General features: G+C 46.2%; 5 protein-coding genes across 6 annotated transcripts; 4 read left to right on the top strand and 1 right to left on the bottom strand.

The window, feature by feature from the left end:
• The first annotated feature begins 515 nt into the window (after window positions 1-515).
• NPFFR1 (neuropeptide FF receptor 1) lies at window positions 516-19556 on the top strand. Its single transcript, XM_035137459.2, has 4 exons — window positions 516-1225; window positions 4117-4428; window positions 14038-14137; window positions 16144-19556. Exons 1-4 carry the CDS (start codon window positions 1210-1212, stop codon window positions 17033-17035), a joined length of 1320 nt encoding a protein of 439 aa, XP_034993350.2. The 5' UTR covers window positions 516-1209; the 3' UTR covers window positions 17036-19556.
• A 1387-nt stretch (window positions 19557-20943) lies between these two features.
• Window positions 20944-38489, top strand: PPA1 (inorganic pyrophosphatase 1). The gene is made up of 11 exons (XM_035137460.2): window positions 20944-21069; window positions 25128-25192; window positions 29151-29204; window positions 29565-29684; window positions 31335-31421; window positions 32783-32909; window positions 34071-34198; window positions 35062-35144; window positions 35592-35661; window positions 36943-36982; window positions 38119-38489. The coding sequence occupies exons 1-11, from the start codon at window positions 21006-21008 to the stop codon at window positions 38145-38147; spliced, it is 867 nt and encodes a 288-aa protein (XP_034993351.2). The 5' UTR covers window positions 20944-21005; the 3' UTR covers window positions 38148-38489.
• Window positions 38490-41642: 3153 nt separating this feature from the next.
• Window positions 41643-54056, top strand: SAR1A (secretion associated Ras related GTPase 1A). 2 transcript variants are annotated; one of them, XM_035137461.2, is made up of 7 exons: window positions 41643-41787; window positions 44583-44657; window positions 45547-45666; window positions 46321-46386; window positions 47632-47735; window positions 48141-48272; window positions 51402-54056. In XM_035137461.2, exons 2-7 carry the CDS (start codon window positions 44600-44602, stop codon window positions 51516-51518), a joined length of 597 nt encoding a protein of 198 aa, XP_034993352.1. In that variant the 5' UTR covers window positions 41643-41787; window positions 44583-44599; the 3' UTR covers window positions 51519-54056. The 2 variants fall into 2 exon arrangements, with proteins under 2 accessions (XP_034993352.1, XP_034993353.1); XM_035137462.2 differs by lacking the exon at window positions 41643-41787 and adding an exon at window positions 42029-42351.
• Window positions 54057-57941: 3885 nt separating this feature from the next.
• Window positions 57942-66837, top strand: TYSND1 (trypsin like peroxisomal matrix peptidase 1). The gene is made up of 4 exons (XM_060274898.1): window positions 57942-59590; window positions 60437-60567; window positions 62143-62328; window positions 63509-66837. Exons 1-4 carry the CDS (start codon window positions 58434-58436, stop codon window positions 63724-63726), a joined length of 1692 nt encoding a protein of 563 aa, XP_060130881.1. The 5' UTR covers window positions 57942-58433; the 3' UTR covers window positions 63727-66837.
• Window positions 66838-85283: 18446 nt separating this feature from the next.
• Window positions 85284-111442, bottom strand: LOC118096222 (testican-2). The gene is made up of 10 exons (XM_035137740.2): window positions 111358-111442; window positions 107868-107913; window positions 104154-104268; window positions 102863-102977; window positions 96392-96506; window positions 94458-94577; window positions 90642-90860; window positions 89414-89476; window positions 88087-88224; window positions 85284-87101 (listed from the first exon to the last, which is right to left on the bottom strand). The coding sequence occupies exons 3-10, from the start codon at window positions 104183-104185 to the stop codon at window positions 86956-86958; spliced, it is 948 nt and encodes a 315-aa protein (XP_034993631.2). The 5' UTR covers window positions 104186-104268; window positions 107868-107913; window positions 111358-111442; the 3' UTR covers window positions 85284-86955.
• Window positions 111443-118875: the final 7433 nt, after the last annotated feature.

The following is a 118875-nucleotide window of genomic DNA, read 5'->3' as shown; positions in this document are numbered from 1 at the left end:
ACACCTCCAGGGGGATGTCTGCTGCAAAAAGAAGTCAATTCCAGCCAATTTCCAACATTCGGGAGCCCTGAGAGGATGTGGCCCTTAAGCTGGGAACGGTTCTTCTGGATCCCAGGAGAGAAAGCTGCAAATATGACTCAGATCTACCTGAATAGAGCTAACAGTGAAATGGGCAAGGGAAACGGGCAGGCGATGTCCATTTTGGAGCAAGAGGAACCTGATGGAGAGAGTGGGCTTGTTTTGATTTCCCTCGTTGCATGGCCTCTAACCTCTCTTCCACTCTTTGCCAGTCTGTTCCTGCCAGTCCAGTAATTACTTGGCCAGGTGTTTGCCTGTGCGCCTCTGCCAGGTGGTGTTGTACCGGTAACCATGGCACTGGGGAGAGGCACAACCCCCCACCTCCACCCCCTCCACTGATAAGAGCAGCTTCCAGTTTTTCCTCTCAGTGGGAAAATATTCCAAGGAGCAGAGGCTGAAGGGAGGGGGAAGGAGAGAGAAAGAGAGCAAATTCAGGCACAGAGCAAAGCCAGTTAGCAGCATCTGCTTCAGTCACCAGCTGGATTGCAAACAGCCCTCCAATTTCCACCTGCTGCAGAGCAGAGAATTCTGGAGCTGTTCATCAGAAGGAGCTGGGATAACTAGAGAGGACCTACACCCAAACCATTGCAAAAGAAACTTGAAACACCAACAAGTCTTTTGAAACATTTCCCAAAAAGGCATCCTTGAAGTGTGTGTGTGTTCTTAAGGAGTTAAAAACCGAATAAGGGCAAACTGAATATTTGCAAAGTCTCTGCGTGTTTGCTTCACTGAAATCCTGCAGTGAGATCTTGAACCAACGACAGTTTGCAGAGTGCCTGATCTTGAAAACTGCTTCCATTGTACTGGAACAGGAGCAGAGAGGCAGACCTGTGGAAACGGGGGTATTATAGAAAGAAGCAGCATCTTTGACAAAGCAACGTAAGCTCTCCAAACTGCAGGGGCACTGATTTAAGTGCAAGCAACCGACTCTCAGGCCAGCTGTTGTTCAAGAGAGAATACTCTTCCCTTGAAATAGCATGACTGACTTATTACTGTGTGTGTGTGAAAAAGACTAAGCCTAGAGGAAGGAACATCGCAGAGCAGGTCTGATTTGAATACTCTGGTCCACTGTCGAAAACTCAACCCCCCACAGATATAGTTGGAGAATAAAAGCTGGGGACTCGCAGCATCATGGAAGATGAGGAAGGTAAGGACCTTAGATTCTTTATTTGGAAGAAAAATAAAATAAAACTTGGTTTGCTTAAGACCTGCTCTCCAAAGTTGATTGAAAAAAATTAAGTAGATTTTTCTCATGCTGCTAATCCAGTCTCTGTGTAATTAAGTAGTTACGTGTGATCGCCTAGCAATCAAGAACTTTTTTATTTGATTTTTTTGTTGCTGTTTCCCCTGGGCAAAACATGCTTTATTTTGAACAACCTAAAGAGCTAGTGAAGGGATGTGTAAGGGGGGGCACCTGTTGTTTCTGTAACCCAAATGCTTTGTAAATGCTGCTTTACATATCAAAGCAACCGTACAATGCCCACTGCAGCTAAGTGTTGATTTGAACACTTCATTTCTTAGGTGGTTCTCATCCGTGCCTCCAGGGAGTCTCCAAAAGCTTTTTTTTTTTGTTTTATAAGCCCTAGAACTGAGGAGTCCCATCTCAGTATTTGCTGTAACCCATGCAAGCTACGTAGGTCAGATTTGTGAAGAGCTTCAGACCGTCCTAAAATCTGCTGGGTCCACAGCTGTTGGGGACCAGTGGAGTCCACGTGGCTGCCGGCATTCACCACGGAGAAGTCCTGGGAGGAAAAGAGCCTGTTCATACGAAACCCTTCTTCCATGGTGCAGGGTTGCATGCCAAACCAGGAACAGGGGGGAACCTGTTGTCTGCAAAAGGATGGATGTCAAGGGATGGATGGAATGTCTGCTTCCAGACCCCATCACTGGATTGATTGGCCACTGTTGATCTGGCCAGCAGGCTCTGTTTGTTCCAGTGAGCAATGTGTCTTATTCATTTTCTCTTTGGGGAGGAAAATGTCCTCTCTCTTTTTTAAACTCGCTCTTCCCTCAGAACACCCTGCTGTTGCGTCCATCCGCTAGTACCAAAATGGCTTCCGATTGCCCAAGATCTTGGCACACAAAGTACCTTCACAATTCTTCAAGGATGGGGACACCTGTAGTTGGACTCCAGCTTCCCTCAGCCCCAGTCCACGCTGAAACAGTCAATCTTCTATGCTGACAGAGCATAAGATTTTCAAATTACGTAATGGGGCTGTAGTTCAGGAGAAGATGGCTTCCTAACTTCTTGTGGGAAGGGACATGATGTAGGTGTTATACGGCCAGCAGGACTGACCTAAGACATTTTGCTGCTTCAGGTGCAGCACCCAAGATTAGCCAAGTCCTTTTCGCACCTGAAGCAGAAGATTCTCCCCAGAAAGAAGCTGGCCAGATGTCAGAAACTAAGGAGACCCTCAGTGACAGCAACCGCAAGCATCTACCTTGGGCACCTTAAATGCTCACAAATTGTTTGTGGCGTATGCTTTCATGTACTAGGGGCTACTTCACTGTGGCTTTTAAAGAGGAGGCCAACTAGAAATAAACAACCAAAGACAAGTTGTTGTTGTTGTTGTTGTGTCATAAAATGCAGCTGCTTCTTACTTCACTGAGGGCCTGCCTTTCAAAATAATAAAAATCTGTGTTTATTTCATATCCATGAATAGCTTTGCTGGTCAATGTTTGCCTGTTGAAGAGGAACTTCTTTCACCAGGCTTTTATCACCTGAGCTGTATGGGTTTCCCCCTGGATCTACCCTATTCTTGTGGATGTGGTTTGTTTCAGATGGTTTTAATATTGTATTAGAAATTGTTGTAACCCTCTCTGGGACCTTTTGATGCAGGCAGATAATAACAGTATTAGTATTAGTAGTAGTAGTAGTAGTAGTACTAAAAACAATAGTAATAATAACAATAACAGATTTCTTTTTGTCTAAAAAACCAAACCCAAAACAAAGCTAAGATATGTGCTTTGGTCCTAGAGAGCGTTAGCAGAGCTGTCATTATTGCCACATGAGGTTGTTTCACTGCACATTCCTGCCACATTCACACCATACATTTAAAGCACTATAAACAGTTGTTGTGTGTGTGTGTCCCCAAAGTATTCTGGGAGCCGTCGTTTGTTAAGGGTGCTGAGAGTTGTTAGAAGATTCCCTATTCCCTTCACAGATCTACAATTTGCAGAGTGGTTTAACAATCTCTCTTCACAGGGAACTCCAGGGATTGTACCTCTCGGCACCCTTAACAAACTACAGCTCCCAGAATTATTGGGGGGGGGTAGCCAAGTCTTTTAAAAGTGGCATCATAATACTTTATGGTGGGAAGACGATCTTGGAATTAGTTGCCTTCCTTGGAGTTTTTCAGGGCGGAGATCATTCCCCTTTGGACTATGGTGGTTGGTTCTATTTTCACATGCCTCCCCAAAACAGAAGATCCTTTGGGAAAGGCTATAGCTCAGAAGTAGAGCATCAGCAGAAGGTGCCAGGTTCAATCCCCAACATCTCCAGATAGGGCTGATGACGTCCCCAGTCTGAAACACTGAGGAACCATTGCCATTCAGTGGTGACCACAGAGGGATCAGTAGTGGATTCTCATAATCCATGTGAGTTCTGAAACCTTTGTGTCGAGATCGCTTATTGCCTTGAAGTGAAGAAGAGTTAAATAACTGAACTAATTTGCAGGGAAGCGAGATGAAGGGAGAGCAATGCCTCAGTAGGTGCAGGCAGGGGGAGAACTATATTATTTCAGTTATTCCAAATAGATAAGCTCCCTGTAAGCCTCAATAGGTATGTGTTTTATGTGCCACCGCAGGCTTAGCTTTGTTTTCCATTGCTGCTTTTGACCTTGAATGGTGCTGTTGCGATTTAAGCATATTTTTATAACCAGATTTGAAGTGTAGCTTTCTGTAGGTTTAATGCAGGCCGCTTCGAGTACACTTGTGAAAGAGCAGGATATAGATATAAGTGAATACTTACAAAAGCATATTTTCACAAACCAAGGTTATCTTTCATTTATTTGGGTTTTTCCCACCCATCCAACCCAGGTGACACATCCTGCCCTACCAACAGCAGCCCATCCTTCACCAGGAATGAAAGCCGCAGCCAGATCTATAGGGGGAACTATACCTTCTCCTCCTACTATCAGCACTCCTCTCCAGTGGCCGCCATGTTTATTGTTGCCTACGTCTGTATCTTCTTCGTGTGCATGGTCGGCAACATGCTGGTGTGCTTCATAGTGCTGAAGAACCGGCAGATGAGAACAGTCACCAACATATTCATCCTCAACCTGGCTATCAGTGATGTCTTGGTGGGGATCTTCTGCATGCCGACCACCCTGGTGGACAACCTGATTACAGGTGAGTGAAAGAACAAAGTGCAAAAAGCATAAGAACATAAGAAGGGTTCTGTTGGATCAGTCCAAAGGCCTATGCTGACCTGCAGTGGTCAGCATATGAGAAGCAGTTGGGTGTTTAGAGGCATATGGTCCATAGCTGCCAAGTTTTCCCTTTTCTCGCGAGGAAGCCTATTCAGCATAAGGGAAAATCCCTTTAAAAAAGGGATAACTTGGCAGCTATGATATGGTCTCTGATACAGAAGGTAATACAGTACTAACAAATGAAATGCTAACAAGTCTCCAATGCCATTAGGACTGTTTGATAAGCTTATTTATAAATGTTGGGCCTTGCCGGTTTTGGGACCCATTTAGTGTCTCCAATAAAGGTAAAGGTAAAGGGACCCCCGACCAGGGTCCAGTCATGACCGACTCTGGGGTTGCGATGCTCATCTCGAGTTATTGGCTGAGGGAGCCGGCATACAGCTTCCAGGTCATGTGACCAGCATGACAAAGCCACTTCTGGCAAACCAGAGCAGCACACGGAAACACCGTTTACCTTCCCGCTGGAGCGTTACCTATTTATCTACTTGCACTTTGATGTGCTTTCGAACTGCTAGGTTGGCAGGAGTTGGGGACTGAGCAATGGGAGCTCACCCCGTTGCGGGGATTCCAACCGCCGACCTTCTGATTGGCAAGTCCTAGGCTCAGTGGTTTAACCCACAGTGCCACCCACAGTGTCTCCAATAGGACTACCTTAAAATTACAGAATATGCAATTGTGCAGATGTTTCCTAGAACACAATTATTTTCTTCAGGCAGACTTTCCCCATTTTGAAGTCTATCTTTTTTCTTTCATGAGCTAAGGCAGCTGGTGTTCCTGTGACAAATACTGGTGGCAGAGTGACAGATATTATATCACATATTAACTTCATTGGGAGACAGAATGAGAAGTATTGAGATTTATGTGGTTTGGTTTTTTCCATTCACGCGTAGAACAACTTGGTTTTGCTATTGGGGGAAAAAGGGCTACAGTCTCCAATAATAATTTCTGCTATGATTCTCCCCAAAGAGGGATTGTTCTCTTCAGTTCTTTAACATGTGCAACATGTTTGCGCAACCAAATCGTGGTACACATGCCCTGCAAATTGTGTTGAGGTTAAGGATGCTGAAAAATCCCAATTCCAGAAACTGCTGGTGTTTGCTTATTTGTACCATGTCCAGAATGAAATCAATCAAGTGAATAAGTATTCACTGTTGTTGATCAACTCCTTGGAATTTGCACTTCATTTCCTTTGCATTAAAATAAATGGTGTGGAGTAACATAATGATAACATAATTCATTACACATAATTTCACCATAGTAGACAGGGAGAAGGATAGCTTAATATTAGTCAGAAGCCAAACTGCAGTGGAATGGAAACAGCGCTGCAGGCAACAAATTCAAGGCAGAACATCAATCAATGCCTTTTTACACCCATAACTGAAGCACCTAGCTTTGGGACTTCACAAATTTCATGACATTCCTAATCCTGACAGCTTTATGTGTTTGTGCTCTCTGTAGTCAGAGAAGATAGTGGAAATAGTGGGCCAAAGAGCTGGGAAAATACTACTTAACTAGCAAAGGTGGCTGACAGAGGGCTTGCAACCATTGGCTCTTGCAAAATAAGGAGAGTATCAGCATTTAATTATTTAATTGTGTTTGAGGAAAGCACAATTTCCAGTTTTGTTCTGTCCCATCTCTGGCCAAGGCTTTCTCTGTTCGCTGAATGGTACCGGTAGGCATGCCCAGTCCAAGAATTCTGCAAATTTTCTCCGGTGTTCCTCAAGACCATAATTCATGAGAAAAGGTCATGCTTCTCAATGCTGTGGCTCATCCAAGTGACTCAGATGGCTGAATGATGACTTCCAGTCAAATGCCATATAGACACTCAAAGACTTCAGCATGAGCTATGCCCTGATTCTATGATCCCCAAACCTACAGATTATAGCATTACCCCAGTAGAGTCTGTTCTGCCTGCTATCCAACAATTCTGGGAGTGAAATTCTGGTACTTGAAAGCATCTCTCAGGGTCGGCCGACCCATGAAGCCAGGTGAGGCATCTGCCTCAGGCGGCAAGATCCCCAAGGGCAGCAAATCCCAACACTGATCTGTCTTCCCCACTTGCTCCTCGTGTTGATCTCTCTTCTCCCCTTCTTCCCTGGTGGGAGGACTCCCAGCATTTGGGGGTTTGCCTTAGGTGCCCAAATACCTTGGGCCAGCCCTAGCATCTCTAAACATTAAATCTGGATTTCCAGGTCGTATCAAACTCTAAGATAGCAAGGATGTTCAGCGGCTGACTGATGGGGGGCTGGAAATTCACATTCTGCAAGCATTAGCATATCCGGGGGGGGGGGGGGGACGAGACATGGAATGGTAGGGTGGAGAAAAACAAAATCTAAAAGAGCACGAGTAAAATGTCTGCTTCTTTCAAGAAACAATAGCTCAAGGATTTGACCGTCAGGGGACATAATTGAACTTCTGCCAGCCATTCTTTCCTCCTTCCAGCAACATGCACATTCATTTCCGTGGAGAGCAACATCTTTTACAAATGTACAGCATCCACATTTGGTCGAAATGAAGCTCCAGACAGTGTGATTGACAGAAAACATTTATCCGTGTGCAAACCGTAATGTAATTGTTTCCTGACTGCTGACTCGCCTCCCTTCCCTTAAGTTCTTTTGTTAGTTTGGGAGCTGTGGAAATCCGGCTCCGTTCACACTGCAGGTCAGGGTATATATGCTGTAGATCTGGCAGAAACCACAATTTGGCCACACAGTGTTTAAGACGATTATATAGCACTTGGGAGTGTTTAAAGAAGGCAGTGGCCTCTAGATGGTGTTGGACGCCCATCAGCCCTCCCCCAACCAGCATGGGAAATGGTCAAGCACAATGGGAGTTGGTCACCTCTGGTCCTCAGAGGTGGACCACTTGGCCTGCAATGGGTTCAGTTTTTGGTCTGCAAGGCCATTTCCCCCAAGCCACGCCTACCTGCCCAACACCTGACATCATATATGACATCAGGCATGGGGCAGGTAGAGATGTAGCTGACAATGCACAATCGGAAGCAATAAAGTGCATTCCATTTGTGCACTGGCAAGGGAAAGCAGGCTTGGGCTCTGCCACCTATCAGCAGCCAATGCCTGCAGAAAGCTGGTGGCTGGTAAATATTACTACAAGTGGTAGCAAGAGCCCATGGGGTTCCAGGCACTCACCCAGGGTCTGTGTTCCTTTGGAGAATTGAGATGTGGCTGAGACTGTTGTAGCTTTAAGAAACATGGTTTATTCCCCTATTTACACCTTTAGTGTAAATGGGGAGAGCTCAGATTTTACAGCATGGCTATTTCAAGAGGAGCTTGTCCTCCACAGCCAAGGAGTCCAAGGCCTCTCTCCCAGCCTGCCTTCAGCCAGCCTGCCCAAGATGGATCCCAGTCTCCTCCTCCTCCTCCTTCCAAGAACACCCTGCTAAAAACTCTCTTTTCCTGTCACCTCATACCCTTTTACCCCAGCAACCTTCCAAATTTCCAGTCTCTGTTCACACCTCAGGGCAAGGGGGAAAGGACAGTTCTTTTGCATTGCCAGTGGCCATGCATTGTTTCTTAATGGCCCTAACTTGGCCAGGTCATTTTGCATGCACTAGTTCCAGAATTCCTCTGCAGTTTGTATTTCTCCCTTCATATCCGAAATAATCAAAATCCTATGATTTATTAATTTTTAGGGTTTAGCCCTCCATACCGAATATCTATAGCAATAGGAAGCCTCGGGTCCTGGGGGCTCATTCAAAGTCCTGCATAGTGCATTGAATACCCAACTTTGAGAGCTCAAAGCATTCAATCACCTGGTGTCCAATTTAACTCCTGAGTCTAGCATCTGCTAAGGAACACGTGGAGCCAAAATGGTTTCTTATCCCATATTAGGCATGACCATCACCCATTCAAAGAAGGAGCCACCAATTCTGCCAGGCTGAAACAAGTCACTTGTGTAAGCCTATGCAGGTCTCTGAATCTCAGCCGATATTTCATAGACCTTACTACTGTATGTCTAATATTCCTTAGATTCTGGAATATTCAGTGAAATGGCGTTGGGAGATAGCTATCAACAATCAATTTGTTTTTCTTATCCCTTTTAACCAGCAAGGAGGTGGAAATGTGATAATGAAAGGTTAAGATGCAAGCTACCACTTATGGAGAACTGCAGATAAGATATGGAAATGCCTGAGATGTTTTGCCCAAACATCAAATACCTTATTAGCATAATTCCTCATTCCAGTGGAGCATGTCTGTATAACAGCATGCCAGAAACCAGTTAGGGGCCAATTCTTTGATCAGTTAGACTGGAGAAATCTGATTGGCCTCAGTGGAGCTTACCTCACTGTAAATGACCCTTGAATATTTCTCCTTAGGCAAGTCTGAGCTCTGCCTTATGCCAAATCTAAAGATGTTCTGATTTAGGATTGGATTTAGGATTGGATTGCAGGACTGAGCCATTGCTGTTTTTAATCCTGAAACCAGCAATAGGAAAGAAGCCAAGTTGCATGCTTAAAGCTAATTCTCTATGTATGTGTGTTCGAAAAACACCGTTCCGAAATTCTGTTATGATTCACATTTCTGCTGTACAAACGAAAGGGAGCAAAGGCAGGCCCATTTTCATCATGGAAAGCAGCAAGTGCTCAGAGTCTGAGACTAGATGAGCACAAAAAAGATACAAAGGAGTTTGGGCAACAGATATTATGCTACTGGCTGCCTCTATCTCTGTTTTTGCTGCAGTAGGTAACCCTGGCATTGCACTCTTGTAAGCTAATTTGTACTTAAAACAAGATCAGATTTCTGACTAATTATTATGCAGAGCAGGCAGGCACATTCTGACTCAGGCGGGCGGCCCCGTCAACAGCTGAAAACCTTAATTTGTTAAAATCATATTTATGTTTCTGAACTGCTATTAGCACTTCAGAGCTATGCCTAAAAGACCCCATACACTGTATCGTTTTAATCAACAAAATAATGAGCTACATGCCAGTTACGAGATTGCTATTGCTTCCCCAGCTCCCAGGGGAAGAAGGCTTCAATTTCCATCTCTGCTTTTAGCGAATTAGGGATGGGATTCACCTAACCTGCCCTGTTACTGGAAGCTGTGCACAAGGACTTTCACTTGACACAGTGGGGCTTTCCCTCCCCCATGTCACCCACACCCCTGAAATTAGCTCTGGGGAGGGGTAAGGAGAACCCCCAGAACAGCATGTGAGGGAGAGGAGGAGAGGATAGTTCAGTTTGGCAAGCAGGAATGCTTGAGCAAAGGAAAGGATTATTTGAATTCCACCCGACATATCCAGCTGTCTATGGGTGGTAGTCAATGCTAGTCTTCCTCAGAGTAGGCCCATTTGAATCAATGAACCTAATTTAATCATGCCCATTAACTTCAGTGAGTGCACTCTGAGTAAGATTAGCCCTGAATACCTTGTTTTATTTACACATTAAGATCTGGAAATTCAGGATACCAATTCAAATTCCCTGCAGTGGTGCCATTAGGTGCCCCTGGATTATTGGAGAATTTAAAAAACAAAACACATTTATCCTATGTGAGTGTAAATAAGTATGTGGTTAAGTGGTGGTATGTACAGTGGTACCTCGGGTTAAGAACCTAATTCGTTCTGGAGGTCTGTTCTTAACCTGAAACTGTTCTTAACCTGAGATACCACTTTAGCTAATGAGGCCTCCTGCTGCTGCCGCACGATTTTTGTTCTCATTCTGAAGCAAAGTTCTTAACCCAAGGTACTATTTCTGGGTTAGTGGAGTCTGTAACCTGAAGCGCCTGTAACCTGAAGCATCCGTAACCCGAGGTACCACTGTACCTTGAGTGAGGCTTGGTTGTTTAAGCTGCTACACCTGTCTCTAAAAAGTACCCCCAGTCTTGAGTCTGAGTTGTCTCAGCTAGATCCTTCTCTGGGCTTGCTGACATCTTCATTTGCTCTGTGGAAAGTCAAATAGCTTCTCCCCATCGCTGTTAATGTTGGTACCTTCCTTGTAGATGTCGAAGCTCTTCCTTTATTTATGTCTTTGTGTTTCTACAACAGAGGTTGCCGGGCTACAGCTCCCAGCAGCCCCAGCCAGCATGGCTACTGATCACAGATTATGAGATTTGTTGTCTAACAATGTCTAGGTTCACCTCCCTGCTTTATCATATCAGTCTCCTCCAGTCTTTCCCCCACCTCTTGGCTTCGGAGAACCCATTCCACATTGGTTCACATTGACCATTCAACAGTAACACCTTGCAGAGGATTCTGGGAAATGTTCTTTCCCAGGTGAAGCCACACGTGAAGCCTTATGTGAAATGGGAGGGCACTGCAGAAACCAACCTTTGTTCTCTGAAGGCTGTGAATTGGACTGCAATAAAAAAAATTGATCCATCGTGGAGAAACTGCTCTTGAGGGAAGTCAATCCAACATTACGGTTCTGCTAACAGAAAAATAGGTTTTGCACTCCACTGTGCTTAGCCTGTGGTCTATAGTAAATAATACACAATGGAATGACTTTTCTCGAATGCTTTTTAATTTAGCAATTTGAGCTTTGGGGTTTACGGCGACTAGCACCATTCCCAATTACAGGCCACAGCAATGCAGATAGAATATCTACCCAGTTTCAGTCCCCAGCATTTTCAGGTAGGGCTGGGGGGGGGGAACCTTCCAAACCCCTGGAGAGTTGCTTGACATTATTCTGTAAATAATGTCATGGCGGATGGATCAGTGGTCTGACAAGGCAGCTTATTATGGGAAGGAAAGGTTGTAGGGCAGTGGTTTGGCACCTGCTCTGCATGTCAAAAAGCCCTTGGCATTTCCAGGTACGACTGAGAGAGACGCACCTGAGATTCTGGAGGCCTACAAGGAGTCCCTAAAGACAAAATCCTGAGCTAGAGGGACATAAAGCTTGACTTTCTATGTGAGCTTTCTATGTTCCTATAGCATGTCTGTCTCTTTGAACCTTCTGGATCTAAAAGCTATCATTTGGAGATAGAGATTAGTGAAATATTATGTCCGTTCTCCTCCTTTCCTTCTTTTCTTCCCGCTTCTGTAATGATCGATGGTCTGTACTTTGGCTCTAAGTATACCTTTCCCCATCTCATAAGTGACAACTGTGCACTTACCCTCCTATCACCTTGAGCACTTACAGCTGTCAAGCAGGGGGGGCAGGTGGAAATGCACCAGTAACTTTGAGGATTCACTCTGCTGCCACTGAGGAACTCAACAGACAGCCATGACTGCTCTTCTAATTGCAGCAGTAAAGCAAAAAAGAGAGGCTTGTTCTCAAAACAAGCGCAAATTTTGCAGCAAAAGCTCTGAATATATTTTTTAATGCGTGGCTCACTCCGATATTTAGCTAGTTCTCTTTACTATCCGCTCTCTATTGTTCCTCTCAGAACTTTACGCCCATCTTTCCAATCTGCAACCAGCATATATGATGAAAATGAAGCACATTCACATAATTTCTGATACAAATAATAAGGAATGGCATCATTATGCATATGTTGTTCTGGTTCCGCTAGGCATGGAGAGGAGTGGTGCAGTTGCAACGCTGGAATCCTGCCCCCTTGCACTGGAAAACTTAAGCAGCAATTCCTTTTGCTTCTGAGATTTTGCTACGGATTGCCTCTGCACATTCAAATCTTTTCAGTCCAAAGGGCTAGAGACTTCTTTCCAAACAAGAAAAGAAAGCTTTGCCCATATCCTCTCTAGTGATCATAGTATGTCTAATCAATCAGTATCTCCCATCATATAAGTGTTAGAAGGAAGCAGCAAGTGCTTGTGGGCAGGAAAGTGTTCTGCACATTCTCTTGAAGGAGATGTCAACCTTTTTCTTTTCTTTTCTTTTCTTTTCTTTTGGCGGTAGGAAGTTCTAAATGGGTAGCAGTGATACCACATGCAGCTAGCTCTGGTGCCCTGCATAAATCTGACTTATTCAGAAGTGAATGGGGTTGTGATCGTATGGTGAATGGAGACATCTAGAGGAAGTTGAAAACATTAAAGGCCGAAAGCAATATGCTTACAGGCTTGGGAGTACTGTATTTCTAAAGGGCAACACAGTCATGCTCTCCACACTACAGGAAGATACCAGTAGATAAGGTCTGCCTCAGGACATTGGACATTTAAGGTAGATAATCCAAATTACTCCATCTCAAGGAACAGAACTACCCTGTAGAAGGTTGAAGGGAATCTTGAACACCAAAAAACCTGGGTGGCGCTGTGGGTTAAACCACAGAGCCTAGGGCTTGCCAATCAGAAGGTTGGCAGTTCGAATCCCCGCGACGGGGTGAGCTCCCGTTGCTCGGTCCCAGCTCCTGCCAACCTAGCAGTTCGAAAGCACGTCAAAGTGCAAGTAGATAAATAGGTAATGCTACAGCGGGAAGGTAAACGGCATTTCCGTGTGCTGCTCTGGTTCGCCAGAAGCGGCTTTGTCATGCTGGCCACATGACCTGGAAGCTGTACGCCGGCTCCCTCGGCCAATAATGCGAGATGAGCGCCACAACCCCAGAGTCGGTCACGACTGGACCTAATGGTCAGGGGTCTCTTTGCCTTTATGCTGAATGAAACTGCAGACGAAGCCACTAAAGGGTTTGCTGGCACCTTTGTTATTGGATCTGAGCCTGGGAAAAGAAAATTTGTTGGCCAAGCGATGCAATAGGATATTATAATTAGTATGAAATCCTCATATTTGAAAAAGAGAGAAACGTGGATAAACATTGGGTTGAAAAGAAACAAATCATGATGGGGTTGCTGCGGCCGAATGGCGATTCCCCTGGGCATGGCACACTCCTCACAAGGACTTGATGCTGACTTGCAACTTGTGAATGCTTTGGAGGCATTTATTTGTGGTTGTCTGTCAATGAATGGTTATACAGTGGAACCTCAGTTTATGAACACCTCGGTTTATGAATTTTCGGTTTACGAACGCCACGGACCCATCTGGAACGGATTAATTCACTTTCCATTACTTTCAATGGGAAAGTTCACTTCAGTTTATGAACACTTCAGTTTATGAACAGACTTCCGGAACCAATTACACCCATGCTTCAGTTTATGAACGCTTCAGTTTAAGTACTCCGCGGACCCGTCTGAAATGGATTAACCCACTTTCCATTACTTTCAATGGGAAAGTTCGCTTCAGTTTATGAACGCTTCAGTTTAAGTACTCCGCGGACCGTCTGGAACAGATTATTCCACTTTCCATTACTTTCAATGGGAAAGTTCGCTTCAGTTTATGAACGCTTCAGTTTATGAACAGACTTCTGGAACCAATTGTGTTCATAAACCTCGGTACCAATGTACAGTGTGTCACATTGGTCAGGCTACACTGGTCGCAGGTCGTTTCCCAGAAAACATTTTTTTCCACAGTTTCCAATAAATATTACAATATTGTTGCATGTTTGGGGAGTCAGTCGGCATGATGCCCAAGTCCTTTCCAATTCTTGGTGTCCAAACTAGACATGGTTTAGGAGCTCTCGGAGAAGGCTTGGGTTCGATCACTATGTGTTTGCTATATTACCTCTCATGAGGTCTAGAATGTTAAGAAATGCACTGCAGTTGACACTCTGCATATCATTCCAGGCTGGCCATTTGACATCATCATGTGTAAAATGAGTGGCTTGGTCCAAGGGATGTCTGTCTCCGCTTCCGTGTTCACCCTGGTAGCCATTGCAGTGGAAAGGTAGGTTTGTTTTAGTATTTATTTCAAAGCGGTTATAAACCGCTTAGTATTTTTAAAAACCTCAAATTGACACGCAGCATAAAAATAGTAAATGGTATCGTTAACACAAAGGCAACATTCAATAAGAACAGGAAAAATACATATAAAAAAAATTAAACACGAATTCATGCAGACAAAAACAGGGTGTGATTTAATGGGTCAGGTCATTGGCCACTGAGACCCATATGTTGGCAATCTCATATCTGGACTATTGCAGTGTGCTTGATGTGTGGTTTCCCTCACGGCTTGCCCAGATGCCTGCAGATAGTACAGAACACCACAGCCTGGGTGATGCTCCTTATCAGACACATACCATGCCAATGCTGAGGGATCTGTACTGGGCTGCCTTCTAGCCACCAAGCCAATTTTAAGGTTCTGCTGCTTACATTAAAAAAGGTAAAGGTAAAGGTAAAGGACCCCTGACGGTTAAGTCCAGTCAGAGACAACTCTGGGGTTGCGGCGCTCATCTCGCTTTACAGGCTGAGGGAGCTGGCGTTTGTCCGCAGACAGTTTTTCCGGCTCATGTTGCCAGCATGACTAAGCCACTTCTGGCGCAACGGAACACTGAAACCAGAGCAGTGCATGGAAACGCCGTTTACCTTCCTGCTGTAGCGGTTCCTATTTATCTACTTGCAATTTTTGGCGTGCTTTCGAACTGCTAGGTTGGCAGGAGCTGGTACCGAGCAACGGGAGCTCACCCCATCACAGGGATTTGAACCGCTGACCTTCTGATCGGCAAGCCCAAGAGGCTCAGTGGTTTAGACCACAGTGCCACCCGCATCCCTGCTGCTTTCATACAAAGTCCTAAATAATTTTGGACCAAGGCTACCCTCCACTGCCCAGCCTTGCGACCAGCTTTGGGAACCCAGTTACTTTTGTCATGACCCAATGATGATTGGTAACACCAAGGAGGCTTCCCTCCCCCCCCCCCACTGGGGGCACCAGTTTTGCAGAATTCCCTCCCTGCTGAAATATGAGGCCCCTCCGTGATTTGTTTTTAAACTGTTTTAATTGTCATGCTTTTTAACTGGCTTTTGTTTTACTGTATATTTGAATTGAAGAAGTTTTGGTGCTCTGTGTATTTCATTACACATGGAATTTTGTTTATTGATTTTATAGTTGCAAACCACTTCAAAACCATTTTGGCATATACACAGTATATTAGCTATTACTAATAATAAATAATGGCCAACACAGTAAATAAGCAACCATTTTTAAACCCCCATCAAAGGCATATGCAGAGCCCCAATATAATCATCTCTGTCAACTATGGAAAATGTTACAATGGTACCATATATAATTTTGATAACATTTTATCCTTTTATTATTTATGTTTAATACCTTCTCTATAACCCACTTTCTCTGAGGATCTATCGCACATTGCATTGTTTTTAACTTCTTGCAACTCTCCTTGAATGCTTTGGTAGAAAAGTGGGATGTAAATTAGAATAACACCTCCCTTCTCCCAACAAGGGCTTCAGGGAGAAATAGTTTTCCCTCCCCACATTTTATCAGCACAACAACCCTGTGAGGTAGGTTGGGCTGAATGGCCACTCATATCATGTCTCAGCAAGAATCTGAGCCCAGGTTCCCCTGACTGAGGTCTGGCTACAGCCTTAGTTTCACAAGCTGCTCATGTTTGCTTTTGCTAATGAGAACTTTGAGGGTCTATGAAGTTTGTTCATGTTTCCTTTTAATGACATTTTGTCCTGAAATTATCATCTCCTTTTAGAAAAGCTAGAAAGCCACGACTGAGATGCAGTTTTTTCTCATGTTGTTATTAACTTGCCATGCAAAAAAACAACCCCTGCCTTCTCAAAATGTTGCTTATAAAAGGCCCTTTAAACCCCTTGTGTCCTGGTACATCCCACAAGTCTCTCAGCAGACCATGAAGGAAAGGCTTCTTTCTCATAGCTTTTCCAGTGTTGTATCTGAATATATTGCTTTTTTCCCCTCTTCTCGCTTAGGTTCCGCTGTATAGTGTACCCATTCAGGCAGAAGCTAACCCTAAGGAAAGCTCTGGTCACCATCATTATAATTTGGGTCTTGGCCTTAATCATCATGTGCCCCTCTGCAGTCACCTTGACCGTCACCCGGGATGAGTACCACTTCATGCTGGATGCCTACAACAATTCCTACCCGCTCTACTCCTGCTGGGAGGCATGGCCGGACAAGGAGATGCGCAAGATCTACACAACCGTTCTTTTCTCTCACATTTACCTGGCCCCTCTCACCTCGATTGTGATTATGTACGCCCGGATTGCCTTCAAACTCTTCAAGTCATCCGCAAGCATTAGAGGCTCCCAGTTGGAGGAGAACGAGGGAAGGAGAGTGTCCAAGAGGAAAATCAGAGTTATCAACATGTTGATCATTGTGGCGTTGTTCTTCACCCTCTCTTGGCTGCCCCTCTGGACTTTAATGCTGCTGACAGACTACGGGAACCTCACCGAGAGTCAACTCAACCTTGTCACAGTTTATTTTTTCCCCTTTGCCCATTGGCTGGCTTTCTTTAACAGTAGCATCAACCCAATCATCTACGGGTACTTCAACGAGAACTTCCGGAGAGGATTCCAGGAGGCCTTCCAAGTCCAGCTCTGCTCCATGAAGACAGAACACAAAAACACCTATTCTGGCAGGACCAACAGTGGGTTGCTTTTTGGGGCACGCAATCGGATTTTTGTCGAAGTTCAAGGCAGTGACTCAGCACAGCCCTCTGAGTCTGGTCAGAGTAGCCTTTTGAGAACAGGGCTGTATCCTGCAAGGAACGGAAAGGTAGCTCACCATGGTCTGATGGTGGAGGACTTTGACAGCAAAAGTTGCTCCCCCAAAACTGTCAGTATCCCAGCTTGGGATATCTAAAGATATTTGAGATGCTGATGGATTGATTGTACAATATATTGTTACATTACTTTCACAGTATGTGAGCCATATCCATTTCCAGTAAGCTTTTCAAGACCAAAACCCATTGTTGGTGTAGATATCTACATGAAAGGACTTGACATTTGTGGAACTTCCTCTTCTTATCCTGGGTTTTGATATTTTGGTATGATACGCACCAGTTTTTATAAAGCGCTGCAATTTATAAATGCTTATTCCTCCCCTTAGAACCTTGCATATATTCCAAATGAGGTGTTGGGATTCAGGCCTGTGTTTAAAGAGGAACCGGGACAGAACAATTATTCTGAACTAGATTTCTAAACAGAAGCGCAGTTGGATGTGAATGGTCAGCAACCTCATATGTTGGAGACTGCTTGTTGTGCTACCTCAATAATAAAAGCAAGGTAAGAGTGAGAAGTGAGAGGAAGAAAAGCCTCCAATCAGGAAACAGGAAGATACATTATTTAGAGCACACACACCTGCAGACCATTCACTTACTCTATATCAGCCCCATAATTGATCCATTAACTTTTGTGAGACTGCCCTAGAATGATTCAAATGTTACTGTTGTGTCACGGCTGCTGCTTCTACATGATCAGATGCCAGAGTTTTGGTTTGGTTCTTTTGGTTGTTGTTTTTTTGTAGGAAGGTGCCTCTGGAATCTGAGATTCCAGCTAGCAAATATTAAGTTTTGAGAAGCAAATTCAAAACCTATAGTGTTGGCAGAGAGCGTTTTTTTTTGTTCCCAGCTTATGGGGTGGGTGTGGGTTACCAGTTTTATTCATGTCACCAGGAGCCAAGTTTAAATGGTGGCAGCACAGCCAGATCCTGTCAGGGATTTGGCTGGGGTTTTTTGTATTAATACGCATCACTTTAAATTTGAATACTGTTGATGTGGGTATCTCATTGGCCAATTTGTTGCCCATTCACCCTCTTGGAGAGATTGTCACCAAGTTGGTGACATCTACCTCACTGCTCAGCCTTGACTCCGTGTTATTTATGAATAAGTTAAATAACACCAGCCCTAAAACATATACTTAGAGGAATGTGTCTCTTAGTTTTAGCAATGAAAGAAATTATCTATCTCCTCACAACCCCTGCTTCCTGGTGTATGCCCATTAGAGGACTTACCTGTACTTTTATCTGTTTATTTTCTCCACAGTTACTAAGTCTCCTTAGGAACCTCAGCTGAAAGAGTTTGTAAAAGCTTTTTGAAAGTCCAGGTATATAATACCTGTCAGATTACCTCTACCTGCATGTTTGTTGGTGTTGATACACTAAAAAAAAAAAATTCTAGAAGGGGTGGTGAGGCGGTGTTCCGTTAATTTTATTATGCTGACTTTAAATGTTTAGCCCACCTTTCACACAACTTTGCAGAGTAGCTTGTTGTTCTTTAATTGTTACACTGGGGACTCAGCTACACAGCTGCAAATAAAACATTATATACCATAAATGTGTTGTAAAGTGCAATATACAAATATGACACTAGATGGCGACAGTGAGCTATGCAAAATTCAATGTATTTTTCAAAACTTTTTAATATGTGTGTAGATTCCACCCTGGAGAGGAGATGACAATCCTCATTTCATTTCAGAAAGGGGTGCATTTCCACCACATGGGGTTGCCAAATGATCAGAATAAAGAGACTGTCCTGCTTTTTAACAGCAGCTTGATCTACAGAAACCAGCAGATGAAGCTCTTCACCACAGGAAGAAAAACATGGTTTCAAATCAAGCGGCTGTGAAAGGCACTGGATCAGGGACCTTTTTAAAAATAAAAAATAAAATAAAAGTTCTACTTTATTTCAAATACAGTGGTACCTCTGGTTAAGAACTTAATTCGTTCCAGAGGTCTGTTCTTAACCTGAAACTGTTCTTAACCTGAAGCACCACGTTAGCTAATGGGGCCTCCTGCTGTTGCACCGCCGCCGGAGCACGATTTCTGTTCTCATCCTTAAGCAACGTTCTTAACCTGAGGTACTATTTCTGGGTTAGCGGAGTCTGTAACCTGAAGCATTTGTAACCCGAGGTACCACTGTACATGGCTTGTATCCTTCACTAACCCCACATTTTAAAGAATAAAACAACCAAGAAAATGGAGGATGTGCATGTTTGTATAAGAAAGCATTACTGAAGCTCAAAGGCAAACCCAAGAGGAGAATTCATTTGCTGAATCAAAGTGTTTACTGCCTGTATTGGTCTGTTATCTTCCATTGCACTGTGACTAAAGACTACCTACCAGAACTCTTTATTGCCATTTTTGTAAATTAACTGTCCTGTGTTGTGAAGGTGGTTATGATGCTATTACATAGTTGTTGACAATGTATCAGAAATAAAAGATACTCTTTGTTGCTGTATGCTTTTAAATTATGAGAATATTTGTAGCTGCTGCTGCTGCTGCTGCTGCTGAAATTCTCTGTTGCATTTAGGGTTGGCCAGCTTCTAGGCATTGGAAGGAAGCTGCCTCGTGAACTTGAAACAGTTTAGCTTATATGTCCAAAGATGAACAAAGTGCTTTCCTACATGTCACATTGGGCAATGTTAAGGGCCCTTAAGGGAGTTTAGAATATGTCACAATCACATTACTTTTAGGCTCCCTACATTCATCATTTCTCCGTACCAATTATCACACACAGCTGCATTGTGTGTGTATAAGCTTGCTTTCTGCTGCTCAAGTTACAAGAAAGGAGATTCTAATTAACAGCAGCAGGAAGAACTTTCTGACACCAAGAACTGTTCAACAGTGGAAAGGACTCCCTCAGAAGGTTCTCCTTCCTTGGGGGTTTTAAGCAGAGGTTGGATGGCCATCTGTCATGGATGCTTTAGTTGGGATTTATGAATTGCAGGGCGTTGGACTAGATGACCCTCAGGGCCCCTTCCAATTCTGTGATTCAAACCTCTGTAAACACTCCTAGCTGCCCAGCAATTAAACTGCTAGCACATTTACAACAACACATCATTTGTCCCTTGGATTGGGGGGGGGGGAGTTTCTCATAGGCATCTGGTGGGCCACTATGACAGCCAGATCCTGGAGTCAATGGCCCTTGGGCCTGACCCCAGCAGGCTCTTTTTACATAGCAAGAAATGAACAATGAGCTATTACGTTTTTGTATTGCAAAAAGTGGAAAGGCAAGGCTGACGGGTTTTGTTCAGGCTTGGGGCTGGGAAAGAACAGCTTATATGACAACCACTCTGTAGTCCAGTCCAGGTTTAATATCCCCCCCATATTGCCGGAGATTTTTGGGAGGGGGGGGTTACTGAGGTTTAAGATTGCGTTTTGGATAGCACTGTGATATAGAATCTGGCTTAACCCAATAGAGATAATTTCTTTAGGGGAGGAATATACAATTGGGAGTCTAGATCAGTGTTTCCCAAACTCTCTGTTTTTGACTTCAGTGGGATGATGGGAGTTGTAGTCTAAAAACAGCTGGAGACCCAAGTTTGGGGAAACCTTAGTCTAGACTTTCTCCAATCTCGGTGATTATTATTATTTCCACAGAGCTATCCCTGTTAATTCCTCTGAAGCAGCAGCAACAACAACAACAACAACAAACCAGCTCAGCAAAGTGTTTGGAGGCACCTAAGGCTTTGCCTACCCAGAAGTAACTCAACGGGGTTACTCCCAGTGAAGCGGCGTTAAAGGTACGGTATCAAAGGTGCCACAAGTCGAATTTGCTGAAAAAAAAGCGGTGGGCGGGGAGAACTGCGAGGGGGCGGGACGTTGTTTTTTCTGCGAGGGGGCGGGACAGGGCATGCGCAGTGCCGGGCCGAGCCCGGCGCGGCGTGGGGAGGATGATGAAACTCGGAGGAGCGCAGGGAGTGGAGAGGCCGCGCGCCTGCGCAGTGGCTCGGAGGGCGTGCCGTCGGCTAATAAGAGGCCGCCTCGAGGGAGGAGGAGCAGCGAGCCGCTCTCCTTCTTCTGCCGTCTGTCAGGCAAGCCGGTCGGGTGCAGCATGGCCAGCTACAGCGTGGAGGAGCGCGGCTGCCCCAACAGCCTCGGCTACAGGCTGTTCTTCAGTGAGTTTTCCCACGGGGGAGCCGGGCCGGCTTAGCCCGGGGAGCAGCCGGGACTGTGGGAGAAGAAGCTCGGTGCGCGAGGCGGGAGATGAATGAAAGAGGGAGGCGGGGGCGCGCGCGCGCGCGTCCCTCGGGAGGGCATTTGTGGGGCGGACAGGCAGCCTAGGAAAAAGCCGCAGACAGCAGGGCTCCGTTTGCTCCTCGGCGCCTTCTCCTCGAACGCCGTGGAAGCGCTTCTGGAATCATGTCATTAAATTGCTTTGATAGACGGCGAGGCTCGATCCTGGATCCTTTCCATGGCGCTCTGCTTTTTTAAAAAAAAGTTATGTCAGACTTGGCAGTGGGTCCCCTGGGCCGAGTTCGCGTTGGCTTTCCCTTGGCTGGTTATCTGGGACAGAGGCGCCAACGCTGGACCCTCCCTCGCAGGGTTGTTGTGTGGCTCGTGGACGCTGCTGCAGTTTTCCCTCGTGGGTAGCCTGGCTGCCAGCCCGCTGTGTCAGCGTGGAACGGGCCTGGCCAGAGAGAAGCGGGTAGCTTTTATGTAGATCTGGAGAACCCCGGGATGCAGGGATTTTTAACAATAGAGAAGGGGATTTTTAACAATAGAGAAGGGGAAGCGATCCCAAATGTATCAGCACTGCTGCCATGGGAGTTTCCCTGCTTCTCCAAGGCCTAATATTTGGGGTGGGGGGGTGGATTATGCTTGGTGCATGGGTGTGTGTTCCTGCAATCCCAGTCACCCTCAGATCTAGGGCTGAGGAATTGGGGTTGGGGCGGGTGCATCACCTGAATTCAGTGCCCCTCCAAACTCTTATATACAAACACACCTGTCTTCCCATGTGCTTTAGTAGAGTTTCAGGGATGGCTGCTCCAGCCATGAAATCGCATCCTGTAATGCTATTATAGAATGGCAGGGGAGATCCCCCCATTTCTGAGATTCTTTGCTGAGCCCCTGTTACCAACCCTCACTTTTGATTCTAGAAGGATGGCGTGCAGAAAATAAAACAACACATACATGGAACGTAGCATACAATACATTCAGCTGTGTGAAAAGAGTAGCTATTCTGAAGGAGGAGAGAAGATGGGGGAAGGGAAGCAATTGGAAGGAAATGAAAGTGTGAGATACAGCTGCCCTCAGACTTTGTGACAGAGAACTTGATATATGGAGAAAGAGAATGTCATTGCCCAAGGTACTAGAATGGGAACGATGCTTGTAAAAGTTGTGTGTGTTTAGGAGGTTTAGGATGACTGATCATGGCATAAACTCTAATGCCCTATTATGAGACTATGGCCTAGTTCGCATGTCACATTAACCATAGTTAATGTACATTGGCTCCCAGTATGTTTCCGGGCACAATTCAAAGTGTTGGTGCTGACCTTTAAAGCCCTAAACTGCCTCTGTCCAGTATACCTGAAGGAGCGTCTCCACCCCCATCGTTCTGCCCAGACACAGATCCAGCGCCAAGGGCCTTCTGGCGGTTCCCTTGTTGTGAGAAGCCAAGTTACAGGAAACCAGGCAGAGGGCCTTTTTGGTTGTAGCACCCACCCTGTGGAACGCCCTCCCACCTGATGTCAAAGAGAAAAACAACTACAGCACCAGATTTTATTATTCTGTTGGAAGCCACCCAGAGTGGCTGGGAAAACCCAACCAGATGGGCAGGGTATAAATAAATAAATTATTATTATTATTATTAGTTTGTTTTTAAGCTATGGTGTAATGTCAAACGTTCCCAAGGCAGTCCTCTCTTGCTGCTGTACCACGAATGAAACAAGCCGGAGTCTGACTTGCTATGTCAATCTGACCCAGGTGCATAGCTGCCAAGTTATCCCTTTTTTAAAGGGATTTTCCCTTATGCTGAATAGGCTTCCTCGCGAGAAAAGGGAAAACTTGGCAGCTATGCCCAGGTGGTTTGGAGATTACAAAAGTAGCTCACCTGGCTCAATCTACCCTCACCTTTCAGAATAGTTAAGTACTCTTTGCATATACTCAGTTACTCACTGGCTTACCACTGGCTGTTTTGAAGAAATTTCCTGCCTTCCTTGGCGCCCCAATAACTGGCAGGTGAGCTCCTGGTGCGCTGTTCTCCTCTAACCCTCCCCCATTGAGCAAACAGCTGTTGGGTTTAAAGTCTGAACCAGACTGTCAGATATGGGCAGTGAAGGTGGCTGTAAAATGAAAAGCCTCCTGCGGTATAATCCTTTAAGGCGATTTTCATTTCTTCCTGGTAGTGCCCCACCTCAAAACAACTTCAGTTTTTGCTGCCACAAGGAAACGGGTAGCAAGGATATGATGATTATCCAAAGTTTTCTTAACTAATGTTCCTGGTAAGCAGAAAAAAGCTGAATCATAAAACAGGTCCGCTGGTGTGAGAGACTGCCATGCTTTTTACGTGAGGCTTCTGAATCCACACACAGGCATTATCTTTATTAGGAATAATGAAAGCATCATAGCAGGGCACCAACCATTTAAAAGCGGCATTGATGGGAGCATATTGTGCAGGCAATGAGACAAGGTCATTTATGTGCTAGATCCCATGCGTTGACAGGAGATCCCTTTTTAAGGTGATGCTCCAAGATGCATACTCTTCTAAATTGAGAAATGCAACTTGCAGTTTGTTTCTGGCGACTGCTGGGGGGAACTTTTTCCTAAAGTGACTTTAAGTACATGAAGGTATTTACCCTGCTTTCATCTGTTCTAGTGGAAGCTTGGCTTGGCTTGCTGGCAGTTAACCTTGCCTGTTAATCCAGGAAAGCCACGAGTCCAAAATTAAATGAGCCTCTGAGTCCAGACATACCTCAGCTAATAAATCTGGACAAATGGATAGGTCCAGGTAGAGGAGGTGATTTTTCTCATCACAGGCTACCAGAGAACTGGCCACCTTTGAGTCTTAGCGAGGGAGACTCCAGTGACTCGGAGTTCTTTTCAAGTCTTGCTGCCCAATGTCATTTGAACTAGAGGTTCTCTGCTTGCACATCATGTTCTCTGCTGCTGAGCTATGACCCTAAACCCACATGCAACTTACTAGGTCCTCTTTTCATGGGTGTGCAGTGCCACAAGGGAGCAAATTTTCCATGGCAATACTTGTGTGTGGTGTGGGTAAATATAGCAAACGGGGGCAATTATTTGGGTCTTTCCCACCCCCACCAGCTCCCCCAATGAGAGGGAAAGATGCTGCTTGGGTGGAAAGATGCAGGGAAAGGGTGCGGCACACATGGCTGCAGTTGTCTCTCCCCTACCCAGTCCATAACACACACATGCACTGTGTTGCTGTGTGTGATGATTTACATGGGGAAATGCCATGTAGGTGTGTAGGGGGTCTAAAAGTAATGGGATTGTGATGTCTACTGACATCTATCCAAGTATCCTTAACATTGTGCAATATGACATGGAGGAAATCGTTTTGTTCATCTTTGGAGATAAAAGCTAAACCATTTCAGAGCAACATCATATCAGCCTCAGTGGTCATTTGATAAGGCTGGAGTCCGCTTGCTTGTACAGGTTTTGCTGCTTCCAGAGACTCCCATAGTTTGCTCTTCAGGGAGAACACCTCCTGAGATACCTCGGAAAACTGAACACACTATTCTGGAGCACAGAAGCAGCAGCAAGTAGGGCTAGCCCAAGCTCTGGGCTTGGCTACCTGGCTGTTGCAGGTGACAGTCTACAGGTGTCTCTGACTACTGTGGAAGTGTGCCTTGGAGACCGTGTAGGGTAGGCTATCTGAAGCACTGCCGTTAGCGATGGGAGCTTTAAGCTGCACACGGATGGTGGGGGTAAGCTGTGACGAACAGCTGTCATGACCATTTAGTGCTGTGGCACCAGCTCTGGTATATTCCAGTCTTCTGAGAAACTAGGGCAGGTAGGAACTCTGCAGCACACCTGCTCTTGCAGCGATTTCATTGGAACAAAACCTAGTTGATAGGACTGTGCCAACTTCTCTTTGTTTATAGACATTCACATTCTTTAAACTTTCTATCCTTGGTACTTTGTAGGCTTTATTTTACTACTGCATGCATTAAAGATAATTAAAAAAGCCTTGGACATTTCCTTTGTTTTTCAGAAAACAATAAGGGACAATACATTTCTCCGTTCCATGACATTCCGATACATCCAGATGCTCGCAAGGTAAGGCTTGCAGTCCTACTGAGCAGAACTTTGTGGGGATTCACCCTGCAGACTGTATAAAGGTGACCCAGTCACTAGATGTAGAGTTGCTTATTCTTAACAGGGGACAAGCTGTGTATCTTCAAAGCAACATGAACCTAATTTCTGATCCATGCTTGACAACTTAAAGGTAACCGCCTTGGCTTTATTAACCAATGTTACTTAAGTAAAACTTGACACGAAGGGAGGAATAATCTTAACATAGCATGTGCATGCAAATTAATTTTTGTTCTTAAGTTGGGATGGAGGGGTACAACTTTCCCTTTTACTACCATTGTTCACTAGTCATTAGTGCCTGCTTCAGCCCAACGCTCACTTTTCTCTTTTCAACTGTAGAACAGAGGTTCCCAAACTGGTCCACAGACCACCAGTGGTCCACATGCTTCATTTAGGTGCTGTATGGTGTGTCTGTGAAAACACAGTTTAAAACAGCACAGTGCCTTACAATTGGTACAGCAAGCAGAAAAATCACGATGCGGTCTGCTAAAAATCCTCAAAAGTTTTCCAGCAGTAAAAACCACTCCAAAAAAAAATCCAACTGGCTGACTCTTCCAGCAGGAGGAAATACATAACTGTCTCATATTATTGGTATTTTCGTGTTCTTAAAGGGAAGCTGGAGCATTGCATTTTGTGTCCAGCTTATACAGAGTGATGTTGCCAAAATGAAAAACCCTTGGTTTTAGCTGTGTTAGGTTCCCCCGGTAGTTTTCTTTCTCATCCTTCTTTCCAGATTTAAAAAATTCATTTTTTTGATATCCATGATAGTACTCTTCCCCTATAACTTGTTTGGTATTGAAGGGCTGTTATTATTTTTAGCAACCTATCTTAAGCTCATATTTGTACACAATGGCCAGCTTCAAAATGTAACAATCTCAATCTGATAAATCAAGTTTTCAGGGCCTGAAAATGTACCTTTTGCCTACTCGCCACATCCTTATTCCTTCTCTCCTCACACCTTCTGCTTTGGCAGTTATATCATGATTTGTTTTTGCCACAGTTTTCTCTTGTATCTGAATTGGGAAACAATGGTTTGCAAGCAGGGATTGAACAAACACATCAAAGTAGCGCTGAGCACTGCAGGCACAATGAGTTTTATCAACCCAATAAACCATCATTTATTGGCTCAAGTGTTTTTATAAATTTTTGTATTGCTGATACAAGGGACAAAACCAGACAGAATAATATTGCAACAGTGGACAAAGACAAAAAGATCATGCACTATAAACGTAATGCACTGCTACATATATTATGGGCATTAAAGCAGATCAGGATTGAATCAAGTCTTTAACTATAGTTTTTTGGAACAAGAGCATTAAGTCTGAAATGGAACAATGTTTGGTTCACATTTTCTATAGCTTTTGTTGTTCCAGCACTTTTGTTGGTTCCAAGTAGGCCTAGAAGCATAACTTGATACAGTGAAATCTTCACATCTTGGCTTCTGGAAATACTGTAAAGTTAAATAGTGTTGTCTTATTTGGGCAGCCCAAACTGCCAGGTCATTACTATTCAAATTTTGGGCTATGAATATCAAAACTCCAGGTTGGCTAACAAAACGAGAACAGTATATAATTGTACCAAAATTGTAAAGCTCACTATTAAAGAAACCTAAATTAGTTAGCAACAATCAGAGCAGCATTAACAAGAAAAAACACTGTAAACTATTTTGCAAGAATGATCCTGTGGTTTTTCTCTCTATCTCTGTGTGTAACCAGTTTAGTTTATAAAACAGTAGCATGGAAATCTAATCTCGTTGACAGTGCCTTTGCCAGAGTAAATGCCAAGCTCTGTGGGGGCAAAAGGAATAGCAGGGTTGAAAACCAGAATTGAAAGGAGAACTTAAGTTTAAGTAGAATCTTGGCTAATTTTAGGCATGTACAAATCAGATAACTAATGGCCACTGTAAACGGTGCTCTTGGGCACAATTCACCGCACGTGGCGAGCAGTACCTCTTGCAACAAAAGGAATGGGATTTGGCTGCAACTTGGTGCCTGGTATCCCTTGTTCGCTATATTCCACCTTCAGTTATAAAGTGCTCAAATACAGCTGAAAACAACCCTGCAAATTCAGCCACCGTCATCAGTGGAGCAGGGAGTAGAGTAGAGGCAGGGGCTTTTGTTTAAAAGAATCCGCTTATGGCAGCAGAACAGACTATGTGTGCAAGACCCTGCCTGTTTGAAGCTGTCGTGCCCCTTGCTTATCTGTTGAAGACGCAGGTATAAAAGTTAATAAGAACAAGCGGACATGTTATTGGCCCAGAAACTAAAAGATACAATGCAGTACTGATTCTCAGACTTCGCTTCTCTTTCTTTTTATTGCAGGAATGGCTCTCCTCGTTATTCTCCTGCGTTCTCCACAGCTTCAGTAGCAGCCCAGATAGGGAGTCCAGTTTAGGGCGAAAGGTTACATTACCCCAGTCTCGTCTATAGCTCTTGCTCCTAATCCTCATACTCTTAAGATCTTGAGAGGATTGGAGAGGTTCTAAATTTATCAGCACCTGGGCTGCTGCCCTCGTCGTATTTTAAATGTATATGGCTTCGTTGTACCTTTCCGTGCTTGCCAGGGCATGGCAAACTGGAATGCTGCTTATGTTTATGTATGAAAAGGGCGAGGGGCTCTCTCTGCCTCAGGAAATAGCTGCAGAAGTGTCTGGGCTTCTGTCATAAATACTTCCTTTATTATTTTAATATACTCACAGGCTGGTTTGTAATTTATATGGGCTGCATCCAGAGCAGTACCAGCGGCGTTTTGCTGATGCAGTTGCACTTCTGTTTCCTTTCCTTCCCCCCGCGCACTCCACAAAACCTACCCCAAAGGGTCCTTCAAGCCTCTGGAGCTGATTTTGAGAGCTGCAGGGGACAGGAGGGGGAAGTTGTCTTACGCTAGTACAAGTCTCCTTGTGTTAGTGGATTAGGAGCCTTGAATACTGCCTCAAGGCTCCAGGGTGGTTCCAATCCACTTGACTCATGCCTGTATAATTTTCAGCACGTTTAATTCTCTTAAGAAGCTATTTTTTTTTCCTTCTGAAGGAAGAAGGGATGTCCCCTCCTACCTCCTTCTCAAAGTAGGCTGTTGATAAAATCGAAGCCAATTCACTCTTTGAACGGTGTTAGGAAACTGAAGTCTGATGAGATAATTTTTCTGAGATACAAGCTAGATATTTGTGGGGGTGATGTGTTTACCTAATAAAGGCTTTTAGTTCAGTACCCACATACTTAAGAGTAACCCCCATTGTGCTTCTGAGTAGACCTGTACAGTATAGGATTTGCAGTGCGAGGTTGCTTTGCAGGTCTCAAAATGCCTGTCGGAATTCTAGCTTTAAAAAAAAGGCACATTTGAAATAATTGTTGCGAGAAGTGTCCCTGATACTTCATGCCAGCCAGGTTACTCGTTCCTGTATTAGATGGATAATCCTAAATGACGTTATCCTTTCTTCTGCCAGGGTTGAATTTGCTCTTTTGTGGCTGCTATGTAAATGCAGTTTATCATATATATATATATATATATATATATATATATATATATATATATATTCTGGATATGTAAAATCTTAACCTGCAACTGAAAACAAAATGCATTAGCATGATAGTGTTCTTGCATCTGTGCAATAGTCTCTTGCGTAATGGCCTCTATTAAATATCACGTTATGGTGGTTTTGTTTTGCTTCCATTATGGATTGAAAGACTCGAAAGACAAAATCGTCTCCCCCACTGATGAATGCATAAAAGCTGTATAGTTTTCACCCCATTCCTTTATTGCAGCCCTTAGGGGAAAAAATTACTTGAATCCCGATGGCTTTGCTATTTTTTTACTTAAGATCTATTATTTAGACAGTTATATTTTTTAATAAACGAAATTAAATGTTCAATTCTAGATTTACATGGATATGGTATATACCTCTCTGGTTTCTTATTCTTTTCAGGATGTGTTCAACATGGTTGTGGAAATACCTCGATGGACCAATGCTAAGATGGAGGTAATGGCATTATGTATTTGGAAAGCTGTAGTTCCTGGCTTGGTGGCTGCCTCTTCACTAAAATCAGCTTATCCGCGAAAGATATAGCCATTCTGCACCAGCATCTCTCAAATTTGAAATGTCCCGACTAGTTACCGTAGTAGTAAAGAAAGAAGCAGCTATTCTTAATCTGCAGGACTGTGCACACAATTCGTGAGCAAGCCCTATTGGACTTCTGAGATTTCATGGTTGCTGTCAATTTGGATATTTAATTTACTTTGAAAATGTGAACTGAAGCACCTGTAGGGAAAATACTGTCCTAAAATTGGATTGCTTGTACATTCTTCTGTTAATGCTAAACCTAAACCAATTCTGTTTCAGATCGCAACCAAAGATCCCCTAAACCCAATTAAGCAGGATGTGAAGAAAGGAAAACTACGTTATGTTGCTAATGTCTTTCCCCACAAGGGATACATCTGGAATTATGGTGCTATTCCACAGGTATTTTTGTCTAGCTTTCTTTATTTTCAGAGATCTTTTAATTGCTGCCCCTGGAAGTGCTATGTTTCCGTGCAAACATTTTAGTAAGGCAAGATTATAGTAAGAGCAAAACACTAATGAGGAGGAACATGTAACTATTGCATGGACAACGGGGGTGGCAAAATCTCGGGAGAAAAGTGAGAGTACAGTCTATGTTGTAAACAAGGAAGCTGATTGTGCTGCAACTGAATCGGTTGGCTTTGCAGATCACAATTCGCATATCAGGGTCGTCTTGAAAAAGACACACGCAACCCCTCGTTTTATGTAGGTGTTGCACTCCAACGCGCACCGCACATTTAAATGAAATCGTGTATATTTGAAACACAATTGAAAGAGCTTGCAAAGACCCCATTTTGAGGCCACTTCCAGGTTCGGCGCAATGTGAGCATGTGTGATCGTGCACATATCGGACGGGCCTGAAACGGCCGCTGCCTGTACCGGTATTAAACCCTCAAAAAGCCAGCACAGGTCACAGGGGATAATGAATGTATATGACTAAGACTTTAGAAACACGGCATTACAGTGCACTAACCAGGCTTCTTAAGAAGAAGAAGAAAGTGAGAACTTGCTATGGAAGCTCTGCTGTTATAGTTTTATTGCTGTAATACTAACTCTTACATTTTACTCTTTTCCGTCAGCTAATTCAGTCCCGATACTTGTTTTCTAGCTGGCATCAGTCCCTCCCTTTGGTCAGTTTATTGTACCTCACTGATCAATCCTCTATTTCCTGTGGCACAGAGGCTACAACATACTTTCAGACACTTCCGCCTGCACCAATTGGCATTGTGGTTACGGTTCTTCCATCTTTTCTAAATTAGACTTCAGACCTGTCGTACTTTGAGTTCCCTCTGATCACAGAACTACTCAAACTCCCTCTGCCCAATCATGTATTCTTGTCTTCAATCACTTCGAAGATTTTTATATTTTATTTATTTATTTTTAATATTAAATATATATTGAGGCAACTCCTACTTTCCAAACTGGCAGCATTTGTTCCAGCTAAACTTTAGATGGCCAGCATAAGGGATGCTATGGCATCATTATGTCAACTGTTCCGGAGCCCTGCCCTTGCCGGGGTTTTAATAACCCTGCTTCTGACCTGGAAGGAAGTTAGGTCAATTTCTATTAAAGCAGTCTGAACGGCAACTTCCCTCTGGCATGTGTTATCAACACATCCATATTTCTGTGTAAGGTAGCTAAATGCATGCACGTGGAAGTCTCTTGGACTTGAATTTATGCGAGCATGTTCTGGTTAATGCAACAAATCTAACAGCAAGTGGAGGTTTCATAACTAGATCTAAAAAATTCCCCTGCTGCTTTCATCATATGCAGGAAAATGCAGTGCTTTGTGGATTTGGTAACGCGTCAAACAAATGGCCTAGATCCAGCTAGAAAAAGCAGACTCCTTCCTCTGATTCCTGAATTTTCTTGTAAGAAATATATCACAACCACCAGCCATACTCTTGTATGTTGGACAAAGTTGGCTGCCTAAAGAGCATTTCAAAAGAAAAGACTTTTTAAAAGATGTAAAACTGCAAATGCTGTAAAAGCAGCCCATTAGCAAAATACATGTGTATGTGTGCTACATATAACCTCTTCTTCTTTTAAAAGACATGGGAAGACCCAGAGCATAAAGATGAAAATACCGGCTGCTGTGGAGATAACGATCCAATTGACGTTTGTGAAATTGGAAACAAGGTAACATGTTTTTTGAAGTTGCAGTGGTCTGTGTTTAGAGCTGTAAACTGTTGTTTCAATCTCTCTTTTTGTGCACCTTGGTGAAACTTTACACCTGAGTGTCTTGCTGAACTGGACTTTTCAGCTAGTTGCCCTATGCAAACTTGGGCATTACAATTTTGCATCATGGCATTGTAAGATTGCAATGAGTTTAAATCAGCGGTAGGTAACTTGTTCTGCATATACGACCATACTGGAAATGTATTAAGAATTATAGGGCTTGTTTGCTTCAACTGATTTAATATAGCGTTCATAATGGATTCCAGAATGTATCTGTTTTGGTAGCAGAAACAGAGCCCCTATGGTACCATAAAACGGAATTATTGTGGCATCATCTTAAACGGACTAGAATTTACTTAGTCAGATGCAGGAAATGCTCTCCTCAGCTGGAACATATGCCTGCATTGGTACGCAGAGAAAAGTTTGTAAAGAGTGAGGCTAAAATAAATGCCAAGGCTTACATTTCTACACAGACTCTAAATACTATTTAATAGATGCCAAGATAAGTTAGGCTCATTCTGCAGTATTGTCTTAAAACCGTTACCCCTGAGTTAGCCCTTAATAAAGTATGATACAATGATAATGTCATGACATGTGAAACATCAGAGTTTTTATCTCCCATATTCTCAGTCTCTCTACAAACACCTGCAGTTATACCTTTAATCTGAAAAAAAAATATGAAAGATAAGCTCCTTAGGAAGCTTTATACCAGGGGTCCCCAGACTTACCCGGCTTTGGGCTGATGCCCGCCGTGCCGATCGGGCGGCGGGCCGGAGGGTAGGGGAGTGCGCGCGCAGCGGGCCGGAGGGCGGGGGAGTGCGCGCCCGTGTGCGTGCGCGCGCACACACTTACTGGCGCGGTGGCGCGCTTCCAGGTCGGAAAAATCGGCGAAAATTGTTTGTGCGCATGCGTATGAGCCTTCCCCCGACCCGGAAGTGCACCAGAAATGACCTCTTCTGGGTCGGGAGAGGCCCATACACATGCACACAAACGATTTTTGGCGCTTTTCCCTGATCTGGAAGTGTGCTGCGCGCCGTAAGAGTGGGCGGCGGCAGCGGGCGACGGGGGTCGTCGCAGGCCGGATTGGGAGGCCAATTGGGCCGCATCTGGCCCGCGGGCCGTAGTCTGGCGACCCCTGCTTTATACCAACTCACAAATGCCTTGATTGGTGGATGTTTGTCCCTGGTTTGGGCAGAATAAGTGGTTCAGGCCTATTGCTGAGCAATCAGTGAGAGATACTGCAGTACTTAACTGTTATGGTTTATTTGAATTGTTTTCTTTGGTCTTTGCATCTTATTAATGAGGAACATCTACTCCATCAGGTGTGCAGCAGAGGAGAAATAATTAAAGTGAAAGTGCTGGGTGTTCTGGCGTTGATTGATGAGTCCGAAACAGACTGGAAGATCATTGCAATCAACACGGAAGACCCTGATGCTGCTAAATTGAACAGTAAGTAGCACTGAAGTGATCAGAACTTTCCTTCCTCTCCCTTCAAATGCCCAGCAAGGCAAGGTGAGGTCTGTGTAGAGCACAGGTAATATGATGCTGCTTATGTCTCGAGAACAATGTATTCCCAGATCCATGGAATATGTAGCAGGTTGTTAACAAACCTTTAGCAGGACGCTAACATCACTACTGCACAAATCTCATGGATGGATGGTAATAATGATAATCCTACTTGTCTTGAACTGAGGCCTAGCTGTATGCAGGGACTGAAGTCTTGAGTAAATCAAAGTTTTGTAGGTTCCACTTCATTTAGAACAGGTGGAACTTACACTACTGGTAAAAGCACAAGCAAGAAATATTTGGACCAAACATTGTTGTTTTCTAAGTTGCTTTGAATTTCCTTGGGCAAAAAAAGAGACTAATTTAGTAATGGTGATTAGTGTGTTAAGTGCCAGAAACAACAGTTGCTTTGTTTACAGAAGGAAGTGCAAGCATTGTATTGAGACTTTGCTACCTGGAGTTTATCTGTAGCTTGGAGACCCAGTTACAAAGACCAGGAAGATTTCTCCCTTTCTTGGTGTAGGTGAATTCTGTGCCAAATGGAGCCTAAGGTGTGGTCAGGGCTGCATAAATCGTCATACTTTGAGTCATGGATAGGAAGACTGCACAGGTCTCGGTGCAGTACCTTTATAAAACACCAGCCTAGCTTTGAATTATTCTTCACTGCATGTGATTTTCCTCTTGACTTTCTACACACCAGTTAAGGCAATGGGTTCTGTTTTTTCAGTTTGGTGGGAGTTCTTAGATTTGACTCTTTCTTGTATAGGGGTGGGGTTGCCAACTTTGCCCTTGCAACAAGAGTCCACTGAGAAAGATAAGAATAATGTTGTGCTAAGATGTAAGATCTTGGCTGTGGTTCAGAAAAAAAAGAAGAGTGCACATGCAAAGTGATAGATTCTATCTATCTAGGTTCTTGTATCTATGTTTGCAGGCTCTCGACAAACCTCTTATCCATGTTGGAACAATTGCAACTAGGCAGGAGAATGGGTATGGTGGTAGGGTTGAGGAGTAAAGCATGTTCTTCAATCTAAGGCATGTCCTTTTAGTGTCCTGTAATTCATACTCGTAACTGGGTTCTGAATGCATGGTTCTTATTTTTATAAGATATCAATGATGTCAGGACGTTGAAGCCTGGCTATCTAGAAGCGACGGTGGACTGGTTTAGAAAATACAAAGTACCTGATGGGAAGCCGGAAAACCAATTTGCATTCAATGGAGAATTTAAAGACAAGGTATGTTTGCATCTTGATGGATATCCGTCAGTGTCTGAAAGAATGCCTCCCCTCTTTCACACTACCCCTGTCTGCAACAACTCCTTTTCGGTAATTGACAATACCATGGGGAGCCAGAGTTCTTTATGCTTCATTCTGTGGGGAAAGTAGCTGCTGATGAGAGCTTTATTTCCTTTAGCTGGAAGTTAAAAAACCTATTAAACAGACAAATGTACATATCCTGCCATATGTTTGTTTATACACACAAACACACACTGTAACAGCTCAGCCATAGGCAAAGAGCTTTTAATTCCCTTTCTCATCTGTTAGGTTGTATAATATTTATTACTTGTTAAAACTTGGCTGTTCATTTCTTGTTTTTCTTTCTATTTTCACTGGAGACTGTTGTGGCTCAACAAGCACATTTATTTATATTTCTCTGTCCTGCCACTTGGCTAGAGGCGAAGCTGCAGGATTTATCTTTTTCTTTTAACATTTCTATGTTCAAATCAATACACTGATTTGTTCATGCCGAGTTGGAAGAGCCCTTTGTGTCTTGCCGTTGCAGAACTTTGGCTGGCCCTCCATCTTATGCCATTTCAAAGTACAGCCCTTGTTAAAACCTAGTTGCCATCCAGAAATGTGCCACTTCAACATTATTTTTAAAAAAGACGAATTGTTTCCATGTTCCTTGAGAATGCAGCACATAATGAAATGGACAGATTAATACTAGAATGCCATTGACAAATTAGGATGGGACACAATGCAGGCTTGTGCAGTTATTGCCTAGACTAGAGAAGTACTTGTTGCACTAAACACAAGGCATTGCTGCATTGCAGATACTGAGAAGAGGCACTGAACTTGTTCTGTTCTCTATTTCATAGGACTTTTCAATTAAGATTATCGGAGACACCCATGATTACTGGAAGGCTCTAGTAAATAACAAAACAGGTGGAGAAATTTGCTGGTAAGTTGCTACACTTCTTCTTCCAGTCTTGGGCTTTTAAAGAGATGGAATTAAATGAGAGGGACGGTCATACACAACGCCTAAAAACGTTGCTGTTAGCATTTGCACTCCTAACGCAGGCATCATTTTGAAATACAGTGGTACCTCTACTTACGAATAACTCACGAATGGAGCTCCGTCCGCCATCTTGGATGTGGTTTAGATAGGATTTTTTCTACTTACAAATTTTTAGATAGGGTTGCTTCTACTTACGAATTTTTTCTCCCAATATGGGATTCGACTTACAAATTTTTTCGACTTACAAGTGTGTGTTCGGAACGCATTAAATTAGTAAGTAGAGGTACCACTGTATGTCAGGGTTAGGAATATATTTCAGTATTTTCATATTGAATAAATATGCAGGGAGCGAAAATATGGTTACTTCTATAACGGAACTTTCTCTTCTAGCACAAATGCAACTTTGCCGGACAGCCCTTGCCATTGTGATCAAGCATCTGCGGGGGCTACTGTGGGAGAGGTAAGCAGATCTGTTTAATTTCTATGCCCAGGACATGTAAGGACACCATTCTAATTTGCATTCCATGCAAAAGAGGAAATGCCGCCAAATGTGGTATTGGCTGCAGAACTCAGCATCTTAGAAATCTTTCTGTTCAACTTCTTTGAAAGAAGGTGGCTGTCTGGGTGGGCAAAAAAAAGTGCCTGGTGAAATCTGTCGTGGTCCAAAGGTGGGTCCTTCCATGTCCCAAATAGTTCATTTACCTATCCTCATGAATAAGTGATGCACATTAAGCAGGCTTGCTTTATGCCTTCTACATGGTGCAGAACTCGGTGTTGTGTATATTTTATTTAAAGCACAGCCTACACCCAGTTCTGAATGTTGGACACCTTCTGCTCCTGGGATGATTGCTCCTATTGCACAGCCATCACTTTGAGAGAAGAGACTGTCAAATCTGATTAGTAGTGCAGCCTATGCCTATTAGTATTAGCATTTTTTTACAATTATCCAGGTAATCACTATTTACAGGTACCACCCTACCGTATGTTTCCGTAATACCACTTCATTGACACCATGGGCAGAAATATCCTCCTAAACCCATGTTTTGTAAATGATGGGAAGCCCTCATAAGAACACCCATGCGAGTGCTAGGAGAGGCATAGCTTCCTTCACTAGTCCTAAGGCAGTTCAGGCTGTATCAGCTCCTGTTTTTTATTTTACCTGTGCAAAGAGAGCACACTGTACTTCCACCCTCCCTCCTCTTCTCTCCCCCCCCCCATAGGCCTACAATTTCTATTCCTCCTTTCCTTTCCTTCTCTGCTCTCGTGCAAGGAATGGAAAGCTGTCACTGTGAACCGCGATGGCTCCCCCCTGCTCTTTAGCTGATCATCTGGGGAAATGCAGGGATGCTGCCTAGTATAATGACTAAAAATGCACATTCTAATGGATTTGGTTAAACATGAGTGCAAAATAAGGTCATTGATTCTGGTTGGGATTGGTTTGCAGCAACTGCAAAATGCCAGCTCCACATCAGAATGCCAGCACTTGGTTCTAGGACACATTAAGGGGTTGTCTTTTTAGTCTCAAGTTCCAGCTCCTCAGATGTATAGTTTTACTGGGAGCATCAGAAGAGTTCTTGTTTTTCATTCAGTTAATACCAGAAAGGGCAATGACTGTATGGCATTTAAATTATTACAATTATTGCATTTATTTGCAAAATCTCACGTATTGATGTGAAAGAGAAACTGAGTTTTTATATTTAGCAGGAATCCTGGATTTAATGCTCTCCTCTTTTTCCTCCAGGCACCTGCCTGTGGACCAGCCGATCCAATACCACCAGAAGGTAACCTTAATTCAAAGAGTGAATTTGAGAAGTGTGTGTATTTATGTTCTTGGAGAGTGGGAGCCATCAGTTAAGAGCTCTCATTCTGCATCCTCACCTGCATGGCACTGACCTTTAAATTTAAACTACTACCCTATTAGAGCTAAATATCTTGTTTGCAAGACTTGGACAAGGGAAAACCAACACTAGAGCTCCTCCCTATCATTTGTGTAGCACTTCTGACACAGGCAGCTTATTATGCAGTGCCTTAAAGGTATAGGGACCCCTGACCATTAGGTCCAGTCGTGACCGACTCTGGGGTAGCGGCGCTCATCTCGAATTATTGGCCGAGGGAGCCAGCGTACAGCTTCCAGGTCATGTGGCCAGCATGACAAAGCCGCTTCTGGTGAACCAGAGCAGCACACGAAAACACCGTTTACCTTCCCGCTGTAGTGGTACCTATTTGTCTACTTGCACTTTGACGTGCTTTTGAACTGCTAGGTTGGCAGGAGCTGGGACTGAGCAACGGGAGCTCACCCCGTCACGGGGATTCGAACCGCCAACCTTCTGATCCGCAAGCCCTAGGCTCTGGTTTAACCCACAGCGCCACCCACGTCCCTAGATGCAGTGCCTTAGGTATCTGTAAAACTGCACTCGCCAAGTTTCCTTCATCTAAAAGATCTGTTAATGCTTACGGGAGGTCTAACATCAACATTTGACAACCCTCACTTTATGACCCAGTTTCCCAGGAATTACATATAGTCCAACTTTTCTTTTCACGTTCTGAGTTACCAGTAAATGTTGAAGGGCTGTCTTTCTAATATGCAAATGGTCCAATGTAAGCTCAAGACATAGTTCCAGGCGCAAAGCTTGCAGTGGCCGTTCTAGCCAAATGCCTGGTACCTGTCCACTTGCCAGTACAAAGGACACAAGCATTTGTTTGTCTGCTCTCTAAGCTGCTTCTAAAACCTCCAGTTTTAAGAACAAAAGCCAGGATAAATTATATCGAAATTAGCACTGAATAACTGGTGTGCATGAAGTTTGCTTCACATTTTAGAATGGTGATTTGCAATGCCTTATAAATAATTTTTGCCAAGTTACATTATGATGCTAAAGGTTTTGTCTCCTTTCTCCATTTCTTTGCCTTTAAAACCCAGTGGACAGGTGGTACTTCTATGAAAAGTGACCGAAGCAGATGCTGCCATAGTTGCTACCACAACACCAGGAAACACTTGTGCACAACTAGATGAGAGCCAAGAACTTCGATTTCAAGAGCAGTCCTGTATTGAAACATGTAAAATAGTTTATGATGATGTAACAGATTTTTGCAAACCTACCAGTAACGTGTGCTTGGAATATATGCTCAAAATATATCAAGATCCTAGCATCGGAGCAGTTCTTGTGTAAAACACCAGCTTGACAGTCTTCAAAATCTACTTGAACATCATGGCAAATCACTGTTGCATAACCCAGTTGTGTGTAGATACCCGCTTTCATTGCTTATGAAGAATTTTTGCTTCATTCTGAAGTCTTGTCTCCTTAATGATGTTTTGAAATCTCATGCGGTCATGTAGAGAGAAGCGTGCGTAATGGAAGATGGAGTAAAAAGAAGCATTGGATTCTGAAAAAAAACCCCACTCCTGTTTTAAAAACAGCAACATTATTGTGGAAGTCGGAGATGCCTCTCCCTGTCACTAACCTTAACTTGCTTGAGATGAGGCGAAAGTACACCACTTTTCAAGCAATCCTTGTGTTAGCTATGGCTGGTTTGGTAGCTCTGGAGTAGTCTCCTAACCCTCCCATCTCACAAGAAATTATGGCCGCAACTTCCTCACTGCAGTGCTTGGTAGGTAGAGCTGCCATTGACAGGTTGAAGGGGCGGATAATGACACCCACTACATTCCATTTCCTAGTTGGTGGGCATGCTCCTTGCCTTCTTGTGGTGCTGCACATGCCTGTCCCTCGTTCACTGCCCCCATCATCTACCGGTATACTACACTGATATGTCAGGAACATGGCCTTTCAGGTTGTGGCACTAGCAAGAACAGAGTAGACATGTAGGCCGGGAATTCTGCATAGCACTGCCAGGCTGCCCTCTCCCTCCCCCCCCCCACTGGATCCTTTGGAGACTGGGGGTGGGTAGCCTAGCAGCATTAATGCTGTGAGTGGAGTTTCTGGCCTGTGCACCTATGCTTTTAACACTGAATCATGTGCACAGGGTGGGAGTGGGGCCGCCATAATTTGGGTGGCAGTTCTGGCAGGTTTACATGTACCACAAATCCCCCAGCTAAGCTACATTTGTTGGCAGCAGTGGACTCTGGCTTATTCTACGTGGTAGTAAAAAGGATGGTTTGGAGAGCTCACTTAATGCGAAATTATAGAGTCAATATCCATACTCAAACGATACGCAGCTTTGAATGCCTCGCAATGAGAGTGAACGCTATGTCTGAGCAGCAGGGCCATGACAGACAGGCAGTTGCCCCCATCCTTGCTTCTCTATGATGGGAGCTGTAATTTGCTTGGTGTTGACTACTTTGGAGTGTCAGCTTTGCAATTCATACTAAGTGCCAGTTAGCCTGCACTGGGCCCTAGGGCCCCTCATGCGGAACATGGAAGGCTACTTTCTGATAGGAAGGAGTTTCCGGTAACGTGTGTCCATTAATGGCACTGACTGTTCTATGCAGAACTTGAAATTCTTCAAAAGGATTTGCCGCACACTTCCTTGAGGTCATGTTTTGGTGTTAAAATGCAGCACGGCTTTTTTCCATTAAAATTTCTGTTGAGGCTTTCTGTTTTTGAAAGACCTGTTTCATTGATTTGGACAGAATACTATTCTGTTCCAAATGAAATGCTGTTTGTGTAGTTCGGAATAAGATAGCAAAGCTTCCCCTCCTGGCAGCAGCATTATGATAAATGTCTTTTGTTGTACTGGAGACGGGGTGAAAATTTCAGTAATGAGGTGAGGTTTGAAGATGATGGATTTTCTCACTGGGATCATTATGATTATGAATACTTGTGTGGGAAAGCAGACAGTCCTCTTAGCAAGGAACATTTTGAGCGCTTGACAGAGAATAAGCTCTTGAAGTTTCATAAAAGAATTCAAGCAGTCAAGGACATCTCAAGTACTTTCCTTACCCTAATTTTTAAAGTATACCTTGTTCTGGAACTCCTGGTTCTACCATCTGTTCCTGGGCCGCCTATTTTGCCCTTCCATTGACTAGTGCGGGTGAATTTATTGTAACAACTGCATTTTTGGTAGTGTAGGTTGCAATGGGGGCAGGACTGGGAAATTTGAGTTGTGATGCAGTGTAACCTGTTTTACTCCTCTCCCCACCCCTGACACACACAACGTACGCAAGCAGGACTTAAACTGGCTGAAGAAAAGTAAATAGTGGTGTAGGACAAGCTCAGTGGAGATGGGAGGGAAAGACACCACAGCCATGTTTTCTTGCGGATCAGTAACTGTTTGAGGAACGCAGAGAGAGTAAAAGTGGGCATTTCTTCCCACAGAGGGATGTAGAAAGTTGACACCCCTCCAGGATTGGTATGAGGTGCTCTCACTTTCCACCAATTCATAAATGACCTAGAGTTGGGGTGAGTTGTGAGGCACTCAAAAGTATCTTGCCAAAGTGGGTGAATGGGCATTAAACTGGGAAATGCAGTTCAAAATAATTTGTATCCCACCCATCTGACTGGGTTGTTCCGGCCACTTTGGGCAACTTCCAGCATATATATATAAAAGTTTCCCTATACTGGGCTGCCTTCAGATATTTCCCAAATGTTATATAATTACTCATCTCCTTAACATATGATCGAATGTTGGGCTTTCTCTCCCTTGTGAAGAGAAACCCGCAAAGGGAGAAGGAAATACCCTATGTTATAGAGAACCCACAGCCTTCCAATGAATGTTGCAAGATTAGGGCAACAACACCACTTCTTAACACAGCACATAGATCAGCTACTACAAAAGGTAGCGATGGCCACCAAGTGGGAAGGCTTTAAAACAGGCTTAAAACTAACGCATGGAGGATAAGCCTGGTCAGTGGCCACTAGCCACAGTGGCTGCGTCCTGCTTCGGAAACACCCACTGCTGGGGTGGAGAGATCGCAAGTGGGCAAGACGGCTACTGCGCTCACGCCCTGCTCCCACCCGCGCGGCGACTGCAAGAGCAGCATGCGGCAATGGAAGGGTGGTTGAGCTGCAGGGACCTTCCTTACATTCTTATGGACAGCCGAACTGAATTAGCGAATCATAGAGTTGGAAGGGGACCCCCCCGGAGGTCATCTAATCCAAACCCTGCGATGCTGGAATCTGTTGCCCAACATAAAACTTGAACCCACAACTCGTAAGATTAAGAGACTCATTAGGCTCTACCAACTGAGCTATCCCAGCTAGCACATTGACAAAGCTAATCAGAGTCCGGTATGGTTTCAGGTTGGATGGGATGTTATCCCCCGCGCTCCCGTTGGGATGTGGAGTTTCCTGCATTGCAGGGGGCTGGACTAGTTGACCATCGGGCTCCCTTCGAACGCTGCCACTCTAGGATTCGTAGCCTTTTACACCCTGCGTTCTACGCTCGGTGGGCGGAGCCTCCATCCTTGCGTCTCTCGCAGGACACGTAGCGGGCAGGCGGCGTCGCCTTCCGCTCCAGCTCCTCCCCCTTTCCCTCGTCACCGGAAGTAGCCTCTGCCGCTGAGAAGGCAGGAGATGCTACGTAGTTCCGGCGTGTCGCTGGCGGCTGAGGAGCGAGAGCGGAGGGGTGAGGGGGAGCCGTCGAAGCCGCTTGCCGTCGTCGTTGGTCGAGGCTGCTGCTGCCGCCCAGTCCGGTAACAGGGAGGCGCCGCTGGGCGAGGGGAGGCCGCGGGGGAACACGGGGGCTGCGGCACGGGATGGGTGTTGGGCCTGGGCGGGCGGGCGGGTGAGACGGAGGGAGGGAAGGAGGGAGGGAAGCGAGCAAGTGACACGCAGGCGAGGTGGGGGCGGGGAGGAGTGGTCTGAGGAGGCCGGAGCCCGACGGAGCCGCTCTTCTCTCTCTCTCTCCCTCCCCCCCTCGATAATTTATTCCCCTCTCTCAATCACAAATTTCTGGTGGCCTTGGAGAGGGCGATGGATGTGTGTTTGTGTCTGTCTCTCTCTCCGTCTGTCCATTGACCTCTCGGGACCGGCTCAACGGTTCTCTCTCTCTCGGCCTTAGCTAGAGAGCCTTTTCCTTCTCTTACGTGGCTTGCCGGGATTGCCTTCTCTCTCTCTCTCTCCCCCCCCCCTCAACTCCTTCCCTCTCTCCGTCGTTCTCGTTTAGTTTATTTTTTGGGTTTCCGAAGTCCCCAAGGTTCATCTGCTGACAGCCCACCTTTCTCATTTCCATCCTTCCCCTCCTCAAAAACAAAAGGGTAGGTGGGGTATTAATACTAAGAATGGTGTTGTAATGCTAAACTGGTGTTGTAAAATCGAAGCTGGAAAGCGCGAGTGCCGAAACAGTGGAGTGGGGACCTCTCCCCCCCCACAGAAAATATCTATGCCCGTCTCTTGAGAATGAGGGTGACATCTGTGCATTTTTGTGGGGGGGGGGGAGGCACGGGTCTTTGGCTTGCCACCCTGGTTGTCCTCCAGCTAGTTGCTGGCTTGGGTTGTAAGGTTATAGTTGGTTTGAATAGCCGGAACTGCTAGCAGTATATTCCGCCCACCCACTACTCATCCTTGGTTTTGGCTTTGCCCTAAGGCAGCTTGCTCTCTGTAGGATTGCCACCTTTATCCCTTCGCTCATAGGCACTTAGCTTCCTTAAAGAAATATATGGGAGGCTCCCAAGTCGTGGCAAGTGAATTCTGTTCACCTGTTGGGTTTCTGGTTATTATGTAATGCAGGGGTAGGCAACCTAAGGCCCATGGGCCACAAGCGACCCAGGGGGATCATTTAACCGGCCCATGAGCTGCCCGTTTGGAAAGTCCCCACGCGCTGCGCTAAACCAGTGTGGCGTGGGGACTTGCTTCCACGGCACTCATGCAGACGCCAGAAATCTCTGCTGGAGTGAACCGCCCCAGGTGAGGTAAACCTTGCCGACCCCTGATGTAATGGTTAGTCACAAGGGGTAGGGGGGAAAGATGGCAACCCAGTCTTGGCATTTGGATTTTATGTGAGCATTGATGAACTGGTGGGTGATGCTGTTCTCTTCTTGGGAGTGTACTGTAACCCCGGGTTCCCCAAACTTGGGTCACCAGCAGTTTTTGGACTACAACTCCCATCATCCCCAGCTAGCGGGACCAGTGGTTAGGGACGATGGGAATTGGCAGTCCAGAAATTGCTGGAGACACAAGTATAGGAAACCCTGCTGTAACCTTTGTAAATTTATGTTAAAAATACTTTCCCCCACAGGTAACTGAATAGTTTGACAGCTAACTTTTAAAATAACCAAAATGTTTTGAGCCATAAGCCTTTCTGGAATTCATGCCCTCTATCCTAGAAGTTATGGAAGTTCATTTAGTTTATTAGTAGTAACTCCAAATGCACTCTGTAAGTGCTGGCAATATTATTATCTGGTAATGGTAGACTTCAGACAGAAAAGTTGGTGGTTAACTTGTTCAGTGTTCAAATTTATGAGGAAAATGTCCCCCCCTACCCCCCCCCCCAATTTTAGCCAAATTGTGGGTCCTGTAGCCTTTGCTTTGGATTCCACTCTCTCTTGTAATTCAAGCAGCAGTTTTGTTGTAACATTTGGATTCCATGCTTTTGAATTTATAAATACATTAGAAGTTTAAAAGTTATCCATTTGGAATTAGATGAACCGAAGAAGATGTGGTCTGTGCACCAATTAAACGGCCTTAATATTGGTATCCATGGGTACTCTTTGTAAGAACATTTGTGAGCATAGTAAGTGTTATTGTGTGTTTTGTGGGCCATGTTTCACCTGCTGTGGTCCATACTGAACATGGAACAACTTTTCCCACCCTCTGTTAAGATGAATGTGTATCCATGCATTCTTCCATTGTCTCCTGAAAGAAATGGATGCAAGTGTCTCATGTACCCTGCTTACTTGAGTATTTCCTAAACACACTAGCTGCAGAAGGAGAACCTTTATTTGTGTTCACCATACGCAGTGACAAGGCAGGGGATCCACAGCTATATGGTAGTTGGGGCACTTGTTAGCCCTTTACAAAGGCCCCTAAAGACTTGTTTTGGTGCATAAACCTGAAATTAAAGGCTCCCAACCAAGAGAAATCAATTTAATTTCTCTTCTATATCTTCTTTTTGTGATTGTCACTCAAAGTCTTGCATAAGAAGTAATACATATTTAGAAGCTTTGGGAAGACACCTCATAACATTTCTACTAAGAATAGATCTTGACTTCATATGGGGTTAGAGTAACCTGCTATGCATATCAAATATGCTGGTACAGAGAGTCAGTTGAAAACATAGGAGTCATTGTGAAAACTGTTTAGCTTATATTCCCTGCTTGAGGGAGGAAGTGTTGATTTGTCCCTGCTATATTCGTAGTTACCACTCAGTTTTGTTTTTCTGCTGGTCCTTCTTAAATGGCAACTTTCTAGTTCATAGGAAATTATGGTAGCTGAAATGTTCTAGTATATAGCCAAAATTCACAAACAATTGCTTTTATTTTTCTCCTAGGCAATTGATCTCCCACAATGTCATTCATATTTGAATGGATCTACAATGGCTTCAGCAGTGTTCTGCAGTTCCTAGGTAAGGCTTCAAATGTTCACCTATGAACAGTTCACTTGGGCTTAGTGTTAACACCTGAACTGCTGGTTTTCACACAATCTGCTACTAGGAACTGAGAGGTGGTGGCACATTATCTGATGCCATTTTCACCCCTCTGACTTTTATAATTCTATAATTATAATTTTACTCATTTGCACCAGAGACCTTGCTAATTTTTAATTTCTTAAAACTGGCTGCCTTACAGTGGGTCTCAAATTTCAGCGGCACCCTGTGCAGTGCCAAAAGTATACACACTCCCCTAACCTGCCTCTGCTACTTTGTAGTCCCATTTCTAGTTGATTGGCTGCAGCTCTTCAAATTTTAAGAAAGGAAACTGTCCTATCCCCACCAGGAGATGCCAAGGATTGAATCTGAGATCTTCCGCATTTAAAGCACGTGTTGTGCTGAGCTATGATCCTTCTCCCCTTTCCCCTCTTGGCTAACTTCATCAAACGTATTGAAGTCTATATGGAAGTAATTGTACAACTACAAGGAAAGGGTGAAGACACCATAGCTTACAGTTCTAGGAGACTAAAGGGCACAAAAACCTGGGTAAGAGGGGCAAGAGGCAAAACTCAATGAAAACAGAAGACTTCTACTTTGTATAGTACCTAAGAGGAAGTAGTCTGTCTTAATTTCAATACTATAGAAGTTAGAAAGCTCAGCCCTTCTACAAATGCTCCCTTCTTCCATTAGTAGCACTGGCAATTTTCTGTAGAAAACCATCTGTAAATGTGCCCAAGGTAGCATGGATATTCAAGATACAGTTTTCAAGATCCCTTTATTCTAATTATACAGCTTACTTTGATCCAGTGATCTTATTCCATTTTTTAACACGCTGCTTTTTACATGCTGCTTTTCTATTCTGCAGGATTATACAAGAAGTCTGGAAAGTTAGTCTTCTTGGGTTTGGATAATGCAGGCAAAACCACTCTTCTGCACATGCTTAAGGACGACAGGTTGGGTCAACATGTGCCTACCCTGCATCCAAGTAAGCTTTACACAGCTTTGGGTGGCGTTATCTATTAAGGTCATTAAAAAAAAATGCTACTGTATGTTACTAGACTACTTAGAGCAGGCATGGCCAAACCTGGCCCTTCAGCTGTTTTATCCCTGACCACTGGTCCTGTTAGCTAGGGATGATGTATGTTTAAAATAAGTTGTGTAATAGCAGTTCTCATTGCCTTGAAAAGTAAGGCTTACAAACCTAATACCTTTTGTGAGGATTAATAATTTTTTTTAAAAAAACTAGTAAGAGATTATAGGGAACTGTGTCATTAAATGCACATTATACCTGGCAAATTTTTATAAGCTAGAATTAAAAATAATTCCATGTCATTTGAAGACTTTGAAAGTTTAAGAAGTAATTTTAGACTTAGGGGATGTTTTAAGGCCAGGATCTTAGCCCTTCGGGCATTGCTAGAGTCCAGCTCCTCAGCCCCAAACATCCAATGGCCTGGGATGATGGGAGCTGCTGCTGTTGTCATTGGACTGCATCTGGAGGGCAGCAGGTTAGCCATCCATGCTTTTAAAGTCTGGTTTGTCCTGAACGGCTCATCTTAGATGCAGTCATTTTTATATGTGAGAGAAACAGTACAACCAACCAGTACTGGCGTTCATAAAATATTTTCCTTCTTTGCTGCAGCATCAGAAGAACTGACAATTGCAGGAATGACTTTCACAACTTTTGATCTCGGTGGCCATGAACAAGGTAAAAGCAACATTTCCCCTCTTGTGACTTGCGATTGATACGTGTTTCTGTCTCGGTGTTGGTTATTTTGACGTAGCAAATTATTAACTGGGAGTTTTAATTAGCTGGTCATGATGATGACATCATGGTTCTCGGCCTTTTTGGTATGGTGACTCTCCCCCCCCCCACACACCCCAGTCCAAATTTACTTGGCATGGCAACCCATCAATTTATGTTTCCCCCCCCCTCCTCACTGTCGGTTTATTGTTACATGAATTTTGGATGACAAGCTATAGTTTGTGGACCTCTTGCTGCCATGCTTTTCTCCTCAGACCATACTTCTCCCTCTTGGCTCCACACTTGCATGAACTTGAATGATATGGCAACCCCCTGTTCTCAAAGGGGGGAAACACTTGAAAGGAAGAGTGCCCTTTCACCACTCCCACACATCCAAAATAAACCTTTGGGTCTTTATTCCTCACTTCCCTTTTTTTGTGGAAGGGGGTGTTGAAACAACACATTTTTATACAAGCCAAGTGTGTACATTTTTTAAAAAAAATACAAATTTTGTTTGCTTTGGGGATATCGTAATACTTGACGTTATAGCAACATCCACCGTAAAAAGAAGTTCACAGCTAAGTCAGTCCAAAAGCCCATCTAGTCCAGCATCCTGTGCTCACACCTACTACACAGATGCCTCAGGATGCTTGCAAATGGGACCTGAGTGCACTCTCCCCACTTGTGATTCCTAGCAGCTAGTATTCACAGGGGTACTGCCTCCAGTAGAGGAGGTGGAACATAGTTATTGTGGCTAATAGCCATTCTAATCCTCATGAAAACAGCTCTCTTGCAGAAACAACCACATGGAGATAAAATGTAACTGGGTTACATTTTAAGCAGAACAAGTTGGCCTCAAGAAATGGCCCTGAAAATGTGGAAGTACTAAAATTTTGAAGCTACTTCACATAATGTATACTGTACTTTTAAAATTACTGAGCATGGGTGTGAAGTGAGTGCTTGCCATAGAAATAAAGGAATTGTAGAATTGGAAGGCACCCCAAGTGTCATCTAGTCCACCCCCTGCAATGCAGGGATAAAGATAAGCACATGCAGTAGCTACTAGTGACATTGTTGACTTTGATTATAATGCAAGTTGGAATTTGAAAATGTGTCGAGAAACACTCATGACCAAAATTCTGCCCTTCTTGGGTATTGCAACTGGTGGCTGTGTTAATCTTTATAAAAATGTTTTTCTTTCCCTTTTAGCTCGGCGTGTTTGGAAAAATTATCTACCAGCAATTAATGGGATTGTCTTTTTAGTGGACTGCGCAGATCATGCACGTCTTTTGGAGTCCAAAGTGGAGCTTAATGTATGTAGCTTCCCCCCAGTTTTACACAGGCAGTTGGTGCCTGTATAGAATCTCTGTTCCTTTCTGTCACCTGAAGAATTGGATATTAAGATTGTGTGAAAGAGAAGAGATGTTATAATGAGAAAAAACTAATAAATATAAAGTGGAGAATGAAAACAAGGCAGTACCGGTAGTAGTTAAAGCATCTAAGTTCTGGAAACACTTTTAGGCCTGAACATACCGTACTTTTCAATAAGCTTCTGTAGGACTTCACTGTAAGTCAAGTGCAACTACCGTGATGCCTCACTTTGTACAGTAGTGCAAGGATTTTATGTATGGTAATAGGCAAGGAACTGTTTGGGGTTTATCTAGAATAATTGCTGCAGATATGTTATGATGCACATGTAATTCTCTTTTTCCTATTAGGCACTAATGACTGATGAAACAATATCAAATGTGCCAATTCTTATCTTGGGTAACAAAATTGACAGACCAGAAGCTATCAGTGAGGAGAAGCTGCGAGAGATTTTCGGGCTTTATGGGCAGACCACAGGAAAGGTAAGAAGTCAAGGCTGGTCACAAAAATAAGAAAATTGATATACTGTGTTGCAAAACTGATATCCTTTTAAAAGCTCTCTCAGTAGAGTGGTATTTCAAGATCCAAGTCTTGAAATCTGAAGTTCTAATGGCTTTTAAAATACTGGAAAAGGACAGATAACAGGCTTTCAGTACATCTGTGTGTGATGCAAATATTAGTAGTTTTACTAGCCTACTAAAGAGGTTAGTAGCCTGTGTTTCTGTGCTAGCCCAGGAAGAGGATATACTTCTTAAAAGACTAGTGGGGGGAAATTGCCTTCTACCAAACAGACTGCCTGCCTTTCTTCCTCAGCCACTGCAGAAACAAAGAGCACTAGCAGAGGAGGAAAACAAGAGATCCCTCTCCACCAGCCCACTTGCTCACCATGCAATTCCTGGTCACCAATGGCTACCAGGCAATTTGTTAAGTAAAAGGCTAGTTTTAGTCAAAGCTATAATAAGAGTACGATTGGTCAAGGAGAATTGCAAGAGCTCGCTTTCATAGAATAGCTTTATTTGGTATATTTGCTCCTTTTAGGAATTCGTTCTCTTATGTGCAGTTAGAAATGACCAATCTTGTATAGTATGTGAACCCCTGGCTTCCCCAAAAAGAGATGAACAACAAAATCGTGTGGCACCTTAAAGACTAATAGATGTATTGTGTCATAAGCTTTCCTGGTCTACTTCATCAGATGCATGAAATGTTACCTTCAGTTGGAGGATACATACCGGTATATATACGTGGGTGTAGAGAGAGAATTGTAAAAAGTGGGCAAGGACAAATCTGGTAAAGCCTAAATACCGTGTTTCCCCCTTTTTAAGACACCGTCTTATAACTTTTTTTACTCAAAAAAACACACGGTGTCTTATTTTCAGGGGATGTCCTGTACCTTAAGGCCTCCTCGGAGGGGCCAGGCCACTGGCTCGGGGTGCTGCTGGGCGCTCTGCGCGGCACCGAGGCGGCAGGCTGCTGGCTCGGCGCTCCGCCCAGCGCTGCTGGGCACTCCGGGCGCGCGGTGCTGCAGCCGCCGGTTCCGGCGGCAGGGGGCAGGCCTCAGGCAGCTCTCCCCCCAAAAGAAGAGGCCAGGCGCTGCAGGGCGCTCCGAGCGCTCAGCGCTTCGGAACGCTCCGCTCTGCAGCCGCCGGCCTCGGGCAGCCAAACAAAAAGAGAAGAGGCCAGGCACTGCAGGGCGCTCTGAGCGCTCGGCGCTTCGGAACGCTCTGCTCTGCAGCCGCCGGTTCCGGCGGCGGGGGGCAGGCCTCGGGCAGCTCTCCCCCCAAAAGAAGAGGCCAGGCACTGCAGGGCGCTCCGAGTGCTCGGCGCTTCGGAACGCTCCGCTCTGCAGCCGCCGGCCTCAGGCAGCCAAACAAAAAGAGAAGAGGCCAGGCGCTGCAGGGCGCTCCGAGCGCTCGGCGCTTCGGAGTGCTCCGCTCTGCAGCCGCCGGTTCCGGCGGCGGGGCGGCAGGCCTCGGGCAGCTCCTCCCCCCCAAAAAAAGAAGAGGCCAGGCGCTGCAGGGCGCTCTGAGCGCTCGGCGCTTCGGAGCGCTCCGCTCTGCAGCCACCGGCCTCGGGCAGCCAAACAAAAAGAGAAGAGGCCAGGCGCTGCAGGGCGCTCCGAGCGCTCGGCGCTTCGGAGTGCTCCGCTCTGCAGCCGCCGGTTCCGGCGGCGGGGCGGCAGGCCTCGGGCAGCTCCTCCCCCCCAAAAAAAGAAGAGGCCAGGCGCTGCAGGGCGCTCTGAGCGCTCGGCGCTTTGGAGCGCTCCGCTCTGCAGCCGCCGGTTACAGCGGCGGGGCGGCAGGCCTCGGGCAGCTCCCCCCCCCCCCCCCCCGCAAAAGAAGAAGCCAGGCGCTGCAGGGCGCTCCAAGCGCTCGCTGCTTCGGAGCGCTCCGCTCTGCAGCCGCCGGTTCCGGTGGCGGGGCGGCAGGCCTCGGGCAGCCCCCCAAAAAAAGAAAAGAAAAGGCCAGGCGCTGCAGGGCGCTCCATGCGTTCGCTGCAGCAACAGCAGCCGGTTCCAGGCCCCTCTGGCTGGCTGGGGCGCTCGGCGGTCTCGCATGGAGGTATGTCTTATTTTCAGGGGGTGTCTTAGATTTCACTAATGCTAAAAAATGCTGCCATGGCTTACTTTCTGACTACGTCTTAAAAAAGGGGAAACACGGTATATACAAGATCATTCACAACAGCAATCCTTACTAATAACATAGGAAGCCTTAAGCCGTTGTGTTAATGAATGCCTACTAAAGGACATGCATTATCTAGATTTAAAGCCTAAACAAATCGAATCAAGCTTCTCCGATTTAACCATTTCCTGCTTGAGTCTCCATTTGAAGCTCCTTTATTTTCAGGTCAACAGTAATGCCTTAGGAGATTGAATTTTGCATACAGTGATTTCTTAATATTGCCATTTCTGTTGTCCAGTTGGGATCCATTTATTTTTACATAGACTGTACGTAAAAAGCACAAGAACATTGCTGGCTGATAGATATACAGAGATTTGAAAATCTGATGCATATGTTCATGCTTGCCTCACCACTATGGATATACTGCAAATTTTATTTTTGTTTCTTGCATTTATGTACTGCATACTATGTTTCAGTCAAGGTAGAATTTACAATTCAAAAATACAATTTAATATACTTGTGAAAGTTACAATTTAAAATGTTTACAATTAAACATAGCTCAGCCGTTTGCAAAAGGGGTTTCAGACAGCCCTGCACTGAGCTTTGGCTGCACCAGACTGCATGCCAAACTGGGGAGGAATTTACCCTACTCACCAGCTGATGAGGGTGAGTTAACTCCTGCTGATTTGGCTGTACACATCAGTTCCCAACAGGGGAACTTGTGCACACAGCCGAAATAAAATCAACCTTTGCCCATCAGGTGATCCCACCCACCCTGTTGGAGTGTTGTCAGTTGATTGGCAGATGGGTGTCGTTTTAAAAAATGGCCAAATTAAAACCCCAGTGCACCATGATTGGCCTGCAGCTCGGAAGTTCCCTACTCCTAATTTTTAAGAAAGTTTTTTGTGTGTTTGAAGCCACGAGTAACTCTTTTACTGTTTTTAGAATTCCGCAACTGTGTCTCTGTGAATGAATTCTTGTTTGACTCTCTAGGGGAATGTGCCACAGAAGGACTTGAACACACGTCCCATGGAAGTGTTCATGTGCAGTGTACTGAAGAGGCAAGGCTACGGTGAAGGTTTTCGTTGGCTATCACAGTATATTGACTGATATTTGGAGAGAAATCTACTCCTGGACTGATCCTGTTCACAGCTTCCTTATGGACTTTTCTATTAGAACATGGAAGGCTCTCCAACCGCATACTGGCAAAGACCGAGAGACTCCTGTCTTCACTTACCCAATATCACAGTGGTGACACAATTCTTTTCCCTTTGTCTGGGAGATAACATTCTACACACTGGTGCAGGTTGTTGTCACTTCCAGTTGCCATTGTTTCCCATGGAAACCATGGCTTTCAGTTACAATGGGGCTGGTGAGTTGGAATGCAAAACTGCACACAGCACTCTTAATGGCTGGAAAAGAGAACCTGTCTCACCACTGTGGCCAATTGACTTTGGAAAAAGCAATTCTATTTTTTAAAGAAAGTGTTTAATGTAAACGGTGTCCCTTTAGATTTCTTAAGTTAGCATTCATCTTGTTTGGGCCAGAATTCGATAGGGTTTTTATTAATCTATTTAAATGTTGTTTAGATAGAGAGATCCCAAATTACTGAACCAGCTATCATGATATTAATAATCCTTAGTGAACAGAAAGATGGGCTCAGTTGCCCTGTAAGATGGTTGTGCTGTCACACTGTTTGATCATGAAGATGGTGCTATTGGGACTGACTTGTGCAATGATTTGTTTTCTTTAATTTACAGGGGTTTTAGTTGGGGAGGGAAATGGAACGCACATGCAGGCACACTTGTTCTAGCTTTCCATGTCATTATGCATAGGAGTCTGAAATGCAGTTAATCACCTTAGCCCACCTCTCAAAGTTACCACCACTTACTTTGTCGGCAGTCTTCTCATCCCCCTTCTCTGCAGCAGCAGTGGAACAATTGTCTCAGGCTTGTGATATGGTTTGTTCTACATTGCAGGCAACTGCTGGAAAAAAATGCAGTAGAAATCATGAATTTATTTTGTTGGGTTACTGTAGCATTAATTTTTTTCACCAAATGCATATCATAATGCTGTTAATGTAAACTAACCCTGTTTCTTTTATATTCAACAGAGCTTGTGTTTGAAATTTCATTATTTGCCTAGACATCTTCATTTTCCATTTTAAAGAAACCACAAGTAGACATCAGTCTCCTTTAAAGGAGTATGATGGGGCTTTAGCTGAAATTATTTTAGTGCTCGCTGGCAGTATCTTTCACTGATAGATGCAAGGATTGGTGGCTCAGAGTCTGAAAACTCTTGAGGTGACTTGTATGCTAAATTTTGTTACAGAAGATGAAATGCAAAATGGCAAAACACCAGAAGAACTCTTTGCTTTTGTGCCATAGGCACTTTTTCTGCTGAAAAGTGCACTCTGTTGCTAAGACTTGAGTAGGTTGACTTGATTGTTAGTTCCTGTGATCTAGCATCTTTTGTCTCTGCATCAAAATCTTTGAAAGGGAAATAAGTCCTTAATGTAACCATTAATAGTTTGAAATTCAGAGTTTCTTGTGCTGGTGGTGTGAAAATCGTTTTCTTTTTTTTTAACTTCCGAGTTTGGCACATTCACTCAGCGCTTGGGCATGTCAAAATGTGTTGCTCTTTACCCAAACACTTAATGGATTCCACTGAAGCATGTAATGCAGCTGTAAAGACAGGAGAATTTACACTTTCTCTGCCAGCAAGAGGAACAGAATGTATTGCTAACACGGTACACTTAAATTGCACCGGTTGATGCATCTGACTTGTAAAACTTAATACAGTTGGGGTACTCCCAGGATAGTTTAAGCTGAATCGTCATTAGAAAAAAGTGTGCGACAGTAAACTATTCCTGAAAAGCATAACTAGAAGTCTGATCAGGATCAAGAAGGCTCTCCTTCCACTTCTAGAATACTTGTAATTCTTGACCTATTTGCAGTGTCTTCACCAAAAATGGCTGCATATAGCATCATCATTGAATTCTCTTTTAATCTTGTCTCTGTGAAGCCTTTTGATTTTACAGAAGCTTTTCAATCTGTAAATATCTCCCCAGGCCACCGTGCCTATGACTCTGTGGCCAAGGAGGTGTAAAGAACCACGTCAAACTACAGTGGTCATGCAAACACACTTGACTTAACCGATCAGTTACTACGTTATTTGAATCTCCAGTATTGACCACCTAGAGTTCTCATGTTGGCTGTTACATTCAAGGTATGCAAATGGAATTGTTCTTGAAACAATATGCGACCTGGTAACCCCTTACCTGAAGTGACATACTCCAGTTCCATGCTTAAAGGGAAGACCCCCAGTAAACAGAGCTATAGAATTTGTGCCCAGTAGAGGCATAGTTTTCTATGAAGGTGGTGTCTCAGCCACTGGAGAAAGTACTTGTGAATAGCTCTGGCCTTTTCCCCCTCCGCCTTGCCATGTATTGTCATTAGACAAGTCTAACTCCTTGCAATGTATGGATATAAAGTTTAATATATACTTTAGAAACTGGATTACAGATTGGAAGGCGAGAGAACATGTCATTCTGTTAGCAAAATGTTCTAACTTCCCATTTCTGGAAACGTGAAACATGTTTGCAGAGAAGGTTTGTCTGTATCCAAAACATTTTAATAAAGTTTTTTTTAATAAAAAAAACCAAGAACAACCCATCACACTTAGTGGACTGAGTCTGGCCACAATCCTAATACGTAAGAAGTTCATACGCTCACAACATAAACTAGTAATAAAAGGTATACAGTGCCTGAAGTATAATGGCATTTTAGATGAATGGTTTTAATTTTTAAAAAATGCATCTTGAAGGTAGTAGAAAGTACTGTATGTCACGTAGTAGTGTTAGCCACCACATATGTTCAATTACGTAACACTGGGAGTTAATATATTTTCTGGCATGTGAAGCTCTGAAGCATGTTTAGGTTAGCTGGTTGGTTCAGAAGAAGACCTATAAAGGAAAAGGAAGCCCTTTCTGCATGTGGAGTTGCTTGAAAAGAATGAGATTGAAAATTCATTAACAGGTTAAAGCCCAATTCAGAAGTTAATACAGAAGTAGAGCCTGAACAAATGTATAACTGGTACAGTTTCTGTTGTATATTTCAGCTAGTTGCTATTACTTAAGTGGCCATTTGAATAAAAAAAATGTAGATTCTATTTAAGATATGCAAAAAAGTGTTCTTTCTTGCAACTTTTGCTCTTAGATGTACATCCTTTCATAATTGGGTGGCAGGTGAAAAAAGTGCTTTGTAGCTGCAGCCGAGGGAGCAGGAGGAAGATTTAGGAGGTCATGATGCCAATTGTTTTGTGTACTGGGTGTGGGTTGCACAAGAGAAAGCCTGGAGGAAGCCTGGAAATGGCAGAGAAGGTGGAAAGGGAGCTTGGTAGTTGCATGGAGGGAGTGGAGCAAGCAGGAGCACAGCCCCTAGTAAAAAAACGAATGTGTTACAAGAGTTAATCAGCTGTCTAAATAGGCCATTTTCTTCATCGCAAATGTTATTTGAGTAAGATCCTTGCAGCCATCTCATTCTGTGCATTTCTTTTAAAGTGTTGCATTTTCTCCCAGGCCATATTGGGGGAAGGCTGGCACAAGAATCTCCCTGCCCCAACCTTAACTAACTTGATGGGTAAAGGGAGTCCGGTAAATACTACGTTTTGCAACCTCAAGCAGCTCCTTAAAATCTGTTGTGGCAGATATGGCACACAGATTACCCAACCTGCTCTGCTGCTTGAAAGCATGCATATCTAAGAGCAAGAGGAAATGCAAGAAAGGACATGTTTGTGCATATCTTGAATAGAATTTGCTCTAATTTCCTAGTAGTAGTGTGACATTTGCATTTTTTTTAAATTAGGAAATTGTTTCTTTCAGCCAATGCTAGGCAATTCAGGGGATAAGGAAAGTTGCGCACGTGCTTGGTGCAAACCAGTGTTGCCTAGCAACAGCCTGGCTGGGCTGTAATTTTGCAGCTGGACACGCTGCCAACATGGGTGAGTAATGGAGGCAAAGAAGTCAGGAGGCAGAGAGGTCTCCCTTCTCTGCAGAAAAAGGGGTCAGTGGAGGCATTGAAAGGAATTATGTACAGAGAAAACAATTTCTAATAAGACAATAGGCAACTGAACTAAATAATGGCAGGGAGTCATGACAGTTTCAAGGCAGGGGATAAAAATACAAGTATGAAAGGAGATGGGGAGGAGAAATGGGAGATGAGTAAAAACTGTTTGACAGGCATGCAGGGAGGAAACATAAAATACAGTCTTTTCGACATAAAGCCTCTAAAGCAAGTTCTTCCTAAAATGGGGAGTGGATTCAGAGTACCTCCATAGCTAACGTCTGTATTTCATAAAATCATAGAAGTGGAAGGGACCGCGAGGCTCATCTAGTCCAACCCCCTGCAATGCAGGATTTATTTACCCAACGTGGGGCTCGAACCCACAACCCAGAGATTTAAGAGCCTCGTGCTCTACGACTGAGCTCTCTCCCCCTTTCTCAAGACACTGCATGACCCTCTGAAGTAAAATAAACATGAACACCTGAAATTAGAATCCATGTCATTTTCAGAACCCAATGATGGCCATAGACTGCGGGCACAATTTATGCTGGGACCGCATTGCCTAGTGCTGTGAAAGGCCTAGTGCAAATGTGTTCTACCTGCCTGTATTGCAGAAAGCGCTTTCCCTGGCAGAACCTCCAGCCCATCAGGCACCTGTGTAATAACAGAGAGTTGGCCATGCAGTGTGGCGTGTGGCAAGCAAAGGAGAACAAAACCTCTGAAGCTCTGCGAAAAATGATCAAACATCCATCTGCGTGGTTTGCAACAGGTCCAGGATGCATAAAGATCACAGCGGGATTCCTATATAAAGTTGCTCCAGTTCACCAGGAGAAAATACATCACTGTTTGCAAACTCTGGAAGAAGAGAGAGACAGTATTTTGTCATTTAAATTAGATGTAGAGAAGCCAAGCCAGAACCCGAAGCTGAGAAGCGAAAGCTTGTGTTGGAATTTGAGAAGCTCCACCAGTTTCTTGAGAAAGAAAAACAACTGTTAACCCAGCTGGATTGGGAAGGAGGAGGAAGAGCCATGTGGCTTAATTTTCTGAGATTTCCGGTAAACGGTGTTTGGTTTGCCAGAAGCGGCTTTGTCATGCTGGCCACATGACCTGGAAGCTGTACACCGGCTCCCTCGGCCAATAATGCGAGATGAGCACTGCAACTCCAGCGTCGGTCATGACTGGACCTAATGGTCAGGGGTCCCTTTACCTTTACCTTTACTGTGTGCTTGGCTCTCAAGGATTAACTTTGGGGAAGCATCAGTAGACAGTAGATGCGAGCCAGGGAACTTCCTGGGCTGCAGGTGTGGCCAGATAATTTGTGAAGAGGAAAGGACTGCTGAATATTGTCCCCGAGGAGGGAATCATGGCTGTTAGGCCTGGGCAATATATCAATACTAGGGCTGGGCAATACCTGGTTTTCAACATCACAATAAATATTGCATTATTTCAATATATCATAATGTCTGAAGCTATGTAGAGGCAAACAAGGTGATGTCCTGGCAACTGCTACTACTTATGGGTCTGACTCTGAAACTGATCATTTTCTCCTTAACATATTGTTACAACGGTTAGGCTATAGTACCGTTGTACCAATAATGTTTAAAGTAGCACATTTTCTGTAAAATTAAAGCTGTAGAAATAATCTAAATCTGATGCCTGGATAGCTCAGTTGGTTAGAGTGTGGTGCTGATAATGCCAAGGTTGCAGGTTCAATCCCCATATGGGGCAGCTGCAATTTCCAGCATTGCAGGGGGTTGGACTAGATGATCCTCAGGGTCCCTTCCAACTCTACAATTCTATGAAAAAACAAACGTTTACTCAATGAAAGCATGCTTAACTAAACCATTAAAAATTTCTGGAGAATATAGTACTGTTCTGTGCAGTTTTGTGGGCAAAGTCAAAATTCACAGAGGTAGTAGATTTAGAAAAAATATTAAATAAACCTGTGTATGATTATAAATTTAATTTATTTTCAACAAATTCAAGAGTAGTTTAAGTATACTTGCACCACCTGTGGGATGACGGCAGAACCACAGAGTTGGAAGGGAGGGACCTCTGAGGGTCTTCTAGTCCAGCCCTCTGCAAGGCAGGAATCTTACTGATGCAGCCGTGATAGATTGTCATCCAGCCTCTCCCATAAGAGACAAAAAGCAGTCAGTTAAACCTCCCCCCACCCTTTACTTAACCCATTTGTGACACAAGGAACAAGAAGGCTTTAAGGGCATGACAAATATATGTGCTTTTTTTACTCTTGAGTAAAAAATTCCTGCGTTGCAGGGGGTTGGGCTAGATGACCCCCGGGGTCCCATCCAACTCCACAATAATCCTATAAAATCACAGCTTTGTGCCGTGGAGAGCTTCGCTTTAGTTGGGAGGCTCTCCCCTAGCCACGCCCCCTCCCTTGAGCAAGCAAACCAACCAACCAACCAGCTCCCGATCCTGCCAGGAAATCTTCCTACTGAGCCGCAAACAGCCAATCGTGGAGAACGCCCTCAGAACGAGCCGCTACAGCCAACCGCAGTTCGCTTGCCCGGGCAGAGCAGCCAATAGGAGCGGGATCTTTCCCCCACCTGACCTTGCTCGCTCGGCTCCGTTCTGATTCCGGCTGCAGTCGCTGACTCGCGCGCTTTCGAAACCTCTTGCGCGTCCTTAGGACTTTGCCCCCTCGAGCTGCGCCGGGCAGAGCCCTGTTCACGCAGGGCGCACAGGAGAAGAGGATCTCCGTGAGTTTTGCACCTGGTTTTTTTCCCCAGCTGAGCGAACAGCTCCCAGGGGTGTGTGGGGATCATCCCGGGGCAGTCCCCACGTGCCTACTTCGCCCGAGTTCTCTTGCACAACTTCGAAGGTTCGCCCTCCCTCTTTGAGACTCTAATCCGCCTCCTGAGCTGCTCTTCCTTTTTGCACCATGCCGAGTGGATTTCTCTCCCGGTGCTGCTAAGGAAACGCTTTCTTCCGCCCCGCAATGGCCGAGGCTCTGCGGTTGATAGCAGAGAAAGCCGGCTGTGTCGTCCGTGTTTCTCACGCGCGCGGCGGATCTGTGCCCCAAGGACCCTGGAGTGGCAGCGGAGTCCTTTTGACGCCGGACCCGGCCATTGTCCTCTGCCATGGGTCCGTCTTCTCTCCTTTCCTCCTGCCAGCGGAGCACCAAGACTGGGCTCAGAGGCGATTTCTGTTCCCCGATAGCTTCCCCCCGGACATTCAGATCCAAGTGCTTAGGCCAGCAGAATGCAGTCTTAAAGCTCCCAATAGGAACTGGCTAGGCGGAGATCTGGCAGGGAACACCCCAGCCTTGAGATTCAACCTGCTTTCAAATTGGCACGAGACACCCAGCGGCCTCCGATGCCACAAGGCCGAACTCATTATGATGCTCCCCTGTGTGGCGTTCCAGGACGCTTTCTCCAAAGTCTTCAGCTCCACTGAACAGTGGCGTTTTGGCACAGAGGAGGATGTTGAAGAGGAATCCAGCGCCCCAGAAGATGAGGCGCGTTTCCTGCCCTGGTTTGCCCTGCTGAGGATCCTGGATGGCGATCCCCATGGTGGGGGTGGGGTGAGCTGCGTGGCAGCCGAAACGCTGAGGAAGGGAGACCCGGTCTTTGCCTGTGGCTCCCCGTTTGGCTCGTTCTGCCCGGACATCTTCATGAACACCCTCAGCAAAGGGATTGTGAGCAACACAGCCGGGGAAAGCAACGTCCTAATCCTGACCGACGCTCGCTGCTTGCCTGGCACCGAAGGGGGCGGCGTCTATGTGTTAGCAGAAACTGGCCTTCACTTGGTTGGGATAATCGTAGCTCCGCTTTGCTGGAAATCCAGCGAATGGGTTGGTCTAACTCTGGTTTGTGCCGTCAACAGTATTCTACATTGCATCCGGAGTGCCCTTTCTGGGCCTCACCGGGCTCTGAAAACGTGGCTGAACCCCTTGGAACTTGTGGCCGAGTCTCACGGAAAGATGGTCGCCAGAGATGGACCACATCAGCAAATGCTGGCTGCCGTGGTTCTGGTGGAACGGGGCCTCACCTGGGGATCTGGCGTGATCATGAACTCAAGGCTGGTGTTGACCTGTCGACACGTGGCCAATGGCGCAGCGAGTGTCTGTGTTAGGTTGCAGCCCAGCCACGGAAAGTATGTCTAGATTCTCACCTGTATTGAGAGATGCTGAGGTCAAGTTCTTTTTGCTTTGCTGCATCTTCTAGTCTCTTCAAGATTTGAAACTTTAGCATTCAAACCTGTACTGCTCAATCAACAGAGTAGACCCGGGTTTCGTATGGGTTGGAGCCACAGGGGTGAGCAGTCTGGATATTTGCCAGATGTTGATCTTGTAGAGAAGCAAATCACACAGCATCTAGATTCCCCATTCAGTGCACTATATTAGAAATTGAGGAAACATCACCTGTGAATTGGAAAGAGATAATAAACTTGAGTGTCAATATACTCAAGGGATATTTGAGTTCTGGCTGAGGTGTTCGCTTTCAGATGAATGCTGTTCAATTTTATTTTGCTATAGTGCCTTATTTCCTTTTTTTAAAAAAAAAAGAAATACCATTTGCTTCATAATTTTATAGAGCCACTTGGGGCACTTTTTATGTGCCTATAACCCTGATGCTTTCATACATGGCTAAGTCATGTTTCCAGCAGTGTGCATCTTCCAAGTTTATGCACTCTGGGGAGTCGGCATTGTCCATGGCAATGACATGTGGGAAATGTATGTTTGCCACTAGGTAAATTGGCCATTTCTGAATGTGAAGATCAGCCCAAATGTGGATAAGTCGGTAGGACTTGTTTCTAACACACCTCACAGGGCATCAGGGAAAACATAGTTGGGTAGATCTCATTTATGTTGACAGTGATTGTTTAAGAGACCTTCCCCAAGGATTGCATCTTCTTAATAGTTATTTCAGTTGAGCAATGCCAAAAATCCTGGCTTATTGCAAGTATCTGTATCTGCTGTCTCCTTCTGTTTGCTCCTAGGAGTTCTGTAGCTAAAGGAAAAGTGGTGTTTGCTACCAAGGACTCTTCTCCCTATGATGTAGCACTGGTAGAATTAGAAGATGACCTGCCCACATATACAGAGCCCGTCCTGGCATCAGAGTTTTACAAAGGTGAGAACCAGACACTCCGCCCATCTCCTTTGGGTCACTGCCCAGTGGGTCTTGTGGTTTTATTGTGGGAAATAAACCAAAAGCCCTATAACATTCTGCCTACTAAATCAATTTGATATCGTTCAGCCCGGACACTTTAGATCCAGCACCGAGGGCCTTCTGGCGGTTCCCTCATTGCGAAAAGTGAGGTTACAGGGAACCAGACAGAGGACCTTCTCGGTAGTGGCACCAGCCCTGTGGAACGCCCTCTCATCAAATGTCAAGGAAATAAGCAGCTATCCTATTTTTAAAAGACAACTGAAAGCAGCCCTGTTTAGGGAAGCTTTTAATAATAAGTTTAGGGAAGCGTTTCCGAGCACAATTCAAAGTGTTGGTGCTGACGTTTAAAGCCCTAAACGGCCTCAGTCCAGTATACCTGAAGGAGCATCTCCACCTCCATCATTCTGCCCGGACACTGAGGTCCAGTGCCGAGGGCCTTCTGGGGGTTCCCTCGCTACGAAAAGCTAAGTTACAGGGAACCAGGCAGAGGGCCTTCTCGTTAGTGGCACCCACCCTGTGGAATGCCCTCCCACCAGAGGTCAAAGAAAACAACAATTACCAGACCTTTAGAAGGCATCTTAAGGCAGCCCTGTTTAGGGAAGCTTTTAATGTTTGATGGATTTCTGTATTTTAATGTTTTGTTGGAAGCCGCCCAGAGTGGCTGGGAGAACCCGGCCAGATGGGCGGGGTATAAATAATAAAAAAATATTATTATTATTATTATTATTATTATTATTCTATTAAATACTGTACTGTTTTAATACTCGATTGGGAGCTGCCCAGAGTGGCTGGGGAGACTCAGCCAGATGGATGGGGTACAAATAATAAATTATTATATTATATTATATCATATCATATTATATTATATTATAGGCTGTTCTATTGAAAGTGGTATTAAAAGAAGTCTTGCTAGACTCGTTCCCCTGAGTAACCTCTGTTGAGCAAGTACAAAGTCTAAGCTTTGAAACCATTTTGGGGTGTCCCCGTTGTGCCTCCCCCCTCCCACACAGGGACAGCTGGGATAGTTCAGTCAGTAGAGCACAAGACTCTTAATGTAAGGGTTGTGGGTTCGAGCCCTACAGTGGGCAAAAGATTCCTGCAGTCTAGCGGGTTGAGACTACATGACTCCCTTCCATCTCTACAATTCTATGATTGAGATTATAGAAAATTCACAAAATTATAGAATTTTGTGAATAGTTGAATTAGATGATGGATTCAGTTCAAGTGACCAAAATCAATACAATGTCTTGATGCCAAGACTTTTGCTGGCTTCCATTGTGGTTTGCTTCTGAGCTCTCCTGGACTTATTGTTGAGGTGTTCTTGTAGGATTTTGTCTTGTTTCTCCCCACTGGGGAACTGTGCATCTCAGAACTGCTTCTCACGTCGCAAAGAAACAGCAACTTCTGTTAGGTGGGAAGGGCGATTTGTGGACCTTCTTCCTTGGAGAGACTTGGGAGCTTTGCCATCTCTCTGTGATATACAAAGTGGGCTTTTCATGCAGTTTTTCACTGCTTTGGTTTGTGCTCTTCATGCAGGAGAAGATGTGAATATCGTTGGTTTCGGCGTCTTTGGCCAGGCCTGCGGCCCATCGGTAACATCTGGGATCCTGTCGGCAGTGATCACTGTGGGAGATGAGCCTGTGATGCTTCAGGCAACCTGCGCAGTTCATGGTGGCTCCAGCGGGGGAGCCCTGTTCTCCACGCACAGTGGGAAACTCCTAGGTATGCCTCTCTCTCCTTGTCCCTTGCTCTCCCATGATCTCACTATGTAGGCGTAGAGATTGGTGCAAGTATGAAATCCTGTAATCACATACTTGCTGCTGTGAGGAAAGCAAGTTCCTAGTCCTTTGTGTGCAATGAACTGGGTTAAGTGTGGAAGCAGTACTTGGTGAAATCTTGTTCAAGGCTGCTAACACTTAAACAACATTGGTCTCCAACACTGTCTCTGTGTGCGTGGGGTGGATTTCTGCTAGTGCAGTGGGGCCTAACCTCCTTCTCTTCCCACTTTACAGCCCTCACCCACCCTCAAAATCTTCTCTGAAGTGTGGGGGGGACTAGCAGATTTGGGGGGGGCATCATGGTGGCTGCAAGGCAAGGAGGGTGGAGTGAAATCCCACCACCCAATTTTGGAGAATTCCCCATGCAGCCCCATACAGTGCATCTCCTCACTGTTGAGGGGGGTGCCTTCTAACCCTCTGCAGAGGGCTTTAGGAAGGGGAAGAGAAAGATGGCTCTTGTGAGCTCACACAACCCTTTTAAAGTAAATTAACATGCCTGGCAGATTAAAAGCAGCAGTTAAATAGGCCAAATGCCTGCCAAAAGAAAATGTCTTTGGGTAGTGGAGACCAGGCAATTGGACAGGGCCAAATGGGCCTCTCGTGGGAGAGACATTGCAGAGTTTAGGACCGGCTACAGAAAAGGCCACGTAAATCACATGCAAGGAAGAGCAGGGCTCTTTACCCCAATGATGCATGCCTGAGTATGGCATGATTCATAATCCTCATTTGTCTTTGCCAAGCCAAAGTACATTACACAACTTTCTCACACACATGCACTGAGCCTTTGATAATAGGTTGTGTGTAGCAACACTCTTGGTAGGTTTTTATTCTTGCCAACCGTATCTGACCACGGAGGCATGTTTGTTGTGGGGTGATTTTATCTCTTGGTTGCAACCATGTGCAATCGAGATGTTCCAGGGTGAAGCTTTTTGATTCCTCTGAATTACGAAATCCCCCTTTTTAATAACAGACTCCAGTTGCACAAGATTTCCTCAAGGTCCTCCCCCCCCCTTCCTTGCTCAAATACTTGTTTTAGCCTGCGTTTAAGTAGCCACTTCTTCGCGATTTGATTTTGGGTCCTCCAGATGTTTGGTAATACCTAATGTTCCCCCCCCCAATGGCAGGTATCGTTGCCAGCAACACGAGGGATAACAGCATCGGAGTGACGTACCCTCACCTGAACTTCAGCATTCCCATCACCGTTCTGCAGCCGGCCCTCTTGGAATACCTTCATAGCAGAAGCCTGCGCAGCTTCCGGGAACTAGACAGGGTGGGCCACAAGATCCAGGTTGTGTGGAGACTCCAAAGAGAGCCTACAGAGGGACTGCTCAGCAAGCTCTGAAAAACTTTCAGAAGAGAGAAGATAAGCATTGCTTATCCATGCTCTGGGTGAGCTATATCTAGATCAGGGCGGTCCAACCTCTCAGACGAAGCAGGCCGCAAAAGTACTTGTGGGCCGCACACTGTCTTGTCAGGTGGGAGGGGGGAGCCAGGCCTAAATTTGACGTCGCCACCCCCACCCCCCAGCCCTTGTGCTGCCTTCCCAAAGCTGGCCAAACAAGGCGCCAGAGTCCTAGAGCCCTTCCACCTCCTTCCCAAAGCTTGGAAAGCGATAACTAGGCTTTGGGGAGGAGGAAGAAGAACTCTTAAGTACCTGTCAGAGACCTCCGGCCTCCTTCCCAAAGCCCAGTGCCTCCTTCCCTGGCTTTGGGAAGGCAGAGTGAGAACCAAAGTGGACGGCAAAAGACATTGAGGGCCTTAGGCCTATATTATTGGGCCAATGAACCATGTTTATGGGTGGGCTTGAAATCAGCTTTCCTTGGCTAATTTCAGTAGGGCTGAACCTTTTGCCCTCGTTTCCCATCATGCACCTCGCTGTGTCCTTGGGAAGGGGAACCTATGGCCAGGCCCGGCTCTAGGTAGACCCCCAGTGGCGCAGGGCACCATGGCGCCGGCCCGCCAGAAAGGCGCCGCGAGCTGCGCCCGCCCGCTGGCCGGCCGGTCCGCCGCGCAGCTGCGCCTGTGGGAGCCGCGCTGCGCCCACCCGCCCACCGCGCTGGGAAACGGGGCGGGAGGGTGCCAGAGAGTTCGCGCTGTGCCTGCCCGCCCACCCGCCGCTGCGCCCACCCGCCCACCGCGCTGGGAAACGGGGCGGGAGGGCGCCGGAGAGATCCGGCGCACCACAGCGGCAGGGGCGTTTAAGACGGCCCTGCCTATGGCTCTCCTAAGGTGATTAGAGTTAGACCCCAGTTCCCATCAGTCACAGTCAGCATGTAAAGGATCCAGTGATCAAGGATGATGGGAGTTAGCCTGGCCATATCTGGTGGTGGTGGGGTTTCCCTTCCCTGTCTTGCCACTTCTCACAAAAAATAAACTCCATACTCTCACACACACACAGAATCACAGATTTTGTACACATCTGCATTTGCCCTGGTAGCCTTGTCTTTCTATTTCCTTCCTCTGTTGCCTTTACGCACGGATGAAATTTCTACTGTAAGCTCCTAGAGGTTGCCTGGATTTTGATTATATAAATAAAATGATAACATAACAACAGTCCTAGGATTCTATCGGAAGCTAGATGACAATGTGGTTGGCTGTAGTGTCCCTGCTTGCCACCAGGTGGTGCCACAGTTCCAAACACCTATGCAGATAGACTGTGTTCTAGCAGGGTATAGGTTTGTTTGTTTTCCATTTGCTGAAATTGCTTTTTAAGTTTTCAGTCAATAACCTTTTATGCAGAAGTTGTTTGCCGCTGTCTCTTGTGCGTGAAACGAAATGAGCTTATTTCAGCGGCTCCCTCTTGCCCGTTCTCCCTGGATCGTTCATTGGTTGCAGAATTGTATATTTAGGAGGAACATAGATCATGGTTCTCTTTTTTCCAACAACCCCAGTGCTTCGCCACAGAGAAGAGGTGGGCTTTCAGAGGCCCTGACTGTGTCCAGGGAGATCGGTTCTCTTTCCATAATGGCAACGTTCTTCCTTCTCTGACAGGGCCCACGTTGCTTCTGAACGCCAGCGGCTGGGAATCGGGGGTGGAGGGAAAGTGCGGTTGCATTCGGGGGCTTTTTTGAGGCTCCCCATAAGCATCTGCTTGGCCTCTGTGAGAACTCGATGCTCAACTAGAGACCAGATCCATCAGAGCTGCTCTTATTTTCCACTTGTGCTTTCCTGGACAAAGTAAACAAAAAACAAACCGTGCAAGCCTTGCTTGTATTCTCAGCACGAGATTGCAAATGCTGCAGTAATTGAACAGTAGCTCCCCCCCCCCCATGTAGTGCTCAAGGGGACTCGGTGCTCATGTCCGCTTCTTAAAAAGAAGGTAAAGGGCAACGCTGCTCTCCACTTCTCAGCAAAAGATGGACTCAAACCATTCTTCTCTTTTTCCATTCCTCTTCCTTGGGGATGAAATGGATCAGGCCTGCAGGGCAGTCTTCGCTCATTTCATTCCTCTGTCGACTCAGAGAAGGCCAGGAAAAAGATTGCAATTTAGTGAAGCAGCCGTTCTGTGCTGTGTTATGTTCATTCAGTTTCCAGTGGTGAAACTGAACAGACAGTGGGGGGGGGGGAGTTGTGCTGCATAATTATTTTTTGAACGTAGCTTGCACAGTGTACATATTGCTGTTGAGTGTGTTCAGGCCACACTATGAATTTCTAATAGATATGTTGTAGAGCAGGGGAATGGACTTTTACTGCTGGCTTCAGAGCATTTCCCCTGCTCAACTGTAGGAAAAGTTCACAGCCAGCGCAGTGAACCGCTCTTTGCATCCGACAGGCTGAGATCCCCTGAATTTCTGGCTTGGAGGGGCATCAACAAATAAGTGGTATAGCTTCATAGAATCCATTGATCTGAGAAGCTCATATGAGCAACGTCCTAGGGATAGGAAGATGGCATGTGTGATACCCATTTATCTCCCAGTCTTCCAGTCTCCTTGAGACAAATGTCTACACAAGGAGCTCCACCACTTTTGAAGAAAATGAAGACTTCTCGAAATGGTCTCGCCAGCAAGTGTAGCGCCTTCTCCCTCGAGCCATAAATATCTCTTGCTGCAGCCAATTCTTCCAGCCACAGTACAGAAGAAAAATACTGTGTGTTCTTAAAAGGATGGTAGAAATAAATTGAGAGATTTTTTACCCCTTGAGTTGTGGAGGGAGGGGAAGAGGCCAGCCTTGAAATCTATATGGCTTCTGCTAGGAACCTTCTGCCTGTAAGAGCAGCATCCTGTTCTCAAGCTATCAAAGTTGGTGGTCCTCACAGCCTCTTAGAGGAGCAAATTATGTAGACTAAACACTCTGCTCCTGTTCTGTAAAATTATAAATAGGATTGTGATGGTATAGGCAGCAGGGGAAGCAATTAAGAATCATTTGGTGGACCCTAGCAACGTTGTTCAACAGAGTGGGCCTGGTGTAGATTCATAAAGGGAGGCAGAGTTAGATCATAAAATCATACGGTTGGAGAGGTGGGGATTGAACTTGCAACCTTGGCATTATCAGCACCATGCTCTAACCAACTGAGCCGTCCAGGCTTATGCCTGTTACCCCTTGCTTGTGGATTCTGCTATGTGGCTCTGCACACCACCACCTGTGTTTTTCTGCAACTAGGTAAAGGTAAAGGGACCCCTGACCATTAGGTCCAGTCGTGACCAACTCTGGGGTTGCACGCTCATCTCGCATTATTGGCCGAGGGAGCCGGCGTACAGCTTCCACGTTATGTGGCCAGCATGACAAAGCCGCTTCTGGCGAACCAGAGCAGCACACGGAAACTGCCGACCTTCTGATCAGCAAGCCCTAGGCTCTGTGGTTTAACCCACAGTGCCACCTGCGTCCCTGCAACTAGTCACACATTAAAATCTTGTTTTATGCAGCGAGGCCTTTATCAAAGCCAGAAAGGTATACTATCCTGATCTTTTATTTTGAAGAACTGAATCTTGGATGTTTTCCTCGTCTGAGGAATGCCTTCTCGGTGTAAAAGCAGTGAGTGGACACTAACTTTGGAGCATGCGTACAATGCAATAGACCCCACACAGGTGAACAGTACAGTCCTGTATACTCAAAAGTAAACCCCACCGAGTGCATTGGGGATTACTCTCAAGCATGTATTATTGTATATGACTGCAGCTGAGGAAGACCATTCGAACATTCCTTCCGAAAGCATCCTTTGTCATTCACAGAATTTTGGTTGCTGGTCGCCCTGTTTCCCACTGCCTATGGGAAGCCCGCAAGCAGGACCGGAGGAGAATAGCCTCCTCCTGCCCATGTTCCGCTCCTAGTATTTGCAAGCATGCTACTTCAGATCATGGAGGAAATGCAGGGCCATCATGACAGCACCCAGGAGTAGTAGCCTTATCCTTCACTTGTCTAATCCAGGGTTTCCCAAACTTGGGTCTCCCGCTGTTTTTTGGACTACAACTCCCATCATCCCTAGCTAGCAGGATCAGTGGTCAGGGATGATGGGAGTTGTGGTCCAAAAAAACCAGTGGGAGACCCAAGTTTGAGAAACTCTGGTCTAATCCCTTCCTAAATGGATGGGTTTGTGCTACCCAATTCCATAGGGATGAATGAACTGTGTTCTTCAACGAAAGGAAAATGCATATTTCCCCCAGTCCTGTACAACACTATTTTTTCCCCTCCCAGGAAAAATGGCCTTGGTTCAGCACAGTGTAAGGAAGATGCACATGTGAAGTACAAGTATAAAAAGGCTTCTCGGACGGCTTAGTGCAGGCATCCCCAAGCTTCGGCCCTCCAGATGTTTTGGACTACAATTCCCATCATCCCTGACCAATGGTCCTCTTAGCTAGGGATCATGGGAGTTGTAGGCCAAAACATCTGGAGGGCCGCAGTTTGGGGGTGCCTGGCTTAGTGCAAGGCAGCATTTGCATCACCGCACTTTGCAAACCATGACTGCTGATTTTGTTACATATCTGATCTGGAGCAGCTTCATTTGCAAAGGGAGCGCCTTGCTGGAGGGCCAGTTTGCACACAGCTTGTGGATAATTGTGAACTGAAGCCCCCAGGGACCTTCTTGTTGGTGGAGCTGGCCTACTCTTAATGCCCTCCCCTTTGCCTTTTACTGCTTCTCCTGCCATGGAAGCCATCAGAAAGCAGCCCTGCCAAGTTCCTAAATTGTGGGGTAAGCTGTGACTCCCACTCGCACACACTAGGGGGCAGTGTGGTCCTTCGGCAGCTCCGCTCTGCCGGCCTCCAATCTCAGTCTATGCCAGCAGCAGCCTATGGAGCTGCAGTGTGTTCATTTTGTGCAAATGGTGTGATCAAAGTGCAACATGGGGCTGCTGCCCTTTTGCCGGCTCCTAACAGCCACATGATGGGCAGCAACCTCACGTTCTCTTTTTCCTGAGGTCGAATCCCAATTGCCTGGCCCACTTTGATTTCTGCAGAGGCCATAGGGGTTGTTTTAGTGTCGATGCAAGTTTCTGGCTTCATCCCCCGCTTGGTGGCGTGAGATTTGATTCATGGAATCGTAAGAGCTCAGAAGGGTTCTTTGGGATCAAAGCACCCTGTTTTGCTTCCAAACCAGCGCTCGCTCTGCTCTTGTTAACTATAGAACCGATGGATTAGCAGCTTCGGTAAATAAATATTGGGGAGAGGAAGCTTGGAGGAGTGCGAGTAATGAGGATGTCACAAGTAGCATGTGGTGCAATTCTAGGCATGTCTACTCGGGAGTCCCATCGACTTCCGTGGGGCTGCCTGCCAAACAGGCTGGCCTAGGAGTATTGCAACCTGTCTGTCTCACCTGTAAAACACAGGAGGGTGTGATCACAGAATCATGGGGCATGGGGCTGTGGGGCATGGGGAGAGACAACGATCCTGCCCCACTGACCAGATCATAGAATCATAGAGTTGGAAGAGACCACAAGGGCCATCCAGTCCAACCCCCTGCCAAGCAGGAAACACCATCAAAGCATTCTTGACATATGGCTGTCAAGCCCCTGCTTAAAGACCTCTTGACATATGGCTGTCAAGCCTCTGCTTAAAAACCTCCAAAGAAGGAGACTCCACCACACTTCTTGGCAGCAAATTCCACTGTCGAACAGCTCTTACTGTCAGTAAGAATGCCCTCTTCTTGCGTGGTCTGATAGGCTTCTTCTGGTGACTGAGGAGTTATGCCTCTCCATTGCCTTGCCCATCATGATGTCTATTATTATTATTATTATTATTATTATTATTATTATTATTATTATTATTATTATTATTCCCCAGCCACTCTGGGCAGCACCCAACAAAATATTAAAGACACGATAAAACTTCAAACATTAAAAACTTCCCTAAACAGGGCTGCCTTCTGATGTCTTTAAAAAAGTCAGATTGTTGTTTATTTTCTTGACATCTGGTGGGAGGGTGTTCCACAGAGCAGGTGCCACTGCCGAGAAGGCCCTCTGCCTGGTTCCCTGTAACCTCACTTCTCGCAGGGAGGGAACTGCCAGAAGGCCCTCGGAGCTGGAGCTCAGTGTCTGGGCTGAGCGATGGGGACTTCAAAAGAGACGAGCAAAGAGGCTTTTGCTTAGCTAATTAATGGAAATGGGGGGAACTTCTTAAAGAACAAAAACTATTTATTTTTTAAAAACAAATTCGAGATAGAGAGAAAAGAGCCCAGATTCCAGCCTTTCATTCATTTGGGGGTGAGAAGAAATTGAAGCCACTTGACTTCCAGGAATGGAAATAAATTTCCATATAGTTTTGAAGGAAGGTCTAAATTTCTCATGTACCTTGATTAGCAGCCTGCTTATACCCACAGGATCACAGAACCATAGAGTTGGAAGGGACCCCAAAGGTCATCTAGCCCAGCCTCCTTCAATGCAGGAATCTCAGCTAAAGCATCCATGACAGATGGCCATCCAACATCTGCTTAAAAACCTCAAAGGAAGGAGAGGCCATCGCTTTCCGAGGGGGGAACCATTCCACGGTTAAGCAGCTTTTACTATCAGAAAGTTTTTCCGTATGTTTACTCGGAATCTCCTTTCTTGTAACTTGAATCCATTGCTTGCACCATCTTCCACGTGGCAGCCCTTGAGATATTTGAAGATGGCTATCATATCAGCCTTCTCTTTTCCAGGCTTAACAGCTGTTTTGAGAATCGGCCCTGAATCTAGCATATTATTTTGTAAAGCGGGCTTACCTGGCGACTAGGTCATAACACTTTAACATGGGGTGGAAAACCTCTCATTATCCCTGCCCATTGAACATGCTGTCTGGGGCTGATGAGAGTTCAACAACATCTGGAGGGCCACAAATTCTCCCTCTCTTCTCCCTCTTAAAATACAGTTGTGTGAGCTTCTACACACACATTCAAATTGCCACGATTATTTCTTAAAGGTTAGGCAGTAGGTTGCCAACTTATTCCTCAGCCCCTGTTCCTGAAACAGCTGCTTGATCTGCAGAGGCTGGCAGACATTTGCTACCTAATGGAGACGTGCTAACCAGACGTCGTTTTTGTCTCTGCCGTGTAAAGTGTTCCCTCCTCATTTCTGCAGACCAGGCTGGTGCTAAAGGCGCAAGAGCATGTTGGCCTGGCGTTCTTCTTCGGTCAGTTGGCAACCCTATGCAACAGGAAGGCTTGGTCGCTGCTAGAGGAAGGCGGCCTCATCTCGCCACCCTGTAAGGAAAGTTGTTTCCAAGGAAACAAGCTTAGGACCTGCATCCCTCAATTGCCTTCCCTTCAGTGACTGCATGAAATCACCTCCAAGGAGCAAACAGGCAAATACGCTATAGAGGTTGTGAATCAGCTATAAGCTCAGCACACAACTGTTGTTTTCATCTGCCAAATCCAGTTTCCTTCCGTCTCAGGAGGCCTGACACAGACTTTACCTTTATGAAATCCTGGCTCCGTGTGTCCTAGTTTTCCTAGCACATCTCTGGATTTATGGAGCTGATGAGATTCTTGGCTCTGCCAGCTTTGCTTCGAGCCGCCCTTGCTCATTCCTACGACCCATATTTCAGGTGCCGGCGCCTTCTGCAGGGGAGGAGGCAGAATTAGATTCAGAGCGGTTGAAAGGATGGTAGTATATTGTGCCTGTCTAGGCTCTCTTTTAAGTTTGGGCTCGGGAGTGAATTTACTGCTTGTTATTGTGGATATTATTCCATCTGATGTATTTGTGTAGCCTCCCACCAAATAGGATTTGTAGGTGCCCTGCAATGTTCCAAGTTAAGACTGTGCTGCTTTGTATTTTCCACTTTCTGTTACTCTGGGGCTGTGGGAAATGGAAGGGAAGAATGAAGCATCATATCCTATCCAGTATATTTAGGGCAAGGGAGGAATGATGTGGGGTGGGATCTCGCAGCATCAGCCGTGACCCCTGCAATTCACCTGGCCGGGTTCTGCTTGTTTCAGGGGTGGGGAACTGGTGACCCCCACCCCATTCCTGGTTGGACTCCACTTCCCATCGTCCCTGACCATTGGGCATGCTGGCTAGGACTGGTAGGAGGCAGACAATGCCCAGAGGGCCACAGGTTGCCCATTCCTGATTTGTTTTGTTGATGCAGGCGGTAGGAAACAGCACAGCTGCTCAGGTGGGAGACCACAAGACTCTTAAAACAAAACAAAACCACTTAACGTTAATGCGGGAGTGGGGGACCTTTGGCCCTCCAGGTGCCGCTGAACTATAACTCCCGCCTGCCCCAGCCAACTGGCCAGGGATGAAGGGAGCTGGTGCCCAACACGCCTGCAGCCCAGCAATTGCCCTGGCTCCCTGCAGAAACCGAGCAGAGCGATCTGTCGCTTCCCCAGCTTGTTGTTTTGCCTTGCCAGTTCAGTGTTAGGCACTGGAGGCCACATCAGCCGGATGGAGGTTTCGGAAAGCGACAGCCCGTCGCCACTCAAGGGACAGGGAAGATGCTACTAGCTAATGCTTGCCTCTCTGCCTGCTGGTTTCCTGGTGAGCATGCTTAGTCGCTCGGATGGCAGCTGCGGCTCTGGAAGGTCCTCCCTGGCTGCTGTGCTGATGCTGGAGGATCTCAGGTGGCCTCTGCCTCAGCCGTCTCTTCCTGGCCAGGAGGGCCTTTATTTTCAGCAAAGGTCTTCTAGGATGGCTGCAGTATGTCTTAGCAGCTGGGATTTCCTGATTTCATTCTTGATTTCCTTTTGCTTTGCAACCTGCTTTCCCCCAAATAATAATATATTCTGCCATTGTCAGAAGTGACAGCAGTAAGTCGTACCGTGCACATTGGAGTTAACTCTTTATTTATTAGCAAAAGCATGTTCTGCAAGGACCTGGCGGAGTGTCAGGCCTAATGAGCACAGCAACTCAACTCTGGTAGGTCAGACCCCCATGCTGAGATGGAAGGTCCCTGCCTCCCCAGGGTCCTTCCCAAGCAATCAGAGACTATGCTGAAGTGCTTGTCTCTGCTCCTCTCTCTTCATGCCTCTTCTGGTTCTGGGGGAGGGAAGCTGGTCACAGCAGGAGGGGGAGACCTTCTGGCTTCTTCTTCCCCAGCCAGAGTCATCTCTGCCTCTTGGCCTCCCTCCTCCTGCCTCAGCGTCTGCCTCTGATTTTGAACTTCCCTCTGTCTCAGTGTCTTCCTGCTCACTTAACCCTGTTACCTTTTCAGCTTCTGACACTTCTTCCTCTCAGTCTTCTCCCTCTGACCACTCGTAGCCATCCCACCAACAGTCCCCGGACTTCTTCCCTTACGCATTCCTTAGCTGGTTCCTCCCACCATTCCTCTGCGTCCAACCAGTCCATGATGTCTGTACATGTCCTTTTGCATAATTCATTGTGCAAGGAGTTTCCTCAAGGCTCTGAAGGGGACTTTTCTTCAGGCTGGTGGTCTCATCCCCTTCTGACAAAATTTACCCCGTTGCTCCACCCACTTTTGCTTCTGGGCCTGCCCACCTCTAGCACGTGACCTTCGGAAGATTGCACACAAAGGAATGTGGCCCTTGGGCTTCCCTGCCCCTGCCCCGAAGGGGGCCCCTAAAAGCCCATCAAAACAAACACATAAATAGCAGCCTTACCCATCACCCCTTTGCCTCACCTTGGCCTACAGAGATGTCCCCTTTACAGAAGCAAACAGATGAATTTGCCCAGCAGCTGCCAAGGTGTCAGTAGCACCTCTCACCCAGGGGAGCTGCCAAGGTGTCAGCGCTTGTCACCTAGGTGAGCCCTTCAGGAAACGCAGGCAAATGCCCGAGGCGCTGGCATACCGGTGGCTGCTCGGATAATAAGCTCCAGTAATGAACCGAGCAGGGATTAGCCTCACCCTTTGCCCGAGGAGGGCTTGCAGGCTAAACATAGCCCAGGCAATTAAAAAAAAATGTAAGCCCACAAAATGGTTCTTTCGTGACAACGGCGCCTTGAAAGGTCCTCCTTTGGGCAGTGGAAGCCACAGGGTGTTGGTATGGGGTTGGGGTTGGCTGCCGTTAGGCACAGGATAGGACACCTCTCATGCTGCGCTAGTATTGTGCTAAACGTAGCCTGGGGTAAGCCTTGGGTAGTTTTTATTCTTGCCTCCAGGATAGAGAGAAAGCTGGGAATAGTTGGCTCTTCCTGTCATTGGGCTGCCCAGCTACCCTCCCTATGAGTCTCGTTGGGCATAGGCCACCGCTGGATTGTGGAATCCCTCAAGGTTCTGCTTGCATCAGGAGAAAGCAGCAGAGGACCCAAATATCCACATGTGGATCTGCTGGTGGACACAGCCTCTGTTTGAGAAGGTGTGACCCAGAATGCAGAGTCCTTTTTGACATACGCTGGACCAACCTCCACCGGGGTCCTAATTGGATGTGCTAATCCAGGCACCCCCAAACTTTGGCCCTCCAGATGTTTTGGACTACAATTCCCATCTTCCCTGGCCCTGTTAGCTTGGGATCATGGGAGTTGTAGGCCAAAACATCTGGAGGGCCACAGTTTGGGGATGCCTGTGCTAATCGGATGCAGCGAAGACGGGAAATGCCGTCTCCCCGCTTTCTCCTCAGCATTCATCCTCGTGAAGGAGGTTCAATGAAGTTGGTTCTTTTGTGAGCATTTGGATTCGTTTGTGGTTGCAGGTATATGACGTTGGGTCAAGCAAGTGTTATCTCACACTTTTCTCCTTGCTTTCCATATTGCAATAAGTCCTGTTTGTAGGAGTGGATTGGTGGTGGCGGCGGGTGTGTTGCTCAAGAGTTGCCCGATCAGCAACCTGAATTTGCCAGTATGCAATCGAATCCCACCCGAAAATAGCAAGCGTCTGGAAGCACCCAAGGAGTCTTGCAGCACCTTAAAGACTAGCCTGTTTATGATCCCTCCATGGATTTGACCGGAGTCCTCTTTGCCAAATCTGATGAAGTGGGCTCTGCCCCCTGACAGCTTATACCACTGCGAGCAGTTCATATTTAATGTGTGACAAGTAGGGGAAAGACAGTCAATTCATTTTTGCATTTAAAGCCGGGGCAAAATGTGCCCATCCTTTGAAATTCACACTTCTCCAAATTTTGCGGTGCAGGCCTTTAGCCAAGCAAATTTTAGCCAAAAAAAGAGTCTATATTAGGGTAAAGTATGCATGAAATTTTCTTTTTCTTTTGTTTACTAAATTTGCAGACTACTCTATACCTGTAGCTTGGGGCGGGGCACAACATAAAATTACAAAATAAAAAACACATCTGTCAGTGAAAATTACATACAGTGGAACCTTGGTTTATGAACACCTTGGTTTACGAATTTTCGGTTTACGAACGCCGCGGACCCATCTGGAACGGATTAATTCATTTTCCATTACTTTCAATGGAAAAGTTCGCTTCAGTTTATGAACGCTTCAGTTTATGAACAGACTTCCGGAACCAATTACACCCATGCTTCGGGTTAAGTACACTTCAGGTTGAGTACTCCGCGGACCCGTCTGGAATGGATTAATCCACTTTCCATTGCTTTCAATGGGAAAGTTCGCTTCAGTTTATGAACAGACTTCCGGAACCAATTGTGTTCATAAACCGAGGTACCACTGTACAAAAATACGTTAAATCTGGGGAAATTGCGATGCGAAAATGTGTTTGTCGGGCAAAATTGGATGCAGAAATGTTTATATTAGAAGAAATTCACACCAAAATGGTGACTCACTCACTCTCTCTCTCTCTCTCTCTCTCTCTCTCTCTCTCTCTCTCTCTCTCTCTCTCTTCTTTCTTTCTTTTTTTTTTGCACACTGACATGGAAATGTGAAAAACTGAACTTAAGATGGGAAAGGTGAAAAACCAAAATGCACAGATTTGGCCATCGCTAGTCACAAGAGACTATTATCTCTTCCTGTGTGGGTTTTGCTAACCTGCTGTCTGAGCTGGTGCAGTTGTAGTCTGAAACACTAGGAGGGCACCAGGTTGGCAAAGGCTGCCGCAATGCGTGTGCTGCTGAGGTCAGCGGGGGGAGGGGAGGGTTGGAGGGACATAAATTGTGAGCAGGATGTACTATGCAGTCCGGCACATACAGGCCCCCATAGAAAAGCCTCTAAGCCCTTTGTGCCAGTTTGATAAATCTACCACGCTTCTCCCTCTCTTACAAATATGTCATGACCAGGCGGAAAATGATTAGCCAACTGGGACTCTGGCCAGGGGGTGACAACTGCTGTGAGCTGTGCTAAAGCCCTTGAGCTGTGAACTCCACAAAGCGCTCCTGGGAGCAGAGGAAAGTGACTGGTCAGCAGTTCGCTGGTCAGCATCCATGGCCTCCCCCCCCTTAGGTTAGGCACACTTGGGTAGCACCTTCTCAGAAGAAGGGATGCCCACAGGAACCATGCAGCCGAGATCAGAGAAGAACGGGGTCCGTGTTCCGAGCGGGGTGACTAGGCAGCTGAACACCATTTTCATTTTATGAAGATGAATTTGTTCATTGATGTGCATATGTTGACATTCTTCACCTTACCTAATTTTTAAAAAGGGCAAAACTAGGGCATTTGCTGCGGCAGCCTCAACATAGGGGAACAGAGGTGCGCTCTAATTTAAAAAAAAAAAAAAAAGTCGTTCACTTGAACATGATGGAAAAGGTACCTCCGTTTGGGAACAGTCGTGTTTCTTTAAGAGCAGTTGTGTTCCTTTTATCCTTCATAGTGTTGTTTCCAAGCGACAGAAGGTGGAGTGGTCAAAGAGGAAATTCCTTTAGCAGGTAAAATTGTGGACTTTGGGGGGAGGGGTTATCTAGGTAAATTGTATTATGTTTGTTTGTTTGTTTGTTTGTTTGTTTGTTTGTTTGTTTGTTATACCTCACCCCTCTGGCTGGTTTTCCCCAGCCACACTGGGCAGCTTCCATCAACAACAAAACAACAACAACAATGATAATAATAATATGTCAAACATTAAAAACTTCCCAAAGTTTAGTCTTTGTTCCATCATTTCAAGGCCACCCACTTTAAATCAGGGGAAGAGAACCGATTCCAGCTGGGGAGCCAGATCATTCTCTCTCCAAACCTTGGGACATTAGGGGATTCTAATATTTCTTTTTAATCCATTAAATTTCTGTACTGCCCTTCATCCAAGGATCACAGTTTGGCTTCCAATATATATGCTACACTTTGAAGTCCCAGTTTTTTCAAAAAAGGAGCAACATGGGGTTCTTAGCCCTTTGCAACAAGTCCTGTGCTCCTCCTAAACACCTCAGAAAAACGGAGGTGGAAAGGAGCAGTGTGGGATTAGTTCAGAGAGCAGCCGATAGGAGATGCTTTGCTCCAGCAGAGTAGAACTCGAGAGACCACTCCAACCCCACCCTTACCCGTCCCACACCTGTATTTATGAGATCAGGTATAGGGTGTGCAGGCCTGGGTTCACCAGAACAGCTTTGCAGGGCCAAATGAGGAGGCCTGATGGTCCATGTATGGCCCATGATCTGGAGATTCCCTACCCCTGTTTGCTTTTAAAGTTTGTGGGGTTTATGTGGAGCTTAAGCAGAAAATGAAACCAGGGAATCTTTCCATATGGCCGGTCTCCTTGTTACTGTCAATGGATGTGTCATTTTCCCTGACGGGGCCACCTGCCATAATTCCCCCTGCCATTTGTCTCTTGCCAAACCATCTGCATGTTTCCAGAGTTAGGCAATAGATTTGTTCTATCTCAGGCATCCCCAAACTGCGGCCCTCCAGATGTTTTGGCCTACAATTCCCATGATCCCTAGCTAACAGGACCAGTGGTCAGGGAAGATGGGAATTGTAGTCCAAAACATCTGGAGGGCCGCAGTTTGGGGATGCCTGTTCTATCTTTTACAGTATATACTAGTTTTTGCAATGTAATGTTTCTTTTTTGCTATTACAATCTTCTAGTGTCTCTTTCATTTTCTGTTGCACAACTTGTTGCCTGATATTTTTCAAAGACCATTCAAATTCTCTGTAATGGGGGAAGGATGAAGAATACCTTTTGAGTAATGCTTGGTCTTCACAGTGGTTGCCTCCAGACTATGGAGCAGTCTAATGCAGGAAGTTTGGTCAAGCCCTGCTCTCCTGACTTTTGAAAAGGAATATAAAGCACATCTTTTGGGGAAATTTGTAACCTTACAGGCAGTGATATGGAGCTGAAAATTTTTCCATTGCTCTATTTTCCCACCGGAAGTTTTGTTTCCTGGGTTCGTTAGTAGCAATTAATGGGTATCAACTGCAAATTAAATATTAGGCAAGCTTAGTATTTTCACAGGTTTTACTTGTGTTTGCTAACTGCAAGTAAAGGAAATACGCTTAATTAAATCACAGCCTGGGGCATGAGAAAATATTTCAGTGCAAAGTAATTTTTTCCCCAAAACTTGCCCTAATTTGCATTAGAAAATTTCCCCGTTCAGTTTTCCAGAAAACCTACATCACTGCTCACTGGGGGGAAGTGCCTATTGTCTGTTGTTAACTAAGGATGTTTTATCTGGCAGACTTTTTATTTTCTGAGTGCGAGTCTATGTTATCCGCTGCCTCAAGCGTTTGGACAGGCAGCAGACAAAATGACATTGGAAAATGTTGCTGGCGCCAGCCTTCCATTGGAACCCGAAGTCTCGGGGAAACAAACCAGGCAAAAAGGATTCATCTGATATTTGATACTGCTTGTGAGAAGCCGGCTGCCAGAACGAGCCACCTGGAAGTTGGTGCCAGGAAGATACAAGCTTTGAGAGGCAGAGTGAACGGAGAGCCAAACTGCTGTTTAAAAAATGAGACATGCCGTGATCACGGTGCAGCCTGGAAGCTTCGCTGGTGTGGTTCCAAGTGCCCATAACAACCAAGGACTCCATCTCACTTTACACTTTGAAATCCAGTGTGACAGACATCCAAGGGCAAAAATACCCAGGCCTCTTATCAGGCACGGCCCTGAGACAATTTGGAGAAGAACTGAAAGAATACACCTCACTATTTGCAAGGCAGTGCATTCCACATAAATGTTTCTGCAGAGCCCTAGTAAGTGCTGTTGCTCTTCAGTTTGTTGCATATTCCGTCCCTGATGTCCCATTGCCTCCCAACAGTAGCAGACGTGTTGGGGGCAACAGCACTCGCCTAGTCCCATTGCTGCATGTTCCCTCCCCTGTAGGGTCCTTGACCAGACTAGAACTTGACCCAACAGAGGCCCGGAAAGTTTGGCTCAGGGGAAAGTGGGAGGTGCCTCCTGGTTTTTCCTCTTTCTGTCTTTCTCCAAAGAGTCTGTCCTAATGGTCAGAGAGTGTCCTGTGTCTGAACCCCCACATTGGTATGTGAGCTGTTAATGGCCTTTCCTGGTTGGACAGTGCTGGCCCAAGACATTTTGCCACCTGAAGCAGAGCTCCCCAGAACGATAGTCTTGCTGCTCCAGTCTTGAGTCACGACATTCATGTCTTCTGTCTATTTCCCCCTAGGGCCAGCTCGCCCATGAGGCAACTTGAAGCAGCCGCCTCAGGCAGCAGAAACCCAAGAGGCAGTCCTCCCTCTGCCCCACAGCAGAAGTGGTGCAGGCAAGATCTGGGAAGATCATGCAAGATTTCAGTGAATTCTCGCTGGGAACTGCTGTCGTTTTGCAGCCACCGCCGTGCAACCCAGGTAAGGGTTGAGGGCCACACGGTGGTACGTTTCCCTTTTGCCTCGGCCGGCAAAATGGGACATGCCACCCCTGATTTCCCACCACCCTCATCCTGGTCCCTGCTCAAAGCAGGTCGCCTCAACCTGCTGCCATATTAGGACTGACCTGGCATGCTCAATAGGCAAAAGTGAGAGTTGCGTGCCTTTGGTGTCCAGAAGCCTATTTTCTTTGTACAAAATGCAACACAACACGAGCCCCTGAGAAGCCAAAGAGTTAACTCTCTCTGCAGGTGCTGTCCATGCAAAGCCTCGGTGAACAGGCCCGCCACTGTTCAGGCCCTGGAAGTGGGCCTAGAAATGCAGGCAGCTGAGGGGACAGCTGCAACTTGCGAAGTCTTGGCCTGGCGTTAATGGGAAAGCAAGGAGAGAGAGAAATCCTCTGTGGCTTTGTTGGCTCCCGGCCTGCCAACGGCCGCCACAGATTGACAGTGAGCAGTGTGCCCACACTGCAGCAGGAAGAGGCCTTTGGCGTTCTGCAGCGGCGACTCAACGCTTCGTTCCCATTTCAAGTTGGCATCGCTCCCTTTTTCCTTGTGGCTTTATGTGGGAGCAGAGAACCGAATCCTCGCCAGCAAGTCAGGACTGCTTCTCTGGCAGAGCAAGGACAGCCTTTGTCGCCTCTTATTCTCTCGCCATCATTAGGGCTGCCAGGAGCATTGGAGCGAATGCTACCATCCAGGCAGAGCAGATTCTCTACCAGGTGAACATTTTGTAACACAGGAATGCAGAACCTGTGGCCCAGCAGAGTTTAGCGGACGCCAGCTCCCACCTGCACAGCCAGTTGCTGAGGATCTTGGGAGTTGTAGTCCACCCAAATCTAGAAACCTGTTGGTTCCCCAACCCTCCTGCAAGATGTGCTCTGGGGTGTGGTGGAAGATGCTTTGAAAAGCACTCCAGGCTGATGGGAAGGAGGTCAAGGCTCAACAACTTTCGGGGTGTCCTGGTTTTTACTTTTTGAAATACAGCGAATGTAGTCTAGGTGTTTACTTGAGGCTGGCTCAGGGCTGCAGTGGACGTGGCCTAAAGTTTTGGGTGTGCCATGAGAGCCACATGTGACTGCATAAGCCCATTGAGTTGTTCTGCCCCTGCAAAGCAGTTCTCCCAGCTGAAATCACAGAAATGCCTTTCCTAAGCTAGCGGACGGCAAGAAGTGGGGATTCCTCTTGGAAGTGCCACAGCCAGGTGGAGCCCAACAGGTGGGTGTTTTTACAAGCGGACGTCTTCCCCGAGCGCGCATCAGTGTCCTTCCGTCTTCTCGAACTCTTCCCCGACCCCAATCCCCCTCCCCAGTACCATTACAAACCACAAGAGAGTGATGTTTATAAATTTTTATTTTCTTTTTTTAAAAAATAAGGTTGTATTTCATTTCTCGGAATGGTGTACGTGCGTACTTGTTTCCTTAGGTTAAGTAAGTTAAGTTAAGTTTATTAGGCAGAGAACCGACAATGTGAAACAGTTTCCCAGGGAGCTGCCGGGAAAGCGATACAGGAGTGTCACAGCTGGGAGGGAGGGAAGAGGGCGCCCTAGGAACAGAAGGAGCCTGGGGCGCAAGGTCTTGCCCAAGTTGAGCTCTTTAAAGTCCCAGAAACTCTCCCATTGGAACCAACTGGGCAGCTTTTGCCAACATGGGACCCTCTGAATGTCCTGGACTCCCAAATCCTATCGGGCCCATGCAGGGTCTGATGGGAACTGTAGTCCAAAGTGGATATCCGGAGGGCACGAGACCAGCAAAGGCCGCAATAGGATTTCAAAGGCTACGAACTTGGGCAGGCTTGCCCCCGCTGGTGTTCCAGCGCCCACCATATGCACACACATACATTCTAACACTTTTTTTGTTGTTTCATTTTTAATTGTCTAGCATTACCGAGTTACACTTGCAGCACTGAAATATACAAACTGAAATCAAAGCACTTGAACACGATGTTTAACGCTATAAAGTTCAGAAGTTATTATTGCACATAAGACTTAAATATGTTCTCAGGCTATAGGCGAGTTTTGTTTCTCGATTCTGGTTTGTTAAGCATAAAATGCTGTTGGTTTTTTCCCTTTCAAAAAAAAACCAACTCATTTTAACACTTTAAAAATACTTAATCTACTAGTGGTTTTTAATATACACATTCTTTCCATCAACACTGAGCTGAGAGTCAATACAGAGAAGAGAGAAAGGTTAAATAGATTGGACTAGACAGAGCTACTTTCATTTGTTCGGTGTGGGGAGACTTATCAAGGCTTGCGATAAATGTGTAGAAATGATCTATTTGAGATTTGGACACTAAGGGGAAGAAGAGGGGTGTGTTTGTGTACAGGGCAGATTTAAAAAGCAGCACACCTGTGAGCCTATCTCTCCCAGTCACTAACACAGTTGTCTTGATACAACATGAAGGGAATCACATATGTAGAAGCAGACACACTACAGCCAATGTGGATGAGTGTTTTGATCCACATCTCTGGGCTCATCTGGAACTTAATGGATTTGCATGTTTCAGTTGTTGCTGCAGAATGGGATGCACACCTCTGGCTGTTGCACAGAATTTGTGCTGGATATGGAAGTCACTTCCAACTGAACTTGCTTCTGAAGCATGCTTAAGAGAACTGCAACCTTTGGCTGCCATCTTCAAGTCACCTGCTCTACACGACGTTTGTGCATGAAAGCATCAGAACAGGAAAACATCCCAACGGCCATTGGTCAACTTTTGTGGAGGTTGTTCAGGAACTGCAGTCTATGCTCCACGTTTTAAAATGAATTGGAAGTCACTTCTGAATATAAGAACCTTTGGATGAAATGATTAGCTGCAGTCTCAGAACTTTAATGCATTGCAAAGATCTCCTTCCCCTCCAGCATCCAGAATCAATGAAGATCAAGGGAAAATAATATTTGCACACATGAGAACCAAGAGTTCTCCCAGATATATTAATTCGTCCTCTACCATCGGCCAGTAAGGGGTTCCAATGGAAGGCAATTTCTTGCCCACCTGAGCAAGCAATTGCTTAGCTCTCCCAGGGAGGATCAGGGGAGCTTGATCCTCAAAGCTCAAAAGAATAGAAAGAGGACTTCACCGGCTAAAAACAGCAAGGATCAGGCCCGTAGGGCTGTTTCATACATTACACAAAGGCAAATCTGGGTTTGTTACTGAGGGCACGCTCGCCAGGTAGTTGCTGCCAATCACAGTTCCTTGACAAAAGATGACACACACTGATTCAAAACATGCTACAAACGCCATACTACACTCGCTCGTGTCAGCATACACCTAAAAATGTGATCATCTTAGGGTCAAACCTAAAAATGTATAAACGCAACAAAGAAGAGGAGCATCTGCTATTAGGGCGACCCCTTTGGCCAATTTGTTGAAGCAACCAAAACATTACGTACTTATGCTCAGAAGCGGGCTTGCTCTTTCTTATTAGCACGGGGCTCAAGTAAATGCATGAGAAAAATAAATGAAATGGCAGCAATGCAGCCTGGTGTTTTCAGAAATCCGAATCTGGTTGATACTAACGGTATGAGAAGAGGCGTCCTCGCTTGTCTTTTCTCCCTCTCTGCCACCACAGAGAACTGCCTGACACACACAGCTCCAGCGCTCACATTGCTGCTTGGTATGGTGATGATATCCTAGCTGCTTCCCTTGGGGAAGAGACCCTTTCTTTTTTATTTCTTTTAAGCCGTCTCTGGTGTTGAATTCCCAGGCCGGTTAAGACAGTTCCTGCTCTTATTGAAAACAAACAGCATTGATGGGGCGAACGTGGTGCGGAAAGCAAAGCTGTGAAGAGGAAGAACTTGTGTGCGAGAGAGAGAGAGAGAGAGGTGTGTGTGTTTGCATGTGCCAAGTGTTGTTTCCTTATTTACAACATTTAGACTAGCTTGCGGGTTTGGAAGAAAAGAGTAAGATTTTGAAAAAACTGGGATGATCTAATCAACCCCGATGAAATCTAAGCGAAGTCAAGGGTTGCCAACTCCTTTCCCCAGCAGGACCCTGTGTAAAAAGAAGGTCCTGAGATTCAAGCCAGCTCCAAAAGTCAGCCTCTTATCTTGAAATACCTACCATGTAATCCCAGATATGTAAAACAGGCCTATTTCAGAGTACCCCAGTAGTAAGGGGCATTGCACATGCTCAGAAGTTATTTGGACTAATCCAATTACTCTTAAAGTTTAACCCTAGTAAAAAAAAGGTTTGGGGAGCTGAGATTCAATTAACTAACTCGACACAAAGCCTTGCTCTCATGTCTTTGAACAGCTGCATGACAGGAGAAGCGCGACAGATAAAATAATCCCCACACTGCCAGTCATGGAGTCACAGTGACTGGGAAGTTTGTTCCTGCAGTATTTCTCTGCTCTCTGTTAGGAAAGTAGTTGGCAACCCAAGGACAAACAGGAAGCCTTTAATTCTGCACCCAAGTCCACTCGACAAGGTGAACCCTACAGGGGCGGCAAGAGTTTCTCCTATAGACGTCATTTGGGATGACGTATCTTCTGCTTCAGCTACCCTAGAAGTCAGAGAATGTGTCACGAGGTAATACGAATCAGCTAAAAATGCATTAAAACAAATGGGGTGTAAAATTAAGGCTGGAAGCAGAGAATAGGCAAAAAGACATGATGTGTTTACCATAAGAAGAAAAAATGCTCTCCAATTATTACTTTTTAACTCCCTTTAAGAAAATGGAGAGGTTTCTCTTCCATTGGCAAATAAGTACGTCTTTTGTCCCATGGGGAAGTTTTTCTTTCAAAACTGGGCAGAGCTAGACAAACTGGAGAGAGAAAATAGTTCTTAAAAAGAGAGTTGAAAGTGGCATGATTGACCTAATGTTTTCCATGGCACTGACACTCATTCCTTTGTCTTCAATCGATGCAATACATTTTTTGAGAAGTTGGCTTTTGAGCACTTCTTGACGGCCAAAACCTACAAAAACCTGCGACCAGACACAACGCGGGGAATGAGGATCAATCACGGGCCACCATTTGTCTGCCATTCTACCTCCAAACCTCTGGAAACAAAACAAAACAACCCTATCATCTGTCTCCAAGGCTGTCGTCAAAGGTGTCAACGAGGACAAGCAATCGTAAACCATAAGCCTTTTTATCAACACAGCAAGCGCACGCACACACACAATTGTTGTCTCTCTCTCTCCCCCTCTCCCCAGTTCTACAGTATTCTAGAGTGTCTGGGGGGGGGGCACCATCCTTGCTGCTTCCCTGGATGGGGCAAACCAGGTTGGCAGGGAGAGGCTGGGGCTGTGCAAGGAATACAGGCAGAGCCAACCCCACTCCCCCTGGCATGTCTGCACACCACTGTGCCATCTGTTAAAACACAAAATCCTGGTCACTCCTGGGTCCAAATAGATGGGCAATTCTTCTCTTTTGCATTAATTTTGGGATGCTGCCCTGACGAGCGAAGTTAGCAAAATTTGCTTCCTGGATTCGAAAGATGTATTGATAGGTACATGTATTGATGTTTAAACATGCACAACTGGGAAATTCAGTCCCAGACACAAAGGCAGAAAGGGGGGGGGAGGCAACAACAGTGGAGGAGACCTCAAAGAGGGGCTTTCCAGAAACCAAAGCTCGAGTAAGTCACTGGATAGTTCGTGCTGACGTTGCAGGTTCAATCCCTCTATGGGGCAGGTGCCTATTCCTGCATTGCCGGGGGTTGGAACACCTGATCCTCAGGGTCCCTTCCAACTCTAGGGGGGAGGGTACAAAAATGCAAAGTCTAAGGAGGAAGAGGAGGAATTTCCCAAAGGACATGGACTGAGAAGGCCACTCCCTCCTGACAGTTCCAAGTTCCAAGTCTCGCTCGGTCATAATCTATTATTCTCTCTGCAGAAAAGTAGAAGTAATAGTGGGATAAAGGAGGGGTGTGAAGCGTGCAGGTGTGTATACAGACAGAGACAAACAAGAGAGGGAAAAGCCTAGGCAAGAAGGAAGGTTAAGAGAGGTCAACACAGCAAGGCTTGTTTATTATCACAGCTGGGCTACACAAGTGTTCTCTGTTATGGTGCCACTGCAAGCATGTGGCTGGGCTCATTGGGAGGTTTAAGCTAACGTTAAAAAATAATAATCCCACAGTTATTCATATTTTTTGTGTGTATTTGAAGGATATGGAGCCACACAGAAAGCCTAGATGGCTCTACCGGAAGCACAGTTTTTGCGTAAGCTCTGGAATGCTCAATGTAATCAGCCAAGCTGGCTCTCCCTCATTCTCCATGCACACACACGCCCACACACACGCACACCATCTGTTCACACTGCGTGAGGGCACCCATGGCTGCAACACCCATGCACTCACAACACACTCACACACAGAATCTCACACCTGCAGGAACCCACGCCCACAAAGCAGTGGGTGCGTCCAAATGCAGCAGCAGTGGGACGACTGTCTCTTTTAAAGGATTATTTAGCTAGAAACAAAGCAGCCAATAGCAACGCCACACTGCAACCCAAATTATTCGGAAGCATACCTCCGGGGGTGGCTGTTTTGCTGTTGACGGGTGATGGTCCCCTTTTTCGTCATGGGAACTTTGTTCCTAGCTAGGGATGCCTTTTTGCCGTCAGTTACCCTAGCCCGCCCCACAAATTTGCATTCCACAATCGATAACGTTATTTCTCTTTTAAAAAAAAAATCAGTGTTTCTCAGCCAATTGTGTGCCCAAATGCCTCTGTCACTCTGCCAGGGCACCGAGAGGCCAAATGGAAGCCCGTCATTCTACAGCGACCAGAGATAAAGTGGAGACAAGTTTGCAAGGCCCTTCTTAAATTGGCGGGCACAACCCTGTGACCACCTGTCGGTTCTTAAATCACTACGAGGATGCCAAGCCTCCTGTGGGGAATATTCCAGGGAGACAGGATTTTGCAGGACCCTCTGGGTGTCTGAGAAGTCCGTGATATGCTAGCCAAGTTTGGAACCAGCGCTGTGCTACCTGTCCCAGCCTGATATGGGTCTAACTTTCGGTCAAAGGAAGAGAAAGGGGTTGCTCTTCATCCCTGACCTGATCACACCTCTTCCGTTGCAACGAAGACCCAGGAATGCTTGGCAGAGCTCCTGGGCGCTTGCAGAGGTATGTGCTTGAAAGCAACTGGTGGGCCAAGGTGTACATACCTAACAAGGTGTAAATTATTGGAAGCTATTGCTAGGAATCATAACACGAGAGATGATGGGGCAGGTAAACATATTTTGGAGTCTGGCTATGAGCGGAAATGTGTGATAAGACAATTTAAACATTAAATTAAATTACATATTTTAAATATATTTATATATATATATATATATATATATAAAAAGACCACCCGAACCTACAGTGCAGAATACTTTGCCCCCTTTCCCATTTTGCTTCAATACAGCTTTGATCTCTGCTAAGCTGGGGGGTGGGAAACAGATAATCCCCACGGCCTTGTAAGGAGAATGGACTCACCCAGGCAGGTGCATACATACATACATACACTCGCACACACGCACACAACATGTTCTGCCATAGTTAGTTACATTCAACTGTGTTTCCTGATCATCTTGTTAAGCTGTTCCTCTCCTTTGGGTTTCGACAGCCGTCTCCCAGCCCTGCAGCCAGCATCCTGACCAAACTGTGCCCTCGGCGGCTTCTACCAGATGTAGCCTCCGTCGTCAGCCTCTCCCGCCTCGCCCTCCTCCTCCTCGGCCTCCTCGCCGGCTTCCTCAGTCTCTTTCTCTTCCTCGTCTTCCCACCCGACGCCACTCCCAAAGTCCCCCGAAAATCCAACGATATCATCTGCAATGACGAGAACAACAACAGCAGAAGCAGCGGCGTTAGTAAGGAAATGGCAGGTGCGGCACTTTGGTAACCGTGGATGGTGAACCCTCCCCCTCAGAAGGCTTTCCTTCGCTTCTTCCATGGCGAGGAAGCCTTTCTGCTCAACTCTACTCAAGTGGGGCCAACAGGAGCAAGCCAGCAGGAAATCACACCGAGCAAGTCGGAGTTAACTCTTTATTAGCAAAAAACAGGAGTGTCAGGCCTCATGAGCACTCGTCTCTGCCAAGTCTTGCCCCCCTCTCCCCGCCCAGAAGCACTTGCTGAGACTGAAGGTTTCCACCTCCTCACTGCTGCCTAAGTCCAGTGTCTGTGAAGTTAACTCTTTATTTGAAGAAACCAAAACAGTGCAGGCCTAGAGGTCGCAGCAACTCTTCCTAGTAGGCCTTGCCCCAGTGAAGCAGTTGCGAGGTCCCCACCTTCCCACCACTTTGTAAGGCTCCTCCCTCAATTCCTTCCCCAACAGCCTAAGGCTCTGTTGTCTTGTCTCCCATTCCTCTGCCCTCTTCATTTTTCTGCATGTTCTGGGAGACTGTGTGTGTGTGTGTGTGTGTGTGTGTGGATCTGGTCGCAGCAGGAGGGGGAGACATTTGTGCCTCTTCACTAGCCAGACTCCTCTCTGCCTCTTGGCCTCCCTCCTCTCCTGCTTCAACTTCTGGACTCTGCCACAGACTCTCCCAGCTCACTCAGCCCTGTTACCTCTTCAGCTTCCGACACCTCCTCTTCCCAGTCTTCTCCCTCTGACTGCCCATAGTGGTACCACCACCGTTCCCTGGGCTCTGAGCCTTCGTGTGGGTTCCACAGCTGGTTCTTCCCACCGTTCCTCTGCATCCAACCAGTCCACGACGGGGGCCACGTTGGAGGCCCCCCTTGTCGTGTGCAACACGTACATTTTGTGCTCCAAACCGCCAACAGTTCTCCCCCTCCCCCCCTTCATTCTCCTTACCACAATCTGGATTCCCATGCATCCGCGTTCCTGTTAGTTCCATGCCAAGGTGATCCACACACCAACACTCCCCACTGCTTGGGTCGCACTGCATCTTCCGATAGTACCCATCCTCATCGCAGCTGGGGATGAAGATCCCTGGGAAAGCAAAATCAGCAACAGGGCGTCAGTAGAGTTGGGGTACAATGCTTGCAGCAGCAGGACTCCATTGCTGGGAAATGATTTTTAGGTTTGCCGTGTTTTGAAGAGTGAAAAAGAGGATGTGCTATGGAAAAAGAGGACATCGGGCAACCCTAGCAGCCCTCAGCATCTTGTATAACTGGGAATTTAAAGGAATATCATACACTTTGAACAAGAAAGGAACTTAAGACTGTAAGGAATAATTGGCCAGAGTACGGAGTTTGGAACTACTTTTAAAAATAAGCTGCTTCAGTACACAGTTAAATAAATAAAAAATCTGACCTAAGAGGTACTTTCATGAATAAACATAAGTGATGGAAAATGACAAGGGAAAATCTTCACACAGCGATTATTTCCCTGGCAAGAATTATGGTGTGCAAAAACCACTGACAAAAATCATAATAGTGGGTTGCCATATATGCATACTGCCAGAGCAACCACCCCTGCCCTGTGGCAATGAGCTAGTTGCACGATTATCGCTGGAATCTGCCCAGATTGGGGATTTGCTCACACAAATGGCTCCAGCTATAAGTCTGCTTTGGGCATGGCCACTCACATGTATGAGCTGGACCAGGCACCCCCAAACTCGGCCCTCCAGCCACTGGCGGAGGATTCCCAGTGGCGCAATCCTGGTGGGGTGCTATCGCAGCTGCCCCCTGTCCGCGCTGGGCACCCCCCCACAGGCAGCACACCACGGCCCCAGGATGTGCACCAGCCCCCCCACCTTCTCTCCACCACCCCCACCCCCGGTGCCGGAGCATGGAGCTCCGCCACTGCCTCTAGCTGTTTTGGGACTACAACTCCCATCACCCCTAGCTAACAGGACCAGTGGTCAGGGATGATGGGAATTGTAGTCCCAAAACAGCCGGAGGGCCGAGTTTGGGGGTGCCTGAGCTGGGCCTTAGGGAGGAGCCGTTAGATCTGCCTAAATCTTCATTTCCATGACACCATCATCTAAAACAGGTGTGGATCCTCTGGCCCTCAGCTGTGGGGCAAGCAGAGATGGGGCTTGGGTGAAAGAGACTTTGCAAACCAGCACCGGCTGGTGAAGCACCTTCCAAGCATCGACTATCAGCACCGAGACACCCACAAGATCCCGTTCCCCTTCTCTCACCCATCCCCAAATAGCTCCCCATTTCCAACTCACCGGGTTTCTTTTTGGCTGCTTCCTGGATCTGTATCCTCTCCAGCTCCACAAGACAAGGAGGCTCTGAAACACCCAAAGCAAAATGTGTGTCCATTGCAGAATTGCCAAAAACCAGCTCAAAACAATCTCAGCGGTGCCGTGTGCTCGTCAATAAATGAGCCACTCTCCCCCAGTAATCTCTGATATGAGGGTATAAGAACTGGCCTACCTTGCAGGACTGCTGGAAGGATCATTAACATAACATATGCAAAGCGCTCTGAGCCTTTAAGAAAAATCACTTACCGGTACTTAAATACCAGGTGTTTCATTTACTAACAGCACTGGTCTACCTTGCAGGGCTGTTGCAAGGATTGATGAGGTATGTGTGTACACAAGGGCTCTGAGTTCATAAGAAAAAGCACTACAAGAAAGAAGATTCCACCTAAACATTAGGAAGAACTTCCTGACAGTAAGAGCTGTTCGACAGTGGAATTTGCTGCCAAGGAGTGTGGTGGAGTCTCCTCCTTTGGAAGTCTTTAAGCGGAGGCTTGACAGCCATCTGTCAGGAATGCTTTGATGGTGTTTCCTGCTTGGCAGGGGGTTGGACTGAATGGCCCTTGTGGTCTCTTCCAACTCTATGATTCTATGATTCTAAGCGCTAAGCAAATATTCTCCCTCCTAAAAACCATTGGCAGCTCCTGGGGAGAAAATATAAGAGAGACCATCTTCACTGCAAGTCTGGGGGAAAAAACATGCTGCTAGAGACTATCAAAGTGGGGTGATGTTTTGGGGCTTCCGTTGGGGTCCAGAATTAATCTTGAAGGCACCTTATTTACAGGGATGTTTCTGCGTTTTATTAGTAGACCTTACTAATGTTCAATTTTTGGTATAGATGCTGAGATGTTTTGGTTAACTTATTGTTAAATTCTGTTGCCAGTTTTGCCACCACGAGCAAAATTTACGACGGAAAGGTAGCGTGCAAATAAAGGATGATTATCTTTAATCGAAGTGGGGTTGTAACAAGTGCCTCTTTAAACAGCTTCATGCTATGGTAAAACACATCAGCCAAGAAGAGGCCTTTTGCTCAGTGCCATCAGTGAAAGATAGAGAGAAGCCCATTTGTCAGCATGTGTGTATCTCTTTCAGCATCGCTTACAACAGTTGGCACTATATAAAGAACGGCAGGATATGGCTGACTGGAAGGAGTCAACACAAAACAACTCTTAGAAGAAACCTTGCAGCGACGCACTTTCTCGCCAGAAGCAGAAACACCACTCTGCGGTGGAGACGCGGCCGTCCTTGTAGGTGTCGCAGGAGTTGAAGAAAGGCCGGATGCAGATCTCGTACTTGTCCAGGTTGATCGCTGCCAGCTCCGTCTGGTCCAGGAAAAGGTCGCCGTTGGTGTCCAGCTTGGAAAACATCCAGCCAATCGAGTCTTTGCAACTGGCCACAAGGCTCTTGTCCAGCACTGCAAACAGACGGGGTTTGAAAAACAACAACAGCAGAGAGTGAGAAAGAAGAGTAAGGGGGAGTGAAGGTCCCTCTCCGCATACAGTTGTAACGAGGGCCGCTTGCGCCTGCAAGTGCGGGATTTGGGTTCAAGTTTCAGCATCCTGAGGACCTCAGCTTCCATTGTTCCCTCTAAGACGAGGCGGGGGAAGCAGCGTGTGAAGGTGAACGTCAAGGTAAGAAGAAGTATAAAACTTTAAAAATACACCCCTAGGAGGCAAAAGCACCCAAAGGCAACCCAATGGAGACCAAGCATGCTCAACAGCTTTGGAATGTTGAGTATCAGCTGGTAAACAAAAAAACATTGTGTGTGCAATGGAGTATCCTAAGGATAACGTGCCCATGTCTGAACAGGAGCACTTGCACTGAGAGGCAGATCACCTGCAGTGATTTGTTGCAGGTTCTACTCGTTATTTTAAAGAAACCAAGCAAGCTGCTAGACCTTATGGCTACAAAGACTGTGGTGATTAAAAACTTGTAGGCGATGCTTAGGAGCTACACAAATGGGAAGCTGAGCAGAACACCCTGTGGCTGAGAGGCAAGTGCTCCTCGAGTGCCTCGCCGCTCCTCAGAGAAGCTGCATGCATTATGCAAATAGGCTCGATATGCATAATTTATACCGCTCACAGGGTTCCGTCTTCCTAGTTGCAGAATTTTTCCTTATTTAAAAGCCCGTGTGTCGACACAAGCCTGTGCATATGCACGGCCTCTCCTGGAAAAGTCTGCCCTGTCAATGCTGCTGCACATCAGGATTCAAACTTCAGGCCTGCAGGCCTGAAATTCTGCACCGGAACCCCAAAAGACCACCTTTGCAGTTCTGCACGGCGAATACACGTTAAGCGTGTATGGAGCAGAGGTGAACAACTGCAGGCCCACAGGCAAAATCTGGTCCTCTACAAGGTACCAGCTGCTACCTCTCTCCTTCCAGAAGCCAAGCTAGAGGCAGAAGATGCAAGGAGGACGTGGCATGCAGGACAGCAGAAGACAGTGGCCTGAAAAGGTCATGGCTGCAGTGTCGGCCCACCACGCTCGGCTCGCTTCTCAAAGTGGCCCTCTAGGAAAAGCAGCTGCTGTTGAAGGAGATGGGAGCCTTGCCATTTCCCCGCACGGCCTGCTTCACTTCCTATCTCCTACGTAGTTTGTGATGCTGCTGCCAGGCTGGTTCCAGATGGACTTCCTCACCGCTGGAGGTGAGCCACACCGGCTCACTGCTCTGCTTACGAAAGCCGAGGGCTGGGAGCGGCAGAGCCAACGGTGGCACGAGGGCATCACCCTCCCAGCGGGGCAAGACTTCATCCAACGCAAAGGCCCGCCTGTGGGAGAAGCATGCGGCTTGGCGGTTTCTGTTCACTGACATTTAAACTAATGATCTTCCTCCTGACCGGCCGCACTTCCACGTTCTGCGTGTGCTCTGGGACCAATCTGCCAACTCTGCTCAGGGGCTGGGGACTTGTTTAAAACAAACAAGTGCGCAAAAACCTTTGCCTTGCTGTGCTCACACAGCAACTGGCAGAATGTGGGTGGCCCACACAGAAAGCTCTGCTCTGTGGAAGCAGCCAGGAGATGAGCAGGGTTTGCTTGGTTTAATGTACAAAATGTGCATTGGCTGACGACGCACCACTCCAATTTCCTGTGCTAAGCACATTTTTCCTTTCATCACACCAACTACAAAATATATTAATAATAATGATGATGATGATGACGATGTTTTGAAAATTCCAGACTCTGGCTTGTTGTTAGAGTGTTAATTTCTCAGATCAGCTCTGAGAACAAAGTATTGTGTTTCAGCTGATGAAAATGTGGCAAATGGCACATGTAAAGCTGCACTTAACGCACCAAATCTGATTGGATGAACATCATGGTGACTCTTGAACTGTTTAGCGCAGAGATGGGGAAGCTGTGGCTCTACAGAGTTTATTGGACTACATTTCCCATCATTCCCAGCCAGCTTGGTTGGCAGCTGGGCTCGATGACCGGATTCGTAGTCCAGCAGCATCTGTGTGTGGAAAACCCCGTTCCTGATCTCATGGTATATAAACTAATAGAGTCACACATAAAGACCAGTTTAGTGCCGAAATACGACAAGCTGCTGGCACCCAACAAATAACTGCTCAGCCAAAGCAAAAACAATTTAGTTTCACAAGGGGAAATAAGAGCTGACACAACAGGGGGAATGAAGATTGACGGAACCAGGCACATCTGCTGTGCCGGCTCCAGTGAAATAAATGAGCCTGTGGCTCTCGCAAAGTCCTATTCATTGCAACAAGGCTGCCCCTCTCTAACAGGAGTTGTTGAAGGGCTGGTTGTGGTCACCTTCCCTCGTTCAGCGCAGAAGACAGAGCTTTCTCACGTCGATCCTGAAAACATGGCGGAATTTTTCCACCGGTTTCTCTGCACTGCTGAAGTTACAGCTGAATGTGTTCCTGCGTCTTTCACACCTGAATGAAACAACCCTCTTATTCCTGGTATAACTTAGAGGAAAGAGAGGGGTTAAGCCAAGGGGTCCATTGGCCATGCTGGTTCTGGGTGATGGGATGACAGGTTCCCCAGCCCCTGGGTTAAGCCAAATATGCATTCAGAAATATCCTATTGCGCAGGACTGTACCACTTCGTAGATGGTGAATCACACGTTTCAGCATTCTCTCCTACCAAAAGCTCCCTGTGTGTGGAAAACCAGCCTGCCAGGAATAAATATATAGAAGAAATAGGGGCGGTATTTAACAGAATGGTTGCATTAACACAACTGGGTCCCCAGCCACTGTACCCAAATCTACTCCAGAGAGTTGGCAGAAACTCCATAAGAGATTTAGGGGGTGCATGGGGGAAAGCAGAGGAAGAGAACATTTCCTTGTGCAAGCAGAAATATTCATCCTGACATAAGGTTCGCCTTAATGCTACTACCTTGAACGCAACCCTTTCACCCCAACGTGCAGGCTTTCCAAGGACAGAAAGGTGTTTGCTTTTTAAACCTATTCAATCATGCAGCCAGCCATCTACCTGCAACTCAGAGATGTTCAATCTAAGGCAGGGGTCGGCAACGTGTGGCCCATGGGCCGGACGCAGCCCACGAAGACCGTTTTACCGGCCCATGAGCCACCCCTGAACTGAGCCACACGGTCGGCGAGTCCCCTGCGTGCTGCACTAAACCAGCACAGCATGGGGACTTGCCAAGCGGTACCGGAAATTGTTTCTGTGCACGTGCAGATACTGGAACCCACGTCTGCGCATGTCCAGACGCCGAAAATTGCTTCTGCACAGGCACGATTTTCAACGTATGGGCATGCGCAGAAGCAATTTCCAGTGCCGCAGACACGCACAGACACGATTTCTGACGTCACGCTGCCCCAGTCTGTCCCACGGACAATCTCCATAGGAGTGATCTGGCCCATGGCCGGTAAACCTTACCGACCCCTGGTCTAAGGGAATCACTGGACACAGGTATCAGTCCAGTAACTGCAGAGAGAATCTCTTCAGAGATTGCATGGCTCCGTTTCCGTCTTCCCATGACTGTTTTTGTACGCGCATGCATATGACAACGGACACCGTTTCTGCATACCATTCACTGGATTGGCCCCTGCGCTCCCGGAGCTGTTCTGCTTGGCATTCTCATGCAGGAGCTGGAACCAGTCACGGAGCCGATCCCCCAAGTCTGCCAAGTCTTGCCCAGTACAGGTTTCTGTAAATCAAATGCAGAATTATTAACTGAGCACCCCGAGCTGGGAAGGAGTCAAGTTACTGAGCCAAAAAAAGGAAAAAGCATGCAGTTATCAAGCACATTTGTGCCTGCTTGCATACAAGTGTGCTTCTCATGGCCTTTCCACACAAGAACATGAAAGACACCCAAACACTATTTTATCCATTGTGCAAGAGTCTCTTTTAAGTAGCAAAATATTCCGTCTCCATGGAGTAAATTCAGTGTGTTTATGTGTGTAATACAGAAAGGACTGCTTACTGAGGAGTTGGGGAAGGTAATGACTTGTGACATTTATTAGCTTGGAAATCCTTGTCCATTTCAATCCCTGCCTTAAACAAAAGTCTGAGCTGTCCAAATGGTGGATAAACTCCAGGATTTGACAAGAGCACCACTCACTTGCCTAACCAGAGTGCGTTACACATCTTGGACTGGTCTAGAATTTGGCCTTCTGTACTTTTATGGGGATGGAAAGCAGCAGAGAGAAGCCTGCCACTTTAAGGGTTTAGGTACAGAATAGCACACAACTCAGAAACGAGTTACAATAGTTAGGTTGCAACCTTTATACCAGTTAATTGAACAAAACTTACATAATTAATTTGCTAATTTTTACACAGGTAACAGTGCTATATTCGCTAAGTAACATTAAGCATTCTATTTATATTTATTTATTTTCATGCATGCCTCATAGCAGATACTTACCTCTTTATCCTGGCCTTTGATGCCTATATGTTTTTAGGACCCACCTTATATTTTTGATTGTAAATCGGTTCATCTGGTTTTAATACTGTCTAAACCTGCCTTGGGTCCTTATGGTGAGGGGCAAGGAAGAAATCTAAGCAACAACAAAATGGACCTGTTTCCTTCCTTCCTCCACTTTGCAAATGACGGTGTAGCGTGAACTGGATTTCACATTTCCATGCGGACTGGCTCTTGGCAGATGTGCTGGAATGGTTTCTGAATCTTTATTGCGTGGGCCAGAACTGCAATCATGGGGGAACCTGATTTTTGGTGCTTTAACCTTTCCCATAGCTCTTAGGTCAGCAGCATATTGACCCAAGCCTAGGAGACCCAAGGTGTGTGTGGGGGGACCTGGGCCAGGTGTACTCTTTATGGGCACCCTTCCCCAGCAGTGGGCTCAGGTGGGCTTAGTGTGCAGCTGAGACTCTGCTATGAACACTGCCCTAGAACAATGCTGCAGTGGGGAAGGGAGCGTTTTGTGGGCAATTCAAACAGTGAGTAGACCCAACTTGGAGAACTAGCTTTTTTTAAAAAAAGGTGGGTCCACGGCAAGCGGCAGCAGTGCCCGCTGCCACAATGCTGGAGCCCTGAAAGCTGCCCAAGGATGCCTGGTAGTAATGCCAACCCCAGGGTCACCTTCCCAGAACAAAACGATGACAATGCACACGAAACTGCGGCGTGAGATGTGTTACTAGGGGAGGGAGCTTGCCTGCATCTGGATAATGGTCTCATGTAGTTTGCCTGGCAGAGAAATGCATATGGCACGATCGAGGGAGATTGGGACCCCTTGGAATATGATCTAACGCCAAACTCTTAGGCAGGCATCCCCAAACTGTGGCTCTCCACATGTTTTGGCCTACAACTCCCATGATCCCTAGCTAACAGGACCAGTGGTCAGGGAAGATGGGAATTCTGGTCCAAAACATCTGGAGGGCCAAAGTTTGGGGATGTCTGCTCTTAGGCATGCTTTTGTTTCTGTCTTTCACACAAAAAGCAGCAGAGGAAAGGGAAGGAGAAGATGCCGTCACCAGGCTATTCACTAAAATGTTCCCCCTGACCTTGTTTGGTGTCTGTGGCTGAGGTCGGGCTATGCTCACTCGCGCATGGGCATTGCCCCTCGCACTTAACGGTCAGCTGTTTGCTGGTCAGGCAGGCTTGCTGCTCCAGTTTGCACTGCAAGACAGAATAGAGAGTAGACAGTCAGGGAAGTCAACACTTGCCAATCAATGGGGTGGGGGGAACATCCAGGCTCCGGGACTCTGCTGGTCTAGGAGAGTCTGCCATGAACCTCCTCAGCCTCATCTCACCTGCTCCTCTGCTGCCGCCTGACTCTCCCCTCCTCATTTGGTAGTCCCTGCCTAGTCTGTCCAACACAGATCACAAACACTTACAGAGTGGGCAATGCCTCCCTCTCCTCCCACTTCATCACCTCGGTCAACAGGCCAGACCCTTTGGGGTCCTCCTCTCCTCGTTTCCATCCCAGCTGGTCCTGCAAAGACCTGGTGCCTGAGTTTGCTTATCTTCCCTCCATCCCCTTTCCCCCTCTTGTGTCATCTCTTTTAGGTTATAAACCGGAGGGCAGCAACTGTCTTGCTTTTTTAACTGATCTGTTGAGTTGCTTTTCAGCTTCTGGAGCACTACAAACAAACAACAAACAGATGCTCTAAGTTCTGCACTAAGATGGCGATTCACCTACCGCTTAATGCAACGGCTGAATACTCATGCACAAGTTCATAATGGTTACAACGCCGCCCCCCATGCCCAATTCCAAATTCCATGAATAATATTCCTCCTTGATGGGAGGCAACTCCATTAATCAGCTCCAGTATAAACACATTAATCACAGGGATTAGCGGCTGCATATATCAATATGCTGACATTCAATATAATAAATCGGAGGATGTGACCGTTTCCCTTTTGTCCGCGATAGAAGGCACAGCGGGTCCTGGAAAGTGTTCCTATGGCAGTATAACGAACTCTGCCTCTGGAGCAATGGCACTCAGCTGATGTGTGGTCCAACTTAGGAAAGGGTTCTGTTATTAGCCAAGGCCACATGCCTGCCGTTATTTCCATGGGGGGGAAGGAAAGGAGCAGCACAAAACGAGGCTTTCTGAGAATTTCTGCTTTTATGACGGGGAAGATATATACACAAGTATGTGTGCAAGGGAGGGGAAGGGAGCGGGGAATAAATAAGGCTTTTGGTAGCTGGGGTGGGGCTTCAGTGCGCGAGGCAGTTTCTCATGCTCCTAATGACTAGCACAAAAGAAATGTTGCAGAATTCTGCATTTATTTATTGATCGCTATTTTTCATTATTAGAGACATCTTGCAAATGGGCTTGTTTTTCACCTGCTTGCACAGGTCACAGAATTTGACTTGGTGTGGGATTTTGATTGCAGAGGCACGGACGGGGTTTTTAATTATAGTGCACCCGATTCTGCTTATATCTCATGCCAAAATGCAGGAGGGCTCTGCATAGGGACGGGGAATCAAACTTCTCCCCCATGCTCTGTGAATGTTAAGGCTCCATGGCTAGATCCTGCCCCCTTCCATGATGATCCTTGCTTTTTATTCTGAGTACATTTAGGAGGTCTAAGTTCCAGCAACAAGAATCTCTCTCCCGCTGACCCCTTTGAAATCCAGGGGCAGATTGCAACAGAAGGGTTTTGCGGCAGGCCAGCCTTCTGATCCTGTTACTTTTTATTTATTTAACTCTTCAAGCAACAGGAACCAAAAGCAAATAACAATGAATCTTCTTAGTGCTAATCTCCCCCGAATGAAATTTCCTGCTGTGTCCTGGTTTCGAACTAATCAGGCTAAGGCTTCTCAACATTCTTTGGTGCATAATAGGCTAAAAACTGGCTGCCTGTTTCCTGCAAACTATAGAAAAATATCCCCCCCCCCATTGACTTGACCTGCTGTGATTTCATGGGGCATTCGCCAACATCTTAATAACTGATGGGATGGGAGAAAGAGTAACATTTTTTAAAAGGGGGGGGACCCCAGTATATTTGGCTGTGACAAAACACACAGAGCATCTGGAAATGGAGGATTTAGTTGGTGGGAAGATGAAGGGGTAGATTCACAAAACCCAAACTAAACTTAAGCAAGGTGGGCAATGGAACTGATTTCTTAGAGGGATGGTGCAGTCTCCCTCACTGGCACAAGCGATGGACAAATCTTCAATTTATTCCAGTTTCTCATTTCTCCAAACTTAAAATCAGTTCTCCATATTTCCACATGGTTGTGATTTTTTAATAAAAAAAAGTTCCCATGAAAAGTCACCAGTGTTTTAGTGTAAATTTGTCCTAATCTACACGTTTGTATGCAATTTCCCCTAATGAACAAGTGTACGCAAAACAATTTCCCCCAATACAATAATCTGTTGCATGTCATTTTTCACTCATATATGCATTTTTATGCACACTTCACACATTACTTCTCAGGAGAGCTGCACTACAAAATTCAGAAAAGTGTGAGTTTTGAAGACTGTGTTTTGGTTCTTGTATTGTGTTGGAAAGCATGATTTAGGGACGTTCAACTGAATTGAATTTCTCCTCCCATCCCTACTCATTGGAGGCCTTCCAACAGGCTGGACCACCATCCCTTGGGGGGCTCCTGCCGTGGATTTCCTGCATCAAACTACATGTCCAACAAGACCACTTCCAAATCTATGATTTCCAAGTGGTCGGTTCAAAGCATATTACAGCTCTTTACATAGCGGCAAAGCCATGATTCCAATGCTCCACCTCACTGCCAAATTAGTGCTCGGGATGCAAGGAGACAAGCAGGAAAGAATCAGAATCCTCACTTCCTGTTGCAAATTGCCCCGGCCACCATACGGAGCAATCCAAAAATGGCTGCAAAAGAGCTCTGAATTGCATGCTCCAATCCAGACCAATGTTGGGAGCTGTATAAAAACCGCCCTCGTTTTTTAGCAAAGGAACTGTGCTTCGGTTTCTGAATCAGTTTACCCAAGGCTGGGAGGTGATTCTTCACAAGACTCGCTTCTCTATTTTGAGAGAGTTAAATGCAATTGTATGTGCTAAAGGCAAGAGCTTAGTTGGAACAGACTCCCCCATTCCAACAGCCAGAAGGCAGAAAAAGTAGGTCAGCACAGCATAACAAGGGCTACCCAAACGAGCTTTGGCTCAGTGAGTCACACCAATCCTGTACAGCTTCACTGTACTGCATGTAACGTAAAGGGGTATTGCACTCACTTCCAATACTGTAAATATACCACTGTGCTATCACCCAGAGACTCACTTTGTCTAGAAGGAAAGTCAAACGACCTCAAACCCTTGGTGATACTTGTATTGCTGCTGTCCATCTTTTTAAGGGACCTGCTTTACATTTCGTGGAATCAAAAAGTTGGAAGGCACCTCGAAAGGTCAACAAATTCAGCACCTCCCTTATAACAGAGGGCCAACCAGCCTCTGCTTAAACAGCTCCAGGAAAGGAGACCCTCCCACCTCCCAAAGCGGTCAAAGAACTCTTACTGTTAGGAAGTTTCTCCTAATATTAAGCTGGAATCCGCTTCGTTGCCATTTCCACCCGTTGGTTCCAGTCATGATTCCGTGGGCCAAAACTATTGACAATGTCCTAATTGTATGTATTTTGTTTCTAGGATGTGACGTTTTGATATCAACATCTTGGTAACAGACATTCTCCCTTTTCTAACCAACACCAGGGGCAGCCAAGAGTATTTCCTTCCCCAGAAATGAAGGTGCCCTTAAAAAAAAAAAGGATTCCTTGATCTTGCTGCCAAAACTCATCTTGATTTCTGGTCTGCTCAATGGGTTTTCAGCAGGTTTTCCTATTATTTCAAAAACCTGTTTGATTACAGGTGACAATGAGGATAAAATAAATTCAAGGAAGGGGCATAGCTCAATGGTAGCACATCTGCCTTGCATATAGAAGGTCACAATTTCACTCCCTGGCATCTCCAGGCAGGACTGATAAGGATTCCTGCCTGAAATCCTGGAGAGCTGCTGCCAGTCAGTGCAGGCAATACTGAGCTGAAAGGACACTGACTTGGTATAAGGCAGCTTCCTCTGTTACTGTGGGTCTGATTTGACTAACCAGTTTAATTTAATAATAATAATAATCATCATCATCATCAATAAAAAATTATTTATACCCCGCCCATCTGGCTTGGTTTCGCCAGCCACTCTGGGCAGCTCCCAACAGAATATTAAAAACACAACAAAACATCAAACATAAAAAACCTCTCTAAACAGGGTTGCATTCAGATGTCTTCTAGAAGTCAGATAGTTGTTTATTTCCTTGACATCTGATGGGAGGGCGTTCCACAGGGCGGGTGCCACTACCGAGGAGGCCCTCTGCCTGGTTCCCTGTAGCTTCACTTCTCGCAGTGAGGGAACCGCCAGAAGGCTCTCAGCATTGGACCTCAGTGTCGGGGGTGGAGACACTAGCAGAAGCCTGCACAAGGAAGCCCGCACAATTGGCCGAGGGGGTGCACGTGTCAGTACAGAATGAGAAGGGAGAAGGGAGACCACTCTGTCAGGCAAACAGAAAGGTGTGCGCTGACAGCGCGATCTCCTTAGTGCTACGAATCCCTCCCTGTGTTACTAAATGCGTGTCTGCACCAGAGGAAGTGAAGCCTTCGTACAATTTGTTATTCTCTTAAAAGCTTTGCCTCTTTTTATTATTGTCTCTCTGCCTTTTTGGTTCTTTTCATCATACTAGCATTCACGAGAATTCTGCAGATCTGCAGGGTTTAGCAATGACAATTTTAGCTGCCCTCAAAAGAAAAAGAAAAAAAAATCCCAGCTAATAATTACCCCTTCTTTATCTTTAAAATCAACCAATTACTCCACCTCTGGGACCTCCACCAATTGGTTATATATAATCTTTATATAATTTTGTGGGTTGGTGATATATTAAGCAGAGGTGCCAGAGAGGTTATCTTTGTTGGTTATTATCTTTAATATCGCTCGCTAACAATGCCTCCAGTGCTTCCACTAATATATATATATGTATGTGCGTAATTTATTTAACTGTACTGAAGTACTAAGTACTGCTCCACAGTTTGCGTTAATGTATCCTTACAATTTTCACAAAATTGTCCTTGTTTTTACAGATGGAAATGAATGGTGAGAGGACTTAGGCCACCCACTGATAGCCTAGAGAAGAGCATTAATGAAGTGCAAAATTATGTCCGTGAGGTGCCAATGTAGGAAAGAGGGCAAAGTTTCTAAGCTTGAGAGGAGAGGTGTTGTGAGCAGTCAAAAGACACATCAGGAGGAAGTGGCAAGGGGTCTCCATGTCTTCTGCTCACACTCCTGAGTCTCGTCCTAAGGAAGGAGACAGGCACTTCCCTCACAATGAGATGGCCTCACTCGAGAGTGTCCAACAAAACATGCTTTTCCGCACTACAATCCAGAAATGCGGAAAGAGGAAACATTAGTCCCTTGAGCAGCCATTCTGAAACAAACAGGCCCTAATAACAAGTTAAGGAAACAAGCTTTTCCCATGGCGAAGTGTTGCATGAGACACAAGTAAAGATTGATTTATTTGCTACATTTATATGTTGCTGCCTTTCCTCCAGGATCATCTCCTCTTCCTCCTCCTCCTTCTTCCTACTACTACCGTGTTTCTCCGAAAATAAGCCATACCCCGAAAATAAGCCATAGTGATAGGCAGACATAGTGATAAAAAGACATCCCCTGAAAATACCCTGTTTCTCATATTTTAAGACATACCCATAAAATAAGCCATAGCAGGATTTTTAAGCATTCAAGGAATATAAGCCATACCCCGAAAATAAGACATAGTGATAGGCACAGCAGCAATACCGGCCATGGCAGGAGGAGGAGGAGGAAAAATATAAGACATCCCCTGAAAATAAGCCATAGTGTGTTTTTTTGAGGAAAAAATAAATATAAGACATGTCTTATAATATGAGAAACACGGTAAGCCACCGTGTGGTTTTTTTTTAGGAAAAATAAATATAAGACGGTGTCTTATCTTTGGAGAAACACTGTATTAGGATTTATAAGCTGTTTGTAGAGCCAACTCCCAGTACACCATAAAGCCTGCTGAATAACTTTGGGTCCATTACTGGGTGGTTAGGTTTGTTTTGTTTCTAAGCTTAACCTACCTCACAGGGTTGTTGTGAAGATAGAATAGGTTGGTGGGTAGAGAAACAAAAGGACTCGGAGCTAATCCTAACAGCTCTGTTGCCTAGAGCGTGGTGCTGATAATGCCAAGGTTGTGGGGTTCGATCCCCTTAAGGGACAGCGGCATATTCCTGCGTTGCAGGGGGGTTGGACTAGATGACCCTCAGGGTCCCTTCCAATTCTGCAACCCTATAACTCCTAAGAAGTAAGGAACGAGCAAAGACTGTAAAAGAACTCAAGAGAGCAGAGATACAAAAACTCCCACATAATACTAAATGGGTATGAAATTCTGACCAGACCCCCTGAAACATTGCGGCTGCTTCTTCCCCTGAACAAATGCCCTCCCGCCAACCTCGTTTCCAGGCTTAGCTGCTGCCATTTTCTCTCACCACGGAGCTGTAAGTGTGTCCATCGGAGCCACAGACAGATGCGAGCTGGGTCATGTGACAAGGCTTGCACAAGCTCTCCTTGTTTCCATGGAGTTTCAGGGCAGGCTGTTTGATTCTGTGGGTGCACAGGAGGGAGAGATAAGAAAGAAACAAAGAATTTGTATTAAAAGCAGGGATAACCTCGCAGCAAACATGCCCTCAGGAACAAGATGCGCTCTTCTCTGTTTGACACTTGAGGAATGTGTAATATCCCGAAACTGCAGACTGGAGAGGGCTCCTCAGGTATCACTGTGGTGCCTGCAATATAACAGGCAGGGATCCACAAGTGAAACTTTTCACAGAGCCACCAGGAGGAAAAGCTTCACCTATGGATTTCTGCCTGTTGTGCTGCCATGAAAGCCGCACACAGAGCTTCCGCCTGCCAAACAGCGACAACTTTAACCTTCAGTTATACGATTTGTTCGCAACAGAAAGGGGTGAAAAGCCATCGAGGGAGAAACAAAACAAAGAGACCCAGATCCACTTCACACCATCCTGTATCAAGAGCAAAAGTCTGAAGGGAAATTTTAAGGGTGTTCAGATGAATGTGTGTGGTGTGTACCTGCTTTCTCACCACTTTTACTTCACAGGAGTTTGGGCACACACTTGCAGAGAGCTCATGTGTGAACACCTGTGAACCACAGCATAATGTTAAGTGAAGGAACAGAAGAGAGCCTTAGCCACAAGGAATGAGTTCGCCTGCGCAATAGGGCCTCCCTTAGGGGTACTGCCTATTCCTCCTCTGCCTTTTCGCTCTTGAATTTAAAGAAGAAAAAGAAGTTAAGACTTATGGAAATTGTGTGGGCAACTCTATACCTGCTTGTTCAGTGAGAACAGGCAGTGGGGGAGCAGGATCCGTCCAACGGGCCAAATCCTGACCACTCCCACGGGCCATTTCGAGAGATGGGTGGGGCCTCCATCACCTGACGTCACAACGATGTCACGTGATCCGAAATATACCTGTTCCTGAGTTTCAGTGTCCTGGCTAACAAGTGCCACTTCAGCGGGTGGCTGACAAGCACTTGGCACTTTAAAAAATATTCATTCAATATCCTGAATAAAACAAATCACTTTTAAATCTACTGTACTAGTCAACTGTATTTAAGTTTGGGTTGTCCTCCATTGACTTATAACAGCTTCCTTCCTCCCTGGTGTGCCCACCACAAAAGGACTCGTCAGAAGCAAGAGCAAGTCACTCAATAACACATACTGCCCCACCAGGGTCTCATGGGGAGGCCAGCTGCTTCCTTACCTGTGCTCCAGCTTTTTGCGGCTAATGCACATAGCCCGCTGGTAGCCCTGGGCGATGCACACCTTGTGCCGGCTGCATTTCACTTTCTGGCAGGGATCCTTGGTGGTGTCCACACCTAAAGCCAGAAGTAAATGGAGTGCGAATGACTAAATGCTCCTTTTTATAGCACCTCCGCAGAGGTTGCTGCCTGATATAAAGCAGAAGCTTGCAGACAACCACACACAACATGCTAAAAAGTACAAAGCAAACATGGTCTGCAATACTTTGTTACATGCAACTCTATATGGATCAGAAGCCGTTTCACAAATCAACTTAAACTGAGTCTGATAATTGGGCTAGTGTCCTGTTTGTAGTGCTATCTTATACCGTGTTTCTCATATTATTGGGTAACCCGTTTAACTATTTCACCTCCAGCACTATCATAGATCAACGTCACAGAAGGTTACCTGGTTATCTACTCTCTACCAAATTGTCTGGCAGATGTAGTCTGAAACTTCCTGACAGCCCCTGAGGTTGGAGGAGGATAGGCTAGAACGCATCTTTGGATGGGAATTGAAGATGTGCCTCTAAACCCAGTCCCTCCAGCTACACATCACTAGCTGCCTGCCCGTGACTGCTGTTGGATTTGGGCTGCAGAGGACAATGCAGTGTAGAGCTAAGCGCCCTTAAGCTCGCCGCTTTCAAAGGGCATAATGAGCATGCTTAAATCTGCGTGGGTTCAAAGCCAGCAAACTTTACAACGGCAGGAAGTTTGCAGCCTGGATCAGGCAGCCTTTGAAAAACAAAATGCTCTTGCACTATTTTCTGAAGGTCAGCAAATCAGTATTCTGGTCAGGCCAGAGCAGTCAAGGCATTCTTTAAATTGAATTGCCTTTATTTAATAAAACCAAGGGAGATCAAAGGACTGGTGCTCAAGTACTCAATTTTCTAAAAGTTAAAAAAAAAGTCTGGTGCCAGCAGTGATTGGAAGATGGTAACCAGCGAAACTCCAGGTCCTCAAAGTTTGAATGTATAAACCTGCTTTAAACAGAATCAGGACCTCAGTGCATCTATTTCAGTTCTGCCTATAGCAAGATGGAGGAATTTGTGGCCTCCATGTGCTGTGAGACTCCAACTCCCATCATCCTCAGCCAGCAAGGGATGATGGTAGGTGGGAGTTCCCCATTCCTGGCCTACACAGACTGGCTCAGAGAGGAATCTTTTCCAGCTCCATACCTGGCGATGCCTGAACCTGGGAGCTTGGGTATGCAAAGTATACACTCTTACTTCTTTATGTGTCAATTTTATTTAAGTCAACCATGTCTACACCACTTGCCACCTTAGCCTCTAAGCAGTGTATGGGAAGGATAAAAGGATGCAATGTAACTACAGCCAATTAAAACTGACCGTGAATTATTATTATTATTTTAAAAAACAATTTAAAACTATCTGCAATTGAACTATGGTCTGTTCTTATAGCTTGAGCATGCTATAAGCGCCGTACATTTTTCAATGGTTTAGAAGATCGTGTTGCTCAGGCAACATGTGGATATACTGTACTCAAGTTGCTTGCCATAGAACTCATGCTTTGATTGCAATCCCCAACATCTCCAGGAGAAAGGATCAGAAAGCAAGGAACGGGGAAGGCTCTGGTGTCAGTTGAAGTAGTGGACTCCAGTGTTTCTCAACCAGTGTGCCTCCAGATGTTTTGGGACTACAACTCCCATCATTCCTGACCACTGGTCTTGCTAGCTAGGGATGATGGTAGTTGTAGTCCCAAAACATCTGGAGGCACACTGGTTGAGAAACACTGGACTAGACAGACCCAATGGTCTTGCCTAGAAGAAAGAAACTTCCTCTGCTCCAGGTTGGCTAGGAAGCTTGTTTCGTAACCACACAGCATCTAAGCCAGCAAACTATTCTCCCCTTTCTCCCTGGCTGCCCCATATACTTTCCCTAGAATAGGGAAAGGGAAACCTCAGGTCTGATGGCCCCACCAGCGCTCTCTTTTGGACCCCTAGAGCTCTCCACCAGCCACATCCCCTCTCCCCAGACCATATGATTCACAGTTTCGGCTTTACAACCTCCTTGAACTTCTGGCATGTGGCCCTCGGGACATTGCCCAGAAGGGAATCTGGCCCTCTGGGTGAAAAACGTTCCCCATCCATGTGCTAGAATATCTATGCAGTACCAGCGCCCCCCCCCTTTTTTTCCTCCCAGTCTCCCTTTCGGAAACTCAACTTTCCCATCTTGCTTTTGTTACTTGACCTGTTTACATAAATGCCCACACCACCCTTCAGTAGAAATTCCTACTGAAGTGGTTTACATGGAAAGGCCAATGCGAAAAAGAATTAAAACGCACATGAAGAATCACATAAACACAACAGCCGAAAAGGCAGCCATATCTGAAAGTTGTAATGCTGCCAGTCAGAGGAGCACAGCTGCATTTACCCTTCCTGCCCCTCTTCCCTACCTAACAGCTGATCAGCGCAACTGCAGTTGATTTGACAGAGATACATGTGCACAGCTTTGGCTTGTTGCACATGAATATTGTTGGATCAGCACCAATAGCCCTACTTGCAAAAAAAAGAGGAAATTAAAAAAACACAAAACCCTCCCATCCCACTACAACGCTTAGATTAAAATTAGACCAAAATTGGAAAACCTTCAAGCACAGGGAGGTCTTTAAAGCAGATTTAAAATTAATCAGAGGAGTGCCCATTTGGACTCCTCTGGCAAAGCATTTGTGCGAATTGCAGAACCACCCCTGAGACGGCCCTGCAAGACGAGCCCCTGAAACAGCCATTGATTCAGATTATTTCCTCTCCTGCATGAAATTGAGTCCTGCACCATTCCACTTTTTTTATTCTCTGGACAGCTGCTCAGAGCTCAACTCTGTGCTTCTACTCTGCAAATTTCTCCTCTGTCACATCAACCACCCACCCAATAATTTCAGATCAATCATCTGTGAAGTCACAACTCTGGAGGCATCGATTTCAAGTAGCAATTAAATGATACTAACCAAGGAAACCAAACCTGCAAACTGTAAACGTTTAGAAGTAGGTGTCTCCACTAACATGAAAGGGGGGTTATTTCCATCACTCGCATAAGCACAATCGATTCAGCTCAATGGCACGCAACAACCTTATCTAAGATGCAGGGAAACAGACTTAACTAACCAAAACACCTGGAAGAGCATCAGAATTCAACCCAGAAGAAAGTGATTAAGGCTATGGGCAGCTCACTCTGATGAATGATCAAGGGCAGGTAAAACATTGGCCTATCTACAAATTGTTTTTGTGTTTTTAAGAATATGCATTGGCAAGTAGATTGTATATGAAAGACTACTGCAGCTCGGAGGTAACACCATGCTGCTAAAAGAACAGAGGGAATGGAAGATTTAAAAAAGGAAGACCATACCCTCCACTTAGAAGGAGAGTTGCAATTCCTGCACGGTACACACATATTTTTTTGCAGCTAGTGAAACTGAAACTGGGAAACACATCTCTCTTCAAACACGCCTGTACTGTGGGGCTTGGTAGTCTTGCCTTCGAAGTCATTTTCAAACGTCTTTAGAACAGATGAAAGCAAGGTAGACGCAAGTGAGATTTGCTCCCAAATTTACCATCTTGCAGGGCAGGAGGAACCTTGTTCTAACAAGGTCTTGGGTACATTGTCGCAACAGGTCCTTTAAAAAGATTAAGCGGAACCAAAAGGAAAAGGAAAAAAATGTACCTTCATCAGCTGGCTGATTATCCTCCCAGCTTTTGATGTAGTCATCCTAAATGGGGGGGGGAGGGAAAATGACAGCCTAAATGAATTAAAAGAGTTTAAACAAGAGGAAATGTCAAGTATGAAAATCCAGATGCTGAGAACTCCAGGCAAATCAAAATCCATACAGATAATGTTATGCAGAGGATGCGACAATGACGCTTCCTTGACAGCCTGAATTCCAGGAAAGGGCCTCTGTTGCTGTAATTTCTCTTGGTTTTACCTTCTTTGTTCCCTTTCTGCAGGAGAAGCTCAATGATTTGATGGGCTGGCCCTTAAGAAGGCTGAATCTTCTCAAAACCTCGATTCTTCACAAAGCAAAGAAATGGACTAGGCTCTGTGGGATTTGTCCATTCTTGAACAGCGATGGGAAACCTTCGTACTATGAGCCTAATCAGCACCCCTCCAACTCCAACCTCCCCATTTTGGCCCACAAGGCCATTTCGGCCAAGCCACACCCACCTGACATCACATATGATGTCATGCTGATAGAGGTGTGTCAGGTGTGGTGCAGCTAAAGACCTGGCTTAGCCAAAATGCGGTTTGCAGGCACTGCTGATCAGCTGGTTGGCAGCCCCTGCAAAGGATATGCCCTTTGTCCTATGGCCTTTGTCCTCGATCAGCTGATCGAGGTTTGCTATGCCAGGGCCCAGCCATTGCAAGACCCTACAGCGTAGAACTAGGAAGGCATTCCAGAACATGAGGTCATATTCTCTTGTCCCTCGTGACCTTATTTTTACTTTTTTTTAAAAAAAAAAAATCTTTTCACATTTTCCAAGCTAGCAAGCAATCAGAAGTTAGCAGCCCACTGCAAATCAATGAAGCCATTTTCTGCTTTAAAGTGTTATGCAATCAGAAATAAACATGCTCTATCAACCAGAAAATAAAATAAAAGCAGTTTAATGATAGAGCCCTTGGCCATCCCGCTTTCATCAAAATGAAGTGTGTGAGGATTGGTGGGGGGGAGGGAATCCCCGAACCTCAGCAGTTTTCTTTCTTTTAAAAAATCTTGTCCACTATGGCTCAGAGCTGACCAGTCAGAATGCCTTTATTATTATTTAGACAGACTGCTCTCCCCCTCCATGTGGTACAGTGGTCTTGTGAAGGCGCTCCTGTGTTGCAGCACATCTACTTTTTTTTAGGATATGGGAACTGGTGGTATTGCCATGGTGACAAAGATTGTGTGACCTTGACAGGCAGGAGAAGGAAAGGCTCGCCTGTGGAGGAGAGGGGTGCACCTCGCCCTCTTACTGGGTTCTCACAAATATGCTGCCAGACTTTTGCAAGAAGGGAGTCGCACCAATGTCACGGAACCATCTAGAATGTCCCTCTAGATGCAGGGCCGGATTCCCTCCTGACCAACCTCTGGAGGCCCTTATGACAGTGGTGGGCAGGGCCAACTGGGAGGAATAAGACGTGGGACAAAATTATGCCATGTAAGAGCCAGAGGTTTCTAAACACACACACACACCTGTCAATTGTCCATCCTGGCACACCATTCCAGCCAGGCAAAAACACCTGATGGGGCGCAGAGCAAGGCCTGTGAGAGGAGAGTCTGAGAGGGCCGCATTTGGCCCTCAGGCCCACCAGTCTCCCCTCCTGCTGTTCATATTTTTGGGCAGATACCTGACTCAAGATGGTGAGCCAGGGCAGACATTAACTGCCAACAGATGCTGACGCAAAAGAGCAATTTGCGCAAGCAACGCCATGTCAGGCCTGGAGCCCACAGAAGGTCAGAGCAACATGCAGTTGTTTCTAATCATTGCATGATTCCCTGCAATATACCACTCAAGAGATATTGGAGCTTATTGGGCTGCTGCAGGACTGTGTGAACTCATTCATGCAACTTTAAAGACTGTGAGGGAGCACAAGGGAGCAGGCAGTGCCTAAGGTGGGCAACCTCCGTTGTTTTCAAAGTGTGAGGGGGAGGGAAAGGGGAAATGCAGTATATGGGCAAAAAGAGATTTATATTCTGACTCGCTGCAACAATCTCCATAAAGGAGCATGGGGCATGTTCTGCATCCCCACTCCAGTCACCTTGCTCCAGCAAAAGGTGCTTTTGAAAAGACTCAGCTGGAGCTCAAAAGTTCCAGAAGAAATGAGAGTATGCCTCCTGCACAGCCTTCTTGAGAGGCTGTGGGTGGGTGATCCTTATTTTGTCCTCCTTGTGCGCTCAGGATTTACGAAGGTGCGTCAAATGTAAATGCAGACTACACTTGTGTTACAAGTGAGAGACTTACCTGTGCGGAAGACCCTGTGTAAAGCAGAGGGTTGGGCTTAACATCTTTTGATATATTCCAGACCTCTGATTCAAGAAAGCAGAACGAGTTCACCAGGCGTTTGCTGGGCTAGCTCACTGGGAAGGAGCGAGGAGACAGCCGGGAGGTCAGCATGGTGCAGGAGTACCAGCAGAGCCAACATGGTGCTGATCCTGGTGCATTTGCACCCTGCCAACCTCCTCACCTCACCCGTCTCCCTCCCGGTAACCAACAGGAAGCTAGTATATTAGTTGTGCTCCATCCACCAAGCCCTAGAAAGCTCTGTCCTAGCCAAACCACACAATCAGAAGAACCACATGGCAACAGCCCTTGCTGAGCTCGGCCACTTCCATCTGTAGGTGAGAAATTACATTTTGGGTTCTCCTACCACTGAGCCTAGGGTTTGCTGATCAGAAGGTCGGCGGTTCGAATCCCTGTGACGGGGTGAGCTCCCGTTGCTTGGTCCCAGCTCCTGCCAACCTAGCAGTTCAAAAGCACGTCAAAATGCAAGTAGATAAATAGGAACCGCTACAGCGGGAAGGTAAACGGCGTTTCCATGTGCTGCTCTGGTTCGCCAGAAGTGGCTTTGTCATGCTGGCCACATGACCTGGAAGCTATACGCCGGCTCCCTCGGCCAATAATGCGAGATGAGCGCGCAACCCCAGAGTCGGTCACGACTGGACCTAATGGTCAGGGGTCCCTTTACCTTATCACATAGAAACAAAAAACAGCTCAAATCTCCCTGCCACGGAAAAGAAGCATGTTGGAGACAACACTTTTTTCTTTCAGGCTCTCCACCCAAGGAACTTTTTCATGTCCTTGGAAGTCTGAAATGGTCCGCCCAGCAGGAGATGCCTGCCATGTGATTCTTTCATTCTCGTAGCCTGGCTGTTAATTCAGCTCTAAAGCACACCATCCTTGACGTGGGTTTATAGCAAAATTGGATTTAGTTTAATGCAACCTTTGTGCTGTGCCTGTTCAGGCACCAGTGATTTCACTGGCAGATGGACGCAGGTATCGAAACATGCAGAGCCAGGATGACTGGCCAATTTTTCACAGACCACATTCAACCACTTAGAGAAGGTGCTCCAAAATAAACCAGAACTAAAAGTGAAGGAGCTGCAGTAGAGGACAGAAGGAGACGATACAGATGTGATGATAAAATGAAACAAGATTATAAAAAAATCAATACTAACCTCCACCTCCTGGATAAGTCAGACCACAGCAGAAGGGCAGCAGAAATAACATGAAAAGGAGAGAAAAAGACAAGTAAAAAATCCCACATAGCAGCTATACCAACAAGGCAATGCAGCCACTACTATTCCTCTGCTTAAATTAAGAGTAATGTCAGGATTCATTTCCCAGAAATGATGTTTTATTAACCATTCTACTAATGCACTATTTTGTTTTGTTTTTTTCCATTTTGCATCCATTAAGCCATTTGCCTGTAACAATGACAGCCGTGGATTCGGGTTGGAAGGGATATAAATCAAGACGAGGGCCTGATAATTTGGGGCATTTATTAAGCAGGCGGCGTCTTCCTCAGGAGGTTTTATGTTGCCTACAGGGCATGAACGGCAAAGTCTCAGAAGGATGCGCTGGAGTTGCGCATCGCATTTCATACCCTTTTTGACACCCCCACCGATCCATGCGCTTGATTATTTTTTCCTTTTTGCCTCCGTCAAGAAAGGGCACGATTCAGACTACATGCTGGCGGCAGCCATTAGAGTGCAAGCCTGCTGTGCACCTCCCTCGAAATGCACCCGCAATGAAGTAAATTAAGAAACAGGGAAGGGAAGGGATATATATGGCTGGGTTCAATGCTCTGTAGCTATATACACTGCCCATAGAGACTACAATTGAGGTCAACGATCCACCCATGCTCTTGTCCAAAGGGGTTTCAACAGGGCAGTCCAACCCTCCCCCCCCCCAAATCCACTCTGCTAGGTATTTAATTTAGATGTGGTGGACGTGTTCCTCCACCTGGCTCCATTCTGCATCTGCTAAAAGCACAGGCAAGAAGCTACCATCAGCAACAGTCAGCATAAGCCCTCGAAACAGGGCACAGAGGAGAAGGCAGAGCTGAGCCTTCCAAGGATCTGCTGAATTCTATGCTGGTCCAGCTGCCAGTGGGCCTGATCCAGCCCTCTCTGCTCTGCCAACCTGGAGCTGGTAAAGCAAAAAAAAAAGGGGGGGAGCAGCCATGTCCTCCCACAGTAAACAGACTCGGCTGATCCAGGTTTGAATATTGCAATGACTAAGGTTGCGACCAATTCACACGGTCAAATAATGTACATAAGTGGTAAAAGAAATTCTTAAGACAGTGTTAATCCCCCCCACCCTTCCATAGAAAGGGGTATCTATTCTGAAATCTGAGGGGTCAGCACAACTAGCAGCTAGTGATAATTGAGGCCTTTTGGTACGAATGTGGTTTAAGGTTTTACTACCACTGTGAAATCAATTGCCATCATAGCTGCCAAGTTATCCCTTTTTTTAAGGGAAATTCCCTTATGCTGAATAGGCTTCCTCGTGAGAAAAGGGAAAACTTGGCAGCTATGATTGCCATGTATCCCTGATTAAAGGAAAAACACAAATCCCTTCCAGTGTACTTCTATCCCTATTTGCCCCGAAAACAATTAATTTGTACCCCAAAGTGAGTGCCTGTCTTTGACAAGCCTACTAGGGACATTCCTAAAAGACCCAGAATGGGTATAGGCGGGGCTTATTGAAAGGAGATGTGCATATAGCTGAGAATTGGGTACGCAGCTAGGGTTGCCAGACTCAATAGAGGACAGGACTTCTGTGCCTTTAATTGCCCTGCTCTCTTTCGAGTCTGGAAACCTTAAAGAGAAACCAGCAGACCCTTTGCTTGGAAATTAAACAAAGGGTCTCCTGGTTTCTCTTTAAGGTTTCCAGACTCAAAAGAGAGCAGGGCAATTAAAGGCACAGAAGTCCTGTCCTCTATTGAGTCTGGCAACCCTACTCATGCTGTCTGTCAATGGGCAGTTTTAAGTGGGCTCTCCTTCAGATCCAAGATCTCAGCTGTTTCTCAGCCCTTCGGCCAGGGATCCATTTACGAGCAATGCCAGGATGTGTACTGGGCAAAGTCTGGCTTATCCCCCCGCCCCGATAGGAAGCTGCCTTTGAACTGTAGGCATCTAACCTTTCACCATGCCTTGGCTGAAGTTTGGTGGTGTGGCCATGAGCAAAACAAACAAACAACCGTTACCCTGGTGGCAGTGGCAAGGTGCTGTTCTTGACTTATGGCAGGGATGCCAAGCCGGTTCCCCTCCAGATATTGCTGAACTCCGGCTCCCATCAGCCTCAGCAAGCATGTGTCACGAGTATGGGCAGGAGCCAGGCCCTGGGACCTGTAGGGCTTTGCAGGACTGGGGCCCTCCTCAGCTTGCTCTGGAAAAGCTAGGCGTGGCCGCTCAGGTAAGGCCACTTGGTAACTCACTGCACCTGGTGGCAGGAGCCAGGGAGGGATATAAGCTCAGCATTTCCCTTTGGCTCTTTGCCACAGCAACACGTTTTCTGTCTTGTTGTGTCTGGCCTCTTGCTTCCTGCCTCCTGACCTTCGCCTTCGTGATTCCTGCCTCCTGACCTTCGGACCCTCGCCTTTGTGACTCTTGCCTCCTGACCTACAGACCCTCGCCTGTGTGACTCCTTGCTTCTCAACCTTTGGACCCTCGCCACTCGGACCTGCTCCCGCACTGCCATCTTGCTCCTGGTCCTGACGTCCTCAGCCGGGGCTTCAACCGCCCGCCAACCAGACTGTGACAGTATGGCCAGTGGTCAAGGATTATGGGATATGCAGTCCAGGCACCTCTGGAGGGTCACAGGTTGTCTTCAGGGTACATATCACCAGGGCCTGTTTCATGGAAATCAGCAGAAGCCATTCTCCAGCTACTGCATCTGCCACACTCCAGAAAGGCTCACTGCCTTTTCCGTCAACAACCCTTTAAGCATTCGGCCCCCGTTTTCCCCTCTCCCCCTTTCCGCCTCAGGTCTCCAGCGAGTCCATTCATCTTCCCTGTGCACACCTCTGCAGCAGCTCTTCCTTCATCCAATTGCCGCTCTCTTTCAGTGCCCTGGCTCTGTCCCCGGCCTCTTTGCCCTCTTTCGTGTGTCCCTCCCCCAAAAACACACACACAGCTGGAACACCAAGTGATGAGACAAGGGGTCCCTGCAGGTTGAAGGAGCTGCACCATCAAAGGCAATTGTGTGCTTCCTCTCTCACCCCCCCCAACCGCCTGCCGAAATCTGCCTTCCCAGCTCTTCTAGCGAGGCTGGCAATTGCGAGGCAGGGAGAACAAAACCAATTTATTCTCCACTGCACGCTCAAGACTTCCAGGGCGTTCCACCCCCACTGGGAATGTTTTCAATAGCACCAACCGAAAGGGAGCACAGGGAAGAAGAAGAAGAAGAAGCATAACAATGTCTCTTCCTTCCCCTCGTTCTCGCTCTCTTTCTCTCCAGCCCAACCCGACAGGAAACAGCACATTGTCAAAGCTGGCACCCTGCCACTCTGCAGCAGGCTCTGCCAAGTGAGCAAATGAGGCTTCACATCGGAGATGGTGGCGCTGATGTGCTGTGGAGCCACCTGCCGCTCTGGGGACCGCTTGTAAGCACAGGGAGGGGGCGAGCTCTCTGGGGTGTGGGCAGAGGAAAAGGACCGATCCAAGGTCCTAGTGATAGATTTGAATCCACACCCAGCTGCGGCATTCAGTGGGTGACCCTGAGCCACCATCCTTCTGGGTCCTTGGGGCAGTGGGGGGGAGGGCTTCCTGACCATCGCCATTTTCGATGGGATTCAGTCATTGCATTATTACAGCCAATTAGGAGGCAACCAACCTGCTCCACCCCCACCCAAAACCACAGCTTTTGCCAGAAGGAAAGCAGCTGGAAAATGCACAACACTGTCCCAAAACAAGTCAGAATGAACGTTCATCAAATAGCATCGCCTGAGCTCCAGTCGGGATAAATGCTGAATGGACAGGTCGTGTGGAAGCAACTGGGGTTGTCAGTGCCCAAGCAAGATAAAAAAAGAGAGCTTGTGTGGGCATAACTTTGGCCAGACACTGCCTCTCCGTCTAACCTACCTCACAGGGACGTTGTGGGGATTAAATGAGGAGAACCTGGGCTGCTTCTTTTTCCAGCCGGAACTTGCCGGAACTCAGTTCCAGCACACCTCAGGTGGGCGCCATTGCCCTTCTAAGAGAACAAAGGAGGCGTTCATGGCGAGTTCCGGCACCTCTTTTTCTAGAAAAAGAGCACTGAGGTGAACGATACAAGCCAGCTTCAGCTCCATTGAGGGGAAAACGTAATAAATAAGTAAACCCTCAAGTGCTTTAGGAAATAACAAAATTAAGATAACCTCAGAGCAGGAAGCTGCAGAAACCCTAAGAGGATAGTAAAGTACTGTTAGCAAAGCCACCCTCCATGTATGTCTCTTGCAAGGTGGCCATTTTAAAGCCCCTCCCCCCTCTTTTAAACTCAGGGTTCCATGCTATGCTGTGTAGTTGCTACAGAGGGCTGGGTGAAAGCCAAGGAGACCTCATTTCAAATACCCACCAGGCCACAAAATTCACCGGCTGGCCTTGAGTGAAATCACTATCTCTCAGTCTAACCCACCTCACAAGGTTGTTGTGAAGATGAAATGGTGGCAGGGATGGACGGGTGCAGGAGAACCTGCCTTGAGCTCCATGGAGGAGAGGCGGGATAAAAAATGTACTGGGGCGAGCGCACAAACCCAACGCTCACGCTTCATGAAGAAAGATCAAATGCTTGGTGATAAACAATTAAGCGATCCGCCGGCATGTGTGCGGAACAGACCCCCCCAGCCACAGCTGCAAAGCAGCAATTCTGTCAAAGGCAAGCCCTCCTGATTCTCTCCCCCCCCCAAATATATTTAAACAATCCTTTCTAGTCAGCGCTTTCTGTTTGTGCCGTGCACTTTCCAGGGGGGGGGGGGGGAAGAGGACTGTTGACAGGGTAGGTCACTCGAGACAGCGGCTCCCTCAGGAGGTCAAACTACTGAAGGAGACTGCGCCTGACCTTGGCGCTACTGAAGGGAAGCGTGTTTGCTCAGCGAGAGGAGGGAGTTACCAATGGCATGCTGGGAGCTCAAAACGCTCTTCGGCCTTTCTATTCTGTGCCGGCTTCTGTAGTGTAATAACATCAAAATAATCCGCTTTGAGAGCAGGTCGACATCTGAGGGCTCATCTTCAAAGGCTTATCGAAAGGTGGGGCAGTCCAGCAGTGCCCAGAGACGAGACCGTTATGCCGCAGCATAAAATGAAAACGGCACCTGTGCGCCTGGTCCTTCCTCGCTCATCCGTGATGTCTAAGGCATCTCCGTACGATTCACCGAGAGTTTCTCTCACCTTTGTTGGCATCCGTCTGTCTCAAGAGACAATGGAGTATGCCTCTGGGGGTGGGGGTGGGGGCAAACCAAGCAGCTCTGAAGTGACCTCCCCCAGGGCACAAGCCTGGGTAGTGTGTATGGAGGTCCTGGGATGCCCAGATGACAAGACCCCCCCCCTCTTGGCCTTGCTGATGTGGTCCAAAGGAAAGCAGAACAATGTGTCTAAGGTTTTACTCCTTAGCCTTTTCTTCTCCCGAAGGTGTCCTACAAGAAAGTGGCTACAGGATTTTTCCATGGGGTTTACTTTTCCCAGAGCTGTTCTCACCAATGAGTAGCGGAGGTTTAGGACCAGAGTTTTCCTCTTCCTAGATGGGCTAGACAAGCCCCACCTGCCCCTTTGTTCTCTCCACGGCTTACATGCGCACACATATGCCACACATTATATAGCATGTGCTGTGTGTGAGAGAGAGACAGGATGCACATTCTTCCTATTCCACCATACAGTATTTCTCCTTTTGCGTGAAGCAGCAGCCCTCTAAATCCTATAGTTCAGCCCAGCATCGTCATGGAGCTGTCCAGCAGAAAAGCTCCTGAATGGCATGACTTAAGCTCATCTCATCCGCTAGAATTCTCACACAATTCATAGAATTGTAGAGTTTGAAGGGACCACAAGCGTCTTCCAGTCTAAGCCCTGCAATGCAAGAATCTTTTGCCCGACGTGGGGCTCGAACCCACAACCGTGAAATTAAAAGTCTCACTTACACAAAACCCTAAATGTTGGCAAGGGGGAGCTGCTCCTTAACTTTTTCTCTTTTTAAAAAACTTTCAAAATCTGCCCATTCCAGCTGTGTAGAGTTTTGGCTGCTGCTGGCATCTTCCTTTGAGTGGGAGGGAGGCTGCTCTGTTGGGAAGCAGCCATTGCACTCAAGCCAGCAATATTTCGATGTTGGGGGGGGGGATGAAGGCAAAACTCCCCACCCGCTCTGTTTCCACGGAAAACTCTCTTCCCTTAAAAATCACTTCCGGGTTAAAGAGTCGGCAGTCACCCAGTTAATGGAGCATCAAAGTGGGCATTTTGGCCCACTCTTTTATATACCCCAGTTCAATGTGTTTGGAAAGCCGGTTTAGCAATGGAGAGATAGACTGCTGCTGTCAGTCAAACAACCATCACTTTATCATGAGCACAGAGGACTCATGAAAGCTCAGAAAGCTAAACATTAGATAGTGAGCTGTGAGTCAACAGTTCGAATATTGCCTCAGTCCTCTCATTCTCCTCAGGATTCCGGATTGGTGATCTGAGGGACACTGTGTAAGAAAATATGAAGCTGCCCTGTATCAGTTTGGACTATTCGTCCCATCTTGTCTACTCTGTGGCACCAGCTCTCCAGATTCTTGGGCACAGGTGATTCCCCATTTTGCTAACTGGTCCTCTGTCACTGGAGAGGCCAAAGGTTGAACATGGAGCCTCCTAAATGAGAAGCAGCTAAGCTGAAAAATAAAAATACACACCAGAAAGAAATCTGCTTGTGTACCACCACTCTGTTCTGGCCAAAGGAGGAAACTACAAGGAAGTCAGCCACAAAACTGAAGGAAGCCTCAACAATAAGCTAGAGCTGGCCAGGTGATGCTCCTGGGGCCTCCATAGAAGTCTCAAAATCAGGCCTTCTCAATACCCTGAGAAACTAAACGACCTGCTCCTGGTGACTACAAACCATATTTTCCTTTTACACAATCTCTCTCTCTCTCTCTCTCTCTCTCTCCTCTCTCTCCACCCCCCAAAGGGATTGAGTCACTGAAATGTTCTCCCAGCTGCAGGGGACCAACTCAGTTAAGTAACTCCTACAAGGCTGAGAGAAAATGTAGAGGACCCCATGAGCTTCCTCAGCAGGGAGCTATCACCCATCGCAGGTGGCTCGCCAAAGGACGTCTCTGTGCAACGCACATGTTGACAACCCCATCTGTCTCATGCAGACGATCTGCAGATTTAGATGTTGCTTTGAGGGGTAGGGTGTAACCCCCCCCCCAAAAAAAGCTATGTGCTAAGGGAACCTTGTATTTTGGGTGACGTAACTCAGCAGGAAGAGTAGGCTATTTGCTTGCACACTTTTTCGTTGCGGTGGCTACTGATCCCAATATTTGCCTCCCTGCTTCCATCGGTTTCAAATCTCAACACCTCATCCAAACCAGAGAAGTGTTCCCAGTGTGCCCCGTTGACGCGATCTGCCACTTTGTCCAGGAACAGCGTCCTTCCCTAAGCCACCTGCTTCTCAAATAGCTCAGTGTCCTATTAGCTTAAAAACCTATTAACAACCCTTTTAATGAGGTGATGTTAGGCAAGTGGGGG

This window comes from Zootoca vivipara, chromosome 5 (genome assembly GCF_963506605.1).
Source record: "Zootoca vivipara chromosome 5, rZooViv1.1, whole genome shotgun sequence".
Classification (NCBI taxonomy): domain Eukaryota; kingdom Metazoa; phylum Chordata; class Lepidosauria; order Squamata; family Lacertidae; genus Zootoca; species Zootoca vivipara.
The sequence above is the reverse complement of the archived record's forward strand: the minus strand, read 5'-3'. Positions and strand labels throughout refer to the sequence as shown.

What these genes read in the sequence shown, in the direction of transcription:
- NPFFR1 (XM_035137459.2), top strand. An exon ending in GGTGGACAACCTGATTACAG is followed by an intron (nt 4,429 to 14,037) that starts GTGAGTGAAAGA and finishes ATATCATTCCAG; the next exon opens with GCTGGCCATTTGACATCATC. An exon ending in GTAGCCATTGCAGTGGAAAG is followed by an intron (nt 14,138 to 16,143) that starts GTAGGTTTGTTT and finishes CTTCTCGCTTAG; the next exon opens with GTTCCGCTGTATAGTGTACC.
- PPA1 (XM_035137460.2), top strand. Translation starts at nt 21,006, where the DNA reads ATGGCCAGCTACAGCGTGGAGGAGCGCGGCTGCCCCAACAGCCTCGGC. An exon ending in CGGCTACAGGCTGTTCTTCA is followed by an intron (nt 21,070 to 25,127) that starts GTGAGTTTTCCC and finishes TTTGTTTTTCAG; the next exon opens with AAAACAATAAGGGACAATAC. An exon ending in CGATCCAATACCACCAGAAG is followed by an intron (nt 36,983 to 38,118) that starts GTAACCTTAATT and finishes TTTAAAACCCAG; the next exon opens with TGGACAGGTGGTACTTCTAT.
- SAR1A (XM_035137461.2), top strand. Translation starts at nt 44,600, where the DNA reads ATGTCATTCATATTTGAATGGATCTACAATGGCTTCAGCAGTGTTCTG. An exon ending in CAGTGTTCTGCAGTTCCTAG is followed by an intron (nt 44,658 to 45,546) that starts GTAAGGCTTCAA and finishes TCTATTCTGCAG; the next exon opens with GATTATACAAGAAGTCTGGA. An exon ending in AGTCCAAAGTGGAGCTTAAT is followed by an intron (nt 47,736 to 48,140) that starts GTATGTAGCTTC and finishes TTTTCCTATTAG; the next exon opens with GCACTAATGACTGATGAAAC.
- TYSND1 (XM_060274898.1), top strand. Translation starts at nt 58,434, where the DNA reads ATGGCCGAGGCTCTGCGGTTGATAGCAGAGAAAGCCGGCTGTGTCGTC. An exon ending in TTGCAGCCCAGCCACGGAAA is followed by an intron (nt 59,591 to 60,436) that starts GTATGTCTAGAT and finishes GTTTGCTCCTAG; the next exon opens with GAGTTCTGTAGCTAAAGGAA. An exon ending in GGCATCAGAGTTTTACAAAG is followed by an intron (nt 60,568 to 62,142) that starts GTGAGAACCAGA and finishes CTCTTCATGCAG; the next exon opens with GAGAAGATGTGAATATCGTT.
- LOC118096222 (XM_035137740.2), bottom strand. Translation starts at nt 104,185, where the DNA reads ATGTGCATTAGCCGCAAAAAGCTGGAGCACAG. An exon ending in CGCAAAAAGCTGGAGCACAG is followed by an intron (nt 102,978 to 104,153) that starts GTAAGGAAGCAG and finishes GTGCACCCACAG; the next exon opens with AATCAAACAGCCTGCCCTGA. An exon ending in AGCAGCCAAAAAGAAACCCG is followed by an intron (nt 88,225 to 89,413) that starts GTGAGTTGGAAA and finishes TTGCTTTCCCAG; the next exon opens with GGATCTTCATCCCCAGCTGC.